Below are 113,844 nucleotides of genomic sequence, written 5' to 3' on the forward strand. Positions count from 1 at the left end.
GGTGCCACAGCCCACCCTCCCACCCTCCCCCGTTGTCCACCACAGATGAAGCTTCATAATGCTGAATCCCCTACTGCTGCTACCTCCGTGGTCATCTAAGGCACCGGAGGAAGCAGCAGGGCCTACTGGAACTGCGTCACAATTGCTCGCCATTCATTCCTATTTCTAGCACGCTCTCTTGCCTCTAATGCAAAATTCTGGAATGGGTTAGATACAATATTATTCATGATTCTGATTATACTATGTATGGGGCTCAAATTCTATACCAACTCAATGTGGCGCAAAAATTGTTTCTATGTCTGGCAACCAGATATGTATATCAGTCGAGAAATGTCAAAAAATGTTATTTTTATTAGTAAAATAAATTTTTGAATATACTTACCCGATAATCATGTAGCTGTCAACTCCGTTGCCCGACAGAATTCTATGGAGGGATACGCCAGCTATCACAATACTAGAAGGGGGTGTATTTACCAGCGCCACCTGTGGCCAGGTACTCAAGTACTTCTTGTTGACACCTCCTCAATTATTCCTCGGTCCACTGGTTCTTTATGGGGAGGAAGGGAGGGTCGATTAAATCATGATTATCGGGTAAGTATATTCAAAAATTTATTTTACTAATAAAAATAACATTTTTCAATATTAAACTTACCCGATAATCATGTAGCTGATTCACACCCAGGGGGGTGGGTGAAAAACCAGTGTACAAGACTAAAGGATAGCTAAGTATCCCGTATTTCATATAATCAGTTATCCACAATAACAATGAAATAATAAGTACCTGGTAAGGAAGTCGACTTGAACCGTTACTCTGCCTTTAATAAGATCGTCTTCCTTACTGAGCGCAGCGTTCCTCTTGGGAGGCTGAATCAACTCAAAGGTGCTAAAGTATACAGGGCTGCAACCCATACTAAAGGACCTCATCACAACCTTTAACCTCGGCGCTTCTCAAGAAAGAATTGACCACCCGCCAAATCAACAAGGATGTGGAAGGCTTCTTAGCCGACCGTACAACCCATAAAAAGTATTCAAGAGAAAGGTTAAAAGGTTATGGGATTATGGAAATGTAGTGGCTGAGCCCTCGCCTACTACTGCATTCGTTGCTACGAATGGTCCCAGGGTGTAGCAGTACTCGTAAAGAGACTGGACATCTTTGAGATAGAATGATGCGAACACTGACTTGCTTCTCCAATAGGTTGCATCCATAACACTCTGCAGAGAATGGTTCTGTTTGAAGGCCACTGAAGTAGCCACAGCTCCCACTTCATGTGTCCTTACCTTCAGCAAAGCAAGGTCTTCTTCCTTCAGACGAGAATGTGTTTCTCTAATCAGAAGCCTGAATAGTAAGAAACTGAGTTCTTAGAACTTGGAAAAGAAGGTTTCTTGATAGCACACTATAAGGCTTCTGATTGTCCTTGTAAAGGTTAAGACCTTTTTAGATAGTACCTAAGAGCTCTAACTGGGCAAAGTACTCTTTTCAGATCATTCCCCACCAAGTTGGACAGGCTTGGGATCTCGAACGACTTAGGCCAAGGACGTGAAGGAAGCTCGTTTAGCAAAAACCGAGCTGCAAGGAACATGTAGCCGTTTCAGATGTGAAAACAATGATCCTGCTGAAGGCGTGGATCTCACTTACTCTTTTAGCTGTTGTCAAGCACACGAGGAAAAGAGTTTTTAATGTGAGGTCCTAAAAAGAGGCTGATTGGAGAGGTTCAAATCTTGATGACATAAGGAACCTTAGGACCACGTCTAGATTCCAGCCTGGAGTGGACAACCGACGTTCCTTTGAGGTCTCAAAAGACCTAGGGAGGTCCTGTAGATCTTTGTTGGTGGAAAGATCCAAGCCTCTGTGGCGGAAAACCGCTGCCAACATACTTCTGTAACCCTTGATCGTAGGAGCTGAAAGGGATCTTACTTTCCTTAGATATAACAGGAAGTCAGCAATCTGGGTTACAGTGGTACTGGTTGAGGAAACTGCATTGGTCTTGTACCAGCTACGGAAGACTTCCCCTTGAGACTGATAGATTCTGAGAGTGGATGTTCTCCTTGCTTTGACAATCGCTCTGGCTGCCTCCTTCGAAAAGCCCCTAGCTCTTGAGAGTCTTTCGAAAGTCTGAAGGCAGTCAGACGAAGAGCGTGGAGGATTGGGTGTACCTTCTTTACGTGAGGTAGACTTAGAAGGTTCACTCCTAGAGGAAGAGTCCTGGGAATGTCGACCAGCCATTGCAGTACCTCTAAGAACCATTCTCTCGCGGACCAGAGCGGAGCCAACCAACGTCAGCCGTGTCCCTTAGTGAGAGGAGAACTTCTGAAGTACTCTGTTGACAATCTTGAACGGCGGGAATGCATACAGGTCGAGATGGAACCAATCCAGAAGAAAAGCATCCACGTGAACTGCTGCTGGGTCTGGAATCGGAGAACAATACAACAGGAGTCTCTAGGTTATCGAGGTAGTGAACAGATCTATGGTTGGCTGACCCCACAGGGTCCAAAGTCTGTTGCAAACACTCTTGAGAAGGGTCCACTCTGTGGGGATGACCTGACCCTTCCGTCTGAGGTGATCTGCCATGACATTCATACCGCCCTGAATGAACCTCGTTACCAGTTAGCTTTCGATCTAAAGACCAGATGAGTAGGTCCCTTGCGATCTAGAACAACTTCCACGAAAGAGTCCCTCCCTGCTTGAAGATGTAAGCCAGGGCTGTGGTGTTGTCAGAGTCCACCTCCACCACTTTGTTAAGCTGGAGGGACTTGAAGTTTATCAAGGCCAGAATAACCGCCTACAACTTCTTGCAAATGATGTGAAGTGTCCTTTGCTCCTGATTCCATGTTCCCGAGCATTCTTGTCCGTCCAAAGTCGCACCCCAGCCCGTGTCTGATGCGTCCGAGAGGAGACGGCGGTCGTGTTTCTGAACAGCCAAAGGTAGCCTTCCTTGAGAAGAAAGCTGTTCTTACACCACGCGAGAGAAGACCTCCTCTCTTCGGAAACAGGAACTGAGACCGTCTCTAGCGTCATGTCCTTTATCCAGTGAGCAGCTAGATGATACTGAAGGGAGGGGAGGTGGAGTCTCCCTAACACGATGAACAGGGCCAGCGATGAAAGTGTCCCTGTTAGACTCATCCACTACCTGACTGAGCATCGGTTCCTTCTCAGCATGCTCTGGATGCATTCTAGGGCTTGGAAGATCCTTGGGGCCGACGGAAAAGTCCGAAAAGCTCGACTCTGAAGATCCATACCCAAGGAGACAATGGTCTGGGATGGAACGAGCTGAGACTCCTCAAAATTGACCAGGAGGCCCAGTTCCTTGGTCAGATCCATAGTCCATTTGAAAATCTCCAGACAGCGACGACTTGTGGGAGCTCTTAAAAGCCAGTCGTCTGACGGAGCCGGACACAAGATCATGATACTGCTGCACAGTCTGTGAACTGTCAATCATGGGCAAGCGAGGAAGTACAGTGACAACCCGAATCTGTCTAGACTGTCTGGGTCGTACAGACAACTCCTTAACGGGTTGCTGAGGTTGCCGCACTGCGTCACAACAAGTCACTTCTGTTGGTTGTTGAACGTCTTCCCCGTGACACATTGACTCCGTAAACAAAAAATCCTCTAACTAGGACTAAGCTTGGACTGCATGTCATGCAACACAGCCCAAGGTCTATGGGAGCAGGTGTGGTAACAGACGGGATTAGCGACTGAAGTGGAACCTTCCCTGGAAGCATGTTATGCTTAAATAAAAGTCCATAAGAGGTTATGCAGCTAAAGGCTCCCTCCAAATGACAGAGTCCTCAAGGGAATATCAGAAGGAGGGAGAAAAGAACTTTCTCATCTACAGGGACCTTATCCTAGAAAAGCTAAGTTCTCTGAGTGAGGGTTCACTGGTGCAAAAGCAGCAGACTAGAAGGCAACGTTATGAAACTGCTTGACAGTCTAGTGAGTTGGCAACAACCCAAGATGTGTGACTGAGAAGCATGCGGTAAGGTATGCAGAGCATGATGTATGCAGAGTATGCTGTATGTAGAGCATGTTGTATGCAGAGCATGCTGTATGCAGAGCATGTTGTATGCAGAGCATGCTGAATGCAGAGCATGCTGTATGCTGAGCATGTAGTAAGCAGAGCCTGCTGTAAGCAGAGCCTGCTGAAAGGAAAGCAGAGCGTGTGCATGGCGTTTAACATTTCTCAGAAATTCCATGACCAGTGCTAGAGTGCTTTATGCATGCTTGCATGGGGTTTAAAAATCAACATAATGTTTACCTTACATTCATAACTCATGATTCATATTTTTGCCATGGTTTGAAAATGGAGGTAAGGTATGCTGAACAGCAGAGTCAGAACGAGCTGGAACAACAATAGTTGTGGTTTCCTCTTCAAGACTCTGTTGAGGGAACACCTGAGGCTCAGTCTGCAAAGGCTGAATAAAAGACAAGCAGAAGGAAGGCGCATGGGTGGAGGAGGCTGACTCCTAGCATGAGTGGTTGAACCCAAGGGTTGCGCTTGCTGAGCGGTTGGCGGAAGCGGAGTAGCAAGTTCCAGTTCCTGTGGTGTGAGCGGAGCGCGATGAGGAAGAGGCTGCGCAGAACAAGGTAAATGTCTCGCAAGGTGAGGCTCCTGAGGCGCAAGGCTAAGGTGTTGTGGTGCTTGCCTTGTGGAGGGTTGAGCTCGCTGCAGCGAGAGCTGAGGAGACTGACTCATGGACGGGAGAGGTTGTTGTACCTCAACCGAGTGTTGCATCACTGGTGGAGCAGCAAGTGGAGGCGGAGGAAGAGAGGTATAATCCTCCTGATCCCATTGTAAAGGTTGCCTTAAGGAAGGCGGAGGCTGAACACCACTGGGAACAGCAAACTCAGCACGTGGCTCAACATCGTACGCCTGGCAGGTGGTACTGCGATCAGGCGGAGCGAGCGTAGGCGGAGGGAGTGTAGGCGGAGGCGGAGGAGCAACACTCTCAGCCCGACACTCACGCATCAAGTCCGAAAGCTGTGCTTGCATGGACTGTAGTAGAGTCCACAACATCGTACGCCTGGCAGGTGGTACTGCGATCAGGCGGAGCGAGTGTAGGCGGAGGGAGTGTAGGCGGAGGCGGAGGAGCAACACTCTCAGCCCGACACTCACGCATCAAGTCCGAAAGCTGTGCTTGCATGGACTGTAGTAGAGTCCACAACATCGTACGCCTGGCAGGTGGTACTGCGATCAGGCGGAGCGAGCATAGGCGGAGGGAGTGTAGGCGGAGGCGGAGGCGCAACACTCTCAGCCCGACACTCACGCATCAAGTCCGAAAGCAGAGCTTGCATGGACTGTAGTAGAGTCCACTTGGGGTCGGCAGAAACTACAGTAGGCTGAGGTAAAGCCTTAACAGTCGAGCTCTGTTGTGGCAGAACCTTACTCCTCTTAGGCGGAGTGCATTCAACTGATGACTGAGGAGAGTCAGAGCTAACCCAATGACTGTGAACTCTAACTTCGTACGTCTGGCATAGGTCTGGACTTTACGTTTAAAAGGTCTTGAGACCTGAGACCAGCGTTTTCTCCTCTAAATTTCTTCTGCAGACGAGCAAAATAAGGGCTCAATCGTCTGCGGGTGGGAGTGACGGTCTCGGTAAGACACGCCCACAACCACCGAGGATACTTCTGTGCGCCGATCAAGGCCTGCTGAACCCTTCTGCCCTTCGACATTGCTTCTCCCCTGGGCTTGGGAGCTTGCAAGAGGTCCCGGACTGGGAGGACGACTGGCGCGCACAAAAGTACCCTCACGCACAACACTGACATACTTTGCGCTAATCACTTATCACTTTGATTTCTGTTTGCACTTATTTCACTGAACTCGAAACTTTAAGTGGTTTGTACCTGAAACACGCAATTCTATCCTTTCTCAAAAGTTAGTAATTGCGAAAACAGAATTACAATGTAACAGAAAAATCTAATGAAAGATAATTCAGTGGCTGGAAAGAGACTAAACACTAGATCACTCTAGAAACGTTTAGTTTCTTCCCCTAAAGAGACTAGGGAGAAGAGCAAAAACGATAACGACGTTACTCGTACGCCTGGCAGGCTTGAATGAAACGTTTATCCTCTTTCTCCCTACGTCTCTATCTCTCTCTCTCTCTCTCTCTCTTGACTTAGAACCTGAGAGAAGAGCCCAATCATATATATCGTTAAAACATATTATTGTTAAAGGAAAAAACTGAAAAGTTCCTTTATTAGGATCAAAACCATTAAGTTAAGAAAGAATGAACAAAACGCTAGACACGGTTACTCTTACTGCAACGTGAAACCGTGAACATTCTTTCTCTATCGTAACGATAGAGTGCAAGTTGAACGTTCTGAACGTCAACAACTGCAGAGACAAAACAAAACGTTAGTTCAACTTTGAAAACAGTACGAGACTATCAAAGAAATTCTTTCAAACTCTGTGGCGGAAATAGCATAATATGTTAACAGGTAAAACCGAAATGACGGGCTCAATGTTAATTAACTTCGGTACCAAGAAAAGACCGCCTACTATTAGGAAGGTCGAATATAAACAAATATAAAAATTAATTTTAATAAGTTTATAATAAAAGGAAGTTAATCGAAGAGGCCTATAAGAGGCGGAGAGATATAAAATAAATCTATAACTTTTGTTAAGCAAAATTAAGAAAGAGAGTCTATACTCTCTTAGACACCAACACTTCCGTCTAAGGGAAGGGTCGGCCATTGAAAGGTGAACGAGAGTTCATACTCTCTTCGTCACCATAATTAATCAAATTAATTCCAAAAGCTAACTAAGCTAATATAGAAGTTTCCAGTAAAGCGACAGCCGAAATCAAAGAGAAATACTTTACCAAAGTCGTGAAAATACTCCAAGAACATAAGCGTATCCCAGAACGTCTTGCCGGAAGCACGACAGAGGAATAATTGAGGAGGTGTCAACAAGAAGTACTTGAGTACCTGGCCACAGGTGGCGCTGGTAAATACACCCCCTTCTAGTATTGTGATAGCTGGCGTATCCCTCCATAGAATTCTGTCGGGCAACGGAGTTGACAGCTACATGATTATCGGGTAAGTTTAATATTGAAAAAGTGAAATTTACCAATTTTTACTCCTCTACTGCAAAATTCTGGAATGGGTTAGATACAATATTATTCATGATTCTGATTATACTATGTATGGGGCTCAAATTCTATACCAACTCAATGTGGCGCAAAAATTGTTTCTATGTCTGGCAACCAGATATGTATATCAGTCGAGAAATGTCAAAAAAGTGAAATTTACCAATTTTTACTCCTCTAATGCAAAATTCTGGAATGGGTTAGATACAATATTATTCATGATTCTGATTATACTATGTATGGGGCTCAAATTCTATACCAACTCAATGTGGCGCAAAAATTGTTTCTATGTCTGGCAACCAGATATGTATATCAGTCGAGAAATGTCAAAAAAGTGAAATTTACCAATTTTTACTCCTCTAATGCAAAATTCTGGAATGGGTTAGATACAATATTATTCATGATTCTGATTATACTATGTATGGGGCTCAAATTCTATACCAACTCAATGTGGCGCAAAAATTGTTTCTATGTCTGGCAACCAGATATGTATAACAGTCGAGAAATGTAAAAAAAGTGAAATTTACCAATTTTTACTCCTCTAATGCAAAATTCTGAAATGGGTTAGATACAATATTATTCATGATTCTGATTATACTATGTATGGGGCTCAAATTCTATACCAACTCAATGTGGCGCAAAAATTGTTTCTATGTCTGGCAACCAGATATGTATATCAGTCGAGAAATGTCAAAAAAGTGAAATTTACCAATTTTTACTCCTCTAATGCAAAATTCTGGAATGGGTTAGATACAATATTATTCATGATTCTGATTATACTATGTATGGGGCTCAAATTCTATACCAACTCAATGTGGCGCAAAAATTGTTTCTATGTCTGGCAACCAGATATGTATATCAGTCGAGAAATGTCAAAAAAGTGAAATTTACCAATTTTTACTCCTCTAATGCAAAATTCTGGAATGGGTTAGATACAATATTATTCATGATTCTGATTATACTATGTATGGGGCTCAAATTCTATACCAACTCAATGTGGCGCAAAAATTGTTTCTATGTCTGGCAACCAGATATGTATAACAGTCGAGAAATGTCAAAAAAGTGAAATTTACCAATTTTTACTCCTCTAATGCAAAATTCTGAAATGGGTTAGATACAATATTATTCATGATTCTGATTATACTATGTATGGGGCTCAAATTCTATACCAACTCAATGTGGCGCAAAAATTGTTTCTATGTCTGGCAACCAGATATGTATATCAGTCGAGAAATGTCAAAAAAGTGAAATTTACCAATTTTTACTCCTCTATTGCAAAATTCTGGAATGGGTTAGATACAATATTATTCATGATTCTGATTATACTATGTATGGGGCTCAAATTCTATACCAACTCAATGTGGCGCAAAAATTGTTTCTATGTCTGGCAACCAGATATGTATATCAGTCGAGAAATGTCAAAAAAGTTAAATTTACCAATTTTTACTCCTCTAATGCAAAATTCTGGAATGGGTTAGATACAATATTATTCATGATTCTGATTATACTATGTATGGGGCTCAAATTCTATACCAACTCAATGTGGCGCAAAAATTGTTTCTATGCCTGGCAACCAGATATGTATATCAGTCGAGAAATGTCAAAAAAGTGAAATTTACCAATTTTTACTCCTCTAATGCAAAATTCTGGAATGGGTTAGATACAATATTATTCATGATTCTGATTATACTATGTATGGGGCTCAAATTCTATACCAACTCAATGTGGCGCAAAAATTGTTTCTATGTCTGGCAACCAGATATGTATAACAGTCGAGAAATGTCAAAAAAGGTGAAATTTACCAATTTTTACTCCTCTAATGCAAAATTCTGAAATGGGTTAGATACAATATTATTCATGATTCTGATTATACTATGTATGGGGCTCAAATTCTATACCAACTCAATGTGCCGCAAAAATTGTTTCTATGTCTGGCAACCAGATATGTATATCAGTCGAGAAATGTCAAAAAAGTGAAATTTACCAATTTTTACTCCTCTAATGCAAAATTCTGAAATGGGTTAGATACAATTTTATTCATGATTCTGATTATACTATGTATGGGGCTCAAATTCTATACCAACTCAATGTGACGCAAAAATTGTTTCTATGTCTGGCAACCAGATATGTATTGAAGTCGAGAAAAGTCAAAAAAGTGAAAATTACCCATTTTTACCCCTCTATCGCAAAATTCTGGAATGGGTTAGATACAATATTATTCATGATTCTGATTATACTATGTATGGGGCTCAAATTCTATACCAACTCAATGTGGCGCAAAAATTGTTTCTATGTCTGGCAACCAGATATGTATTGAAGTCGAGAAAAGTAAAAAAAGTTAAAATTACCCATTTTTACCCCTCTATCGCAAAATTCTGGAATGGGTTAGATACAATATTATTCATGATTCTGATTATACTATGTATGGGGCTCAAATTCTATACCAACTCAATGTGGCGCAAAAATTGTTTCTATGTCTGGCAACCAGATATGTATATCAGTCGAGAAATGTCAAAAAAGTGAAATTTACCAATATTTACTCCTCTAATGCAAAATTCTGAAATGGGTTAGATACAATTTTATTCATGATTCTGATTATACTATGTATGGGGCTCAAATTCTATACCAACTCAATGTGACGCAAAAATTGTTTCTATGTCTGGCAACCAGATATGTATTGAAGTCGAGAAAAGTCAAAAAAGTGAAAATTACCCATTTTTACCCCTCTATCGCAAAATTCTGGAATGGGTTAGATACAATATTATTCATGATTCTGATTATACTATGTATGGGGCTCAAATTCTATACCAACTCAATGTGGCGCAAAAATTGTTTCTATGTCTGGCAACCAGATATGTATTGAAGTCGAGAAAAGTAAAAAAAGTTAAAATTACCCATTTTTACCCCTCTATCGCAAAATTCTGGAATGGGTTAGATACAATATTATTCATGATTCTGATTATACTATGTATGGGGCTCAAATTCTATACCAACTCAATGTGGCGCAAAAATTGTTTCTATGTCTGGCAACCAGATATGTATATCAGTCGAGAAATGTCAAAAAAGTGAAATTTACCAATTTTTACTCCTCTAATGCAAAATTCTGGAATGGGTTAGATACAATATTATTCATGATTCTGATTATACTATGTATGGGGCTCAAATTCTATACCAACTCAATGTGGCGCAAAAATTGTTTCTATGTCTGGCAACCAGATATGTATATCAGTCGAGAAATGTCAAAAAAGTGAAATTTACCAATTTTTACTCCTCTAATGCAAAATTCTGGAATGGGTTAGATACAATATTATTCATGATTCTGATTATACTATGTATGGGGCTCAAATTCTATACCAACTCAATGTGGCGCAAAAATTGTTTCTATGTCTGGCAACCAGATATGTATATCAGTCGAGAAATGTCAAAAAAGTGAAATTTACCAATTTTTACTCCTCTAATGCAAAATTCTGGAATGGGTTAGATACAATATTATTCATGATTCTGATTATACTATGTATGGGGCTCAAATTCTATACCAACTCAATGTGGCGCAAAAATTGTTTCTATGTCTGGCAACCAGATATGTATATCAGTCGAGAAATGTCAAAAAAGTGAAATTTACCAATTTTTACTCCTCTATTGCAAAATTCTGGAATGGGTTAGATACAATATTATTCATGATTCTGATTATACTATGTATGGGGCTCAAATTCTATACCAACTCAATGTGGCGCAAAAATTGTTTCTATGTCTGGCAACCAGATATGTATATCAGTCGAGAAATGTCAAAAAAGTGAAATTTACCAATTTTTACTCCTCTAATGCAAAATTCTGGAATGGGTTAGATACAATATTATTCATGATTCTGATTATACTATGTATGGGGCTCAAATTCTATACCAACTCAATGTGGCGCAAAAATTGTTTCTATGCCTGGCAACCAGATATGTATATCAGTCGAGAAATGTCAAAAAAGTGAAATTTACCAATTTTTACTCCTCTAATGCAAAATTCTGGAATGGGTTAGATACAATATTATTCATGATTCTGATTATACTATGTATGGGGCTCAAATTCTATACCAACTCAATGTGGCGCAAAAATTGTTTCTATGTCTGGCAACCAGATATGTATAACAGTCGAGAAATGTCAAAAAAGTGAAATTTACCAATTTTTACTCCTCTAATGCAAAATTCTGAAATGGGTTAGATACAATATTATTCATGATTCTGATTATACTATGTATGGGGCTCAAATTCTATACCAACTCAATGTGGCGCAAAAATTGTTTCTATGTCTGGCAACCAGATATGTATATCAGTCGAGAAATGTCAAAAAAGTGAAATTTACCAATTTTTACTCCTCTAATGCAAAATTCTGAAATGGGTTAGATACAATATTATTCATGATTCTGATTATACTATGTATGGGGCTCAAATTCTATACCAACTCAATGTGGCGCAAAAATTGTTTCTATGTCTGGCAACCAGATATGTATATCAGTCGAGAAATGTCAAAAAAGTGAAATTTACCAATTTTTACTCCTCTAATGCAAAATTCTGAAATGGGTTAGATACAATATTATTCATGATTCTGATTATACTATGTATGGGGCTCAAATTCTATACCAACTCAATGTGGCGCAAAAATTGTTTCTATGTCTGGCAACCAGATATGTATATCAGTCGAGAAATGTCAAAAAAGTGAAATTTACCAATTTTTACTCCTCTAATGCAAAATTCTGGAATGGGTTAGATACAATATTATTCATGATTCTGATTATACTATGTATGGGGCTCAAATTCTATACCAACTCAATGTGGCGCAAAAATTGTTTCTATGTCTGGCAACCAGATATGTATATCAGTCGAGAAATGTCAAAAAAGTGAAATTTACCAATTTTTACTCCTCTAATGCAAAATTCTGAAATGGGTTAGATACAATATTATTCATAATTCTGATTATACTATGTATGGGGCTCAAATTCTATACCAACTCAATGTGGCGCAAAAATTGTTTCTATGTCTGGCAACCAGATATGTATATCAGTCGAGAAAAGTCAAAAAAGTGAAAATTACCCATTTTTACCCCTCCATCGCAAAATTCTGAAATGGGTTAGATACAATATTATACAATATTTTACTTCAATATTCTCTATTCTTGGGTAGTGCCATAGCCTCTGTACCATGGTCCTCCACTACCTTGGAGTAGAGTTCTCTTGATTGAAGGTACACTCGGGCACACTATCTTAATCTCTTACTCCTGTTTTGTTTATATAGGCGATATTTATCTTAATGTTTCTGTTCTCAAAATATTCTATTTTTCCTTGCTCCCTATCCTCACTGGGGTATTTTCAATATTGGAGCACCTAGGCTCTTAGCATCCTGCATTTCCAAGTAGGGGTGTAGCTTTGCAAGTAATAATAATAATAATAATAATAATAATAATAATAATAATAATAATAATAATATGTAGGAATGAGAATTTTTTTTTTTCAATGTCTGTGCAGTCATTCAAACCCACGGGTCCAGTCACGGACTGATACAGTGATAGGTCTATTATGATTATCAGTAATAAGGTCCTATCGATACAGGTCGGGACCATTATATATGAGTGGTCAGCTCCCCCAAACGTGCATAAAAAAGGGATACTAACTAATTTCACCCCCTCTAACCAAACCTACAAGCCATGCCCCTTAAACAGCCCTATTCTTCGTCAACCGTCACTATACATACAGGTGGCCTCTATCATATATCCACCCACACGTCTACTACTGTAATAGTGATATATTCAATAGATAAGTGAACATTGAAACACTATACAAACCTTCTTTATGTATTTTCGTGTACAAATACCTCCAGATAAACAAATCCGAAAACATCGTCTGTTATTATACCTGGCCTTACTAATCGAGAGAGTTATTTACTGCTAGCCGAACATAACGCTATCCTCGGGTAGCTATCTCCGGGTAGAAAGATTTCAGTGTCTTATTTATATGAAATTAAAGGTAAATTTGGAATAATTTTGTACTCATATGATATAATAGAATAATAATGACTTAATTTTTAAAATAATTACCCCCAACATTATATATTAGGCTTAAAAATTTTCTTTTTTTAGGCTTAGCATTGCTGGTAAAGAAATATGCTTTTACGGTCATGTGTACCCTAGGATTGTCTGTGTTTTAGGGCAGTGTTTTTACGTGTTTTGTTTGCTATTTTAGTTGTTTTTATTGTTTTTTAATCATTTGGGACAATATTCTAGCTCGTGGGAGGATGGATCCAGGACTATTGGCCCTAGACAACCCTGGCCATATTGAGGCAACTTATAGATTAAGGCATTGTTTTACTTGTTTTGTTTGTTATTATGGTTGTTTTTATTTTTTTTAGTCATTTAGGACAATATTCTAGCCTGTGGGAGGATGGATCCAGGACTATTGGCCCTAGACAACCCTGGCCATATTGAGGCAACTTGTCCTGAAGGATGTCTGTAAAGTCATGTGTACCCTAGGATTGGCCAAGTATATTATATCATTATTTTACTTCTTTTAATGATATTTTGATTATTTTTATTGTTTTTAATCATATGGAACAATATTCTAGCCATATTTATATAATTTATTTACACTTAGATTAAAATCGGAATAATTTATAAATGAAAAAGGTGAATATCAATATACAGAAATAAAAGGCGTCTGTTAACAATGACTGTACTGTTAATTCAAATAGCATGTACAGGGCTGTTAATTCTCTATATGATTTCCAGTATTATAAAAAAAGGTATAGATAATAACAGTTTAAAATTTGATGTTTTTTGTCAATATATCGTTCTTTTATTCTACTTAATAGAATGCAAAAATTTACAAATTTTTTGTCAAAAAGAAAAAAAGCTTTAATTCTTTTATCATCTTTGTTTCAGCTGGGGTGTATGTATAATATCCGCCACCTGTATAATGAAGACTTAAGTATACAGCAGTGTAAAGGGGTCGCAGGGGGACGTCAGCCCCCCAGTTAGGTAAGTAGGTAAGGACATGGCTTGTATGTTAGGTTAGGTTATGGGGGAGAAGTTTAGTTTAGTAGGCGTCCATATTTTATGGTAACCGGAGGACTGACCTAGGCAGAGGATTGACCCATAATCTCGGGTAAAACTGACCCAGCGTAGTTTGGAGGACTGACCCACAAAGTTTATACTATAGTGCATTTATTATTAAAGTTATTTGATTAAATATAATAACATATGGATTCCATGTATCATTAACACTTGTATGTTGTAATAAAAACTTTTGGTAAATTTTATATAAGAAATCTATACTTAAATCAAATCAATCTGGCTAACGGGTGTGACCTGGGAAGGGAGTCTGGGGTCTTGCCCCCGGCTAGGGGTTGTGACCTGGGAAGGGGTCCGGTGGTTTGCCCCCGGCTAGGGGTTGTGACCTGGGAACTACTAGGTTAGGTTAGGTGGGTTTTATTAGGTTCTGTACAGCTTAACTCCTGAAACTGGTTTTGCTCCTGTGCAAAATACAAACCGTCCGCTCTTTACTATGGAGGAGTATTACGGCAAAGCTAAAACCAGCCGTTAAAGCTTTTTTTCACGGTGTAACAGCCCGCCTCTAGGTAGTGGTCACACCAGCACTAGTGACTAACATTCACTTTCTATTTCAGCTCGGTAAATACGTATTCTTTTTCTCCCACCAACCTTTTTAACTAGTTTACTGTTAAAAGCAACTGGCCTAATGCTTAATAAAATGCCCATTTGTTTTGAGCTGCCTTCATTGGTTCTCACGGGTTCCCTGTGCAAAGAAGGTTGTGAGGTACGAGAGACAGACCATAGCCGAGTGATGCTTTATTCCTGAGACGGGCAGAGTACATTGACCTGTGCTATCCATCGTTTCTCAGGTTGAACGTCGAGTAGGAAAAGATGTAGGACCCAAAGGGGTTGGTGATGGCTGTCTTTGGAATGTCATCGGGCTGAATGGGGACCTGAAAATAAGACTTTTAAGAGATCTATCTTGGAGAAAATATTGGCTCCGTGAAGGGTCCCGGTGAGATCCTGCATGTTTGGCAATGGGTAGTGGTCAGGTGTCGTGGCCAGATTTAGGAGTCTATAATCACTGCAGGGCCTCCATGTGTAGCGGAGAGGCCTACAGGCTGAACCTCTTTTTACATATTCCCATGCTCTCCGTCTTCAAGGCTTGTTTGGCGTCCTGTAGCTTCTGCAGAGGGAGGGTTCTGAGCCTGCAGTGGATTATCGGGCCTGTCGTTGAGATATGGTGGAATATCCCATGCTTGGCAGGGAACCCCTTCAGTTGGTGGAGCTCGGGTTTGAAGACCTCCGGGAATTCCTGCGGCAGGCAGCCGTATTCATAGGGCGTGACTGAGCACACCCTGGGAAGGCTGGGCCCACCGCTGGTGAGGTGGTGGGACTGGTAGGTCCTGCGCTCGACTAGTCGTTTGCGACGCACGTCTACCAGCAGTCCGTGGTGAGTGAGGAAGTCGGCTCCCAGGAGGGGCACCTTGACGTCTGCGATCAGGAAAGGCCAGTTGTAATTCCGGGCCCATAATGGATATCCTCAGTGTCCTTGTCCTGTAACAGGTGATGGGGCTGCCGTTCGTGGCAACCAGGGCGACCCTTTCGTCTGATTGGAGGCCTAGGTCATTCTTTGAAGGTGGGAACGTTGACACTGTAGCGCCGGTATCCACTAAGAACCTTTTTCCTGAGTTTACGTCGAGGATGTAGAAGCCCGTGTGATCGGGCCTCGCCTGCTCCACGGTTGCTTGTAGGCATGGTTGCCTACCTAGTTTTTTGGATGGGCGCATGGTTGGACACACTCGGTGGTGCTTGCTGTTGCTCCTGCTTTTTCTTAGAAACTAAGTTTTTTCTTCTTTTTTTCTTAGTATCATAGTTTTTTTCATTTCCTCAATAAATATTTAGTACTTACATAACCTGAAATCAGCTTACCTCCGAATAATAATACAGTGAACCCTCGTTTATCGCGGTAGATAGGTTCCAGACGCGGGCGCGATAGGTGAAAATCCGCGAAGTATTGACACCATATTTACCTATTTATTTAACATGTATATTCGGACTTTTAAAACCTTCCCTTGTACGTAGTACTGTTAACAAACTACCCTTTAATGTACAGAACACTTAATGCATGTACTACAGTACCCTAAACTAAAACAGGCACAAATATTAAAGGCGATTTTATATCATGCGTTTCCTAAACACCTAAAAAGCACGATAAAAAATGGCAACCAATGTTTTGTTTACGTTTATCTCTGATCATAATGAAGAAACAAACTCATTTAGTGTACTGTACACATATATGTATAGGTTAGTTTTTGCATCGATTATATTGATGTACAGTATACAGTATGTTGATTTTGTTATTACCAATGTTTTACTTAATTTTCCTTAGGACTTCCAAATGAAATGTTTTTCTTTATGACGCCACCTGAAACGACGGCGTCATAAAGTACGCTCAGTAAACAACCACGCTCAGAACAAAGAAGGCATTTACTGTAACGCGCATGATGAAAGTGATAAATAATGATATTTACAGTAAAAGCATTTACAGTACAAAATATGTTATTACAAATATTATTTACCGTATCTATATAAAATCATACAGTACATACTGTACGTAGCAAAGCAGGAAAACAATTTACGAGAGAGAGAGAGAGAGAGAGAGAGAGAGAGAGAGAGAGAGAGAGAGAGAGAGAGAGAGAGAGAGAGAGAGAGAGATTGTTTTACGTACGTAAATGTAAATTTTAAACAAAAAAAATATGATAGGCTTTTAAAACCTTCCCTTTAACTTAATGCATACAGTACTAAACTATAAAACAGACACAAATATTACAGTAAAATGTTTAAGTAAAAAATAAAGATTGTTACTGTACTTACCACGAAAGAAGTTCAAGAAAAACTTGAATGATGATGGCGATGAATTTGCTGCACAGTAGAAATGATGATGATGAAGCTGATGATGTCTTCTACTGTGCAGCCAATAATAGTATTTTACGTCTCTTCAGACGGAGGTGTCTTTTCCTGGGACACCTCTTCAACTTCTTCCTGAGACACTTCTTCAATTTCTTCCGAGGGCATTGTGATCGGAAGTTGCTGCCGCTGCTTCTTTTTTCGCAAGAGCATCCTGTAGGGAGCCATTTGTTCATCGATCTTGGTGCAGAATTGTAGAGAACGAACCATATCCTCGTCCCACTCTTGCGACATTTCTTTCACCTCATTCGCAAGCTTGCAGAGCTTGGCAAGCCGTTCTATAGTTAAGACCGTTTCTTCGACATTTTCTTGGATCTCTTCCTGTGTTTCACTGTCTTCACTGCCCGATTTCGTCAGGTCTTCGAGGTCTGCGGCCGCGTAACTTCTACCGTCTTTTAACATAGTATCGAGAAGCGTCACCTTCTCAGCAATCATCATTTTTCGGTGCTGTTTAGGCTCACTACCAGCCTTAGTAGAAGCAGAAGGCTTGGGAGGCATTGTACAGTAGGGTTTAACAGAAAGTTCAACTTAAAACAATCGCACACAGCACAGATTCAACTTCACAAACTTAAGAACGTCTACTCAGCAATACGCGGAAAGAGAAAGTGAACGATGCAGACCCGCGAGAACTGTGATGCTGGAAGTTGAAGATGCGGGCAAAACACCAATCACAGGCTAGATAACAAAACTTGAGTTTTGATTCGTCATCTATCAGCGCTTGAACCAATCACAACCCGTCTTATACAGTACTATGGTGCGTTGGTTACTCATAGAAGATGTCCCGCGCACACTGAACGTACGTAGATTAAGTACAATACCGTAATAATAATAAATACTGTAATGATAATAATACTGTACAGTAATAATAATAATAATAATGATTAATAAATAACAATAATAATTTTATTAACAACAACAACAATAATAATAATAATAACAATAATAATAAAAATTTACGTACGTACGCTATTTTACGCCTCTCTCTCTCTCTCTCTCTCTCTCTCTCTCTCTCTCTCTCTCTCTCTCTCTCGTACGCTTACAGTACTTATTCGAAATGTGATTTTTGCAACAAAGAATATTATTGGATGCAGTACTGTACTACGTACGTATACATACAAAAGATTCATGGAAAAGAAGCACATCCATTACAGTACACACCATTCTAATATGGTATGACTGCATCTGATTTGCGTTTCATGTTCGATTTAATTTTACTACGTACTGAATTATCGTATGATCACATTCTCTTTTCGTGTTTTATTTCTTTCTGTGCTGAATTATATATCATATGTAATGCAATGAACAATCAGTAAGAGCAGATATTACTAATTACAGTATTAATGGAATTACAGGTAACAAAATATCGTATTTGGTTATCTTCAGATTTCGCGATATTTTCGAATTTTCCGGAAAATCCGCGATATGTATATATATATGGGTTATGGGAAAACCCCGCGAAGTGGTGAATCCGCGATTGTCGAACCGCGAAGTAGCGAGGGTTCACTGTATGCAGTTTCGTTATTAGCTGTGTCCCCTTGTCCTGTATAAAGTCAAGGGGTGGTGCCCAGTGCTCTGTTCTCTTGACCTATTACTTAGATTTTTGGGCATTCCACAGTTTTACCTTTTCGTGTAGTGAACGTTAGAGTGTGGTCGGCATTCGGACACTAGGCAGTTTTGGTGCTAATTCTGGCCACAGTCCGCAAACCACTACAGCGCTGCTGGCGATGCTGCTGCTGTCCATGCGGCAGGATCCGTGGGCAGGAGTATTGGGGTCTCCCACGGTGGATCGCGTTGACCACTACTTTGTCTGGCTCCTCCGTGACGGCATTGACAGAGGTGGTGGCGCGTATCTGGCAGTCTAGGCTGCCAGGTGGAGTTTGTTGGCCTTCGCGACCAACGATGGCACGTCCAGGTCCTCGGCGCCCTCCAACTGGGTGCGGATACTTTTGGGAAGGTGACGGAGGAAGATCTACCTTGACAGGCTTATCCCCTTGGGCCGCCCATCGCTGTCAAGCTCATTCAGCTGGAGGATGTTCGTCAGTTCGTCCCAGGCTGCTGAGGGATGAATGTCATCAGATCGGGGGCGCTGGGCCCTCGGGTACCGGGAGGTCATAGAGCTTCGTCAATTTCTTCTTCAGGTCTCTGTACCTCATGGGTCCATGCCTCTGTTTGAGCTAGGAGGAAATTCTTTTAAGTGGGTCTGGTGTCAGCATTACCATCACCATGTCCGATCTTATTTCATCAGTGATGTTTGACTCAGCACGCTGAAACCATACTGTTGCTGCGTTCGGTGAGAATGGAGGGAGCTGTAACTTCTGTCCCATCGACATCTGTGTAGCCGTTTGTGTGAATATCGCGCCATGCCCTTTGGTTCCGAGGGGCGAGGTACTGTCGACGTCTGAATCTGTCATCTGACCTCACACTTCGAAACTCAGTAGTGAACCGTATTTTGTCCGCTAACAGAGTAGGAATTCCAAGCAGCTGAGTAATAGCTAATTGCCATTGCAAAACTGCTTTTGGAAACGCCAGAACGCAAAATGTTTTGCGCCGTAACGAGTCCGTCAGTGGCGTTGCGGTATGTGGAGTTGCGAGCTCAAACGATTTCTTTTAAAATCGCCTTTGTGAGTTCGTTAAGGGAAAATCCATAGCAAAACAGGATGTCTGGCCACCTGCGCAGGTCATCCGCAGGAGTCTACCAGGCGAAGTGGCGAGTTTTCTGTGGTTGGTGTCGTGGAAGGGGTATCTCTCCACTCGAAGCCACAATTCCAGCAATAGCGGAGTTCTTCGTGTATTTGCGGGAGGAAATGCGCCTTTCAGTCTCGGCAGTGAAAGGCTATCGCTCAGCCTTAAGTCTTGCCTTCAGGCTCAAAGGAGTGGACATTTCTTCCTCGCGGGAACTTTCTTTACTCAGACGAAGTTATGAACTTACCTGCCTTCTGTCAGAAGTGAGACCACCTCCATGGAACGTAGTTCGAGTTCTCAGGTCTCTAAAGAGACCTCCCTACGAACCATTACGCCAGGCTTCAGATTGCCACCTTACTTGGAAGGCGGTGTTCCTGCAAGCTTTGTCTTTGGCCAAGCGAGTCAGCGAATTACATGGTCTCTCATACGACGTCGCCCATCCAAGGGGATGGGGGGAGGTAACGTTCAGATTCGTCCCTGAGTTTGTTGCCAAGACTCAGAATCCGGGAGTGCTGGACCCTCGGTTCGACACTTTCCAGGTTTCGAGTCTTCCTTCTGTAACAAATGACCCAGACCATCTCCTACTGTGCCCAGTAAGGAGTCCGAGGTTGTATCTTAAAAGAACAGCTGCAGTTCGTCCCCAGGTGCAAGCCTTGTTTCTGAGCACTGGGAAAACGAAGAGAAGGGTCACCAGGAATACCATCTCAGCCTGGATTCGCAAGGTAATACACCTAGCCTTGCATCCTGACCCTTCTCCGTCACGTCGCCCTAGAGCCCATGATGTCAGGGGCATAGCCACGTCCCTGGCCTTCAAGAAAAATTATTCACTGATGCAGGTCCTGCCAGCTGGGGTGTGGAAGCGTCAGACCACTTTCACAGCCCACTACCTGCAAGACGTGACACACAGGAGGCTCGATACGTTTTCTATCGGCCCTGTGGTGGCTGCACAACAGCTGGTCTAACCTCAGGCTCCTTAATGGACAAGTAGCAGAAGGTTGAGGGCATTGTTACCCGGTTTTAGTCTGCGTAAATGAAAAGGTATGTCTGGCCCTTATTCTTTTCGTCATCCACTCTTCCCTTGGAGAAAGCAGCATCCTGGGTTCTCTGCACAGTTGACCTCAAACCACTGCAGGTAAACCATGCTTCCTTGTGTTCCTAGTATTAAGTGTAGTACTGTCATGTCCCCATACCCTGACGAGGTATTGGGAGAGTCCTAGCCTAGATTTCCATCTGAAGAACTCCAGGTCAACTTCCTAGGATAAGTCACTTCTTCATCTTCGCACACAGCTTACGTAGGTGGCAGCAGTTTCACAGCATGCTAGCGAGGAGCAGGGACTCCTTATTTTCTGAGTACGTAAACACTCGAATATGAAGTCCCCGGGCAAAGCCAAAGCCAGTATGGCAGGGACTTACCGCCCTTCCTAAGGGTTGAGTCACCCTATGTAAATAGGGTGGTTTGTATTTCAGTTATGGAACAAATGAAAAATTTGTAGATAATTTGTATTCTTCCTAACTATACAAACCTTAGCTATTTACACATATGTGACCGCCAGCCCTGTCCCCCGGGATAAGTCCTACCTCTAAGCAAAGTGAAGCACTCACTGTGTGAGAGGGGGGGGTGTTGCAAGCTACCCCTCCCTACGCCCCCACTAACTAGCGGTGGGGTAGTAAACCCTCTTTAAAATTCTCATGGCTCGTCATTCAGCTACTCCGAAGTAATTACCCTATGTAAATAGCTAAGGTTTGTATAGTTAGAAAAAAACAAATTATCTACGAATATGTCATATATATTTGAGGATGTATAGTATATCATGTCCATCAGTCATTCGTTAAAATATATTTATTCCAGCGCAACATAGAAACCTTCGGCGAAGCTGAAACTAGCCGTTGAATGCAAGGTATAACAACCCTCTGCTAGACACTTTTTATTTCGGCTCTGTAAAGACGTATTCTTTGTCCCGCCAAATTTAACTTTATGATTAAAGGCAACGTGCATAAAGCCTTATAAAAAGTCCTTTTTCTTTCAGTGTCTTGTAAGATTTTCGGTGATCAATCTATTCTGAAGAAGTGTTTAAATTCTTTCATTCAACCTTGTTTTGAGTATTGTTTTCCTTTCTGGTCTTCAGCTGCTGACTCTCATCTTCCTTTGTTGGACAGAAACTTACGGTCTATTAAATTTCTTATTCCTGATCTTGATATTAATCTTTGGCACCGTCGTTCTCTTGTCGTCAGCACTGGGAGAGACGAGAGGAGGATCACCAAAACATCATCTCTGCTGGACTCATTGAGTCATCAACTACGCTGTGATTCCAGATCCTCATCCCACACGTCGCCCCATGATGTCAGCAGATTACTCTGTGATGCAGGTTGTACAAGCAAGGGTGTAAATGCTCCAGGTGATTTTCACAACCTTTCTCCTGCAAGACGTGACCCACAGGAACTCGATACGATCTCTATTGGTCCTGTGGTGGCTGCACAACAGCTGGTTGTATACCTCAAGCTCCATCTTATTGGACAAGTAGCAGAAGGTTGAGGGCACTGTTACCCGGATTTAGTCTGCGTGAATGAAAAGATTTGACTGGCTCTTATTCTTTTCTTCATCCTCCCCTCTCGTGGGGAAAGCAGCATCCTGGGTTCTCTGCATAAGCTGACCTCAAACCACTGCAGGTAAACCATGCTCCCTTGTGTACCTAGTATTAAGCTAATACTGTTGCGTCCCCATACCCTGGCGATGTGGTATTGGGAAATTCTTGGTTACATCAGTTTTTTCCTACAATTGACTCTGAATAACTTTACCTAGATAGTCGCACTTCTGCATGTCTCAACACACAGCTTGCGTAGGCCGCGGACCTTGCATAACAAGGTTTTAGCGAGGGCAGGGCCCTCCTTATTTTTGAGTACTAACATACTCAGATAAGGAGCACTCGAGTAGAGCCAAAAGCCAGATTGGCAGGGACGTCCACCCTTCCTAATGGGTGAGTCACCCTTAATATAGAGCTTGGTTTGTATTCCAGTTACGGAACAAATGACAAATTCGTAGATAATATGTATTTTTCCTAGCTCTACAAACCTTAGCTATCCCCCTTGAAGTCCTACCTCCAAGGAAAGTGGGCTAAATCACAGGTGTGTGAACGGGAGTGGTAGGAAGCTACCCCCCTACCACCCCGCTAACTAGCGGTGTGGGTAGTTAACCCTCGCAAAATTCTAATGGCTCGTCATTTCAGCTCCGCTGAAAGTATAACCCCTAATAAATAGCTAAGGTTTGTATAGTTAGGAAAAATACAAATCATCTACGAATTTATCATATTTATAGGGCCTCATTGATATGTATCTGTGGGTACAGTATTAAGAATATAATTTAGATACAGTATAGTAGCTATTACATTATTTGTACTTAATGAAATATTCTTTTGCAGATAATGGTGTACGTCGTTGCTTTGAAAGGAAAAACGCCCGTCAGTCCAGGCAGGACACTTTTCAACATCACGGGACAGAAAGGGTATCTATGCGTTCTTCCCCTTCTGCCCAGTAAGGAGGCTATCTGATAAGTTTAGGGCATTGCAAGATCGAGCGATGATCTTCATAGCTCTGCTTCGGCAACATGCAGAATGATTCCCAGATCTTGTACAACTGCTCACAGAGGCCCCAATGGAGCTCCCTCCACTTCCCGACCACCCGTGAAGATTTTCCATTGAGTGATACTATCGCTACGACCTCGCATCTGGAGATCATCCAGCAGCTTCTTGCAAAGAGAGGCTTTTCGAAGCCAGATGCGAAGCACACGGCAGGATAGCTCCATGAGTCATCTGCTTCAGTGTATCAGGCGAAGTGGGAAGTTGTTTGTGGTGGGTGTCGTGGACGGAGTATCTATCCACACAGTTCCTCTAGACCAACAGCCATCTTCTTTGCTCTCATCTAGAACAGGCTGACACCTCTAGGGAGAAAAATAACAAATCAGTTCAGTTCTAGGGGAACTTCCTGTCCATCAATTAGCGAGTCTTATGTCTTCTCAGTCCCGAGTCAAACTTCAAAAGTCGAGTCTAACGAGAGGAACACTATCTGGAAGGGGTTATTAACAAAAAGTGCCTGAACTTGAACCAGTTGAAAAAAAAACATGTTTCAGGATGGTATATGATAGGGTTCAAATGTAATTTTTGCGGAGAAGTTTTATTTTGCTGTGCAAGAGACTTTTGGATCAAATAAAATGGGGTGATTTCAAATGTATTTATATTTGTTTTTATAGAGTATTAAGTATATATCTCTGTGGGTATTGTAAGGAGAAAAGAATTTATATACAGTATAGTAGCTTTACATTACTTGTCCTTAATGAAATATTCTTTGTTCCAACACGGAGTACTTACCTCAAACTACTTTCTTAGGAGGATCTGGGATCTCCTCATTAACCGACCAAGAATTTTGCGTAGTTCCCCCCTCTCTCCGTTACCTTGTTGGGGTGCTCTAGGGCGGAAGGATACTCGCCCCGGGGCGACCCGGGGTCAGCGCGCGAAGCAGCGCTGCTAGGTCTGAGTCGTCAGTAAGCGTCTGGTCGCAGCGTAGATATCATCTCGCTGCTCTCTCTCACTTATCCCGTCCGATCCACCTTATGTACCACGTGTTACTTTGTGTTCCTCATCCCTTGTGCACCACGTGTTCCCTTTGTGTTTTTTACCCTTTCCCTTGTGTTGTTGTGTTGCTTTTGTGTCCGCGTTTCCTTATTATGGAATACCAGCGTCGTCCCGGGCCCCAAGCTGGTAAGTCTTGCGGGGCCTGGTTTTCCAGGCCGGATGTCAACCCGCAGACGCTGTGCGCCTCGTGTCGAGGAAATAAGTGCTCCCCTTCCTCCACGTGCCCGGAGTGCGAGTCCTGGCCAGAGCTTCAGTGGACCCTGTTTGCCACTAAGAAGAAAAAGGCGCCCAAATGATCTCCCAAGAAGGCGGGTCTCATCTCGCCGTTGACGTCGCCCTCAGCGCCTTCGGAGAGGGAGGTTCTCCTTCGCCTTGCCCTACCCAGAGTAGGGGACGAGGTAAGTCCGTTGCGGGGAAACAGCCTATTGCCGGTCCCCATGAGTCTGATATCGGGGATTCTGTTAATGTGGGGCCTATGCAGACGGGTGGGGGTCTGCTAGTGTGGCGGAAGTATGTGTTGTGGACGAAGTCCTGGTGCCCGCAGGACCCGTCTCAAGTGAAGACCCGGTGTGGGGGAAGCCCGAAACAGCTCCTAACCCCCCCATCGTGGCAGTGTTTTTCAGGTTCAGCGGGTTCCGGGGACGGTCGGGACAAAGAAAGGAGGACCACGTGTTCTTCGGACCCCGACTCCATAGTTTGGACAGAGCCTAGGATGCCTTTCAGGTCCCCCATGCGGCAGGAAGAGGAGTTTGAGGGCTGGTTTGCCTCTCGAGCCGCTATTCGCATGCCCCCGGCGCCCTCAGCAACGCTTGATCCAGACTTTATGGAGCCCTTGACCCCGGTATCCAGACCGAGGGCCCCTAGAAGGCTTGTGGTAGAAACAGAAGATTCCGACAGCTCCTCCGCCTCGTCTTCCTCCTTGGACAGCTAATATTAGATTCGATACATCATGCAGGTATTAGATTGTCTACTGGAGCTTTTAAAACCTCGCCTATCCCAACTCTCCTTGTTGATGCTGGAGAGTTATCTCTAGACCTTTACCGAATGTCTTCCATTCTTTGGTATTGGTTTAGATTGCAAAGACTCCCTAACTCTCTAGCCTTTCAGACTGCAAGCCTTGTAAGACACGCATTATACTTTGAGTTGCACCCAAAATCTCCTCAACCTTATGGCTTTCAGGTGAAACGATTATTAAATAGTCTGGATATAATTAGAAATAAGGTACTTCGATTCAAGGTATCATCAACGCCTCCATGGAAGTTACCAGAGATATCTTTTTGTAAATATTTTATTGGAGATAAGAAGAATATGTCAGACCTAGAAGCCAGGTCTCTTTTTAATGAACATGTTAAAGAGCATAGAGGATCAACTTTTATCTATACTGATGGCTCCAAATCTGATGCTGGCGTTGGATTTGGAGTACATAGTAATGGTTTTAATTGTAGAGGTGCACTTCCTCTGACCGCTTCCATATTTACTGCCGAACTGTATGGCATATTAACCGCTATTGAGAAAATAGCGTTGGAGAAGGAGGGTAATTTTACAATTTTTAGTGATGCAAGGAGTGTCCTTCAAGCTATGGAAGTTTTTAATTCTAATAACCCTCTAGTTTTAAAGATTTTAGAATGGCTTTTCATTATTGGACGGAGAGGTATAACAGTTCAATTTTGTTGGGTTCCAGCACATGTAGGTGTGTCCGGGAATGAGCAGGCAGATTCACTGGCTAAGGAGGCTGCATCCGAGTTGCTGCCAAGAAGGTATCCCATTCCCTGTAATGATTTCTTACCTGACATCAAGAAATTGGTTTGCAATAAATGGCAACAGCAATGGGATAGTCAAGATGGCAATGAAATGAGGGAAGTAACAAATGACATATCTCCTTGGAGGTATAATATGATGCCCCGAAAATGGGAGACGTCTCTTTGTCGTCTCCGTATTGGTCACACTCGGTTGACACATGAGTTTCTGCTGAAGGGCCAACACCAACCGTATTGTGACAACTGTTTAGTACCTCTAACAGTAAGGCATTTGTTGACCGAATGCCCCAATTACAACATCTTGCGGATTAGATATTTGTTTGAGGCTCGAGGTGAGGGTGGCAGGTTCATCCTTGCCAAGATTCTTGGAAATGATGTGTCCTACCATGCAAGTGGCATTTTTATTAAATACTCTTTAATTTTTTATTTTGTTTCATTTTTTACTTTTGTATACATAAATTAAATGTTACCGGCGTCAATGACCTTAGATGTCAGGATGCCTGAAAACTTTAAATCATTCATTCCTCGACCTCCAACTTTTCGTCGGAGGAGGACTCCAGTGACCGGGACACCAGGAAGAAGAGGAAGAGGTCCAGAAGAAGGAGGGCTAGCTCCCACGCAAGCCCGGCAAGGAAGAAGGCGAAGTCCTCGAGGAGAAGGAGTAAGAAAAAGAGTTCCCGACGGGGAGGTTTGTAAGAGTGGCTTTTCACCCTCGCGGGTCGAGCAGGACGGCTGCCGCACCAGTGCCTGCCTCGGTGGCCACTGGAGCCGCTTCCGCGACCTTGCCCAGTGTCTCTTCGGCTCCGCCCGCCTGTCGGGTGCAGTCATTGGCACACTTTCCCTTGCCTGGCAAATCATCGGCTCCATCCGCTCCCAGAAGCTCGGGCCCCAGCCGCTTCGTCGCACCAGCTCCGTCCAAGTTACGGAACCTGCCGCTATCGCAACCTTCAAGCAGCTCCATTCGGTTCTCCCCTGGAGGGGGTAGACCCATGACGGCTACCCCCACCCTGGCGGCTCCAGCCGTGACGGAGATAGCTGCTCCACCAACCCGTCAAGAGGGAAGGGATACCTCCGCGCCCACGGATCCCTCCGTCTTCGAAGATGCTTCCGACACGGAGGTGCAAGTAGTGGAGGAGTTGCTAGACACCGGCGAGTGCTCCCCGGACGAGGAGCCTTTCGTACAGAAAAATTCTGCCCCTCATTCGCCACCACCATAGGCTGGACGAACCACAGCCGTCTTCGGAACAAGCTTGGCTGTTATGTCTGGGCAGGATGGTTGACAATCCTGTACAACAGAAGCCATCCCTGACCTTAACGCCTGACGTTGCCCTGGGGATGGAGCACGTTGATCAGTTTGTGTCGGGCCCTAAGAACTCCCTGAGAGCCCATGGTTCCTTTAAGCTCCTACCGGGACTGAAGACCCAAAATAAATTTTATGTGCCAGACGGGCGGCTCTCAGGGCCCCGCACAATGGAAGAAGCCATCACTACCCTGAACCAGGGCAACACAGATGAGCGGAGCCTTAATGCACCAGTGGTTTTCTCTCAAGCAGAGGCCGCCATGATGGAGGACACCACTCAGGACATAGTTAACGTGACCTCATGGCTGGACTGGTGGGCGTGCACCTTAGCAGGATTTCAACTGGCGCACGACCTATCGGTCCCAGAGAACCAGGCCCTCTTACAAGAACTGATCCGTTCGGGGGGGGGGGGGGACGGGGATGAAGTTTCTCACCTTCCAGTCCCTTACCCAGACAGCGAACTTGGTTCTGAGGAGGAGGGACACAGTGCTGAACAGACTTCCCCGTAGACTCCCTGAGCGGGAAGCTAAATTCCTGAGGAATGCCCCGGTCTGGGGCGAGACCGTGTTCACCCTTCAGGCGGTGGCGGAGACGCTAGAAAGAGTGGGAAAATTGAAGTTCGTCTGAGCCCAGGCAGCCGGCAACAAGGCGGCCCTCACACAGGAGATCATCAGCGGACGGGGCCTACCCGCCCGTGCCTCCGGCTAGGCAGGAGGCCGCCTCCCCTTCCTTGCATCAATCCCCACGGCCCTCCCGCAGGAGCGGTGCCCCAGCCCAGGCCTCCTGTAGACCTAAATGTTCCGGCTCAAGGAGAGGCCGTTCTAACCGTCTCCCCAGAAGGAGATAGGGAGAGGGGCCCCCCACACCTTCCCACGCCTCAGGTCCGGGGATGCCTCAAACATTATTGGCAAGCATGGCGAGACAACGGTGCGGATCCTGGACAGTGACAGTCCTCAGGGAGAGATACAGAATTCTCTTCCTGTCAGAACCGCCCCCTCTGATCCCCGAACATCAAGCAGAATGGTTGGCACCCAAGGACACCGAGAAGAGAGCAGCCCTGTAAGGGGAAGTGGCAGCCATGTTGAGCAAGGGAGCTCTACAGCCCGTCCAGGAACCATCCCCAGGATTCTACAGCAGGCTTTTGCAGATGATGGTGTTCGTTGTTGCTTTGAAAGGAAAAATGCCTTTAGAATTTCTTATTCTATTCCATCTACCCAACGGATTCTCCAACAAGAGAGATGGATGTTTTGAGAAGACACATCTGATGGGAGAAAATAGGTTCTTACGTGGTTCTAACATTTTGAAGGCAAGTATCACAGATAGGGATCATTGGTGTTAAATTTTACTATACGACTGATTTTTTTTTATAGTTCTGAATCTTCAGTACCAGATCCCCGGGCGTTCTGACAGGACGCTTTTCAAAGTCACGGGACAGAATAGACGTCTTTGCGTTCCTTCCCTTCTGCCTAGTAAGGAGGCTATCGAACAAGTTAGGGCATCGCAAGATCAAGTGATGGTTCCCGGATCTTATATAACTGCTCACAGAGGCCCCAAGTGAGCTCCCTCCTCTTCCCGAAATACTCGGACAACCACATGTAAAGTTTCCATCGAGCGATATAATCACTTTGACCTCACATCCTGGGATTATCCAATAGCTGCTCGCAAAGAGAGACTTTTTGAAGCCAGTTGCGAAGCACATGCCAGGTTATCTCCAGTAGTGTTCTTCCACAATCTATCAGGCAAAGTAATGAGTTGTTTGTGTTGGGTGTCGTGGACAGAGTATCTCTACATACAGTGCCTTTAGACCAACAATAGCAGAGTAGAATTCTTATTAAATATCAGGTAGGAAAACTGTTTGGTGTCGGCGGTGAAAGTCTTTGGAGCTAGTCTTCAAGCTGAATGTAGGTAACATTCCCTTCTTGACCAAATTCTCTCTCCTCACACAGAATTTTGAGTGCGCCTGCCCTCACTCGGAAGTCTTTAAGCTAAACGGAATTAACATTTCCTTCTTGATGGAATTTTCCGTCATCATACGGAACTTTGAGCGCACGTTCCCTCACTTGGAAGTCTTTAAGCTGAACGGAATTAACATTTCCTTCTCGATGGAATTTTCCGTCATCATACGGAACTTTGAGCGCACGTTCCCTCACTCGGAAGTCAAACCCCCGCCTCCGTGGAACGTTGTCAAAGTCTTACGTTCTCTGAAAACAGCCTTTTATGGGCCTCTTCGTCACGCCTCTGACTGAGACTGTCTTCCTTCTAGATTCTGTCCTCTGGCAGGAGAGTCGGTGAGCTGCATGTATGGGAGTAAAAATGACACAGCTTTATCCCTGAGTTTATAGCCACGACTCAAAATCCGGCTGTAACGGATCCTAGATTCGGGCCCTTCTGGAATGAGAGTCCCCGGTGGGTAGCAAATGAGCCTAATCAATGATTACTCGGCTATGTGAGAGTACAGTGAACCCTCGCTACTTCGCGGTTCGACCATCGCGGATTCACCACTTCGCGGATTTTTTCCATAACCCACATATATACAGTTATATATATATATATATATATATATATATATATATATATATATATATATGTATGCATGTATTTATGTATATATGTAGGTATGTATATGTGTATACATATAAATATATATATATATATATATACACACACACACACACATATATATATATATATATATATATATATATATATATATATATATATATATATATATATCTATATATCTAAAGTAGGAAGATGTGATGTAGTTCTAAGGGAAAAGTATGGGAAATATGTCTGGGTAATAAGCAAAGCTCTACCTCCAGTTTGTTTCTACATTATGATCAGAGATAAATGTAAACAAAACATTGGTTGCCATTTTTTATCGTGCTTTTTAGCATGTTTAGGAAATGCATGATATAAAATCACCTTTAATATTTGTGCCTGTTTTAGTTTAGGGTACTGTAGTACATGCATTAAGTGTTCTGTACATTAAAGGGTAGTTTGTTAACAGTACTACGTACAAGGGAAGGTGTTAAAAGTCTGAATATACATGTTGAATAAATAGGTAAATATGGTGTCACTACTTCGCGGATTTTCACCTATCGCGGCCGCGACTGGAACCTATCTACCGCGATAAACGAGGGTTCACTGTACTGGGGAAATACGTAAAAAGAACGGAAAAAAACCCATCGTCAGATCAGCGGGTTCTTTGTAAGCAAAGGAAGAACCAAAAGGAAGACCATGAGATGTTTAGTTTCTTTCTGGATCAGACAGGTCATCGAAAAGGCCATTCCAAATGACCTCTCACTTCTGATTGATGTCCCTGTGCACACGATGTCAAGTCTATGTACATCCCTGGCATTTGTAAGAATTTCAGTGACACAGGTCTTGCTAGTTGGCGTGTGGGAAACGAGTAACATTCATCGTCCACTACCTGCAAGTTGTGAAGAGCGGAAGATATTTGTGTTGTGGTGGAACCAATGACAATTTTGGAAATCATTTTTATTTCTTCTTGGTATATAAACCTGGAGCTCTGTACACATACTGGGTCTGCCATCGTCTACCCTTGAGGAGTCCTGCCGCAACGGCAAAGCGACCATCAGTCGCTAGTGCTGGTGTGAGCGGGGTAACTAAACTACCCAACTACTCCCCCATCCGTTAACTAGCGTAGGGTAGTAACACCTTGCAAAAGTTTTAAACTCTAGTTTCAGTTCCTCCAAAATAAATACTCCTATGAAAAGAGCTGTAGGTTTTTATAGCTAGGAAAAATACAAATTTCGAAATTCATAATTCTTACAAGAAATTTGGACAATATGCATACAGTATTAACAACCATAAAATTATGCTTTATTAGGCAAGGATGAGTCCTATTGTTTATTAACTTGCCCCTTCTATTTATTCCTTTTCTCCTTTGTCCTTGCTGTGGTTTGTTCCTACACGAGTACAAACTATCGAACGTACTTGTCTCGTTCGCGAGGTAAAAGGTTTAAGGAGTCCAAAGATCTCTAGACACTGTGGAGGATTAATTTTATTTGCTTTGGTTTTGCCAAATCGCGCACATGCGCGAGAGAGAGACAGACAGAGAGAGAGAGAGAGAGCGGGTGCGAGTATGCATATGTTTGCGTGTGTGTGTCTGCGGTGCGCGCCACCGAACGAGGGGTATTTAGTGCAATAATTGTTTGTAGTGGGAAAGACTGTTGGTATAATTGAGGTTGTTTGTTTACATTTTTTAGCAAGGTTAGGGCGGTGATGAATGTCTTGGGCGAATGCAATTTTTATTTGACCGCAGCAGGAGTCGGTTGTGTCCTGAATGCTGGAATATTATCATTTTTTTTCATCAACCAGCCGCCTTGGAAGTGATTTTTTTGTATTAGCGTAAGTACAGTGTTTTCATTTATCTTTGTTGGCCGCGATCGTGAATGATAAAAAGTTTATTATTTATCTTTGATTATAGTGCGATAGTTCAGTTAGCTAGGAGTGTTTGTAAGTTTCTTTTTTTTATTTGCAGGACGTAATTCCTCCTTTGGACTCCTTTGGAGTTTTTGTTTGTCCATGGACTGTTGGTTGCCTTCCGCACATTTATAGAAAGATTGATGACGACCCCGTACGTTTGATCATTTGTTGATTTAGATATACAGTGAACACTCGCTACTTCGCGGTTCGACCATCGCGGATTCACCACTTCGCAGATTTTTTTCATAACCCATATATATATACATATTGGTTATAACAAAATCAACATACTGTACTGAATAATCAATATAATGGATGCAAAAACTAACCTATACACAGATGTGTACAGTAAATGCGTTTGTTTCTTCATTATGATCAGAGAAACGTAAACAAAACATTGGTTGCTATTTTTTATCGTGCTTTTTGGCGTGTTTAGGAAACGCATGATATAAAATCGCCTTTAATATTTGTGCCTGTTTTAGTTTAGGGTACTGTAGTACATGCTTTAAGTGTTCTGTACATTAAAGGGTAGTTTGTTAACAGTACTACGTACAAGGGAAGGTTTTAAAAGTCTGAATATACATGTTAAATAAATAGGTAAATTAGGTGTCACTACTTCGCGGATTTTCACCTATCGCGGCCGGGTCTGGAACCTATCTACCGCGATAAACGAGGGTTCACTGTAGACCGCTTTTGGATAACTCTTGATGACCAAGCTTAATATAAGTTCCGGATGATGATGATGACGACACTGGTTTGGCGTGGATATGGATATGATATTCTGAGAGTATAAAGTTAAGCGATTACGCGGTGGAATTGGCCGTAGGGTAATACTCTTTGCCAGGAAGTTGTAGCAGTGGGCTAGGGCTGTTATGCGTATGTGGACGACGGTGACCACTCACACTTATATATTTAGTACTTAAGTGTTTTCGCTTATGTTGGTGTGATTAATTGTTGCTGCTTTATGGCATATGGTTGAAGGCTTAGTGTTTAGGGTTTTATTTTAGTTTTTAAGTGTTTTTTTTTTTGGTACTGTGTGTGGACTGTTGGTGTTGGGTAAGAAAAGGGATATTGTTTTCTGATTATTGGTGAGTTCTGTGTACCCACACGCACTGTTATACCATATATATAAAATAGACTTGTTATTTTTGTCTGTTTTAGTGTCAAGTCTATGTTTAGCGATGTGTGATTTTTTGGTTGTGTTTAATTTGTAAGCAATATAGTTTTAAGGTTATGTTTTGTTTTACTGTTCCCTTTGTGCAATAGTCCAGTTGACGTAAAAGTCAGGGGAAGGTTTGTGTTGTGAGACAATTTGTTTGTCTGAGTGATCAAGGGTGTGGGGGTTTGTTTTTGTTTACATCCCGCCACAACACTTTAATTCATGGTCCTGTACTGGCTGTTCAATTAGTTATGTAGTTATCTCAGCTCCCCCACAGATGACGACGACGATAATAATTTTTGTTTGTTTTAATTATTTTAATATTTTGATAACAACGATGGTGATGATAATTTTAACAATCTTAATAATGATAATAACGTTGATGGTGACCGTCACGATAGGAATCATATTCTCTATAGTAATGCATAATAGTCTTTCTTTTCCCTCTCTCGGGGATGAAGCAGTCAAGCCGTGACTCGATGCAGGTATTGTACTATTCCTTCCGAGCTCTATTCTTAGAATCTAATGAAGTATCTCCCTTGTCCTCCCTTGACAAGAGGGAGGGTAGCTGATTATGTACCTACCCATTGAACATCACATGCCCATACTGCTATCCCCTTCAGGGGAAAGGATTCCTCATGATGGGCAAATAATAAGGTGGAATCTTCTCCCTTGCTATCATCTAGAACAGACCGACGCCTCCAGGGAGGAAAAATAACCAATCAGTTTGGTTTTAAGGGAACTTCCTGCCCACCAATTAGTGAGTCTACCTATTCTAAAAGACAGAAATTCTAACCAACAAGTGGGCAAAGCTATTCGCCCACGCATACCACCTGTTTTCTAATGAGGTCCACTTGTCGATAACTACCTTGTTAACGGCTGTTCCAGTAAAGTTGAAGACATATCCTATTTTAAAGGACTCATGTTTGCGTAGCTAGGAAAAGTTCAAGTTTCTTTTGAAATTTGTATTGATTTTATTATGTCCTTTTGATATCTAAAAGTTCACTTTGGTTGGCTATGCGCCATAAATTCTTTAAGGGGGAACACTATCTGGCAGGGTCATTAAAAAAACTGCCTGAACTTGAATCAGTTGAAAATAAACATGTTTCAGGATGGTATGTGTGATAAGGTTTAAATATGTGCTTGTAGAGAATTTTTATTTTGCAAGAGACTTATATTAAAGAAAATGCTGAGATTTCTAATCTATATTTTTGTATTTATAGGCCTCATTTACATATTTTTATGGGTACAATAGTAAGAAAAGAATTTAGTAACTGTATTGTAGCTATTACATTATATGTACCTAATGAAATACCCTTTTTTGCAGATCATGGTATATGTTATTGCTTTAAAAGGAGAAATGCCCTCAGGGTTCCTAAAGCACTTTGATTTACCCAGGGGTTTCTCCAACAAGAGAGAGAAAGAGATGTTATAAGGCACACATGATGGCAGAAAATACATTCCTACATGATTCCTACATTTTGAAGGCAAGTATCACAAATTTTTACCATATGACTGATATTTTCATAGTCCTGGTTCTTCTTTTTTAGGGAGCGTTTGTGCTAAATGAAACAACGGTGTATGTAGGGTGTGCTGTCTGTAATAAAAAGCACATCAGTCAAAATCGAACACTTTTGGTACGATTTCTGACCAATTTCATTTCAATTTTGCTCAACCCAATACTATTCGGTACACTTTTAAGGTAGAATTGACAAATTCATTTAACCCCACTGAGAAAACATATCTGCCAAATTTCTAATAGATCTGCTTTTCAGTTCAAAATATATAAAACATCTTAGCCCCTAGGAAAGATGTCTTCCAGATTACAGTTCACCACTTAATTGAAATGCCAAGACCTCTGGTCTTAACCTGGCTACCGGGTACTGCTTAGAAGTAATGGCTATCCCAAAATCCAAGGCAAGAGGGCTTTTGATAAACAATATATTGAGTTGTGATCATCCCCAACCAATTAGATACCATAAAGGTTGGCCAGTGAATTTGTTATTTATCTTGGAAAAGTAGACATTGCTCCAAATAAGAATTACTGTGCCTGGTTGTCACCAGAATAATAGACTTTGCTTGGGCCCCTAATGCTAAGGACATTAACCGTGGTGTAACATTCCGAGAAATTAAAGTGCTTCTGGTTATCGCTTTATCGCCACGACTGGATATATTTACTGCTGAAATTTCTATTAAGTAGATCTTAATCTATAAATTTTCCTTTGTTTTTTCATCCGTCCTTTTGCCTTTATGTATATACTACTCTGACTTCGGAGGTAGCAGTAGGGGATTCAGCGTTATGAAGCTTCATCTGTGGTGGATAACGGGGGAGGGTGGGCTGTGGCACCCCTAGCAGTACACAGCCGAACTCGGTTGAGGCCCTTGTCAGGCTGAGAGGAACGTAGAGAGGAAAGGTCCCCTTTTTTGTTTCCTTTGTTAGAGGTCGGCTACCCCTCAATTTCCTTGGTAGATGATGATGATGATGTACTACTATAACTAATGGTCTCTTTGATTCATTTTTCCTCAAGTTTGTTTTTGTAGCCCAGGGAACAGCATATAGCATTCCCAGCCTTCTCATTGATACTGTGATCTTTGGATATTGATCTTAGTCCTTTTAGGCATTTTTGTAGAAGATCTTCCTTATTGTTTACAAGATTTTAGTCTTTACAGTAGAAGAGATCTTTAGACTACACTACAGTACTCACGATTTTATGTTAAGTTATAAGGTACTCATTTACTAGTTTAGTTTAGCAATCGTTTCATTTTGTCCATGCTTTTGTAGCTTAATACTTTATTGCTTTGGTGCAATGCTTTGTATCTGAGGGAGCGGATATGTTGCGCACTTTTGAAGGGTGGCTCTTGCACCACAAAATTATTTGTTTCTTTGTCTACTTCTTGCGTAATGTTCCCACATCTCTCTAACCCCAAAGATCCCTGCACATTTGGATTTCGTAACCACAAGCGTCTCTTGTAGTGATAAAAGTGATACCTGCTGTATTTGTTTCACGTGTCATTCACCCTTTTTCTGCTAACGTTTCTTCCCCGTTACCATCTTGATGCTTAGTCAATTTTGCTTTCTTGATTCTCCTTCCTCTCAAACTCCATTCCATGTGAGATATTTCCCTGTTGAGAGCAGCGCCATGTTTTCCCTTTCTGTATTCTTGAAAATAGATAAAAGGCAATGTTGGTGGTCTTCGTTGGATGGCATAAGTGGCTCCCTCTAGTCTGTTACTGTTTGTGCCTCCATTGGGGTTAGTATACAATAGCAATGTTGTACATACATACATATACCAAAGGCACTTCCCCCCATTTTGGGGGGTAGCCGACATCAACAAGAAACAAAACAAAAAAGGGGACCTCTACTCTCTACGTTCCTCCAGCCCCCTGTGGCCGCGGGGGCATAAAACAATTAGAATAGCGCCAACGTTATCCCTGCGTGTCGTAAGAGGCGACTAAAAGGGACGGGACGAGGGGGCTGGGAACCCCCTCTCCTGTATAAAAAATCCTGTGAGACAGCAACAAAGCAATGCTGTAACTTTGGTATATTCTGTTTTTGTTTGGTCCTTTTAAAGTTTGCTGATTGTCAGGATGTAGGTGTTGAGTTTGGAGTACTATGGACCAAAATAAAAATACACATTTACAAATTACCTTCACCGATAAGGTTATAAAATAACCTATTTATTTATGTTTGTCTATTAGTAGTGTTATGTCAGACTTCTCAAATTTTAACAGCGAACAGCGGATAGGAAGAAACCCATCAAGTTTTTGCAGGTATTTGATACAGTAGATTCATTCAAGGTTAACTTGTGTAAAAGGGAAAGCTTGGTCCATAGGCTCGAGTAAAATGTTGACCATCTTCATTGGCAGATGTCTGAAATCTCTGATTGCTCTTCCTACTTGTTTTATATTTGATTCCATTCTGTTCGTACACATGTACAGTTACATACATTCACTTATACAGTACTGTGATAATGCAATTTTACCTTCAGACTGACCTCTATACAAGTTTTATAGAACAGCTGTTACACCTATACTGTAGTCAAAATATTTGAAGAAAAAACCCCAATCTCTATCTAAATAAATGTAACTAGTTAATGATACCAATGCTCTCTTTTAACAAAATTAAATTTCTCTCTGACTAAAATACTTTGAAAATATTTTTCTCTCAGCTCTCGTCTCACCATAACTTCCCTCCAACAATACTTCTCCTACACGAAATCGTATCTTACTGTATCTAAAACCCTTCCTCCAACAGTTCCCACCATCTCATCTCCAACATTTTCATTCTTAGATATTAAATTCATGTTAATATATATACTGTATATACCATAATAATAGAATATGATTTTTGGAACATATGTGAGTCCTTAATATACTGTCAAAAAGACTTCAAATAAATCTTAAAAAAAATGTCGACACGAGTGAAGGTCCATGTAAGTGTTAGATTCAGCACTGTGTACTGCTGTTACACCCCGCAAAATTGGTGACTTTTTAGAGAGCCAATAAAGATCTATGCGTTTTGCATTATAGTCTTGGTATGGTTTATTGCACCAGGTAAATCTGTCCGTTTGTAGCATTTATTTGCACTTAAGTCAGTATCAGCGGGAAATTTTATCTCGAACTGATCGTGATATTTTTCTTTCAGATGAAGGAGTTTCATCATATGAAAAATGTCCTGGGGTGTATGTATATAACGGCCACCTGTATGATGATAAAGTATACAGCAGTGTAAGGGGGTCGCAGGGGGCTGTCAGCCCCCCAGTTAGGTAAGTAGGTAAGGAAACGGCTTGTATGTTAGGTTAGGTTAGGGGGGAGAAGTTTAGTTTAGTAGGTGTCCATATTTTATGGTAACCGGAGGACTGACCCAGGTAGAGGATTGACCCATAATCTCGGGTAAAACTGACCCAGAGTAATTTGGAGGACTGACCCACAAAGTTTATACTATAGTGCATTTATTATTAAAGTTATTTGATTAAATATAATAACATATGGATTCCATGTATCATTAACACTTGTATGTTGTAATAAAAACTTTTGGTAAATTTTATATAAGAAATCTATACTTAAATCAAATCAATCTGGCTAACGGGTGTGACCTGGGAAGGGAGTCTGGGGTCTTGCCCCCGGCTAGGGGTTGTGACCTGGGAAGGGGTCCGGTGGTTTGCCCCCGGCTAGGGGTTGTGACCTGGGAACTACTAGGTTAGGTTAGGTGGGTTTTATTAGGTTCTGTACAGCTTAACTCCTGAAACTGGTTTTGCTCCTGTGCAAAATACAAACCGTCCGCTCTTTACTATGGAGGAGTATTACGGCAAAGCTAAAACCAGCCGTTAAAGCTTTTTTTCACGGTGTAACAGCCCGCCTCTAGGTAGTGGTCACACCAGCACTAGTGACTAACATTCACTTTCTATTTCAGCTCGGTAAATACGTATTCTTTTTCTCCCACCAACCTTTTTAACTAGTTTACTGTTAAAAGCAACTGGCCTAATGCTTAATAAAATGCCCATTTGTTTTGAGCTGCCTTCATTGGTTCTCACGGGTTCCCTGTGCAAAGAAGGTTGTGAGGTACGAGAGACAGACCATAGCCGAGTGATGCTTTATTCCTGAGACGGGCAGAGTACATTGACCTGTGCTATCCATCGTTTCTCAGGTTGAACGTCGAGTAGGAAAAGATGTAGGACCCAAAGGGGTTGGTGATGGCTGTCTTTGGGATGTCATCGGGCTGAATGGGGACCGGAAAATAAGACTTTTAAGAGATCTATCTTGGAGAAAATAGTTGCTCCGTGAAGGGTCCCGGTGAGATCCTGCATGTTTGGCAATGGGTAGTGGTCAGGTGTCGTGGCCAGATTTAGGAGTCTATAATCACTGCAGGGCCTCCATGTGTAGCGGAGAGGCCTACAGGCTGAATCTCTTTTTACATATTCCCATGCTCTCCGTCTTCAAGGCTTGTTTGGCGTCCTGTAGCTTCTGCAAAGGGAGGGTTCTGAGCCTGCAGTGGATTATCGGGCCTGTCGTTGAGATATGGTGGAATATCCCATGCTTGGCAGGGAACCCCTTCAGTTGGTGGAGCTCGGGTTTGAAGACCTCCGGGAATTCCTGCGGCAGGCAGCCGTATTCATAGGGCGTGACTGAGCACACCCTGGGAAGGCTGGGCCCACCGCTGGTGAGGTGGTGGGACTGGTAGGTCCTGCGCTCGACTAGTCGTTTGCGACGCACGTCTACCAGCAGTCCGTGGTGAGCGAGGAAGTCGGCTCCCAGGAGGGGCACCTTGACGTCTGCGATCAGGAAAGGCCAGTTGTAATTCCGGGCCCATAATGGATATCCTCAGTGTCCTTGTCCCGTAACAGGTGATGGGGCTGCCGTTCGTGGCAACCAGGGCGACCCTTTCGTCTGATTGGAGGCCTAGGTCATTCTTTGAAGGTGGGAACGTTGTCACTGTAGCGCCGGTATCCACTAAGAACCTTTTTCCTGAGTTTACGTCGAGGATGTAGAAGCCCGTGTGATCGGGCCTCGCCTGCTCCATGGTTGCTTGTAGGCATGGTTGCCCACCTAGTTTTTTGGATGGGCGCACGGTTGGACACACTTTCGGGGCCTTTTCCCCCGACTCGGTGGTGCTTGCTGTTGCTCCTGCTTTTTCTTAGAAACTAAGTTTTTTCTTCTTTTTTTCTTAGTATCATAGTTTTTTTCATTTCCTCAATAAATATTTAGTACTTACATAACCTGAAATCGGCTTACCTCCGAATAATGATATGCAGTTACCTTATTAGCTGTGTCCCCTTGTCCTGTATAAAGTCAAGGGGTGGTGCCCAGTGCTCTGTTCTCTTGACCTATTACTTAGATTTTTGGGCATTCCACAGTTTTACCTTTTCGTGTAGTGAACGTTAGAGTGTGGTCGGCATTCGGACACTAGGCAGTTTTGGTGCTACTTCTGGCCACAGTCCGCAAACCACTACAGCGCTGCTGGCGATGCTGCTGCTGTCCATGCGGCAGGAGTATTGGGGTCTCCCACGGTGGATCGCGTTGACCCCTACTTTGTCTGGCTCCTCCGTGACGGCATTGACAGAGGTGGTGGCGCGTATCTGGCAGTCTAGGCTGCCAGGTGGAGTTTGTTGGCTTTCGCGACCAACGATGGCACGTCCAGGTCCTTGGCGCCCTCCAACTGGGTGCGGATACTTTTGGGAAGGCGACGGAGGAAGATCTACCTTGACAGGCTTATCCCCTTGGGCCGCCCATCGCTGTCAAGCTCATTCAGCTGGAGGATGTTCGTCAGTTCGTCCCAGGCTGCTGAGGGACGAATGTCATCGAGGGGCGTTGTCATCAGATCGGGGGCGCTGGGCCCTCGGGTACCGGGAGGTCATAGAGCTTCATCAATTTCTTCTTCAGGTCTCTGTACCTCATGGGTCCAAGCCTCTGTATGAGCTAGGTGGAAATTCTTTTAAGTGGGTCTGGTGTCAGCATTACCATCACCATGTCCAATCTTATTTCATCATTGATGTTTGACTCAGCACGCTGAAACCATACTGTTGCTGCGTTCGGTGAGAATGGAGGGAGCTGTAACTTCTGTCCCATCGACATCTGTGTAGCCGTTTGTGTGAATATCGCGCCATGCCCTTTGGTTCCGAGGGGCGAGGTACTGTCGACGTCTGAATCTGTCATCTGACCTCACACTCCGAAACTCAGTTGTGAACCGTATTTTGTCCGTTAACAGAGTAGGAATTCCAAGCAGCTGAGTAATAGCTAATTGCCATTGCAAAACTGCTTTTGGAAACGCCAGAACGCAAAATGTTTTGCGCCGTAACGAGTCCGTCAGTGGCGTTGCGGTATGTGGAGTTGCGAGCTCAAATGATTTCTTTTAAAATCGCCTTAGTGAGTTCGTTAAGGGAAAATCCATAGCAAAACAGGATGTCTGGCCACCTGCGCAGGTCATCCGCAGGAGTCTACCAGGCGAAGTGGCGAGTTTTCTGTGGTTGGTGTCGTGGAAGGGGTATCTCTCCACTCGAAGCCACTATTCCAGCAATAGCGGAGTTCCTCGTGTATTTGCGGGAGGAAATGCGCCTTTCAGTCTCGGCAGTGAAAGGCTATCGCTCAGCCTTAAGTCTTGCCTTCAGGCTCAAAGGAGTGGACATTTCTTCCTCGCGGGAACTTTCTTTACTCAGACGAAGTTATGAACTTACCTGCCTTCTGTCAGAAGTGAGACCACCTCCATGGAACGTAGTTCGAGTTCTCAGGTCTCTAAAGAGACCTCCCTACGAACCATTACGCCAGGCTTCAGATTGCCACCTTACTTGGAAGGCGGTGTTCCTGCAAGCTTTGGCTTTGGCCAAGCGAGTCAGCGAATTACATGGTCTCTCATACGACGTCGCCCATTCAAGGGGATGGGGGGAGGTAACGTTCAGATTCGTCCCTGAGTTTGTTGCCAAGACTCAGAATCCGGGAGTGCCGGACCCTCGGTTCAACACTTTCCAGGTTTCGAGTCTTCGTTCTGTAACAGATGACCCAGACCATCTCCTATTGTGCCCAGTAAGGAGTCTGAGGTTGTATCTTAAAAGAACAGCTGCAGTTCGTCCCCAGGTGCAAGCCTTGTTTTTGAGCACTGGGAAAACGAAGAGAAGGGTCACCAGGAATACCATCTCAGCCTGGATTCGCAAGGTAATACACCTAGCCTTGCATCCTGACCCTTCTCCGTCACGTCGCCCTAGAGCCCATGATGTCAGGGGCATAGCCACGTCCCTGGCCTTCAAGAAAAATTATTCACTGATGCAGGTCCTGCCAGATGGGGTGTGGAAGCGTCAGACCACCTTCACAGCCCACTACCTGCAAGACGTGACACACAGGAGGCTCGATACGTTTTCTATCGGCCCTGTGGTGGCTGCACAACAGGTGGTCTAACCTCAGGCTCCTTAATGGACAAGTAGCAGAAGGTTGAGGGCATTGTTACCCGGTTTTAGTCTGCGTAAATGAAAAGGTATGTCTGGCCCTTATTCTTTTCGTCATCCACTCTTCCCTTGGAGAAAGCAGCATCCTGGGTTCTCTGCACAGTTGACCTCAAACCACTGCAGGTAAACCATGCTTCCTTGTGTTCCTAGTATTAAGTGTAGTACTGTCATGTCCCCGTACCCTGACGAGGTATTGGGAGAGTCCTAGCCTAGATTTCCATCTGAAGAACTCCAGGTCAACTTCCTAGGATAAGTCACTTCTTCATCTTCGCACACAGCTTACGTAGGTGGCAGCAGTTTCACAGCATGCTAGCGAGGAGCAGGGACTCCTTATTTTCTGAATACGTAAACACTCGAATATGAAGTCCCCGGGCAAAGCCAAAGCCAGTATGGCAGGGACTTACCGCCCTTCCTAAGGGTTGAGTCGCCCTATGTAAATAGGGTGGTTTGTATTTCAGTTTTGGAACAAATGAAAAATTTGTAGATAATTTGTATTCTTCCTAACTATACAAACCTTAGCTATTTACACATATGTGACCGCCAGTCCTGTCCCCCGGGATAAGTCCTACCTCTAAGCAAAGTGAAGCACTCACTGTGTGTGAGGGGGGGGGGGTGTTGCAAGCTACCCCTCCCTACGCCCCCACTAATTAGCGGTGGGGTAGTAAACCTTCTTTAAAATTCTCATGGCTCGTCATTCAGCTACGCCGAAGTAATTACCCTATGTAAATAGCTAAGGTTTGTATAGTTAGAAAAAAACAAATTATCTACGAATTTGTCATATATATTTGAGGAAGTACAGATATCATGTCCATCAGTCGTTTGCTAAAATATATTTATTCCAGCGCAACATAGAAACCTTCGGCGAAGCTGAAACTAGCCGTTGAATGCAAGGTGTAACTACCCTCTGCTGGTCACTTTTGATTTCGGCTCTGTAAAGACGTATTCTTTGTCCCGCCAAAGCCTTTTAACTTTAGGATTAAAGGCAACCGGCATAAAGCCTTATAAAAAGTCTTTTTTCTTTCAGTGTCTTGTAAGATTTTCGGTGATCAATCTATTCTGAAGAAGTGTTTAAATTCCTTCATTCAACCTTGTTTTGAGTATTGTTCTCCTTTCTGGTCTTCAGCTGCTGACTCTCATCTTCATTTGTTGGACAGCATCTTAGGGTCTATTAAATTTCTTATTCCTGATCTTGATATTAATCTTTGGCACCATCGTTCTCTTGTCGTCAGCACTGGGAGAGACGAGAGGAGGATCACCAAAACATCATCTCTGCTGGACTCATTGAGTCATCAACTACGCTGTGATTCCAGATCCTCATCCAACACGTTGCCCCATGATGTCAGCAGATTACTCTGTGACGCAGGTTGTGCAAGCAAGGGTGTAAATGCTCCAGGTGACTTTCACAACCTTTCTCCTGCAAGACGTGACCCACAGGAACTCGATACGATCTCTATTGGTCCTGTGGTGGCTGCACAACAGCTGGTTGTATACCTCAAGCTCCTTATTGGACAAGTAGCAGAAGGTTGAGGGCACTGTTACCCGGATTTAGTCTGCGTGAATGAAAAGATTTGACTGGCTCTTATTCTTTTCTTCATCCTACCCTCTCGTGGGGAAAGCAGCATCCTGGGTTCTCTGCATAAGCTGACCTCAAACCACTGCAGGTAAACCATGCTCCCTTGTGTACCTAGTATTAAGCTAATACTGTTGCGTCCCCATACCCTGGTGAGGTGGTATTGGGAAATTCTTGGTTACATCAGTTTTTTCCTACAATTGACTCTGAATAACTTTACCTAGATAGTCGCACTTCTGCATGTCTCAACACACAGCTTGTGTAGGCCGCGGACCTTGCATAACAAGGTTTTAGCGAGGGCAGGGACTCCTTATTTTTGAGTACTAACATACTCAGATAAGGAGCCCCCGGGTAGAGCCAAAAGCCAGATTGGCAGGGAGGTCCACCCTTCCTAATGGGTGAGTCACCCCTAATATAGAGCTTGGATTGTATTCCAGTTACGGAACAAATGACAAATTCGTAGATAATATGTATTTTTCCTAACTCTACAAACCTTAGCTATTTATGCAAGCTTGCCCGCCAGCCCTATCCCCCTTGAAGTCCTACCTCCAAGGAAAGTGGGCTAAATCACAGGTGTGTGAACGGGAGTGGTAGGAAGCTACCCCCCTACCACCCCGCTAACTAGCGGTGTGGGTAGTTAACCCTCGCAAAATTCTAATGGCTCGTCATTTCAGCTCCGCTGAAAGTATAACCCCTAATAAATAGCTAAGGTTTGTATAGTTAGGAAAAATACAAATCATCTATGAATTTATCATATTTATAGGGCCTCATTGATATGTATCTGTGGGTACAGTATTAAGAAAATAATTCAGATACAGTATAGTAGCTATTACATAATTTGTACTTAATGAAATATTCTTTTGCAGATAATGGTGTACGTCGTTGCTTTGAAAGGAAAAACGCCCGTGCGTCCAGGCAGGACACTTTTCAACATCACGGGACAGAAAGGGTATCTATGCGTTCTTCCCCTTCTGGCCAGTAAGGAGGCAATCAGATAAGTTTAGGGCATTGCAAGATCGAGCGATGATCTTCATAGCTCTGCTTCGGCAACATGCAGAATGATTCCCAGATCTTGTACAACTGCTCACAGAGGCCCCGATGGAGATCCCTCCACTTCCCGACCACCCGTGAAGATTTTCCATTGAGTGATACTATCGCTACGACCTCGCTTCACGAGATTATCCAGCAGCTTCTTGCAAAGAGAGGCTTTTCGAAGCCAGATGCGAAGCACACGGCAGGATAGCTCCATGAGTCATCTGCTTCAGTGTATCAGGCGAAGTGGGAAGTTGTTTGTGGTGGGTGTCGTGGACGGAGTATCTATCCACACAGTTCCTCTAGACCAACAGCCATCTTCTTTGCTCTCATCTAGAACAGGCTGACACCTCTAGGGAGAAAAATAACAAATCAGTTCAGTTCTAGGGGAACTTCCTGTCCATCAATTAGCGAGTCTTATGTCTTCTCAGTCCCGAGTCAAACTTCAAAAGTCGAGTCTAACGAGAGGAACACTATCTGGAAGGGGTTATTAACAAAAAGTGCCTGAACTTGAACCAGTTGAAAAAAAAACATGTTTCAGGATGGTATATGATAGGGTTCAAATGTAATTTTTGCGGAGAAGTTTTATTTTGCTGTGCAAGAGACTTTTGGATCAAATAAAATGGGGTGATTTCAAATGTATTTATATTTGTTTTTATAGAGTATTAAGTATATATCTCTGTGGGTATTGTAAGGAGAAAAGAATTTATATACAGTATAGTAGCTTTACATTACTTGTCCTTAATGAAATATTCTTTGTTCCAACACGGAGTACTTACCTCAAACTACTTTCTTAGGAGGATCTGGGATCTCCTCATTAACCGACCAAGAATTTTGCGTAGTTCCCCCCTCTCTCCGTTACCTTGTTGGGGCGCTCTAGGGCGGAAGAATACTCGCCCCGGGGCGACCCGGGGTCAGCGCACGAGGCAGTGCTGCTAGGTCTGAGTCGTCAGTAAGCGTCTGGTCGCAGCGTAGATATCATCTCGCCGCGCTCTCTCACTTATCCCGTCCGATCCACCTTATGTACCACGTGTTACTTTGTGTTCCTCATCCCTTGTGCACCACGTGTTCCCCCCCCAGATGCTGAAGCCTTGATGTGGATGGGGGCTTAGGGATTAGCAGCTGGGTTCCGATGTTTGGTGGGAATTGCTTCCCCACTGGTCCTTAGTGCCAAGCTGTTGATCCAACTAAATTAGTCAGCACTTTCTCTTTTCCTTTTGTTTTTTCCTCTTTTCTCCCATCTCCAACTCTTGGACATGGACTTGTTATTGACTTTGGCTTATGTTTGATTATGGTTTGGCTGCCTCTTTGGATTTGACGCAGGTGGGATGGACGGCATGCCATCTCAAAAGAACTTGAGTACCTGACGTGACCGAGCGAGGGGAAAGTTTTATGTCAAACCTTTCCCTCAGTGCTGGGTCTGACGTTGACGGCCGTCATGACGCCTCAAGTGCTGGGGGCGGGGTGTATCTCTGGATATTGCCCCTAGGGCGGCCCTAATTGTAGGGATGAACCCGTCCTCTAAGTGGGGCTCCTTGGTGGGTGGGGGGAATATCCAGACGATATTAATCTTCTCGTCATTATGGCGAACCCACCGAAACCCGTTGACGACCAATCCGCTTCCTCTCTGGTTGACTCTTCCAGGAAAATAGATCACTCGATGGACTCGCATTCATCCAGTGTTATTACTCTGGAACCTTTCATTCCAACTTCCCCCAGATGCCAGAGAAAAAAAACTCTGGCAGTTTAAATGAATATTTAAGGGTCCTATATTGTGAGGGAATTACTCGCAATGGGAATTATGAAGAATTATTTGATGTTCTGAAAAAGTTTAGAGATATAACAAGAATGAAACTGCAGCTCTCCAAAGATAAACAAGAATTTGAGGCTTTTGTCACTTTTAGTAACACATTACAAGCTACAAATGCTTTTCATGAAATAAGAAATGGTAAAGTTTCTGACCTTTCTTGTCGAGTGAAATTGCATAGTATCAAAAATGTTTTAGACTCTGAATATGACTTTATACCCAAATGCTCTGCCTTGCATGAAGAAGTTCTGGAAAATACCAGAATAGTACCAGAACCAGTCTGGTATGTTGCTTCATACAAGGAGGGATGTAATAATCTGATAAAGGGGTATGAATGTATTGAAAAAAAGGTAGGCTGTATTCCACAGGGAAATTTAACACGCTATGGCCGTTGTCTGCTTATTAAAGCAGGTAACGAATCTCAAGCTGTATTATTGAATAATTTTAAAGCTTCCTCGTCAGATATAATCCAGAGAGTCTCTCCTCACCACTCTTACAACCACGCAAGAGGAATTATTTATAGTAGGGATCTAAGTGAATTTTCTGATGAAGATATACTGAAAAGATGCCCAGCTACCGTTCTTAAAGCTAAAAAACTAAAAGGGAATAATAATGCAATTTGTTTAATCTTTTCATAACATTACCAACCAGATTACATCAAGATCAGACACTTAAACATTCCGGTCAAGAAATTCCACCCACGACCAATGCAATGTTATAAGTGTTACGAGTATGGCCACATTAATGTAAAGTGTACTAATAAGAAAAGATGTTATATTTGTTCCGAATTTCATGATCCCAACGAATTCCATGATACCTCCGCCGATTTTACTCATGAAAAGTTTTGTTTCCATTGTGAGGGAGCTCACTCTCCCAATTCTAAACTGTGTCCTCAGTACAAACTGGAGCAATCAATAATTGAGACTGCCAATAATGAGCATATAACTTTTGGTGCAGCAAGGAAAAAACTTAATGGTTCTAATCCAACATATGCCAGAGTTTTGTCCAATCCCATAAAGTTAAATAATAATTCAAGGAATACTTACCCCACAGTTACTGCTGGATCTAAATATCCTGAGATTTCACCTTCTTCATCAACAAATCCCTCAAGGCCCGACAAGATTTCCAATAATTCCAGCAAGCCACAGAACTTTCATCCAGTTCCAGCTATTCTGGAAAACAATAATAGCAGTAGAATAAACAAAAAACCAAATAACAAAGTAGGCCAAAATGGTCCTTTAAAGCAAGAAGACCGTATTCCACTGCAAAACCGTTTCAACACACTTGCCACAGACAGTGCCAGCAAGGCTATAGAAAACATAGGAGAAATAGAGATGGTTGATATCGAGCCCCATAAATCAAAATGCGTAAGCAAGAAAAGAGTAATTGAAGATACAACACCACCCAAACCCAAAAAAACAAATAATATAGAATTTATACCAGATGCAATTGAAATGGATATCGAAAAATTACTAGAACTCCCAACCTCTGGACCCGAACCTAACACAGTCAATAACCACATCACTAAACAAGTGATAAACGTTGAAGTCCATAGGAATCCCAATGACCCTCAAGGAAGTGAAAGCAAGTCAAATAATAATGCACCCATTAAAGAAATAAGCCCTTCTCCAGTTCTAGGTATGACTGGAAAACTAATGCTTTCACGTAAAACAATGGCAGAAAATACAACACACAAAGTTTCATGTGGTTGTAATGATTGCTTCATGGCAGAATTCAATGACCCAAAAAATCTAAATGTACATAAGATGAATAATATAATAGATAATTTTACTAAAAACAAAAACAAAAACCAGTATGGCAAATTAGAAAGCCACAATGCTGGTTGTATGTGTGTTGACCATCTAATAAAGAAACGTGCAACAGGCACCCTCCAACTGGAAAAATTTATAGAGAAACTTAACCTTAATCCAAATGACACTCAGGAAGCTAATACAAACAAGGGTAAAACCCAGGGAGCCATACCCAAGGAACCAAATCTTGATTCAAAAACTACATCTAGCGTAGTCAAGCAGAAACCCGTCTCCAATAGAATAAGCAGAAATAATGCCTTACCCAGTGGAAATTTATCTTCTTTGCCGTAACGTTCAACCCTTACATAATTCAGTGGAATATTAATGGTCTTAAAACCCGTTTACATCTAAGGGAAATCCAAAGACTATTGAAAAATTATAACCCTATTGCAATATGCTTACAACATACTAATGATACTGTTCCTTCAATAGGAAACTACAATTTAGCTTCTCGCTCAATCCCTTCTCCCAATGCTTTAGGGACTGCAGTATATGTTCATAATAAAGTAACTTATGATGCTTCAATATTCAACACATCAGAATTTCAATTATCTGGAGTTAGATTACATCTAAATAACAACACCTTTAATATCTATAATATGTACAATCAACCCTCTTTCAACTATGATATACAAAATCTACCTAAAGTACTCCCAAATATGCAAGAGGATATACTATTACTAGGAGACTTCAACTCCCATAACTCCATATGGGACACCAATTGTGTTGATGTTGACATAAATGGTTCAAAGGTTGAACAGATGATGAATGATCATAACCTCTGTATATTAAATGAGGCAGAGAGTAGCACTTACTATTCAAAAGCTCATGGAACCTATTCGTCAATAGATTTAACTCTGTGTTCCAATAATATTGTTGATAGGTTCGAATGGAATGTCTTAGACGACCTGTTTACCAGTGATCATTTTCCTATTTTGATTACCATATTAGGACATACACCAACTTCTTCGATTCAACGATATAATACAGATAGAGCTGACTGGGATAAGTTCAAGTTTTACACTAAGCAAGTGCCTCCCTTTGATTACTCCCAAGATCATGATAAAACAAATGATGACGTTGTGAATTTTATCACACAAGGGGCTGATAAATCGATACCTCTGACTGGCACCCGACAGTTAAAACATTCAGTCCCATGGTGGTCAGAGACATTAACCCAGCTGATAAACGAAAAGCATGCAGTTGGAAGAAAATTAGAAACCCTAAATAAAAGATTCAAACATTTGAGCACTGGTCCCCTAATGTTAGGGAATAAAATAAACAAACTGGTTGACATAGCAATAGAAATTAGTGTGTTGAAACCATATTTTAATAGGGTTTCTGCTAAATTCAGAAAGGAAGTAATTAAAGGCAAGATAATTTCATGGCAAAAATACGTGTCAAGCATATCGGATAATACTTCTGTGCAGAAGGTGTGGCAGAAGTTTAGGAAGATTAATGGCTCTTACAGCAAACCAGCGAGACACGCATTAAGGCTTAACGGCTCGTTAATACATGATACTCAGACAATCTCTAATATTATCGGCCATAATATTGAAAATATAAGCAGCATTGATAATTTAGATGCCCACTTTCGAGCCATTAAAAGAAGAGAAGAAGCAACACCATTGAACTTTGATGCTATGGAGGATATCTATTACAATAAAAGATTCACTGAAGAGGAGTTGGAATTTGCCTTATCTAATTGTAGGTCAACAGCCCCGGGTAAAGATAAGATAAATTTCGATATGATTAGAAATCTAGCCCCTTTAGCTAAAGCATATCTATTGGATTTTTACAATCATCTTTGGACCAAACACCTATTTCCAAAGGCATGGAAACATGCAATAGTAATACCAATAGTAAAGGCAGGGAAAGATCCAAGTAATCCAAACAATTACAGACCAATTTCATTAACCAGTTGCATATGTAAATTACTGGAAAAAATGGTAAATTATAGACTAAATTGGTGTTTACGTCGCAATAATATTCTATCAACTTCTCAATTTGGCTCACAATCAGAACGATCTTCTTTGGATTCACTTTCACACTTAGAAAATTATATACGCAGAGGCTTTGAACGAAAACAGATCACAATAGCCATATTTTTTGATATTCAAAAGGCATATGATACAACGTGGAGACACTCGATACTAAAATCCTTACATCAGAATGGTTTTCGAGGACACCTTCCTATTCTTATTAGAAATTTTATTGGTGGAAGAACGTTTCAAACTCGTATTGATAACATTTACTCCGAATCTTTTAATCTTGACAGTGGTGTACCGCAAGGCAGTGTTTTAAGCGGGACTCTTTTTGCATTGGCAATTAATGACATTGTTAATCAAATGCCACAAGGAGTGCAAAGTAGTCTATATGTTGATGACTTTGCAATTTACTATTCCTCCAATAGCCTGCGTCATTTACAAAGGATTCTAAATAGTGCCACTAGAAAAATACTAGCGTGGACTGCATCTGTTGGTTTTAGACTTTCGGCAGAAAAAACTCAAGCCATAATGTTTTATAAAAACAGTAGATGGAAGCAAAACCAAGATATCAATCTAACATTGGGCAACGTACAAATCCAATTTCAGGATAAGGTAAAGTTTTTGGGACTAATTTTTGACACCCATTTGAATTGGAAAGCACATGTATCATACATCAAATCCAAATGTAACAGTGCTCTTAATTTAATGAGGAAATTATCTCACACAACCTGGGATGCAAGGAGATCAACTTTACTAATGATGTATAAAGCATTAGTATTATCAAGAATTGATCATGGTAGCCCAATTTATGGTTCAGGATCAGAAGCAACTTTGAAATCTTTAGATCCAATACACACTCGAGGCCTGAGAATTTGTAGCGGAGCATTTAGACCCTCCCCAAATCTCTCAGTTTTATGTGAAATTGGAGAACCCCCATTGTCTTTGCATCGGGATTTTGTAACAATGCGGAGTGCATTGAAAATTTTATCCACTAATTCTCCAACAAAAAAGCTTTTTAATGAGAGGGACATATTTATAAACAACCATGAACCACCATTCCCAATTAGGGCAAACAGACTGTTACAATCAACAAACGTTAAAGTGAATCTTATCCAACCATCTTTATTTCCCCCACCTTGGATTATGACAAGGACAAGAATCTGTTCTCATCTGTTTTATTTATCAAAAAAATTCACTTATACTCCGAGTCACCACAAGCAAATTACCATAGAACATATTCAGAGAAAAGGTCCTCACTATGCAATATATACTGATGGTTCTAAATCCCCAATGGGTACTGGATGTGCTGCAGTATCTTTAGATGGAACACAACAATTATCGTTGCCAAAAGAATCATCAGTATTTACATCAGAGTTATATGCCATTTTACAAGCAATCAATATGATTAAAACCATTGAAGACAGAAAGAATTTTAAATTTGTCATGTATTCAGATTCTCAAAGTGCCATAGTGGCCCTTAAAAACTATACTCATAGGAACCACTTGATCCTAAGAATTAAAGACCTTAGAAGTAAATTATCTTCTCAATGTGTAAGTGTCGAGTTATGTTGGATACCGGCTCATGTTGGAGTTGTTGGTAATGAAAAGGCGGATACTGTTGCTAAAGAAGCCATTAAATTACCACAACAAAACATTGACCTCCCAGTTGGAGATTTGATTACATTATTAAGGCATTTCATATTGGAAAAATGGCAGAATGTTTGGAATAATGTGCCAGAAAATAATAAATTAAGGCAAATTAAACAGAAGGTTGCTCCTTGGGATTCCTCGACACAAAAGAACAAGAGAACAGAAGTAATTTTAACCAGATTACGAATTGGGCACTCGAGATTAACCCATGAATTTTTAATGAGTACACCTCACGGCACTGTTCCAATGTGCAGTGAGTGTGATACTTTTTTATCTATTAAACATATATTTTCGGTTTGTAAAGTTTTCCAGCGAGAGAGAGAGATATGTTTTGGTCAGAAAACTTTTTCTGAAATTTTAACTGAATCAAGTAATTTTTCTGTTTCTAGAATTTTAACCTTTTTAAGGAACTCACGTATTATTGATAGAATCTAAATTTTTACCTAAGTTTTTTTACTAATTCATTTTAAATTACATAGATTTAATATATTGTTAATTATTTTCATCACTCAGATTTCATATATATATATATTTATTTATTCCATCTATTCACCCATATTTAGAATATTTAAAGATTTTAAGTATATACTGTATATACATATACAGTATATAATTCTTTTTTTTCATTTATTTATTTTTTTTTCCTTATCAATTGAATTTTTGGTAATCTTATATTTCTTTATATCCCGATTTTTTTTCGGGCCAGCCCTGTGAGAGTCAAGCTTGACTCATTGGGCTGGTAAAACTCCTTCTTTTAATAATAATAATAATGTCGTTAAGATATGGTGGAATATCCCATGCTTGGCAGGGAACCCCTTCAGTTGGTGGAGCTCGGGTTTGAAGACCTCCAGGAATTCCTGCGGCAGGCAGCCGTATTCATGGGGCGTGACTGAGCACACCCTGGGAAGGCTGGGCCCGTTGGAGAGGTGGTGGAACTGGTAGGTCCTCTGGTCGACTAGTCGTTTGCGACGCACGTCTACCAGCAGTCCGTGGTGAGCGAGGAAGTCGGCTCCCAGGAGGGGCACCTTGACGTCTGCGATCAGGAAAGGCCACCTGTAATTCCGGGCCCATGATGGATATCCTCAGTGTCCTTGTCCCGTAACAAGTGATGGGGCTGCCGTTCGTGGCAACCAGGGCGGCCCTTTCGTCTGATTGGAGGCCTAGGTCATTCTTTGAAGGTGGGAACGTTGACACTGTAGAGCCGGTATCCACTAAGAACCTTTTTCCTGAGTTTACGTCGAGGATGTAGAAGCCCGTGTGATCGGGCCTCGCCTGCTCCATGGTTGCCCACCTAGTTTTTTTTGGATGGGCGCATGGTTGGACACACCTTCGCGCCCCTTTCCCCCAGACTCGGTGGTGCTTGCTGTTGCTCCTGCTTTTTCTTAGAAACTAAGTTTTTTCTTCTTTTTTTCTCAGTATCATTGTTTTTTTTTGTTTCCTCAATAAGTATTTAGTACTTACATAACCTGAAATCGGCTTACCTCTGAATAATAATATGCAGTTACCTTATTAGCTGGGTCCCCTTGTCCAGTATAAAGTCAAGGGGTGGTGCCCAGTGCTCCGTTCTCTTGGCCTGTTACTTAGATTTTTGGGTATTCCAGCGTTTTACCTTTTTGTTTAGTGAACGTTAAGAGTGTGGTCGGCATTCGGACACTAGGCAGTTTTGGTGCTACCTCTGGACACAGTCTGCAAACCACTACAGCGCTGCTGGCGATGCTGCTGTTGTCCATGCGCGGGAGCCGTGGGAAGGATTATTGGGTTCTCCTGCTGTGGATCGCATTGACCCCTACCTCTTCTGGCTCTGTGAGTACTCTTCTGTCTCCTCCGTGACGGCTTTGACGGATGACAGCCTGGGTTGCCAGGTGGAGTTTATCGGCCTTCACGACCAACAATGGCACGTCCAAGTCCTTGGCACCCTCCTACGGGGCGGGGATGCTTTTGGGAAGGCGATGAAGGAAGATCTACCTTGACAGGCTTATCTCCTTGGGCCGCCCATCACTGTCGAGATCGTTCAGCTGGAGGATGTCCATCAGTTCATCCCAGGCGGTTAAGGGACGAATGTCGTCGAGGGGCATTGTCATCAGGTCGGGGGCGCGCTGGGCTCTCGTGTACCGGGAGGTCGTAGATCTTCGTCAATTTCTTCTTCAGGTCGCTGTACCTCATGTGTCCTGGCCTCTGTTTCAGTCAGGAGGAAATTCTTTTAAGTGCGTCTGGTGTCAGCATTACCATCACCATGTCTGATTTTCTTATTTCATCGGTGATGTTTGCCAACCTGAAGTTTGACTAGGCACGCTGAAACCATACCTTTGCTGCGTCCGGTGTGAATGGAGGGAGCTGTAACTTCTGTCCCATCGACATCTGTGTAGCTGTTTGCGTTACTTGTGTGAATATCGCGCCATGCTCTTCGGTTGCGAGGGGCGAGTTATGGTAGACGTCTGAATCTGTCATCTGACCTCACACTCCGAAACTCAGTAGTGAGCCGTATTTAGTCCACTAACAGAGTAGGAATTCCAAGCAGCTGAGTAATAGCTAATTGCCATTGCAAAACTGCTTTTGGAAACGCCAGAACGCAAAATGTTTTGCGCCGTAACGAGTCCGTCAGTGGCGTTGCGGTATGTGGAGTTGCGAGCTCAAATGATTTCTTTTAAAATCGCCTTTGTGAGTTCGTTAAGGGAAAATCCATAGCAAAACAGGATGTCTGGCCACCTGCGCAGGTCATCCGCAGGGGTCTACCAGGCGAAGTGGCGAGTTTTCTGTGGTTGGTGTCGTGGAAGGGGTATCTCTCCACTGCGGGAGGAAATGCGCCTTACAGTCTCGGCAGTGAAAGGCTATCGCTCAGCCTTAAGTCTTGCCTTCAGGCTCAAAGGAGTGGACATTTCTTCCTTGCGGGAACTTTCTTTACTCATGCGAAGTTATGAACTTACCTGCCTTCAGTCAGAAGTGAGACCACCTCCATGGAACGTCGTTCGAGTTCTCAGGTCTCTAAAGAGACCTCCCTACGAACCATTACGCCAGGCTTCAGATTGCCACCTTACTTGGAAGACGGTGTTCCTGCAAGCTTTGGCTTTGGCCAAGCGAGTCAGCGAATTACATGGTCTCTCATACGACGTCGCCCATTCAAGGGGATGGGGGGAGGTAACGTTCAGATTCATCCCTGAGTTTGTTGCCAAGACTCACAATCCGGGAGTGCCGGACCCTCGGTTCGACTCTTTCCAGGTTTCGAGTCTTCGTTCTGTAACAGATGACCCAGACCATCTCCTACTGTGCCCAGTAAGGAGTCTGAGGTTGTATCTTAAAAGAACAGCTGCAGTTCGTCCCCAGGTGCAAGTCTTGTTCGTTAGCACTGGGAAAACGAAAAGAAGGGTCACCAGGAATACCATCTCAGCCTGGATTCGCAAGGTAATACACCTAGCCTTGAATCCTGACCCTTCTCCGTCACGTCGCCCTAGAGCGCATGATGTCAGGGGCATAGCTACGTCCCTGGCCTTCAAGAAAAATTATTCACCGACGCAGGTCCTGCCAGCTGGGGTGTGGAAACGTCAGACCACCTTCACAGCCCACTACCTGCAAGACGTGACACACAGGAGGCTCGATACGTTTTCTATCGGCTCTGTGGTGGCTGCACAACAGCTGGTCTAACCTCAGGCTCCTTACTGGACAAGTAGCAGAAGGTTGAGGGAATTGTTACCCGGTTTTAGTCTGCGTAAATGAAAAGGTATGTCTGGCCCTTATTCTTTTCGTCATTCACTCCTCCCTTGGAGAAAGCAGCATCCTGGGTTCTCTGCACAGCTGACCTCAAACCACTGCAGGTAAACCATGCTTCCTTGTGTTCCTAGTATTAAGTGTAATACTGTCATGTCCCCATACCCTGACGAGGTATTGGGAGAGTCCTAGCCTAGATTTCCATCTGAAGAACTCCAGGTCAACTTCCTAGGATAAGTCACTTCTTCATCTTCGCACACAGCTTACGTAGGTGGCAGCAGTTTCACAGCATGCTAGCGAGGAGCAGGGACTCCTTATTTTCTGAGTACGTAAACACTCGAATATGAAGTCCCCGGGCAAAGCCAAAGCCAGTATGGCAGGGACTTACCGCCCTTCCTAAGGGTTGAGTCACCCTATGTAAATAGGGTGGTTTGTATTTCAGTTTTGGAACAAATGAAAAATTTGTAGATAATTTGTATTCTTCCTAACTATACAAACCTTAGCTATTTACACATATGTGCCCGCCAGCCCTGTCCCCCGGGATAAGTCCTACCTCTAAGCAAAGTGAAGCACTCACTAGTGTGTGTGAGGGGGGGGGGGGGGTTTGCAAGCTACCCCTCCCTACCCCCCACTAACTAGCGGTGGGGTAGTAAACGCTCTTTAAAATTCTTATGGCTCGTCATTCAGCTATGCCGAAGTAATTACCCTATGTAAATAGTTAAGGTTTGTATAGTTAGAAAAAAACAAATTATCTACGAATTTGTCATATATATTTGAGGATGTACAGTATATCATGTCCATCAGTCGTTGGTTAAAATTTATTTATTCCAGCGCAACATAGAAACCTTTCGGTCTTTATGTAGGGGTATTTATTTTGGCGAAGTGAAACTAGCCGTTGAATGCAAGGTGTAACTACCCTCTGCTGGTCACTTTTTATTTCGGCTCTGTAAAGACGTATTCTTTGTCCCGCCAAAGCCTTTTAACTTTATGATTAAAAGCAACCGGCATAAAGCCTTATAAAAAGTCCTTTTTCTTTCAGAGTCTTGTAAGATTTTTGATGATCAATCTATTCTGAAGAAGTGTTTAAATTCTTTCATTCAACCTTGTTTTGAGTATTGTTCTCCTTTCTGGTCTTCAGATGCTGACTCTCATCTTAATTTGTTGGACAGAAACTTACGGACTATTAAATTTCTTATTCCTGATCTTGATATTAATCTTTGGCACCATCGTTCTCTTGTCGTCAGCACTTGGAGGGACGAGAGGATGATCACCAAAACATCATCTCTGTTGGATTCACTGAGTCATCAACTACGCTGTGAATCCAGATCCTTATCCAACACGTCGACCCATGATGTCAGGGGCATAGGTATGCCCCTGACCCTTCTAACGGGTCAGGGGCATACCTATGCAGATTACTCTGTGACGCAGGTTGTACAAGCAAGGGTGTAAATGCTCCAGGTGACTTTCACAACCTTTCTCCTGCAAGACGTGACCCACAGGAACTCGATACGATCTCTATTGGTCCTGTGGTGGCTGCACAACAGCTGGTTGTATACCTCAAGCTCCTTATTGGACAAGTAGCAGAAGGTTGAGGGCACTGTTACCTGGTTTTAGTCTACGTGAATGAAAAGATTTGGCTGGCTCTTATTCTTTTCTTCATCCTCCCCTCTCGTGGGGAAAGCAGCATCCTGGGTTCTCTGCATAAGCTGACCTCAAACCACTGCAGGTAAACCATGCTCCCTTGTGTACCTAGTATTAAGCTAATACTGTTGCGTCCCCATACCCTGGCGATGTGGTATTGGGAAATTCTTGGTTACATCAGTTTTTTCCTACAATTGACTCTGAATAACTTTACCTAGATAGTCGCACTTCTGCATGTCTCAATACACAGCTTGCGTAGGCCGCGGACCTTGCATAACAAGGTTTTAGCGAGGGCAGGCACTCCTTGTTTTTGAGTACTAACATACTCAGATAAGGAGCCCCCGGGTAGAACCAAAAGCCAGATTGGCAGGGAGGTCCACCCATCCTAATGGGTGAGTCACCCTTAATATAGAGCTTGGTTTGTATTCCAGTTACGGAACAAATGACAAATTCGTAGATAATATGTATTTCTCCTAACTATACAAACCTTAGCTATTTATGCAAGCTTGCCCGCCAGCCCTATCCCCCTTGAAGTCCTACCTCCAAGGAAAGTGGGCTAAATCACAGGTGTGTGAACGGGAGTGGTAGGAAGCTACCCCTCTACCACCCCACTAACTAGTGGTGTGGGTAGTTAACCCTCGCAAAATTCTAATGGCTCGTCATTTCAGCTCCGCTGAAAGTATAACCCCTAATAAATAGCTAAGGTTTGTATAATTAGGAAAAATACAAATCATCTACGAATTTATCATATTTATAGGGCCTCATTGATATGTATCTGTGGGTACAGTATTAAGAAAATAATTCAGATACAGTATAGTAGCTATTACATAATTTGTACTTAATGAAATATTCTTTTGCAGATAATGGTGTACGTCGTTGCTTTGAAAGGAAAAACGCCCGTGCGTCCAGGCAGGACACTTTTCAACATCACGGGACAGAAAGGGTATCTATGCGTTCTTCCCCTTCTGCCCAGTAAGGAGGCTATCAGATAAGTTTAGGGCATTGCAAGATCGAGCGATGATCTTCATAGCTCTGCTTCGGCAACATGCAGAATGATTCCCAGATCTTGTACATCCAGCAGCTTCTTGCAAAGAGAGGCTTTTCGAAGCCAGATGCGAAGCACACGGCAGGATAGCTCCATGAGTCATCTGCTTCAGTGTATCAGGCGAACTGGTAAGTTGTTTGTGGTGGATGTTGTGGACGGAGTATCTATCCACACAGTTCCTCTAGACCAACAGCCATCTTCTTTGCTCTCATCTAGAACAGGCTGACACCTCTAGGGAGAAAAATAACAAATCAGTTCAGTTCTAGGGGAACTTCCTGTCCATCAATTAGCGAGTCTTATGTCTTCTCAGTCCCGAGTCAAACTTCAAAAGTCGAGTCTAACGAGAGGAACACTATCTGGAAGGGGTTATTAACAAAAAGTGCCTGAACTTGAACCAGTTGAAAAAAAAACATGTTTCAGGATGGTATATGATAGGGTTCAAATGTAATTTTTGCGGAGAAGTTTTATTTTGCTGTGCAAGAGACTTTTGGATCAAATAAAATGGGGTGATTTCAAATGTATTTATATTTGTTTTTATAGAGTATTAAGTATATATCTCTGTGGGTATTGTAAGGAGAAAAGAATTTATATACAGTATAGTAGCTTTACATTACTTGTCCTTAATGAAATATTCTTTGTTCCAACACGGAGTACTTACCTCAAACTACTTTCTTAGGAGGATCTGGGATCTCCTCATTAACCGACCAAGAATTTTGCGTAGTTCCCCCCTCTCTCCGTTACCTTGTTGGGGTGCTCTAGGGCGGAAGGATACTCGCCCCGGGGCGACCCGGGGTCAGCGCGCGAAGCAGCGCTGCTAGGTCTGAGTCGTCAGTAAGCGTCTGGTCGCAGCGTAGATATCATCTCGCTGCTCTCTCTCACTTATCCCGTCCGATCCACCTTATGTACCACGTGTTACTTTGTGTTCCTCATCCCTTGTGCACCACGTGTTCCCTTTGTGTTTTTTACCCTTTCCCTTGTGTTGTTGTGTTGCTTTTGTGTCCGCGTTTCCTTATTATGGAATACCAGCGTCGTCCCGGGCCCCAAGCTGGTAAGTCTTGCGGGGCCTGGTTTTCCAGGCCGGATGTCAACCCGCAGACGCTGTGCGCCTCGTGTCGAGGAAATAAGTGCTCCCCTTCCTCCACGTGCCCGGAGTGCGAGTCCTGGCCAGAGCTTCAGTGGACCCTGTTTGCCACTAAGAAGAAAAAGGCGCCCAAATGATCTCCCAAGAAGGCGGGTCTCATCTCGCCGTTGACGTCGCCCTCAGCGCCTTCGGAGAGAGAGGTTCTCCTTCGCCTTGCCCTACCCAGAGTAGGGGACGAGGTAAGTCCGTTGCGGGGAAACAGCCTATTGCCGGTCCCCATGAGTCTGATATCGGGGATTCTGTTAATGTGGGGCCTATGCAGACGGGTGGGGGTCTGCTAGTGTGGCGGAAGTATGTGTTGTGGACGAAGTCCTGGTGCCCGCAGGACCCGTCTCAAGTGAAGACCCGGTGTGGGGGAAGCCCGAAACAGCTCCTAACCCCCCCATCGTGGCAGTGTTTTTCAGGTTCAGCGGGTTCCGGGGACGGTCGGGACAAAGAAAGGAGGACCACGTGTTCTTCGGACCCCGACTCCATTGTTTGGACAGAGCCTAGGATGCCTTTCAGGTCCCCCATGCGGCAGGAAGAGGAGTTTGAGGGCTGGTTTGCCTCTCGAGCCGCTATTCGCATGCCCCCGGCGCCCTCAGCAACGCTTGATCCAGACTTTATGGAGCCCTTGACCCCGGTATCCAGACCGAGGGCCCCTAGAAGGCTTGTGGTAGAAACAGAAGATTCCGACAGCTCCTCCGCCTCGTCTTCCTCCTTGGACAGCTAATATTAGATTCGATACATCATGCAGGTATTAGATTGTCTACTGGAGCTTTTAAAACCTCGCCTATCCCAACTCTCCTTGTTGATGCTGGAGAGTTATCTCTAGACCTTTACCGAATGTCTTCCATTCTTCGGTATTGGTTTAGATTGCAAAGACTCCCTAACTCTCTAGCCTTTCAGACTGCAAGCCTTGTAAGACACGCATTATACTTTGAGTTGCACCCAAAATCTCCTCAACCTTATGGCTTTCAGGTGAAACGATTATTAAATAGTGTGGATATAATTAGAAATAAGGTACTTCGATTCAAGGTATCATCAACGCCTCCATGGAAGTTACCAGAGATATCTTTTTGTAAATATTTTATTGGAGATAAGAAGAATATGTCAGACCTAGAAGCCAGGTCTCTTTTTAATGAACATGTTAAAGAGCATAGAGGATCAACTTTTATCTATACTGATGGCTCCAAATCTGATGCTGGCGTTGGATTTGGAGTGCATAGTAATGGTTTTAATTGTAGAGGTGCACTTCCTCTGACCGCTTCCATATTTACTGCCGAACTGTATGGCATATTAACCGCTATTGAGAAAATAGCGTTGGAGAAGGAGGGTAATTTTACAATTTTTAGTGATGCAAGGAGTGTCCTTCAAGCTATGGAAGTTTTTAATTCTAATAACCCTCTAGTTTTAAAGATTTTAGAATGGCTTTTCATTATTGGACGGAGAGGTATAACAGTTCAATTTTGTTGGGTTCCAGCACATGTAGGTGTGTCCGGGAATGAGCAGGCAGATTCACTGGCTAAGGAGGCTGCATCCGAGTTGCTGCCAAGAAGGTATCCCATTCCCTGTAATGATTTCTTACCTGACATCAAGAAATTGGTTTGCAATAAATGGCAACAGCAATGGGATAGTCAAGATGGCAATGAAATGAGGGAAGTAACAAATGACATATCTCCTTGGAGGTATAATATGATGCCCCGAAAATGGGAGACGTCTCTTTGTCGTCTCCGTATTGGTCACACTCGGTTGACACATGAGTTTCTGCTGAAGGGCCAACACCAACCGTATTGTGACAACTGTTTAGTACCTCTAACAGTAAGGCATTTGTTGACCGAATGCCCCAATTACAACATCTTGCGGAATAGATATTTGTTTGAGGCTCGAGGTGAGGGTGGCAGGTTCATCCTTGCCAAGATTCTTGGAAATGATGTGTCCTACCATGCAAGTGGCAATTTTATTGAATACTCTTTAATTTTTTATTTTATTTCATTTTTTACTTTTGTATACATAAATTAAATGTTACCGGCGTCAATGATCTTAGATGTCAGGATGCCTGAAAACTTTAAATCATTCATTCCTCGACCTCCAACTTTTCGTCGGAGGAGGACTCCAGCGACCGGGACACCAAGAAGAAGAGGAAGAGGTCCAGAAGAAGGAGGGCTAGCTCCCACGCAAGCCCGGCAAGGAAGAAGGCGAAGTCCTCGAGGAGAAGGAGTAAGAAAAAGAGTTCCCGACGAGGAGGTTTGTGAGAGTGGCTTTTCACCCTCGCGGGTCGAGCAGGACGGCTGCCGCACCAGTGCCTGCCTCGGTGGCCGCTGGAGCCGCTTCCGCGACCTTGCCCAGTGTCTCTTCGGCTCCGCCCGCCTGTCGGGTGCAGTCATTGGCACACTTTCCCTTGTCTGGCAAATCATCGGCTCCATCCGCTCCCAGAAGCTCGGGCCCCAGCCGCTTCGTCGCACCAGCTCCGTCCAAGTTACGGAACCTGCCGCTATCGCGACCTTCAAGCAGCTCCATTCGGTTCTCCCCTGGAGGGGGTAGACCCATGACGGCTACCCCCACCCTGGCGGCTCCAGCCGTGACGGAGATAGCCGCTCCACCAACCCGTCAAGAGGGAAGGGATACCTCCGCGCCCACGGATCCCTCCGTCTTCGAAGATGCTTCCGACACGGAGGTGCAAGTAGTGGAGGAGTTGCTAGACACCGGCGAGTGCTCCCCGGACGAGGAGCCTTTCGTACAGAAAAATTCTGCCCCTCATTCGCCACCACCATAGGCTGGACGAACCACAGCCGTCTTCGGAACAAGCTTGGCTGTTATGTCTGGGCAGGATGGTTGACAATCCTGTACAACAGAAGCCATCCCTGACCTTAACGCCTGACGTTGCCCTGGGGATGGAGCACGTTGATCAGTTTGTGTCGGGCCCTAAGAACTCCCTGAGAGCCCATGGTTCCTTTAAGCTCCTACCGGGACTGAAGACCCAAAATAAATTTTATGTGCCAGACGGGCGGCTCTCAGGGCCCCGCACAATGGAAGAAGCCATCACTACCCTGAACCAGGGCAACACAGATGAGCGGAGCCTTAATGCACCAGTGGTTTTCTCTCAAGCAGAGGCCGCCATGATGGAGGACACCACTCAGGACATAGTTAACGTGACCTCATGGCTGGACTGGTGGGCGTGCACCTTAGCAGGATTTCAACTGGCGCACGACCTATCGGTCCCAGAGAACCAGGCCCTCTTACAAGAACTGATCCGTTCGGGGGGGGGGGGGGGGGGGACGGGGATGAAGTTTCTCACCTTCCAGTCCCTTACCCAGACAGCGAACTTGGTTCTGAGGAGGAGGGACACAGTGCTGAACAGACTTCCCCGTAGACTCCCTGAGCGGGAAGCTAAATTCCTGAGGAATGCCCCGGTCTGGGGCGAGACCGTGTTCACCCTTCAGGCGGTGGCGGAGACGCTAGAAAGAGTGGGAAAATTGAAGTTCGTCTGAGCCCAGGCAGCCGGCAACAAGGCGGCCCTCACACAGGAGATCATCAGCGGACGGGGCCTACCCGCCCGTGCCTCCGGCTAGGCAGGAGGCCGCCTCCCCTTCCTTGCATCAATCCCCACGGCCCTCCCGCAGGAGCGGTGCCCCAGCCCAGGCCTCCTGTAGACCTAAATGTTCCGGCTCAAGGAGAGGCCGTTCTAACCGTCTCCCCAGAAGGAGATAGGGAGAGGGGCCCCCCACACCTTCCCACGCCTCAGGTCCGGGGATGCCTCAAACATTATTGGCAAGCATGGCGAGACAACGGTGCGGATCCTGGACAGTGACAGTCCTCAGGGAGAGATACAGAATTCTCTTCCTGTCAGAACCGCCCCCTCTGATCCCCGAACATCAAGCAGAATGGTTGGCACCCAAGGACACCGAGAAGAGAGCAGCCCTGTAAGGGGAAGTGGCAGCCATGTTGAGCAAGGGAGCTCTACAGCCCGTCCAGGAACCATCCCCAGGATTCTACAGCAGGCTTTTGCAGATGATGGTGTTCGTTGTTGCTTTGAAAGGAAAAATGCCTTTAGAATTTCTTATTCTATTCCATCTACCCAACGGATTCTCCAACAAGAGAGATGGATGTTTTGAGAAGACACATCTGATGGGAGAAAATAGGTTCTTACGTGGTTCTAACATTTTGAAGGCAAGTATCACAGATAGGGATCATTGGTGTTAAATTTTACTATACGACTGATTTTTTTTTATAGTTCTGAATCTTCAGTACCAGATCCCCGGGCGTTCTGACAGGACGCTTTTCAAAGTCACGGGACAGAATAGACGTCTTTGCGTTCCTTCCCTTCTGCCTAGTAAGGAGGCTATCGAACAAGTTAGGGCATCGCAAGATCAAGTGATGGTTCCCGGATCTTATATAACTGCTCACAGAGGCCCCAAGTGAGCTCCCTCCTCTTCCCAAAATACTCGGACAACCACATGTAAAGTTTCCATCGAGCGATATAATCGCTTTGACCTCACATCCTGGGATTATCCAATAGCTGCTCGTAAAGAGAGACTTTTTGAAGCCAGTTGCGAAGCACATGCCAGGTTATCTCCAGTAGTGTTCTTCCACAATCTATCAGGCAAAGAAATGAGTTGTTTGTGTTGGGTGTCGTGGACAGAGTATCTCTACACACAGTGCCTTTAGACCATCAATAGCTGAGTAGAATTCTTATTAAATATCAGGTAGGAAAACTGTTTGGTGTCGGCGGTGAAAGTCCTTGAAGCTAGTCTTCAAGCTGAATGTAGGTAACATTCCCTTCTTGACCAAATTCTCTCTCCTCACACAGAATTTTGAGTGCGCCTGCCCTCACTCGGAAGTCTTTAAGCTGAACGGAATTAACATTTCCTTCTTGACGGAATTTTCTGTCATCATACGGAACTTTGCGATGATAGGCTATCGCTCGGCCTTGACGATGGTCTTTAAGCTGAACGGAATTAACATTTCCTTCTTGACGGAATTTTCTGTCATCATACGGAACTTTGCGGTGATAGGCTATCGCTCGGCCTTGACGATGGTCTTTAAGCTGAACGGAATTAACATTTCCTTCTTGACGGAATTTTCCGTTATCATACGGAACTTTGAGCGCACGTTCCCTCACTCGGAAGTCAAACCCCCGCCTCCGTGGAACGTTGTCAAAGTCTTACGTTCTCTGAAAACAGCCTTTTATGGGCCTCTTCGTCACGCCTCTGACTGAGACTGTCTTCCTTCTAGATTCTGTCCTCTGGCAGGAGAGTCGGTGAGCTGCATGTATGGGAGTAAAAATGACACAGCTTTATCCCTGAGTTTATAGCCACGACTCAAAATCCGGCTGTAACGGATCCTAGATTCGGGCCCTTCTGGAATGAGAGTCCCCGGTGGGTAGCAAATGAGCCTAATCAATGATTACTCGGCTATGTGAGAGTACTGGGGAAATACGTAAAAAGAACGGAAAAAAACCCATCGTCAGATCAGCGGGTTCTTTGTAAGCAAAGGAAGAACCAAAAGGAAGACCATGAGATGTTTAGTTTCTTTCTGGATCAGACAGGTCATCGAAAAGGCCATTCCAAATGACCTCTCACTTCTGATTGATGTCCCTGTGCACACGATGTCAAGTCTATGTACATCCCTGGCATTTGTAAGAATTTCAGTGACACAGGTCTTGCTAGTTGGCGTGTGGGAAACGAGTAACATTCATCGTCCACTACCTGCAAGTTGTGAAGAGCGGAAGATATTTGTGTTGTGGTGGAACCAATGACAATTTTGGAAATCATTTTTATTTCTTCTTGGTATATAAACCTGGAGCTCTGTACACATACTGGGTCTGCCATCGTCTACCCTTGAGGAGTCCTGCCGCAACGGCAAAGCGACCATCAGTCGCTAGTGCTGGTGTGAGCGGGGTAACTAAACTACCCAACTACTCCCCCATCCGTTAACTAGCGTAGGGTAGTAACACCTTGCAAAAGTTTTAAACTCTAGTTTCAGTTCCTCCAAAATAAATACTCCTATGAAAAGAGCTGTAGGTTTTTATAGCTAGGAAAAATACAAATTTCGAAATTCATAATTCTTACAAGAAATTTGGACAATATGCATACAGTATTAACAACCATAAAATTATGCTTTATTAGGCAAGGATGAGTCCTATTGTTTATTAACTTGCCCCTTCTATTTATTCCTTTTCTCCTTTGTCCTTGCTGTGGTTTGTTCCTACACGAGTACAGACTATCGAACGTACTTGTCTCGTTCGCGCGAGGTAAAAGGTTTAAGGAGTCCACAGATCTCTAGACACTGTGGAGGATTAATTTTATTTGCTTTGGTTTTGCCAAATCGCGCACGCGCGCGAGAGAGAGAGAGAGAGAGAGAGAGAGAGAGAGAGAGAGAGAGAGCGAGTGCGAGTATGCATGTGTTTGCGTGTATGTGTGTCTGTGGTGCGCGCCACCGAACGAGGGGTATTTAGTATAATGATTGTTTGTAGTGGGAAAGACTGTTGGTATAATTGAGGTTGTTTGTTTACATTTTTTTAGCAAGGTTAGGCCGGTGATGAATGTCTTGGGCGAATGCAATTGACGGTAGCAGGAGTCGTTTGTGTCCTGAATGCTGGAATATTATTATTTTTTTCATCAACCAGCCGCCTTGGAAGTGATTTTTGTATTAGCGTAAGTACAGTGATTTCATTTATCTTTGTTGGCCGTGATCGTGAATGATAAAAAGTTTATTATTTATCTTTGATTATAGTGCGATAGTTCAGTTAGCTAGGAGTGTTTGTAAGTTTCTTTTTTTTATTTGCAGGACGTAATTCCTCCTTTGGACTCCTTTGGAGTTTTTGTTTGTCCATGGACTGTTGGTTGCCTTCCGCACATTTATAGATAGATTGATGACGACCCCGTACGTTTGATCATTTGTTGATTTAGATATACAGTGAACCCTCGCTACTTCGCGGTTCGACCATCGCGGATTCACCACTTCGCAGATTTTTTTCATAACCCATATATATATACATATTGGTAATAACAAAATCAACATACTGTACTGAATACAGTAATCAATATAATCGATGCAAAAACTAACCTATACACAGATGTGTACAGTAAATGCGTTTGTTTCTTCATTATGATCAGAGAAACGTAAACAAAACATTGGTTGCCATTTTTTATCGTGCTTTTTGCCGTGTTTAGGAAACGCATGATATAAAATCGCCTTTAATATTTGTGCCTGTTTTAGTTTAGGGTACTGTAGTACATGCATTAAGTGTTCTGTACATTAAAGGGTAGTTTGTTAACAGTACTACGTACAAGGGAAGGTTTTAAAAGTCTGAATATACATGTTAAATAAATAGGTAAATATGGTGTCACTACTTCGCGGATTTTCACCTATCGCGGCCGGGTCTGGAACCTATCTACCGCGATAAACGAGGGTTCACTGTAGACCGCTTTTGGATAACTCTTGATGACCAAGCTTAATATAAGTTCCGGATGATGATGATGACGACACTGGTTTGGCCTGGATATGGAGATGATATTCTGAGAGTATAAAGTTAAGCAGTGGAATTGGCCGTAGGGTAATACTCTTTGCCAGGAAGTTGTAGCAGTGGGCTAGGGCTGTTATGCGTATGTGGACGACGGTGACCACTCACACTTATATATTTAATACTTAAGTGTTTTCGCTTATGTTGGTGTGATTAATTGTTGCTGCTTTATGGCGTATGGTTGATGGCGAAGTGTAAGCATGCCTTCTGGACTGCTTTCATCTCCAGGACATTGATGTGGAGTTATTTTTCCCCTTCCAACCCGGTGCCTCGTGCCGTCCCGTCGAGGAGGTGGGCTCCCCACCCTTGGTTGGAGGCGTCTGTGAACAGGAGCAATTCTGGAGGGCTGGTCCCTCCTCTCTCGACCAGAGAACTTAATGACGAACGTGACCTGGCCAACGGGCGACCTACCGTTAATCCTACCCTCGGGGAAAATTCCTGGATGCCGGGGGTGAAAGCTACTGAGAGCGTGGAACGGGGGGGTATATATTCAAATCTCTGGTCGTAGAGAGAGAGATAACCAGTGATCTCCTAAAGAAAGTAGTTCGAAGGTAAGTATGTTAGGAAAAATAAAAATTATTTAAAATTTTTTATTTTTAAGTGTTTTTTTGGTACTGTGTGTGGACTGTTGGTGTTGGGTTAGAAAAGGGATATTGTTTTCTGATTATTGGTGAGTTCTGTGTACCCACACGCACCGTTATACCATATATATAAAATAGACTGTTGTTATTTTTGTCTGTTTTAGTGTCAAGTCTATGTTTAGTGATGTGTGATTTTTTGGTTTTGTTTAATTTGTAAGCAATATAGTTTTAAGGTTATGTTTTGTTTTACTGTTCCCTCTCTGCAATAGTCCAGTTGACGTAAAAGTCAGGGGAAAGTTTGTGTTGTGAGACAATTTGTTTGTCTGAGTGATCAAGGGTGTGGGAGTTTGTTTTTGTTTACATCCCGCCACAACACTTTAGTTCATGGTCCTGTACTGGCTGTTCAATTAGTTATGTAGTTATCTCAGCTCCCCCACAGATGACGACGACGATAATGATTTTTTTTTTGTTTTAATCATTTTAATATTTTGATAACAACGATGGTGATGATAATTTTAATAATGATAGTAACGTTGATGGTGACCGTCACGATAGGAATCATATTCTCTATAGGGGGATGAAGCAGTCTAGCCGTGACTCGATGCAGGTATTGTACTATTCCTTCCGAGCTCTATTCTTAGAATCTAATGAAGTATCTCCCTTGTCCTCCCTTGACAAGAGGGAGGGTAGCTGATTATGTACCAACCGTGTTTCACACAATTGTACATAATTCCTTTTGTATATATTATGCTTGTATCTTCGCTCTTCCCTCGCACTAAAACGAACATGAAAATTCATGTCTGGTTTTTCCTCTGTAATATTGTCTGTCTTGTGAACTTGTTATGTCCTGTTGCCTTGAGGTTTTGTATGTAAGGAGAGTGTTCTACAATAATATAACTCAGTCGATTGCTTCCTGCCTTTGAGTTCACAACCCTCTCTCGGCTCCGTCACATGATCATGTACCTACCCATTGAACATCACATGCCCATACTGCTATCCCCTTCAGGGGAAAGGATTCCTCATGATGGGCAAATAATAAGGTGGAGTCTTCTCCCTTGCTATCATCTAGAACAGACCGACGCCTCCAGGGAGGAAAAATAACCAATCAGTTTGGTTTTAAGGGAACTTCCTGCCCACCAATTAGTGAGTCTACCTATTCTAAAAGACAGAAAGTCTAACCAACAGGTGGGCAAAGCTATTCGCCCACACATACCACCTGTTTTCTAATGAGGTCCACTTGTCGATAACTACCTTGTTAATGGCTGTTCCAGTAAAGTTGAAGACATATCCTATTTTAAAGGACTCATGTTTGCGTAGCTAGGAAAAGTTCAAGTTTCTTTTGAAATTTGTATTGATTTTATTATGTCCTTTTGATATCTAAAAGTTCACTTTGGTTGGCTATGCGCCATAAATTCTTTAAGGGGGAACACTATCTGGGAGGGTCATTAAAAAAAACTGCCTGAACTCGAATCAGTTGAAAATAAACATGTTTCAGGATGGTGTGTGTGATAAGGTTTGAATATATGCTTGTAGAGAATTTTTATTTTGCAAGAGACTTATATTAAAGAAAATGCTGAGATTTCCAATCTATATTTTTGTATTTATAGGCCTCATTTACATATTTTTGTGGGTACAATAGTAAGAAGAGAATTTAGTAACTGTATTGTAGCTATTACATTACATGTACCTAATGAAATAACCTTTTTTCGCAGATCATGGTATACGTTATTGCTTTAAAAGGAGAAACGCTTTCATGGTTCCTAAAGCACTTCGATTTACCCAGGGGTTTCTCCAACAAGAGAGAGAGAGAGATGTTTTAAGGCAAACCTGATGGCAGAAAATAATTCCTACATGATTCCTACATTTTGAAGGCAAGTATCACAAATTTTTACCATACGACTGATTTTTTCATAGTCCTGGTTCTTCTTTCTTTTTTAGGGAGCATTTGTGCTAAATGAAACAACGGTGTCTGTAGGGTATGCTGTCTGTAATAACAAGCACATCAGTCAAAATCGAACACTTTTGGTACGATTTCTGACCAATTTCATTTCAATTTTGCTCAACCCAATACTATTCGGTACACTTTTAAGGTAGAATTGACAAATTCATTTAACCCCACTGAGAAAACATATCTGCCGAATTGTTAATAGATCTGCTTTTCAGTTCAAAATATATAAAACATCTTAGCCCCTAGGAAAGATGTCTTCCAGAATACAGTACACCACTTAATTGAAATGCCAAGACCTCTGGTCTTAACCTGGCTACCGGGTACTGCTTAGAAGTAATGGCTATCCCAAAATCCAAGGCAAGAGGGCTTTTGATAAACAATATATTGAGTTTTGATCCTCCCCAACCAATTAGATACCATAAAGGTTGGCCAGTGAATTTGTAAGTGTTTTTCTTTTTTTATTTTGGCAGGATGTGATTCCTCCTTTGGAGAGACTCAAGTTTTGAAAGTGGATTATTGTTGCATTTAGACTTCGCTATTCGATTGCTCAACTGTTGATGACCTGGCCTGTATACGATTTTTTTTTTTTGGACTGTTTTTTTGGATTTCTGAACGGATGATGACTTGGCCTTTGAATTAAGATTGCTGATGATGATGATGATGAATATGATGATGATGATAACAATGACCCCAATCAGGGAAGTAGTGTGTGCAAATTGCCACCCAGTGGAATAGTTGACCACCAAGTGGTGATAGTGGTAGTTTGCCATAAAAGACAGTTTGGCTTGTGTTGAGGACAGTGTCGGTGTCTTATAAAATAATATATACATATTGGTTGTGGTCTATTTTAATTTTAAGTTTGTTAGGGTTTTTTTAGATGAATGGTGTTTTGGTTTTTGCATATTTAATATTAAGTTTGATCAGTTTTAAGTATTTTGAATGTGGATGCTTTTGGTGTTGATTATTTTAGTTTGTAAGGTAATATAGCTTTATGGTTATGTTTTGTTTCAATTTTCCTTCTGTCCAAGAGTCCGGTTGATAAAGTAAGGGGAAAGTTTGTGTTGTGGGACAATTGTCAGAGTGATTCAAGGGTGTGGGGGTTGTTTTGCAACATCCCGCCACATTATTTAAGTAGACATTGCTCCAAATAAGAATTACTGTGCCTGGTTGTCACCAGAATAATAGACTTTGCTTGGGCCCCTAATGCTAAGGACATTAACCGTGGTGTAACATTCCGAGAAATTAAAGTGCTTCTGGTTATCGCTTTATCGCCACGACTGGATATATTTACTGCTGAAATTTCTATTAAGTAGATCTTAATCTATAAATTTTCCTTTGCTTTTTCATCCGTCCTTTTGCCTTCATGTATATACTACTCTGACTTCGGAGGTAGCAGCAGTAGGGGATTCAGCGTTATGAAGCTTCATCTGTGGTGGATAACGGGGGAGGGTGGGCTGTGGCACCCCTAGCAGTACACAGCCGAACTCGGTTGAGTCCCTTGTCAGGCTGAGAGGAACGTAGAGAGGAAAGGTCCCCTTTTTTGTTTCCTTTGTTAGAGGTCGGCTACCCCTCAATTTCCTTGGTAGATGATGATGATGATGTACTACTATAACTAATGGTCTCTTTGATTCATTTTTCCTCAAGTTTGTTTTTGTAGCCCAGGGAACAGCATATAGCATTCCCAGCCTTCTCATTGATACTGTGATCTTTGGATATTGATCTTAGTCCTTTTAGGCATTTTTGTAGAAGATCTTCCTTATTGTTTACAAGATTTTAGTCTTTACAGTAGAAGAGATCTTTAGACTACACTACAGTACTCACGATTTTATGTTAAGTTATAAGGTACTCATTTACTAGTTTAGTTTAGCAATCGTTTCATTTTGTCCATGCTTTTGTAGCTCAATGCTTTATTGCTTTGGTGCAATGCTTTGTATCTGAGGGAGCGGATATGTTGCGCACTTTTGAAGGGTGGCTCTTGCACCACAAAATTATTTGTTTCTTTGTCTACTTCTTGCGTAATGTTCCCACATCTCTCTAACCCCAAAGATCCCTGCACATTTGGATTTCGTAACCACAAGCGTCTCTTGTAGTGATAAAAGTGATACCTGCTGTATTTGTTTCACGTGTCATTCACCCTTTTTCTGCTAACGTTTCTTCCCCGTTACCATCTTGATGCTTAGTCAATTTTGCTTTCTTGATTCTCCTTCCTCTCAAACTCCATTCCATGTGAGATATTTCCCTGTTGAGAGCAGCGCCATGTTTTCCCTTTCTGTATTCTTGAAAATAGATAAAAGGCAATGTTGGTGGTCTTCGTTGGATGGCATAAGTGGCTCCCTCTAGTCTGTTACTGTTTGTGCCTCCATTGGGGTTAGTATACAATAGCAATGTTGTACATACATACATATACCAAAGGCACTTCCCCCAATTTTGGGGGGTAGCCGACATCAACAAGAAACAAAACAAAATAGGGGACCTCTACTCTCTACGTTCCTCCAGCCCCCTGTGGCCGCGGGGGCATAAAACAATTAGAATAGCGCCAACGTTATCCCTGCGTGTCGTAAGAGGCGACTAAAAGGGACGGGACGAGGGGGCTGGGAACCCCCTCTCCTGTATAAAAAAATCCTGTGAGACGGCAAAAAAGCAATGTTGTAACTTATGGTATATTTTGTTTTTGTTTGGTCCTTTTAAAGTTTGCTGATTGTCAGGATGTAGCTGTTGAGTTTGGAGTACTATGGACCAAAATAAGTATACACATATACAAATTACCTTCACCGACGAGGTTGTAAAATAACCTGTTTATTTATGTTTGTCTATTAGTAGGGTTATGTCAGACTTCTCAAATTTTAACAGCGAACAGCGGATAGGAAGAAAGCCATCAAGTTTTTGCAGGTATTTGATACAGTAGATTCATTCAAGGTTAACTTGTGTAAAAGGGAAAGCTTGGTCCATAGGCTCGAGTAAAATGTTGACCATCTTCATTGGCAGATGTCTGAAATCTCTGATTGCTCTTCCTACTTGTTTTATATTTGATTCTATTCTGTTCGTACACATGTACAGTTACATACATTCACTTATACAGTACTGTGATAACGCGGTTTTAGCTTCAGACTGACCTCTATACAAGTTTTATAGAACAGCTGTTACACCTATACTGTAGTCAAAATATTTGAAGAAAAAACCCCAATCTCTATCTAAATAAATGTAACTAGTTAATGATACCAATGCTCTCTTTTAACAAAATTAAATTTCTCTCTGACTAAAATTCTTTGAAAATATTTTTCTCTCAGCTCTTGTCTCATCTCACCATAGCTTCCCTCCAACAATACTTCTCCTACACGAAATCATATCTTACTGTATCTAAAACCCTTCCTCCAACAGTTCCCACCATCTCATCTCCAACATTTTCATTCTTAGATATTAAATTCATGTTAATATATATACTGTATATACCATAATACTAGAATATGATTTTTGGAACCAATGAGTCCTTAACCCTTTTACCCCCAGGCTATTTGGAAATTTCCAACCCTTATTTTTTTCCCAGCACATTTTGCAGTATATTTTTTTTTAAATTGCTCTAACAGCCTTAATTTTTGTCATAGAGAGGTCAGGTTGGTCTCATTCTCTTGGAAAATGCTCGAATTTTCTCAAAAAATTATCAAAAATATGAAAAAAATTAATTTTTATAGCATTTTTTTGCAAGGACGTACCGGTACGTCCATGGGGGTTAAGGGATGGCTTTTGTGAAACGTACCAGTACGTCCTTTGGGGGTAAAAGGGTTAATATACTGTCAAAAAGACTTCAAAATAAATCGTTAAAAAAATGTCGACACGAGTGAAGGTCCGTGTAAGTGTTAGATTCAGCACTGTGTACTGCTGTAACACCCCGCAAAATTGGGGACTTTTTAGAGAGCCAATAAAGATCTATGCGTTTTGCATTGTAGTTTTGGTATGGTTTATTGCACCAGGTAAATCTGTCTGTTTGTAGCATTTATTTGCACTTGAGTAAATTTTTAATAAATTTTTCATAATCTGATAAACTGTAATTATTTGCAGGTTACCGCTATGGCTATAGCGCATTTGTGTACTTAGCTTCCGTAAAGAAGAGCTTTCTCGCGTCTTGATTGCCATTATAAGGAGATCAACAATGTGCTAAGAGGTAAATATGGAAAATGTACCAGAGTATTGGAAGTTATTATTTTATAGTCAGTATTTGAAACTCCTTACGAAAGGATGTCCAAAGAATTTAATCTCGACTAAGGTGGGTATCACCATCAGTGCGTTACTTGTCTGTACAGTATCTTTTTGGGCCTGTAGCTATGCTTAATTTTTAACTTTTCTCTATACATGAGTGATGAATGTACTCCCAGGTCCCATTGTTGAACCTCATATCCCAAATTCACAATTTAAAATGGGGCCTTTTTTTAGTCTTAAACTGTCCCTTGAGTTCACCTACCTGTCCTCTCATCGTGACTTGAATTTAAACTGTGTTCTTTTTAATCTTGTGTTATTCTCAAAGTTATTAGATTTGAACCTAGCATTGTGTAAGCAAAGTTAAACTCAATTTCTATATCAGACAACATAAGTGTCGTCTTAAGACTTAGGCAAACCTTCCTTTTCAGCCTCAGAGGTTTAGTTGTTTAAATTACTAACCTTAGAATTAATTTAATATTAGTTGGAACTTTTCATTCTTACCAACTTTTGTATTGGGAAAAATATGTTGGGTACAGTACTGTTTTTAACCCTTTTACCCTCAGGCTCTTTGGAAATTTCCAACCCTTAACCCCCAAGGGGTTATTTTTTCCCCAGCACATTTTGCAGTATATATTTTTTAAATTGCTCTAACAGCCTTAATTTTTGTCATAGAGAGGTCAGGTTGGTCTCATTCTCTTGGAAAATGCCTGAATTTTCTCAAAAAAATATTAAAAATATGAAAAAAAAAAATTTTATAGCATTTTTTTGCAAGGACGTACCGGTACGTCCATGGGGGTAAAGGGATGAGTTTTGTGAAACATACCAGTACGTCCTTTGGGGGTAAAAGGGTTAAGTCTAGAGTTGATTTTTAAAATTATTGATAAGGGTATCCTAATTATAGTAGGGTCACTGTAATTTAATATTAGTTGGAACTTTTCCAGTCTTACACAACCCTTGTGTGGGGGAAAAATATATGATGGGCTCAGCCCTTTTTTGAATGTCTGTTGTTATGGTTATTTTCAAAATAATCGACATCTGATTATAGTATCATTGCCATAATTTTTTTTACATCTAAACTCACTGCGTTCGTTGCAATTTTCAGGTGGCTGCCCCAACCCAGCCTGTAAATTATCACTTTCAAGTTTGTCGACAATTTTGCTGAGTTATGTGACAAGAATCTTGTTGTTTGAAAGTCTGCTCAAGAGAAAACCTTCTTCAATTTCAAGCCATGCGAGATTCATAGATGCACGAAAAATCTTTTTAATATAGAAATCACACTTGTCTAACCCTTAGTGGTGTTTAGAAAGAAAAAATGCTAGCTAGCCCCTTTTGACAAATTATACTTTGGTTTTGTCATCTTTTAGGTACCATCCATCCATATACCAAAGGCACTTCCCCCAATTTTGGGGGGTAGCCGACATCAACAATGAAACAAAACAATAAGGGGACCTCTACTCTCTACGTTCCTTCAGCTTAACAAGGGACTCAACCGAGTTCAGCTGGTACTGCTAGGGTGCCACAGCCCAACCTCCCACATTATCCACCACAGATGAAGCTTCATAATGCTGAATCCCCTACTACTGCTATCTCCGCGGTCATCTAAGGCACCGGAGGAAGCAGCAGGGCCTACCGGAACTGCATCACAATCACTCGCCATTCATTCCTATTGCTAGCACGCTCTCTTGCCTCTCTCACATCTATCCTCCTATCACCCAGAGCTTCCTTCACTCCATCCATCCACCCAAACCTTGGCCTTCCTCTTGCACTTCTCCCATCAACTCTTGCATTCATCACCTTCTTTAGCAGACAGCTGGGTACAGTTATGAATAATTTTTTTTTTCATGTAGATATAAATTTTGGGGGGAGATAGCCATGTTGTCCTGATGGAAGGTTCCTTTAGTAGCTTCCTTAGGGTATATTTGACTGTCATATATACCCTAAGGAAGCTACTAAAGGAACCCTCCATCAGGACAACATGGCCTAAGCCCAAAAAGATTTTGACACTATCATTCAACTCAAGCAATTATTCCTCCATACTGCATGTGACTGTTATATATACTTTAAAATTCAGCCATAGTCTAGGCAAGGACTCAACTAATTTTCAGCCATTCAAGAATCTATTTATTGAATAATAATCTTTCAAGTTAGTAACCACCGGTTTAGTCATTTTCAATCCTTTTTTGGCAGAAATAAAGAGTGGATAGTTTTCAGTTATAATTTACTTTTTCAGTTGGTGCCTCTCCCTTTCAGTTGCAAATAAATTATATATAGCTGTATGTATATGAATGACTATCCAAAAAAATTCAATTTAAAACTCATAAGGATTGATAGACAAAACTGAAAAATAAATGTGAATATGTATGATCATTAACCCTTTTACCCCCAGGCTATTTGTAACTTTCCAACCATTAACCCCCAGGAGTTTTTTTTTTTTTCAAGCACAATTTGCAATATATTTTTTTTCAAATTGTTCTAACAGCCTTAATTTTTGTCATAGAGAGGTCAGGTTGGTCTCATTCTCTTGGAAAATGTCTGAAGTTTCTCAAAAAAAGTATCAAAAATATGCAAAAAAAAAAATGTTGATAGCAGTTTTTTTCAAGGACGTACCAGTACATCCGTGGGGGTAAAAGGGATAACTAGCAACATACTGTACATGCAACATTCACTAAATCTTTTGAAATAGGTTTTTTTTTTAATTGTTTGTGTTCACTTAATTTTTCATGTCGGCCATTTCGGGTTCATTAAAAAAAAATTCCTTTTACAAGTCATTAGTTGACTTTGCATTTCATCCAGAACAAAAATACCAAAATACTGTACACTATATCACTTATAGAAAACATAGCTAACAGTTATTTATGATTAAGATGTGCTATATTGTTTCCAATTTACCCATGTTTACAAATTTAGGTGGATGGATGGAGTGAAGGAAGCTCTGGGTGATAGGAGGATAGATGTGAGAGAGGCAAGAGAGCGTGCTAGAAATAGGAATGAATGGCGAGCGATTGTGACGCAGTTCCGGTAGGCCCTGCTGCTTCCTCCTGTGCCTTGGATGACCGCAGAGGTAGCAGCAGTAGGGGATTCAGCGTTATGAAGCTTCATCTGTGGTGGATAATGTGGGAGGGTGGGCTGTGGCACCCTAGCAGTACCAGCAGCTGAACTAGGTTGAGTCCCTTGTCAGGCTGGGAGGAACGTAGAGAGGAGAGGTCCCGTTTTTTGTTTCATTTGTTTGATGTCGAGTGCCTTGGTATATGTATGTATGTATGTACAAATTTAGTACGCTAGTAGCACTACAGGTGGCATTGTATGCAATTGTATCCATAACTAAACTCTTCTGGAATACCCTAATTGAAAGTCTAGGAAGAATATATTGTTGGTAACACATTAACCACTGACGGTGAAATAGCTGGAACGGGTCTGCCATTTTCGCTCGGTGTACTTCCATCCTCCGTGAATGACTCCACAACTGTTGGACATTTGAGTTTCTTACCATTCAAAAAATATAGAATGGACACATTATGGTGGTCAGTAATGCACATTTTTCATTTTATTTAGGTATGTAAAATTTATTATACATGTACAGTATTGGCAAACGAAATAGCCTAGGCAAAATATTTATTTTTTTTTTTTTCATTTAGTCAGGGATCCTAAGTAGAGTTTCAAGATGTTAAACAATAATATCAATACATAAGAGGTCTAAAAATATATTAAATAAATTTTTATTATTATAATTATTATTATTATTATTATTATTATTATTATTATTATTACTAGCCAAGCTACAACCCTAGTTGGAAAAGCAAGATGCTATGAGACCAAGGGCTCCAATAGGGAAAAATATCCCAGTGAGGAAAGGAAATAAGGAAATATATAAATGATGAGAATAAATTAACAATAAATCATTCTAAAAACAGTAACAATGTCCAAATAGATATGTCCTATATAAACTATTAACAACGTCCAAAACAGATATGTCATATATAAAGTATAAAAAGACTCATGTCAGCCTGGTCAACCTAAAAACATTTGCTCCAACTTTGAACTCTTGAAGTTCTACTGATTCAACTACCCGATTAGGAGGACTTTTATATACGGCATTGACATTATGCATGGAGTGTGGTTATATAGTGTATAATTATTGGAATTCCAAATTTTTTGCTTTTACAACTGTCACAATGTCTAACGTTTGCATTTTAGCTCGTACCTTTTTATATATATCTTAATATTTTTCTTATCAGTGGCCATGTTTCTGTTTTCACATAATGCTCCATGATCATCATCATCTCCTCCCCCGCCTATTGATGCAAAGGGCCTCGGTTAGATTTTGCCAGTCGTCCGTATCTTGAGATTTGAATCCATACCTCGCCATTCATCACCACCTACTTCACGTTTCATAGGCCTCGGCCATGTAGACCTGGGTCTTCCAACTTTTTTAGTGCCTTGTGGAGTCCAACTGAAAGTTTGGTGCGCTAATCTCTCTCTTGGGGAGTGCAAACCATCTCCGTCTACCCCTCGCCATGATCTCGTCTGTATGCGGCACCCGATTAATCTGTCTCAACAGTTTCGTTTCTAATCCTGTTCTACCATTGAACTCCCAATATTCTTCTGCAGGGCTTTGTTCTCAAATCTACTACAAAATCTGTAGGATTTGTTCCATACTACAAACTTTTAATGTAATTAAGAAATACTTATATGAACGAATATCGGAGGAAATCATGTACATAATATGTATGAAAACTTGAAATGTGTGACTTATAAGTGTATTAGATTAGAAAAATCATATGACTACTGTATATACGTGCTTTAAAGTAGATAAAAATTCCAATAAAACAAATAAGTTTTATACTTTTATTTCAATAAAAGGCCAATGGGAGGTCTTATCCAAGGGAAGTTATGAATAGGTATGGAAATCCTCAGTGGAAAATAAGTTTAAAAGGTTAAAAGAAAGGAATGTAAATTTGTATTGTAGAAATCAGTAGTGAAATATGAGGTTGAATTCTAGTGCGTGTGTAGTATTAAATGGAAAGGAACTATTATTGTAGTTTAGGGCTTATGAATTCTGGAAGTATCCACAAGTATTTTGGTGAGAACGTTCTTTTGAAAGAGGTTTAACAAGAAATGTTTTGAACTAGGGGTACGTGGAGTGCTATATCGCTTAATTTTATTTTAAGTTCATGGATGAAGTGATTACTAAATAACAGACATACTGTATATCAATTTATTAAACCAATCCTTAAATTTGATTAAACTTTATTTAGTTTTATTCATAAAAATTTTAAATCTTGAATGCTCAACATAGTTGAATAGTTTTTAACCATTTCGACTGGGCTTGACAGTCAAGATTTATTTGGACAAAAGTATCGTGGTGTATTTTAGTTTTAACTAGAATTTTGTTTAGATAAAAGCATAAGATAGTGTTGCATAATTTATTCCTTTTACCCCCAGGCTATTTGGAAATTTCCAACCCTTAACCCCCAAGGGGTTATTTTTTTCCCAACACATTTTGGTGTACAGTATATTTTTTTTAAATTGCTCTAACAGCCTTAATTTTTGTCATAGAGAGGTCAGGTTGGTCTCATTCTCTTGGAAAATGCCCAAATTTTCTCAAAAAATTATCAAAAATATGAAAAAAATAATTTTTATAGCAGTTTTTTGCATGGACGTACCGGTACGTCCATGGGGGTAAAGGATGGCTTTTGTGAAACGTACCAGTACGTCCTTTGGTGGTAAAAGGGTTAATGCATTTGGAAATGTTTACTATGCAACGCATGAAGAATTTCATTAGTAGTTATTGAAAAATATGGTTTAGAATAAGTATTTTCATATATCTTTTTTGGAAGTGAAGGCATTTATTTTGTTAAGGGTTCCGAGTGATTTGATTCTTGAACTGGCTGACTTTTAAATGTCTGTAGGGAAGAGAGTATTTTAATATTGCAGTGATGCAAGTTGTAGAACTTATTTTTCCAAAAGATATTATGAATTCTCGTCTTATATGCAGTAAATATCATTTGTCTTTATTTGGTTACTACCACTAATACCAATACATTATTTCAAATACCAACATTGTCATCACTGTAATTGTAAATATATGTTCAATATTTAGTCATTTGAAAAGAAAAAAGGCAATTTCTATGCATGTTACATTCAATATTTAGTCATTTGAAAGCTATCTTGGCATGTAACTAATTTAAATTCATTTAAATATTGGTCATCAGTTTTGAATGTGCCAGAAGCTAGAATTCTGGAAACCTTTAGTTTAATTCTCTGGGAATATCCACTGTAGTCAAATATACCCTTAGGAAGCTACTAAAGGAACCTTCCATCAGGACGACATGGCCTGAGGCCAAAAATAGATCCGTTTCCTGGTAATGTGGGCAATATGAATTCACTGTTGTGGTTTGTTCACCCTTATGTTGTAGCAAAAGGGTGAAATGTCAGTTCAATATTTTCCACATTTCATAATGCAATTTCTGAACTTCACTTGTAAATGGAAAATGGTTGTCTGCTAAAGAAGGTGATGAATGCAAGAGTTGATGGGAGAAGTACAAGAGGAAGGCCAAGGTTTGGGTGGATGGATGGTGTGAAGAAAGCTCTGGGTGATAGGAGGATAAATGTGAGAGAGGCAAGAGAGCGTGCTAGAAATAGGAATGAATGGCGAGCGATTGTGACGCAGTTCCAGTAGGCCCTGCTGCTTCCTCCGGTGCCTTAGATGACCGCGGAGGTAGCAGTAGTAGGGGATTCAGCATTATGAAGCTTCATCTGTGGTGGATAATGTGGGAGGTTGGGCTGTGGCACCCTAGCAGTACCAGCTGAACTCGGTTGAGTCCCTGTTTAGGCTGAAGGAACATAGAGAGTAGAGGTCCCCTTTTTGTTTTGTTTCATTGTTGGTGTCGGCTAGCCCCCAAAATTGGGGGAAGTGCCTTGGTATATGGATGGATGGGACTTGTAAATGTATTGAAATTTTGCTCAATGTGAATGTTTGATGCATGAACGAGAAAGTTGGAGTTTGAATTATTGCTCGTTTTAATGTATTCAGTGTGATGTTATATTGTCCATCAATACAGAAAGCTGTATGTATTCAAACCTGACCATAATAATTGAATCTTTTTATACATTATTTTTTACATTCATACATACATATACCAAGGCACTTCCCCCAATTTTGTGGGGTAGCCGACATCAAACAAATGAAACAAAACAAAAAGGGGACCTCTCCTCTCTACGTTCCTCCCACCCTGACAAGGGACTCAACTGAGTTCGGCTGGTAGAGTCCCTTGTAGTTAATGAAATCTTGTTCTACTTTCTCCAAATTACCAAATGTTTTGTTCTTTTACTATTTGGAAAGAAATTACTCATAAAGATATTCTGAGAAGTTCACAAAAGGATGATATTGCTGTTAATTTTTAATTGATGTACGATGAAAATGTTCAAATTTGCTACTGTATTATTAAAGGACATTTGAGGTCATGATATTTTCTCTCTCTATCTCTCTCTCTCTCTCTCTCTCTCTCTCTCTCTCTCTCTTTTGTACTTGAGCATCAATGTTACATCATTATTTTAGGAGTTAATTGCATCAGGAAAAGAGAAATATGAGCCGAGAGCTGAAAAAACCTTAATACAGTGAACCCTCGTTTATCGCGGTAGATAGGTTCCAGACCCGGCCGCGATAGGTGAAAATCTGCGAAGTAGTGACACCATATTTATCTATTTATTTAACATGTATATTCAGACTTTTAAAACCTTCCCTTGTACGTAGTACTGTTAACAAACTACCCTTTAATGTACAGAACACTTAATGCATGTACTACAGTACCCTAAACTAAAACAGGCATAAATATTATAGGCGATTTTTATATCATGCGTTTCCTAAACACGCCAAAAAGCACGATAAAAAATGGCAACCAATGTTTTGTTTACGTTTCTCTGATCATAATGAAGAAACAAACGCATTTACTGTACACATCTGTGTATAGGTTAGTTTTTGCATCGATTATATTGATTATTCAGTACAGTATGTTGATTTTGTTATTACCAATATGTATATATATATATGGGTTATGAAAAAAATCCGCGAAGTGGTGAATCCGCGAAGTGGTGAATCCGCGATGGTCGAACCGCGAAGTAGCGAGGGTTCACTGTAAAGTAAAATGTTGCACATTGATCTCTAGTAATAATGTAGATTATGCTTTATCACAAAATTTCCACCAGCTAATAGACTGTATTTCATTGCAGATGAACCTTTTAATATACTTATGCATTTGTTCCTACGCAAATAAACGTACAAACCCGAGTCCCTTAATTGAAGTATGCTATCAGCAAAGCTTGAAATCCCATTTAAACTTCTAGCAAGGTTGCTATAGTCGCTGGTATGTGGAGTGATACCCCCGCCCACTCCTCGGGTAAAGCAATTTTCAATTTGTCTTTGGGTGCAGTTCAGCTCTTGATGTACTACTCAGCGGCTTCTTAATGTGCTACTTTCTGTTTGAATAAAATGTTTGTAAATATCATATTTGAAAAGATTTTCAATGGAAGTAGTCAAGGCTATACAAAAGATTGATGTACAGTACAATACATGTACGTTGCAATTCTTTCCCTGGTAACTATAATTGAGAGTTTTTGGTGGTACCCACTGTTATCCAGCATACTTGCTCCTGCCAGGTGAGATGACACTGTTGCCTTACAATGACTACAATAATATGAACCTAAGGAAATTAGTTTTCCTTAAATATCGCTGATGCTCCATTAGAGGGATAGTTCTTCTACCGACCGAGGAAAGGCACCAAGGACTCAACACATGGTTGTGCTGTTTTGGTCACTTTAACAATAAGAGCGTAGTCATTAATCTGCATGACTCTTGTTTCTCCCCTGCCTCATTTTCATTAGAGATCACTGAAACTTCAAGAAGAACTAGTTAAGATGTCATCAAAGAAGTGCAGTAAGTAACGAGAGTTGTTCCTGGCAGTAATAAACATGGGTACATGCAACTTGGAGAAAGTAGCTGGGTGCTCACACTTACTCTTTAATCTCTGCTCGTTCTCATATCGGAAAGAGCAGGTGCCGCAAGTTGTCCCATACTGTAGAATATTATTTGTACCATCCTTTGGTAATGCATCTTATTCTTCCTTTTTTCTTGTTCTTGGCAGTTTTATTACAGTGTTTCTTGAATATAAAATGAAGACTATACTATGTTTTGCTTGTTAGTGATTTGTATCTTTAAATTTCTAGGGTTTCTTGAGAGAAAATTTATTCTTAATTGACAAACTTTGTGGTAAAGTTGTCCCTTTAGTTTATCGGTAAATTATGTAACGTTAAAGTAGCGTTAACTATTATTTTTCTTACTTTTTTTTGAGAAATGTTTAGTAGGATATAGATGTATTTAATGAAAAGGTCCTGGAGTTGATAAAATCCTGAGTGGGCATGGTCCTCTGCATTCTGATTTGACTACCAAACTTGGTTGTCTAATTCACGTTATAAATTTCCTGACAACTAATTTCCAATAATTGGAAACTTGTACATTTATATATAGCTAAGTTACAACTCTAGTTGTCAAAGCAGTATGCTATAGGTCCAAGGGCTCCATCAGGAAAAATAGCCCAGTAAGGAAAGGAAATAAGGAAACATAGAATAGTATGCCTGGGTGTACCCTCGAGCAAGAGAACAATAACCCAAGACCATAGAAAACCATTGTACAAAGGCTATGGCACTTCCCAAGACTAAAGTACAATACAGCGGTTTAGTTTTAGAATATCCTTCTCCTGAAGACCTGCTTACCATAGCTAAAGAGTGTTTTCTACCCTTACCAAAAGGAAAGTAGCTACTGAACAACTACATTACAGTAGTTAACCAAATAATTCCTCTTCACTCAAAGGGGTTATCTTAGTGTTGTCAGGTGTGTGATGAAAGAGGAGAATGTGTAAAGAATAGGCCAGACTATTCAGTGTATGTGTAGGCAAAGAAAATTGACCCATAACCAGAAAGGAATCTATTTTAACACTATCTGGCCAGTCAAAGGACCCAATAACTCTCCAACGGTAGTTTCTCAGTGGGTGGCTGGTGCCTTGGCCAGCCTACTACCTTCAGGTACGCAATTCTTCTTGTGCAAATGAAGCCTAGAGCAAGTTGAAAAAATACACCATAAAATTTTCTGGTGTTACATTGCCATCCTTCTGTAGTGCCAGTCAAGGCTTGCATTTGTTAGCATGGCTATTTGATTTAAATCTGTCATCTTCCTACGTAAAGTAAAGCATAGCAGTTTTTCACGTCATTAGGCATTTTCTTCAATGGTACCTATTGAAAACAACCCTGTCTTCGTAATGTGTTGGACTGGGGCTTGAGACCAGCGCAACCTCGATAGTTTCTTATAGTGTATACAACCTCGCTACCCTTGTGAGGTAAGTATAACGGATTTTGAGCGAAGCGAAAAATCTATTTTTGGGTGAGATAGCCATGGCGTCCTGATGGAAGGTTCCTGTTTGGTAGCTTCCTTGGGTATAAGACTACTAAGATATTCCCAGAGAATTTAACCACAGGTTATCACAGAATTCTAACTTCTGGAGCGAGTATCTCAAAGGTTTCCCTTTAAGACATCGTAATACAACAGGGGACACGCATGTCTGGTCGTGCCACATAGCTATCTCCACCCCGAACAGAGTTAACGCTTCGGTGTGTAAGGGCTGAGAATAGCTGGGAGCCGTTCCACAGCTAATCTCACTCGTGGCTACTACTGATACTCGAGACGTAAACAAACGGACGCCATTGCTCTAATGACGTCACGCGCGTCTTTATCCTGGCGCCAGTTGCTGCCCATCACCATGATACAATTGTGTAGGGTGGGAACAAACTGAACGAAGTAGTAGGGAGGGTCCATCAGGACGCCATGGCTATCTCACCCAAAAATAGATTTTTCGCTTCGCTCAAAATCCGTTTTTTGGGCTCAAGCCATGGCGTCCTGATGGAAGAGTACCAGAGAATCAATGTATCGTGGTAGATTTTCCCCCAGAGTTAAGTGCCTAGGCATTGACAAAACAGCAAAGTAATCTTAGGTAAGAACCATAGGAACGAAGTATCCTGCCCCCCATTGGTAGGAAGTTCCCATGGGCTATGCCGACGTCAAAGTGGTATTGAAGGGCTATTCATCTTGACAGAAGAACTTTTAAGAGCTTAGAGATGAAGCAGAATGTTTGATATTTGTATAGGAACATTCTGAAGTAGGCCAGTGGTGGTTGGGCACTGTGTGTAGAGTTCATCTCCTGATTATCAGAAGTAAGTATTCGTGTAGGAACCTTACTGAGACAAGGTGAATATAATTTAGGAATAGACATCTTAAATTCTTCATGACCATAAGAAAGGAGGAATAAATAAAACTATGACAGTATGTATTTCATAGTAAGTAGGAGCTGAAAGAGACGCATAAGTAATAAAATAGAAATTTTATTTCACAATGCAGAAATTAAATAATTTACAGCAAAAGTAAAGTTCATTTACAGTAATAATAATGTACATAGAAATAAAGGCTTGCTCTTGAATCTGAAAGGGAATTTCAGGATTAGTAGGTACTCGTTCTCGAGGAACGCAAGTCTTTAAATAACACATCATGCTCAAGGCATGCGGCACTTGTGTGACACTATGACATTTCACCTGGGATAAGAACAGTTATAAAAGCACTAAGTGTTTTTAGACATCACTATGAATCACTCGAGGGTCAACATAGGCACCCGAAGAGTTAGAGTCCCAAGTAACTCACTGTTCTACGCAGAGTTAGGTGCAGGTTTCATAACACTACCTGCGGCTACCACAAAATGTTTGATTTCGTGCACTTGTTTCGCATAATGTTTAAAGAAAACTCGCGAGGACTTCCAGCCCGTAAAGTTCTTAAGGCTCTCGAAGTCCATGCTCTGAAAGAAGTTCAGAGAAGATGCCACTTTTCTAGGATCATGACCAGCGGGTGTACTGTTCGGATCCGCTCTGCGAATGAAGTAGGTGATTTTCGCTCTTAATTGTTTCAGTGACAGGTCGCTGCCCGATGTTTCTCCTTTGAAGAGTTGGCCTCCACCAAAGTTTGAAGTTCTGCGAAGATAGACCTTGAGACTCTCTACTGGACATAGAGAGACATCCTCCTTCAGGGGGCATATTCTCCAAGGGCCCCATCTTTTGGTGGGTAATTCATTTTTGGCGAGAAACGTCGGATCAGGGGAGAGGGTCACTTCTCCTGAATCAGCAAACAGGATGTGTCCCTCTTCTCTTGATAATGCCACTATTTCGCTGACTCGAGCTCCCGAGGCGAGAGCAAATAAAAATATAACTTTCTGAGTCAGATCCTTGAGGGGGCATGAATCATTGTCCAAGTTGGAGGCGAAATGGAGCACCTTGTCTAGTGACCAGGAGATCGGTTTCGGAGGGGGTGCTGGGCGTAGGCGAGCACATGCTTTCGGCAGTTTGTTAAAGATGTCGTTGGACAGGTCAATTTGGAAAGCATATAGAATTGGTCTAGTCAAAGCCGATTTGCAGGTTGAAATCGTATTGGCTGCTAATCCTTGTCCATGAAGGTGAATGAAGAAGGACATACAGAAATCAATGGTGATTTCTTTAGGATTTTTTGCTTTAACAAAGGAGACCCATTTCTTCCAGGATGATTCATATTGCCGTCTCGTGGATTCGGTCTTGTATTCCTCTAGGAAGTCTAGACTTTTCTTCGAGATCCCAAACCTCGTCTTTGCGGCAAGGGAGAGAAAATCATGAGATGAAGGTCCTTGATTTTCGATGATGAAGCGAAGACAGTCGACTTCTGTACTTGTTGAGAGAGAACTGGGCCCGGGAGAGGGATCAGCTTGGGCTGCAGCTCCAGGACCAGGGGGTACCAGTTGCTCCGGGGCCACTTGGGAGCCACTAGGGCCGCTGTCCCTTTGAAGGTTCTCAGTTTGGAGAGGACTTTCAACAGAAGGTTGGTGGGAGGGAACAGGTATATCTTCGACCATCTGTTCCAGTCCAGTGACATGGCGTCCACCGCTTCTGCTTTGGGGTCCTCGTACGGGGCTACGTACAGAGGAAGTTGATTGTTGTCGCTCGTTGCAAAGAGATCTATCTGAAGTTCTGGGACTTGATGAGAGATGAAGGAGAATGATCTTGCGTCTAGAGACCATTCCGACTCTATCGGGTTTGTCCGAGATAGAGCATCCGCTGTCACGTTGCGGAATCCTTGTAGGTGAACTGCAGACAGGTGCCACTTCTTCTTCTCCGCCAGACGGAAGATTGGGAGAAGCAGCTGATTTATCTGGGGCGATCTTGAGCCCTGGCGATTGAGACAACGAACTACCACCGAGTTGTCTAGGGTTAGACGGATGTGGATCGAGGGCGGCGGGGATAGCTTCTTCAGAGTAAGAAGGACCGCCATGGCCTCCAAGATGTTTATGTGGAACGTCTTGAATAGTGGAGACCAGGTCCCTTGAGCTTGTTTCAGGTGGGAGTGACCTCCCCAGCCCTCCAGTGAGGCATCCGTGTGGATGTTGAGTGATGGAGGAGGGTGTTGGAGAGGAATGGACCTTTTTAGGGCCATTGCTTCCGACCACGGCTTTAGGAGGCGTCGAAGTCTGTTTGGAAGCCGTCTCTTGAGGTCTCTTCGAGCGATGGATGCCGATCGTCTCCAGACTCCCGCGGCATCCTTTAGCTGTGCACGAAGCACTGGGTTTGTCACTGAGGCGAATTGTAGAGAGCCTAGAACTCGTTCCTGCTGTCGTCTTGAAATGCGTTTGGATTTCAGTAGTCGCTTGACAGACCCTGCTATTTCCTTCCTTTTCTTCTGGGGGATGGAAAGGCGGTGTGACTGAAGATTCCAGTGGATTCCCAGCCACTGAAACTTCTGAGCCGGAGAGAGGCGAGATTTCTTCTCGTTGATCTTGAATCCCAGGTGTTCTAGGTACTGGGTAACTTCGTCGCAAGACTTTGTACACTCTTCGGGCGATGGAGCCCAGACTAGCCAGTCGTCGAGGTAGGCCATCACCTGGACGTTTCTTAGGCGGAGCTGTTGTACTATGGCATCCGCCAGCTTTGTGAAGATCCGAGGGGCCACATTGAGGCCGAATGGCATGGCCCGGAAGGCGTAGCTTTTTCTTTGGAGTCGAAATCCTAGGTAGGAGGAAGCGTGATGGTTCATTGGAATGTGCCAATAGGCATCCGCCAGGTCTATAGAGACCGTGTAGGAACCTTGAGGCAGAAGGGTCCTTATTTGTTGAAGCGTCAGCATCTTGAATTTGTTGTTCTCTATGAACTTGTTGAGGGGGGATAAGTCCAGAATGACTCTGAGCTTGTCTGAGTCCTTCTTGGGAACGCAAAACAGTCTCCCTTGGAACCTGGTGGACTTTACCTTCCTTATCACCTTCTTGTTCAAGAGGTCTAGAACATATTCTTCCAGAATGGGGGTTGATTGTTGAAAGAACCGCTGGAAGATTGGGGGTGGTTGCACCCAACTCCAGCCTAGACCGTTCTTGATGATGCTGTGTGCCCAAGGATCGAAGGTCCAACGATCCTGGAATTGGCGGAGTCTTCCTCCCACCGGAAGCACTTCATTGCTTCTGGTGTCCCGAGGACTTGTTGCCTCGGCCGCTAGCTCCCTTTCCTCCTCTACCTCTGGAGGGACGACGAGAGGCGTCTCTGCTTGCACCCCTGGACGAGCCTCTACCTCTGGCATGAAAGGTAGTGGATGGCTGCTCAAAGGCAGGGGTGAAGACCGGTGACTGTGACAACACCGGTTGGGGGACCAATTGAAAGGTCTGTTGTGGTTGGGCAACCACTTGGGAGGTAGCGGGTCCCGGAAACTGACGTCGTTGTTGACGTTGCTGGGGTTTCGGCTTCTGAGGTTTCCTCTTAGGCTGAGGTCCATCGTCCTGAGAGGTTTTCCTTTTTCTGGACATGCCCCACTTGTGGAGAAGGTTCCTATTCTCCGTGGCGGCTCTGTCAGTTATTTCCTTGACAAGGTCAGAAGGAAACAGGTGCTTTCCCCAGATGTTGGAGGAAATCAGCCTCCGGGGTTCGTGTTTCACGGTGGCACCGACAAACACGAATTCACGACAGGCTCTACGAGCCTTTATGAAATGGTACAAGTCCTTCATTACCGTGAGTAAGTGGGATTTGGCCAGTACCATGTAGTGATCAGGTACTGCTGTGTCACAGGCCATAACTTCAAGTTGGACTTGATGAGAAAGAGATGCCGCAAGCCTCTCCTTCGTGTCTTGTTCCCGGCGAAGGAGGTGATCATTGAGCTTAGGGAGGTCTTCATTAAACTGACGTCCGGCGACGTCAGGATCGAGCCTACCCACGACGAAAGTATGTTGGACATCTTTCCATTGTCTAGTGTCAGGGGGTGTCACGATGGAGAAGGGTCTGCACTCCTCCAGTGCAGGGCAGGGTTTTCCTTCTTCCGCCGCTTTAAGGCATGCAGCTAAGGCCTTTTCCAAAAATGGAAGAATCGCAGTGTCAGGTGCGACATATGTAGGATGCTTCTTGCTCAAGGCAGGAAGCTTAGAGCAGGTAAAGCCCCTGCTCTTAAATGCGGAGGCTAGCATAGCCTGGGCCTTTGCGAGATCGAACACTATCTCTTCTTTAGGTTCGGTCTCCTCCTTCGAGGCAGGTTCGGAACGAAGTCGGACGTAACAGTCCGGATAGGCCTCGAAGCTTGGGAAGAACTCCACATCTTCCAACGGGACCGTGCCGATCTTGTCACTAACAAAGATCCTGCCGGTCGCAATAACCATATGCTCTGCATACCTCCACGGGTTGGCATGAGAGCAAGCTGGGAGATCCTTGACCGAGATCTTCTTCGTGTCTCTGGATCCAATCATAGACCTGATGGACTCCTGGTTCTCCTTCAGTCTGTCGTCCATGACAGCTCTAATCAGTCGGATCAGTTCTTGGGTAGAAGAGGAAGGATCCGGGGTCGAGGAGGTAGACGGAAGGGACATTTCCGTCGGTGTAGGAGTAGGCGGAGGGATGGAGGAGGGAGTAGCTCCAATCTCCGACTCGGTGTATTCCACCTTGTCTTCGTCCTCTTCGGCTCCTTGAGCCATAAGCGTCTTCTCCGTGTCTTCCGAGACGTCAGAGATCTGTTCATCATCCTCGGAATCCAAACGACACTCGTGCATGGACTGAGCCATGACCACATCAGGTTCCACCGTAATTTGGACAGTGGGGATTGCTTCCTTTGGAACCACTGAGTCAGGGGAGGCCTTAGGGAACAACAGGGACCTCAGTTCTTCGGTGGCCAGGTACGGTCCAGTAGCATTTCTCTGAAAACCACGCACCCACTTGCGCAGTTTTTCACGAGCAATGTCTCTAACCTCCGCTGAGGGAGGGTTATGGAAGGCCTCAACTAGGTAGGCCTGGCAGACCGTACATTCCAGTGGATTCCAGAACTTCCAATCCCCTTTCTTGTCTGAGCAAGGGGCGTGAGTCCTGCACGCCGTATGTCCGTAAAACTGCGAGCGTTTCACAGCACAGTAGGCGAAATCGCACTTCATCTGCTCCTCCTGTGGAAGAAAGAGAAAATGAGTATGGGGGAGTCATAGGAATGGCTCTTAAATTAAGTTAATATTAATCATTAATTTTAACTTAAGGAAGGTGTGATGCATAGAGAATGAAACAGAAAAGGAGAACACGCTCCATGCATCTCGCCCGGCTGGTTACCATAGGCTTGGTCCTGGGATAATCCAAATGACCGAGATCATTGGATATAGTTTCCTAGGATTCCCATTATATTGGAACTCCATGGAAAGCCAAGGACAAGGTTGGGATCGAATTCATTCGGTTCCCAGTTAAGAGCCAGAAGGCCTCATTAAGGGTAACTGCTTCTGGCAACCAGCCGCGCTAAGATGCACATAGCATGCTGGAAATAGAAGAATGCAAAGAGACAGCATGATCACTAATAGAGCAGTACTAGGTACTGATCTTAGAAGCAAAGCAGCTTTTCTATTTGCAAGGTAGGGCTATCTTAGTCTTATGATAGCTACAGAGAGGGGGTGCAAGTATTCTTGACGCCTCCGGGGCATCCGGCAAGCCGCCGGCACGCCGGAGCTCGCTCCAGCATAGATTCTGGCACTAGAACAGACAATTTTCAAAGTCAGTAGATACCAGGATGGCGGCCGCCGGCACAACGGCGGCACGCCGGCAGGGAGCGGCGGCTCCGGCAGCCGGAGGATGCCGGATTGGTGACTGGGGTAAGGATGGTACAGGTAGTATCGGGTTGCCGGCAGTATATGCCGGCACTCCGGAGATCGACCGGCAAGCGGACGATTAGATAGGAGTAGGAGAGCTGCCGGTAGTAGCCGGCGGCAGCCGGCAGTCCCTCGGTACACGGGGGGCTGGCGGCAAGGGTAGGGAAGTCACCAAGAGGGAGGCAGGTATTGCCGGCAGTAGAGGCGGCAAGAGACCGGCACCCGGATAGATAGAGAGACAGGGGGAGGGGGGAAAGGATGCAGGAAGTACCGTCAGGGTTCCAGACATCCCTCCCCCTCCCTGAGGGGGTGTACCCATGATAGAGACAGGCTCTAGCATCCATAAGCAGGGGTCACTAGGGACCGGGAGCAGGTAGCCCAAGGGAGGACTAGGGAACACCCAAGAGGGGGGGGGGGGAGACTCCCCTATGCAGAGCTACACTAGTAACTAACCTTATAGGACACTATGAAGGTATATGTACCAGAGCGGACAGCACAGGGAAGCTCGGGTAGCCCTACTCATCCACCCTAAGGAGGATTTGTAGGACAGGGGACAGATGAGTATAAACTAACCTAAGCATAGGCTAGGCTATACAAGAGATAGGTGGGGAGGGAGAAGAGAGGGGTCTTCCCAGGAAGGGTTTCTGTACCAGAGCGGCCACAAAGGGAAGGGAGGACACTCCCTAACCTAAGATTAGGCTGATCGGCTAAAACGGTGCAAGAGTACAGTTTCAGCATGGAACAGAGAAACCTTCCTAACCCGGCCTAGATCAGGGCTAAAAGTCCTGAACTAGGCAAGGAAGAAGACGTATCGCTATCGCAGGAAAGTCGTAGACTATCCTAGCCATAGAGGTAGGCTAGCCTAACCTCACTCTCAGACGCAATCCTAAAGGGGGTTCATTCCTTTAGGGAGGACTGAGAGGCGATATAATACTCTATTAGACAATAAATCCCTTTACTCAGAAAAGGGATCAAGGCTAAATAGAGGGAGTGCCAAGGCAGGGGATGAAGGAAGCATATAGGGGTCCTAAGGTTAGGTTAGGCTAGAAAGAATCACTGACTAGCCTATCCCCTATATGGTCCCTGAAGGCGAAAACATTTGCATCACTAGTCAAAAGTATTGTAAAATAATAATGCCACTATCTTCATAACTTAGTCTAGGATCACTGATAAATCATGCATGAACACTTGTATATAGGCTCCTGGCCTGGGGGCTATAGTAGCCGACTGGTATGAGGTCAATCGATGACCGATAAAAGCGTCTAAACACGATATAAAAGTTCCTAGCTATGAAGACTAAATAAACTAATGTATTCGATTAGTATATAATGCCGGAAGCGTTGTTGTGGCTAACTAAATAAGACATGCAAAACAACAACGACGCCATAAAATGGCGGGTCCGGTAGAGGCACAGCTCTGCCACAAAACATCAATTATTTCGCGAAATAATATTTACTTTACGGCCAGAGCTTAATTAAACAATACTGGAACCTTGTACTCAACTTTCCAGAAGAAGGCGAGGCTGAAGGTAACGACATAGCGAAGATGCAAAGCGATAAAGTTCACACAAGGGAAAATCCGTCTAAGTAGGGCAGCTACTAAACAAAGGATAAAGACGCGCGTGACGTCATTAGAGCAATGGCGTCCGTTTGTTTACGTCTCGAGTATCAGTAGTAGCCACGAGTGAGATTAGCTGTGGAACGGCTCCCAGCTATTCTCAGCCCTTACACACCGAAGCGTTAACTCTGTTCGGGGTGGAGATAGCTATGTGGCACGACCAGACATGCGTGTCCCCTGTTGTATTACGATGTCTTAAAGGGAAACCTTTGAGATACTCGCTCCAGAAGTTAGAATTCTGTGATAACCTGTGGTTAAATTCTCTGGGAATATCTTAGTAGTCTTATACCCAAGGAAGCTACCAAACAGGAACCTTCCATCAGGACGCCATGGCTTGAGCCCAAAAATATGGTTTGAGGGGTGTCTATACGTCTGCCTACTGTGTTATCAGCAGCCATTGTCTGGCCCTCCCCTGTCGTAGCTATGGTGGAGATTGGGTTAGGTCACTAATGATATGTCTATAAGATCAGTCTCTAGGGCATTGTCACTGTGTCATACCTCTGCCATTCATGTGCGACCTTTAAAGAACAGTAGCCTTCAAACCATCGCTCAATGCTGGTGTCTGCAACATTTTTTGCCATGATTCACACAAAGCTTTAGGTATAACGGTAAGTGGATTCATCAAAAGATGGTGGTTCCTTGTTCAGTGCTAAGTACAGCCGTCAACCTTCCTAAATCATTCACATTTTTAATCATACAGGTATTTAGAAAATGTCTAGGCCTACTGATATTCGCAAGGAGTTTGAAATACTAAATCTTTTGGGGGTAATGTTTAATGTCCAGTAGTTGACCTCATTCCAGTGGATGTCGTTTGTTCTTGGAATTAATTTTAAATGTTAAGAAAATGTCAGAGTTAATAGAGTCGGCAATGTGATTTACATGGTACCTGATGCATGTCCGTACCCTACGTATTTGGATGTCCTTTTTGGGCTCAAGCCATGGCGTCCTGATTGAAGGTTCCTTTTTGGTAGCTTCCTTGGGTATATAGACTACGTAGTTTATATACCCAAGGAAGCTACCAAAAAGGAACCTTCAATCAGGACGCCATGGCTATCTCACTCAAAAATAGATTTTTTGCTTCGCTCAAAATCCGTTTTTTTTTTTTAATTATTAAATCTATCATATTCAATCTTGTCTTCTTTATTATTACTGCTTCCTTAGTGTTAAGTCCACCTATTAATATTATTATTTTTATTATTATTATTGTTATTAGCTATGCTACAACCCCAGTTGGAAAAGCAGGATTCTATAAGCCGAAGGGCTCCAACAAGGAAAAATAGCCCAGTGAGGAAAGAAAACAAGAAAATAAATAAACTACAAGATAAGTAAGTAACAATTAATATGATATATTTTAAAAACAGTAACAAAATAAAAAAAACATCTTTCATATATAAACTAGAAAAGCTAGAAAAAAACTAGAAGAGAAAGAAGATTATAGTTTGCCCGAGTGTATACTCAGGCTAGAGAACTTCGTAACCTCTTCTGCCATTAGGCTACTTAAGGCCTACTGTATTCTTGATGTTCAAAATTGAAATTAACTATTCTAATGAAGTTTGAGTTTCATCTTGTGTTTGCCAGCTATCATTATCAAATGCTATATTCACAATTATAGCAATACGTCTATCTATATTTCAGTGACAGTTTTTATATTGGCATCATCTTTAAGCAGCTCTTCCAGGAGAAGAGCATTCTAAAATAAAACCATTGTTCTCTAGTATTGGGTAGTGTCATAGCCTCTGTACCATGGTCTTCTTCCACTGGCTTGGGTTAGAGTTCTCTTGTTTGAGGGTACACTCGGGCACACAGTTTTATCTAGTTTCTCTTCCTCTTGTTTTGTTAAAGTTTTTTATAGTTTATATAGAAGATATTTAATGTAATGTTATTACTCTTAAAATATTTTATTTTTCCTTGTTTCCTTTCCTCACTGGGCTATTTTCCCTGTTGGGGCACCTGGGCTTATAGCATCCTGCATTTCAACTAGGGTTGTAGCTTAGCATTTAATAATGATAATAATAATAATAATAATAATAATAATAATGCCTTCATTTCAAAACTCCTCCATTCACCCAGTGTGAACTTCAAATACATCACAAAGGATATAGTTACATCGTTTAACTGCTTCTTTAATCCGTCAAAACTATTATAAGGGTATTTACATAACATCTCCCTTCATTTAAAAGATAAATGTTTGTAAAGATAGTTAAACAAACATAGGCTAATACTGGTTTACATGAAGTCTATAGGCTAACTATAAATGGAGCCTTTGTACATTAATGGCCAGTTCCTCCCATGTGTATGAGAATGGATACCAGTTAACCTAAACTTCCTAACCTAACCTACCATGCCATGTCCTTACTTGCCTAATAGGGGTTACCCCCCCCCCCCTGTGATCCCCCTTATACTGCTGTATTCTTAGCCATCATCCTACATACAGGTGGCCGCTATCATACATACACCCCTATAAATCCTAGATTTTAGTTTGTGGTGATAGTTTAACTATTCTTAAGTGAATCTTACTAATTTTGTACCATACAACTATATAAGTTATGGAAGATAATATTCCTAAGGGCATTCACTCATAAATTTGCTAAGATAACTTTATAACAAAAAGAAAAAGTTTTTTTTCGTTATGGTTAAATATATCATAGTTACCCTTGAAATAAATTTTCTCTGAATAGAAAGTCGCACCGTTTTCTTTTTCCTAAAACCCGCTGATTCAGGGGTAACTTGCTTATACATTTCCCTCGTATATATCCATTAAATATTATATCATATTCAATCGAATATCTTCCGAACTCATATAGTAATTAAATTAATCTATCGTAAGAATGTTTAAATACATTCTAAGCAAAATACTATAATTTTAGCCGATGAAAAAGCTATAGAACGCAGGCTATGGTGGAGGTCTCTGATTGGATAAAGCAATTCTTTAACCAGGGGGACAACTTGAGAATTTGTCCCCAAATCTCGGAATTTTTAGAGGTTTTGGGGGATATCAAGTGTGCAAATTCCCATACGTCTGGTAACTGAAAAAACACTCTACTGTAAATGAATAATTCTGTCTTCAATAAGATTTATAATAACTTAATTATGTTTTATTGTTTTCCATTGGTATGACATTCATTACAATTATAATTTGATTTATATATCTTCTAGAGCACAACTGTAATCAGAACATGAGTTCAAGATTTAAAAAATGATATTTTACTGTTTGTGGTTTTACAAATACCATAATTAAAAGTAAATACAGAATATATTATAATCATATAAGATACAGGAGTACATAGTACAGTATTTAGTAGGCTACAAATTTAATTGTGTTAAAAAATGCCTGGAGAAATTACTTCTGGTCCAGGGAACTTTTAGGGTCTAGGGAAGTCCCTGAGTGTGTAGACTGTAGAAGAAGGTTCATTTCTGTCTCAGACACACACACAGGAGGAAGGAAGTGTCTCGTGTCTTTTGACTTGTGATTCTGTGAAGAATGAAGGATTTAAGGGGTAAGAAGGGACAAATTTTACAAGATTTTTTACTCTATTGTGTTTTAATTGTTGTTTTATTACTCGAAATATTGGAGATTCGAATATATTATAGGTGTTGAAGGTTTCCATGATTGATAGTTAACCATCGAATTCTGTAAGGGTCTTTTATTGGCGAAGAATTTTTCATGAAAAGACATTTCTCGAAATGTCCTTTTTAGCATGTGGTGGTAATTCCCTTGATTATTGAAAGGTTATTAAATGAAATCGTTTTCTAGATGTGGTTTTAACTTATTAATTAATGATAGGACGGCGTATAATTAGCTGTGTGGTTTGAGTTCTAGGTAGGCACACTGTAATCACTATAATTATAGTTGTTACTTTAAAATAGAATTGGGGACATTACCAAAGCCTGTAGCCGTAGGTCTAGATTTTAAATTCCAAATCAAATGTTTATAATACCTACTTTCTATGGATTTTTTGTTCCCATGGTTGAAATAGTGTGGTAGTAGCCTTTTAGTATCTGCTCAATGTCTTATCTGATGAAATACAGAACTGTTTAATCACTTACTTTGATTTAGTCTGCTAAGAAATTTGACGAGCTTTTTTCACATTTTTAAATTTGTGAATGTGACGATGGTGATTAGATAGTGTGGAAATTGTGTAATTTGTGCAATTATTGTAAGAGTGTAATTAAGAAACGAGAGTTTCAGGTGATGTGTGTTGGAGAGTTATTCGTTTGTTGACCAGAAATATAATTCAGTGAACAACTCAACATTCTCATAGTCATTATTCTATTAATACATAAAATGAATTCTTTGTTATCATTTGGTATATACATACTGTATAAATATACACATATCATTTATTTGAATACAAATGCATACAATCCTAGAGACAAATATATAAGCTAAAGTTATTTTGCTTTTAAGAAACAACCATTGTCTCACTTAAAATTAGTTTGACAACTAGCAGTATCAGCCACGCCCACCAATTAAGCTACTTCCAGATTCTCTCTCTCTCTCTCTCTCTCTCTCTCTCCTCTCTCTCTCTCTCTCTCTCTCTCTCTCTCTCTCTCTCTCTCTCTCATTAGTTTGACAACTAGCAGTATCAGCCACGTCCACTAATTAGGCTAATTCCAGATTCTCTCTCTCTCTCTCTCTCTCTCTCTCTCTCTCTCTCTCTCTCTCTCTCTCTCTCTCTCTCTCTCTCTCTCTCTCTCTCTCTCTCTCTCTCTCTCTCAATTCTTGATTAAGCACTGGAAAGTTCACACAAGTAGCTCTCTCTCTCTCTCTCATCTCTCTCTCTCTCTCTCTCTCTCCTCTCTCTCTCTCTCTCTCTCTCTCTCTCTCTCTCAATTCTTGATAAGCACTGGAAAGTTCCACACAAGTAGCTCTCTCTCTCTCTCTCTCTCTTCTCTCTCTCTCTCTCCTCTCTCTCTCTCTCTCTCTCTCTCTCTCCTCTCTCTCTCTCTCTCTTCTTGATTAAGCACTGGAAAGTTCCACACAAGTAGCTCTCTCTCTCTCTCTCTCTCTCCTCTCTCTCTCTCTCTCCTCTCTCTCTCTCTCTCTCTCTCTCTCTCTCTCTCTCTCTCTCTCTCTCTTCGGAAGTGTAAATTTAAATTAAGTGGCGCTCATGTCAGCTCAGCTAATGCAATTACACATTAGTTTTTAGTAGAATAAAGGCTTAGTTTTGGTCTTAAGGGACTCTACAACCCACAAATAAATTGAAATCCAAGTTAAACGAAAGCAGAAAATAACCGTGATAAAAGCACAAGTAGAAACACGGCTCTTTTTATTTCGTTTTTTGAGGAAAAATATTTTGTTTGGAAAACCATTATTGAAACTTTTGGTATTAAACTATCATCAATAATAGCTTCGTTAGGTAATGACTAAACTCTTACTGTAAGTGAGGGGGGGGAGGTTGTCCTTGCCTATTTTTCAACTAACCAGACCAAAGTGGTTTTCTGGATATTTGCTCTTCGTTTTAGAGGCCGGACCTACTTGTCAGTGAATTCTGAAAACAAAAAAAAACATCAGTTTTTAATTTGAAAATGGAAAGCCTTTAGTGATCAATACTAAGCCTTCCTTCAGTATCAAGGTAAAAAATGGTTTTTCTTTTGCATTAATTTTGTTACTAAATAATGATTAGCTGTGCAACAATATCTCTTTATAAAAGAAAATGGTTATCAGTTATCCCCTGATTGTAAGGAATGTCGATGCTGTCTTTTAATATTGTGTGGATTGGGCAATTTGAATAGAAGGTGTGACATCAACTCTGTAATAATTATCATAAATATTTTGACTTGAGTAGCAGCTATTAAGGATAAGTTCTGTTTTTTAACCATATTAAAATGAGTGGAGGAGATGCTATTATAACAATTAATTTTAATGTAACTTGGCGTAAGAAATCTTGATTATTGATTATTCACATTTGAATTTGTAGTAAAGAACGACTCAAAAAGGTTTGAACGTTGGTTCCATGATTGTGGAATGTAGGCTGTGACATCATACAGCAGTGGCAATCTTTATTTAAAGTTACTAATTAAGAAACCGATTTCAAAAGTACATCTTTGTTAAATCATGCTTGTGTTTTTTGGCAATATGGGCAGTCTTGCAGGAGTTGCACAATTTGTTCATTATCATTATTATTATTACTATTATTGTTGTTGTTGTTACATATGTTAATAAACATGACTTTTCCTAAAGAAATGCTTAAATCTGTTTAACCAGCTACTGTGAGTAGCTTGCCATACATGAACTTTTCTTTACTTGCCATTTACTTTACGGTCTGTTTTCCTGGTCCTATATAACAGGGGAACCCTAATCCACTGCACGACCTACAAGGGCAGTTTATCGGTATTTTAAGGTATTTTGTACAACACACAATTCATGTTTGTTTTCAAATGATATCATTTTCAAACATGGTCACGATTTAGGTTTTGCATTTTCTTTGCAATGTTTTGTAAGAAGTTAGGACGAATTTCTTGTATAATTCTGATCTTAATGAAAAAATATTTTTGGGAGAGCATTTATTGATACGACTTATTCTGGACTAAGGTATCATCAATTATTTCTTATCATTCATTAATGGATAGGCGTAATCACCCCATTAGTGAATTACTAAGTCTTACTGTAAGTCCAAGGGGGGGGGTGTCCCTAGTCTGTTTTTCGACCAGTCAGGCAAAAGTGGTTTTCAACAGATTTGTTCTTCGTTAAGACGGGCCTACTCGGTGTCAGTGATATTTTAAATTGTTTTTTAATCCGAAAATATGAAGTCTTATTTACTTAATTTTGTTTGGAATGTATTAACTTTTGAATGAATAAAGGGTGAGTAGTTTCATGTGCGGATTTCTAAAGGCAATATCATTTTGATGAGACAAACTGGTTATTAGTGATCAACAAGATTGCAAAAAGCGTCAATATTGTCCTTAATACTTCGTGACTAAGCAACTTGAATCGATGGCGTGACTATAAACTTTTATATGTGGTACTACATTTCATCTTTAACTATTTTAGATATTTGTCATTTTTGTGATTGTGGGAAATGGTAGTGTTTATAAATAGTTTGATACTTGACATTAAGCTAATTTCTATTTAAGGAAATATAATAATTTAATTGATCTACAATAATCAGCCATGAAAGTATTTTGACTTTGATAAGGGTAGCTATGAAGGACCAGTACTTCTGTAGTTTTAACCCGGGAAGACTTTGTTGAGATGTCATAACAGTGGGGAGACCTTGACGTGGTGAAATGGTTTGCATATCGCCATGATGAGCAAAGCTGTACTAGGCAGAGCCACCCATACTAGGTTGATTTGCTGTGAGTGATCAGAGCTAAATCTCCACCCAGAAAAATGGCCGAACCCCAGACATAAATTGACGTCTGAGGCCTTTGTCCTGCAGTGGATTAGAAACGACTGCATTTGTTATCGTATAACAGTTGTGATTTTGATCCAACTGCGTCCAAAATTGGCTTTATACAGAGACTGGACCGAATTAACAGTAAATGAGTTATACGTGATATGAAATGTTGAATACTCTGAACGAACAAGATAAAATGACTGTGGAGGTCCTGTAGAGAGTAGGGTTCCCCTGCTGTATATGGGACCGGAAAAACAGCCGTCATACTAATATGCTTTCATATACTAAAGAATACATATAACAAACTAATCTAATAGGTCCTGTAATGAGCAATATTTGTGTGACTGGAAACGAAAAACAGCCACATCTGTCGTCATCCACTATTGCCAGTAAATCATATTTAAAATACTGCATATAGTTTTCTCTGAAGAATATAATTATCTGTATAGTAACTGGTTATCCAGCAATGTTTCATACTTCTCAAATGACTTTTTAATAGTTCAAGAATGACATATTCTAGCCTTTTTGCTACGAAGGATAGATTCGAAATAGGTTTGTGTGTACGTAAGTCATGATAATCAAGAGCACTTTTCAGAATGGGTGTGGCTGTAGCCACTGTCACAAATTTTGGATATTTACACAAAAGTCAACAGTAGTAACTAAAATTCTTAAAATATCATTTGGACTATGAAAGTATTCTACTCTAATTAGTTTAGATATTACCATTAGATAAAATAAACGATTTGTTTTTTTTAGACCCCTTAAAAAATCCTGATGTCTTCATTATTAAAACACTAATCACATTTGTGGGTCTGGTTTAACACCAATCTGAATTTGGATATCCGCAAAACATTCCAATTGTATTTAATAATTTGCTTTTAGAATTTCTAGCTATTTATCACCCGGGATCCTTTCTTCTTGAACATCTCCCATTAGACCATTTAAAAAACTATATAACTTATCCATATCTGTTACCGCTTCTTCCTTCCTAATAGGCCTTCCATGGCTGTATAGTCCTTCCATGCATTTCCCTTTGTAACAAACTCCACTTAATATCTTTACGTGTTTTCTCTCTTCAAATTTTTACATCGAAAAAAAGTCTAGTATAATTTATTTTTTAACATCAAATTCACCGATTTTAAATGTCTTTGAAAACACATACGTGTATTAAGTATACTCGTGCTTCGTATATCAAAGACTCCATATCACTGGAATGTATTTAGGCAAGACGTTAGGTAATTTTTGACATTCCCACCAAGAACTCTTGGATTAAATCATATAATTCGGTTACTTTTCCACGATTTTTTCGAGTCTTTAATCTATTTCAAAGAACGAAGTTTTTTGAGCTGGAATTTAAGGAAATGTGATCAAGGTTAAGGTATTGATAGTCACTTGCACTATTTAGGAAACCTAAGATTGGGTGCAAGAAACAATTGAAAGGGTTTGACTATCTGTCTGTAGCAGTTTGAACTTTCTGTTACATAGTTGCTTTGGTTTGACGATGAATGAAGTCGTTAAATACCAGTTAATGATAAGTTTTTTAAGGTTGCATTAATACTTATTATATAGCCTCTCTCTCTCTCTCTCTCTCTCTCTCTCTCTCTTGAGGAAAATAATCTCTCTCTCTCTCTCTCTCTCTCTCTCTCTCTCTCTCTCTCACTGTATTTTAATCTGTAAACTCCCACCTTTCTCTCCTATTGTGTTGCCTCATTAAGTGACCTCAACATAACTCTATATCGTTTGTCAATAATTAACTCTTAAGATTTCTAGTGTCCCAGTCAAGCTAATCGCGATATTCATCTTTATATTCATTTTCATGAGTTCAAAATTCCAAATATGATTGATAATATAGTTCTCGCTTTCATAGGTGGACGTTATAGGTTAAGGAGATGGTTAAAGAGATGTATAATTTGATAGTCTTTTGTTGGCCGGCAATGCAAGAGCTCGTGGCCTACGTAAGGTGGGGGAATAGCAGCTGAACCTAGCCAGATGGTCGAGAGAGAGAGAGAGAGAGAGAGAGAAATTAGTCCCTTCGAAAGTTAAACAATTCAAATTTTCATGGTTTTGTCCTGAAGTATATAAAAAAAACAGTTCGCAGTCCTCAAACCTTTCCCTAATTTAACAGTTAGAGAGAGAGAGAGAGAGAGAGAGAGAGAGAGAGAGAGAGAGATGGTCTCTTCGAAAGCTAGATAATGCAACTTTTCATGATTTTGTACTGGAATTAAATCCAAAAACAGTTTGCAGTCCTCGAACCGTTCCCCATATTCAACAGAGAGAGAGAGAGAGAGAGAGAGAGAGAGAGAGAGATTCCCTTCGAAAGCAAAATAATGCAAAATTTCATGATTTTGTACTGGAATTAAATCCAAAAACATTTTGCAGTCCTCGAACCCTTCCCCATATCAAACAGTTCGAGAGAGAGAGAGAGAGAGAGAGAGAGAGAGAGAGAGGGGGGGGAATGTTAAAATGTCCTTTTTATTAGAGTTTGGGAGCAACATTACCGAGGTATTTTTGGATGTTGACCTGAATTTTAAACCCGTGTTTTTATTACCAATCCTTCTCCATATATTCAATATCAATACCAAATTCTCTCCCATGCTTGTTTAATATAGCCTGATTTAGGTTTTCGTTCGTATCAATTCACAAATCTAATCCCTAACATTTAAAATTTCGATGCTTTATATAACTCATACTTCTATTTAACTCATTGGTAGTTTATGTATAGAGCTTTTTAAACAAGATTTTATTCCTTCTACTTAGGATACAATATGATACTTATCAAATTTTTATATACGAGGTAACTATTGACAATGAACTTTCTAGAAATTGAAGAGCCCTGCACCTTGTGATCAACAAGGAACAGGAAACCTGCTTGTTGTTGTAATAGTAAAAAAGTTATAAAAAGATAAAATAACTTTAAAGTTTGATTTTGGGAAATGAGTTTCCTGGTGCATTTGTTTCCTAATTTTTTATTTTTAATAATCATTCAGTTACTGATGCTGTAACAAAGCTCTTCTCTCTCTCTCTCTCTCTCTCTCTCTCTCTCTCTCTCTCTCTCTCTGGATTGACTGAATACAATGATGGATAAATTTACTAGAATATTAATTCATTTTCTTTTTCAGAGGTTGGACACACTAGTCAAGAAGATAGAAGATGAGAATCTTTCGGGGCCTTATCTCAAATGCCCTTCTGAAGACCACAAGACTCTAGAGCAAGAAAATAATAATGATCATGCAGGAGCCATATCCCAAAAAGGTTGGGCAATCATAGCTGGCCCTTCCTCTCTCTTTCCGTTCTCTCAGCAACAACCAAGCTGTAGATACACACTGCATTAATTATAGGTTAGTGGTTAACTAAATAAGATATTTTTTGAGTGTATGAGAACATTCAAAATCGAACCTTCCTGCTTTTTAGGCTGTTGGAGGATCATTCAATCTTTAAATAACTTTTTAATACTAAATTTCAAAATGTTTTGGTTAAATTCTTCCTGCCAGTCCCAATGTACATCCTTTGTCCAGTGTTTAAAGACCAAGTGTATTTTTTATTCCAGTATTCTGTGCTTTTCCTACCAATAGGATACATTTTTTGCTTGTAGTATAAAAGATGTTATTCCAATTTCATCCAGGATTTTGTCTCTTCTCACGTTTTTATTCTCACGATTTCACAAACATTTCGACTAGTACTTCCCAGAATATCAGCACAGCCACTTTTTTCACGTTTATTAACTTTATCCAAACTTTTGCCACACTTTTCTCACTTTATGAAACGGCTCTCTCAATACGTAAGTAACTCCCACAACATCCACTTGACCCCTTATATTAATTTTTAACTCTGCACATCCATTTCAACATTCATATTTTTACCAATTCCGTTTTCCTATCTTGTGCCTTCGAAATCACTAGTGTGTCAGTCTCCCAAATCCATTGCAGATCTAATGTCACTTCTATTAAACCTTCCTTTAACCTTTGCACTGATCCCCTTCTATTTGTATAGTTAATTTCTGAATCCATATCTCTATTTGTTAATTTGACTCTTAAATGCAAGATACAACTTTCTTGATGTCATCCAAGCCCAGTTTCACTGCACCCTGTCTTCCTTCTACCATCCATTAAATTATCTTTTTTCTGCTTATCTAAAATATTTAGAGTACAGTAACAATATTAGAATAAATATATATGCTATAAAAACTTTAACAAAACAACAGGAAGAGAAATTTGATAGAATAGTGCTCCTGAGTGGACCTTCAAGCAAGAATTAATTTATGATAATGGCTTCTGGCTGGGCACAGACTTGAACCAAGTGTTAGGGATATATGCCTTGAGCTTTATGTGCTTGACTCCACATTTTTAGCTTAACAACAACAACAACTTACTAAGCATTTTAAGGAACATTTAGGATGTTGGAAAAAAATAGGAAATCACTTTTTACTGGGAATATTTACCAACTTTTAGTATGTTCGTTTGTTGGTTTTTGTGATCAATAGTGGGGTATCATATGATGTTTATCAGCAAAGTATAGAAACCTTTGTGTTTGTTTTTTACCTGACCAATTTCTTTGGCCAATTTAGGGATAAACACTTTAGTCCACTTTTGCTGGAAACAGGCAAGACAGACTAGTGTTGTCTGGCTGTGAACTGCACAAAGAAACTTAAGGTTATAAAGGCAATGCTCTCCGTAAAGGGAGAAGTGAGATTAGAAGTTCAAAATTTGATACGCAAATGTATTTGTGTTACCTCCAGCTGTATCATTTTGCGTATAACAACTTTTTTTTTTCTTTTTTTTTTTTTTTTTTTTTGCTGTGATCAGTCAGCCTACTACCAAATTGTGTCATTTTACGTAAGGTTAGAAAATATTCAGATTTAGAAATAGCAGAATGTGTGGACTTTATGCTGGTGATTATGAAACTGAATGTATTTTGTATTTCGTCAAATGTATTATCTACTCGCTTGCTTGCTTGCATACCTTTCTACTTACTTTCATTCCTATTATTTTCATTCCTACTTATTTTCATTCCTACTTACTTACTTACTTACTTGCTTCATTACCTACCTACCTATTTACCTACTTACTTCATTACCTACCTACCTATTTACCTACTTACTTACTTCATTACCTACCTACCTATTTACCTACTTACTTACTTCATTACCTATTTACCTACTTACTTACTTCATTACCTACCTACTTACTTACTTACTTACTTCATTACCTACCTACCTACTTACTTACTTACTTACTTCATTACCTACCTACCTACTTACTTACTACTTCATTATCTACCTACCTACTTACTTACTACTTCATTACCTACCTACCTACTTACTTACTACTTCATTATCTACCTACCTACTTACTTACTACTTCATTACCTACCTACCTACTTACTTACTACTTCATTACCTACCTACCTACTTACTTATTTACTTATTTACTTACTTACTTCACGCATAACGCAGAGACCTACAAGATGAATTTATCTCATCTTAAGTATTTTGTGTATCATTTGCATAATGGGTGTTAATTGTTAACTTACCGTAATTTCGTTAAAAGATTAAAAAAAAAAGATACTGAACATTGGTGAATTCGAAATGCTGCGATGATTAAGTTTTGGATTCAATATAGAATATAAAGCTTTGAATTAATTTTTGAATGAAAATTGTTTTTACAAATATTCTTCTTCGTGGTTTGGATACCTTAGAATAGTGTGTCATAAGAGGAAAGATATTTTTAGTTTTCATCATTTAATTGGTTTTGACATCTTAAACTAATTAAGTTTTGTGAATCAGTGAACGTCTTCTACAATTATATATTGATAATAATAGCGGAGTCTTGGAATATATATAAAAAACAGTAATTAGCACTCCGTAGTTTAATTTTATTATTTCACTTTTAAGGGCTGGTTTCGTGGTCCCTATCACACAGGGGAACCCTACTCACTACTACAGGACCCCTCTCTCTCTCTCTCTCTCTCTCTCTCTCTCTCTCTTTGAAACACAGGGTAACCCTACTCACTACAGGACCCCTCTCTCTCTCTCTCTCTCTCTCTCTCTCTCTCTTTGAAACACAGGGTAACCCTACTCACTACAGGACCTCTCTCTCTCTCTCTCTCTCTCTCTCTCTCTCTCTCTCTTTGAAACACAGGGTAACCCTACTCACTACAGGACCTCTCTCTCTCTCTCTCTCTCTCTCTCTCTCTTTGAAACACAGGGTAACCCTACTCACTACAGGACCTCTCTCTCTCTCTCTCTCTCTCTCTCTCTCTCTCTCTGGAAATCAACCAATTTGTGAGTGAATGACTTTGTAATAGTCTAAAGAACAACCATAGCTTATTCAAATCAGCTCAGAGCTAACAGAGACAAACTGGAATTGAAAAGATACGACACCATTCAAAGGGGCAATTTCTTTACATACAAAATAGCAAATACTTGAAATAGATTTTCCAGTGGATGTAGCAACAGTAACACTAAGGTTAAATGAGTCCAAGAATGAGTTCGACAAGATCATATGATATTTCAAAATGCTTAAACTAAATCGCTCTACCAAAGAGCAAATGGAGTCTCCGCGAATGGACTAAAAAGTCTTTGAGACATCCAAAACCCTTCTTGTAACTCTCGCTTGTGTATTCTGTTACCTTTTAACACAGAAGTGACCTAATCATGACTACTTACCTCAAAATTACCCTTTTCTAAGAATATGCTGATGTGACCCCTTGTATGAATTCCTTAAGGAATCCTTCCAGTCATGTGGATTCAAATCCATTTTTTCAGTCGAAATCCTTCAGTCCTCCTGGTGATTTATTTCCCCGATTTTAATTGTTCCAAATTATCATATTTTTTCTATATAGTTCTCGGCTATGATTTGGTAGTTAAGATCCCATTCCTCTAAAAGCTGTTGATCCTGAGAGAGAGAGAGAGAGAGAGAGAGAGAGAGAGAGATGAAATTATTGTGAAGCCTTGTTGCCACTCTCTCTCTCTCTCTCTCTCTCTCTCTCTCTCGAGAGAGAGAGAGAGAGAGAGAGATGAAATAATTGTGAAGCCTTGTTGCCACTCTCTCTCTCTCTCTCTCTCTCTCTCTCTCTCTCGAGAGAGAGAGAGAGAGAGAGAGAGAGAGAGAGAGAGAGAGATGAAATAATTGTGAAGCCTTGTTGCCTCTCTCTCTCTCTCTCTCTCTCTCTCTCTCTCTCTCAGAAAATAATTGCTAAAACACTGGACACTTATTCAGTCCCAAAACCTATATGAAAACACGATTTTATTCCTAAAATATCATCGCTGATCAAATTCATTTGTATGAAATAATTATATTAGTTAAATTGTTCATAATGCAGTTGACAGACAACTGTAATCAGCTCTTATTATAAGTACTATTGGTTCCTCGTCTGTGTTTTCGGTCTGCCAAGCAAAGGTCGTTACTTGCAGTTTTGCTCAAGGTGGGAAGACGGAGAAAAACACGTCTTCGGTGTTACTTATTTGTAAAGATAATTGTTTTAACTTACGTTTTTGTTTTGTTATGAAAGTCCACAAGGACGATAAATACTTTCATGTGTAAATTACTTTCGTCATTGATTTGTGAAGCAAAACTGGTTATAAGTAATAGATTATTCTCTTCAGTACACAAAATCTTGGTTGATGATGATCTGCGAACTACGAAATTTGTGTCCATGATTTAAGCCAGGACCCACTTACTATTAGTGCTTCGGTTTTGGCACCTATGTTCATTTTCATGTTCAATGGAGACTTGTTTTTTTAAGTCTCGTGATATTTAAATTGTGTCCCAACTCGTAGAGGGAATTGGGAGTGATTTTTTTTCGAATTTTTGTAACTTATTAAAAAAATATAAATTTCAAACACAATGGCCTTTAATAACGAATTCAACCTTAGGAATATATTATTATTATTATTACTTGCTAAGCTTACAAACCCTAGCTGGAAAAGCAGGATGCTATAAGACCAGGGGCTCTAAGAGGGGAAAGTAGCTCAGCGAGGAGAGGAAACAAATAAAACTAAAATATTTAAAAGTACAGTAACAATATTAAAATAAGTATATAGACTATAAAAACTTTAACAAAACAATAGGAAGAGAAATTTGATAGAATAGTGTGCTCGAGTGTAGGCTACCCTCAAGCAAGAATTCATTTATGATAATGGCTTCTGGCTGGGAAGAGAGTTGGACCAAGTGTTAGGGATATATGTATATATATATATATATATATATGTGTGTGTGTGTGTATGCAGTACCAGCACCTATCAATTTTAAATGCATATTCTGTGGTTAATTATTTGTTGATTATCGTAATAATTTGCGACAAATTTCCAACCAGGTATGAACCACTGTTAGGTCGTAGGTGGGGCAGGGATGCTGTGGGTAGCTCCTTGTGGGGAAGGAGATATAGGGGTGGTACAGTGGTCAGTGTGTGTGTGAAAGAAAATGTTTTTGGCAGAAATAACTTGGGAATCAAATTTATATACATTATATGTATTAAGTCATGAAAACATTTATATTGGTAAGCCCAAATTTAGGTTCTGTGTTCTTAATAGGCCCCACGTTTATTGAATTTTGCTACGACCCTTTTATTTAATTGTTTACTAAACGTAATAACTCGAAGAGAATATATATATATATATATATATGTGTGTGTATATATATATATATATATATATTATATATATATATATACATATATATATATACATATATATATATAAATATTTATATAAATATATATATATATATATATATATTCTTACAGTTTATAACATATGCATCATAGCATATTTACATATTTTTTGTTTTACATATAGTGTATCTATAACTGAATTTTTTACTCTTTATCTAAATGTTTTTAAATAAAAAATATATTCAGTCTTGAATACTTTTTCAATAGAAGTTTCAAACCTTATTTTATTTACATTAAACGTATTTATCATTCTGCTTTTATTTATTAGGTTACTTTGCTTTAATTTGACTGTTTTCCTGGTCTTATTACATTGGGGAACTGTATCTTACAGGAACTACAATATTTGTTTGTCATTATACAATCTTAGGTATTTATTGTATCATACATCGTATTCCGCGTTTATTGTCAAAGCCACATATTATCAAAACACTTAGAAAACTCTTATCATTTATGCTTTGTTTCATCTATATTTAATAGCATTATCATCTATATACTAGCCGGAGATTTATAGTAATTACCTCTGCCAGCTAAGTTGGAAGGAGGTTACGTTTTAACCCCTGCTTTAGTGTTTGTGTGTGTTTGTATGTGAACAGCTTCCTGGCCACAGTTTTAATTGTAATGAAACTTACAGGGATTAACTGTTATGTAAAAAGCTGGAAATGTATAGATTTTGGAAGGTCAATGTCAAAGGTCAAGGTCACGGTCAAGCAAAATGTCCAATTCACGTAATCAGCCATAAGTTCAGACATTGTTGTCACAGAGACTTCAAACTTGGTTCATATTTGAGTTTATGTAAATCCACACCAATTAATACATGTTAATGTAAAAGATCAAGGTCGAGAAATATTCTGCAATGGCGGAGGTCTGCCCTCTACTGAGTGCCCCTCTATTTTACAATGAATTTCCTTAAGACTTGACATCAGATTGGTTTCTGACCTTAGCACAGATGGTGTAGCAAGTGTACTATGTATGAGGGGGAGGGGCTTAGTTTAAGACCTCTGACCTCTGACCTCTCGGTGTATATGTGTCTGCTTACTGCAATGGTCATTAGAGACGTATTTATTGGTGAAAACATCTTACATCTATACATTACTTGAAGAGTTAACTTCAGTATTCAAACATTATTAGAAAACAATTGTATTGAAGTGTTGAATGGCTTGTCAAATTTTAATGGTTTTCGACAGAATTTAAGACTACAGAGAAATAGAGTAGATGATGAATGAATGTGCTATGTTAGTGTATAACTCTAACAAGATTGGGGTACTTTTCATGTTAATCAAAATATTGCAAAAGGAAAATTTAAAATATTCAAATAGTTACAAGAACCTTACTTGTATCAGTGTTGTTTTGTGTTACTCGACTATTCTTAATGTTTTAGATTATGCATATATATAATTCTAGGTAGATATGTTTAAAAGGTAATTAGGTATTTTTTTTTAAATTCAGAAAAAGGGTTATTATTCCCACTCATTGGTTAGCCAACTAAATGTCTACCCTGTGCCCCATGGCTGGCCATATGAGCCACATTTATAAAATACGTTCCCATCCTGTTCCCAAGGGCGAGCATTCTGGGTAAGACTAATGTAAAAACAACTAGAAGGGCACTCAGTAGAACGCAGTTCTCCAACGCAGAAGCATATTTCTCGACCTTTTGCTCAATCTTGACCTTGATTTTGACATTCATAGGTGTTAATTGGCGTGGATTTCCATACACTCAAATATGAACCAAGTTTGAAAACTCTGCGACAACGATGTCCCAACTTATGGCTGATTAAGAGAATTTGACATTTCGCTGGACCGTGACCTTTACCTTTGACCCTGAGCTTCCAAAATTTAATCCTTTCCAGCTATTTACACAACTGTAAGTCCCTGTAAGTTAAATTATTCTACGATTAAAGTTGTGGCCAGTGAGTAAAACATAACCTCCCTCAAACTTCGTTGGCGGTGGTAATAATTCCTGCCTATTTGCACTACTAATAAAAACCTTTAAAATCTCTCCAGTAACCCCAGTAGAATGCAGTATTTTACTTTCCTTTAAGGACTGCTTTCCTGGTCCTATTAAATGGGGGAACCCTACTCGCTACAGGACCTACGAAATAAGTTTATCGTATGTAATCTTAGGTATTTTGCATATCACACTGCATAACTGGTATTTGTCAAATTCACATTATAGAAGCGTTTAAAGACCAAGAAGTCTTCAGTTTCTTGTTAAATATTTCTCATTTATTAGTTTTCGAATTTGAAATATTTTATAACAAATTGAATATTTATATAGGCACTATCTAAGACGTGGTCCGTAACCTTTGCAATTTCTTGAATTCACTATATAATTATCCACTTTGTTCCACTGAGTACAGTTTATTGTGAAATCCATTCCTTAGTGGTGGGATTTCCTGAACATTTCCCGTACTTTTTATCACCAGTCTTGATCTTGCAATCTTTTTTTTCAAGATGTCCATACCTTTGACAGCTCTAGCAGATCACATACTACTTATTCCGGATGTTATAAGTACCCTATTGCAACATAACTATATCCTGTAAAGTATCTTTTTTTTTTTCTCCTCAAAGTTCCTGTCCTTAATTTTATTTGGAAGAAGAAATTTGCCCGTTTGTGTGTTTGTGAACAGCTTCCTGGCCACAATTCTAATAGTAGAGTAATGAAATGTGTAGGGATTAACTGTTATTTAAAAAGCTGGAAATTATAAAATTTGGGAAGACCCCTGTCGAAGGTCAAGTTCACAATCAAACGAAATGTCCAATCACGTAAATCAGCCATAAGTTTGGACATCATTCTCACGGAGACTAGAAATTTGGTTCATATTTGAGAGAGAGAGAGAGAGAGAGAGAGAGAGAGAGAGAGGGAGAGAGAGAGAAACTTTAATGAAATTCTCTCTAACTTTTTGCCAATTCAGAATTTACTCAACGGTTGAAGTGAAGTGTGTTTAAAATTGTTTTTGTGCATTTTCTTTGGTTATATTTTCTTGCTGTTGCCTTTTTTTCTGGATTGTAAACTGTGATATTTTTCTTTATAAAATTAACCAAAAACTGTTGACTAAAGTAATTTAATTCCTATTCAATGTTTTGCCTTTAACGCTCCACAACTGAAATAAGCATGCATAGTTTACTGGGCTACTAAAACAATTTTATCAAGTATGAAAAGGGTAACTACTCCTGGAGCCAAGGGGTGTTCGCATGCTAAAAAGGGCCCCTAGGTTACTCACTATTTTCTGAAAGAACATCACCTGGGGCATCATTTTAGCGAGGGTAGACATTCTGAAACCTGGCAGTAATCTTGCTAGGGATGGTTTTGTAGCTATTGACCATACTAAGAATTTCCGCAAAAATTTGGGGTAGGGGCAATTCAAATCTTGATAACTCAGTAAGGAAATAAGCTATTTGCATGAAATACCCATCAAAATGTAGCTTATAGGGCATGCTACAAGATTAAAGTAAGAAATATTAAAATAGGTCAAGGTCAAGGTCACCAGAGCTCTAGCAATGACGTAATTTGACACTTGCTCAATATCTGGGCCTCTGAAAACTTAAAATTAAATCAGAACCCAGTTGTAAACTAATTTATTCTTTTATTTGTAGATTCTAGTAGAGTACTACATAGGATAGTTTTTAAAAATTATTTGAAGAAAAAAACACATACATTAACCCTTTTATTTTCAAGTCAAAATATCGAAAAAAAATGGCAAAAATGCGATTTTTCAAAATTTTATGCTAGTTATGTTGGCTGTTTGAAAGCGTATCAAAAGAGATTAAAGCAGCCCCAAATCTTTAAACAGCACATGATTAAATAGTAAGAAACCTATCATAATGTCATAATGTCTAAAACCTGTCTTTTAACCCTCTCAGGCCCAAGACGAAAATATTTGAAAATCGGAAAAATGCCATTTTTAAACTCAACAATTTGATATGATGAATCGTTCAAATAATCAAAGGAAATTAGTTTCCGGTGACACATGGTTATCATGCAGAACCCTTAGGAGTAAAACCAAACTATTAAAAACATCCTCATTGCAAACACTGACGTTTTGCAACCCAGGAAAATTCTTTTATGAAAGTGGAGCTGACATCCAAACCACCATTCAATGTGATTAAATCTATTCTGTATGATGATATATCCTACATTCTTGCACCCCTTGCCTGAAGCTTGGCATTGACAGTAAGGGCAGCACCTGATGCCACGCTTCCCGCAGGAACAACGTTTCGTTGCACATGAAGTGCATGTGCATGGCATAGGAAAGTCAGGTGGCATCAAAATTTGATCCCGCACTGGATGCAATAGGCCATCCTGCTCAAAGAAACCAAAGTCTATGGGATCAAGATGTGGATTATCCAAACAGTGTGTCTGCATGTATGACCCATAGATATGGCCTCTGATCAATCTGCTGGTTGGTGGAAGGTCTAGGATTGTTTTGGAACTGTGGTGAAATACATGGTATCTGAGGTGGTCCATTGTTTGACAATCACCTGGAGCTTTCAATGGATACACCTGCACCAGAAATTTTTCCACTAAGGTGAAATCTGTATCATATGGATTCCTGGCAAAGTTCTGGAGAAATTTCTCAGGTTTGGCCTTCAAAGCCGCTGTTTTCGTTCCGAATTTACTTGTTGAGTCACATCCAGTCAGCTGATGAAGCGGGATGATAACTTTGCACTTCTCAGGGCCCATTCTAGTTGCCAACGTATGGAGGGGAATATATCTTGTGGTGGTTGCAACGCCAGCCTTTATCCACAGTTCCTTTAAACCATGTGCCTTCATAATACTCCAGTGATGCAATCCAAGAACTACCACATCTGTGTCATTAGAAAGGAGAACAACTCATTCTGCCCCGCAGTTGGTAGCATCAAGTGCATGTGGGATTGTTCTCACATCGGCTTCTTCAATGTCCAGGTCCAACGCTGGTACAGGGGTTGGGTCACTGCCATTGAAAATGCCCTGACATGGGTCAATATTGGGTGAGAATCCAATTCCACTCAAAACAATATCTGTCATTGGCCTTGGGTGTGCTAGTACATAGTTTCTCAAGAGTCCCTGGAGCTTTGACTTGTTTATAGAAGATGCCCAGAAAGAGTCCATAGAAACTGGCAGTGGTATCTCTTCACAAATGACATTCAAATCAATTGGACCGCAACTTAGTCTTCTCTGACGTTCACTGTCTTTTAGGGAGCCCTCCACGTATGTAGGAACCACCGTGCACAAAGATCTCCAAACGTCTTCAAAAATGATGTCTTCATTTGGCGTAAACAACACATCACATCAACGATGCTAGCAGTTTTTACTTTTTTCCATTCATCTGGAGGCGGATAGTCTTTCTTCTTGTCTAAATGCTCATCTTCCAAGCCTTTGCAAAGTTCACTTTTATTTGGCTTCGACATAAGTCCATTCTCATCAAACAGGTAGCTTT

At 41.3% G+C, this 113,844-nt stretch overlaps 2 long non-coding RNA genes across 4 annotated transcripts; both read left to right on the top strand.

The window, feature by feature from the left end:
- The first annotated feature begins 13,068 nt into the window (after window positions 1-13,068).
- On the top strand, window positions 13,069-82,986 carry LOC137637229 (uncharacterized). 3 transcript variants are annotated; one of them, XR_011043486.1, is made up of 8 exons: window positions 13,069-13,091; window positions 13,474-13,604; window positions 14,003-14,098; window positions 34,383-34,542; window positions 37,701-37,821; window positions 69,173-69,331; window positions 73,465-73,567; window positions 74,705-82,986. It is a non-coding gene; the product is annotated as an uncharacterized lncRNA (long non-coding RNA). The 3 variants fall into 3 exon arrangements; XR_011043487.1 differs by having other exon boundaries at window positions 13,495-13,604; XR_011043488.1 differs by lacking the exon at window positions 13,474-13,604.
- Window positions 82,987-95,716: 12,730 nt separating this feature from the next.
- On the top strand, window positions 95,717-102,984 carry LOC137637228 (uncharacterized). Its single transcript, XR_011043485.1, has 2 exons — window positions 95,717-95,914; window positions 102,877-102,984. It is a non-coding gene; the product is annotated as an uncharacterized lncRNA (long non-coding RNA).
- The last annotated feature ends 10,860 nt before the right edge of the window (window positions 102,985-113,844 follow it).

Source organism: Palaemon carinicauda, unplaced genomic scaffold (genome assembly GCF_036898095.1).
Source record: "Palaemon carinicauda isolate YSFRI2023 unplaced genomic scaffold, ASM3689809v2 scaffold595, whole genome shotgun sequence".
Taxonomy (NCBI): Eukaryota; Metazoa; Arthropoda; class Malacostraca; order Decapoda; family Palaemonidae; genus Palaemon; species Palaemon carinicauda.